Source organism: Schistocerca americana, chromosome 2 (assembly GCF_021461395.2).
Source record: "Schistocerca americana isolate TAMUIC-IGC-003095 chromosome 2, iqSchAmer2.1, whole genome shotgun sequence".
Lineage (NCBI taxonomy): Eukaryota > Metazoa > Arthropoda > Insecta > Orthoptera > Acrididae > Schistocerca > Schistocerca americana.
In genome coordinates, this window is record NC_060120.1 from 330801157 (window position 1) to 330945335 (window position 144179).

General features: G+C 40.4%; 1 protein-coding gene and 1 non-coding gene across 3 annotated transcripts; both read left to right on the top strand.

Moving 5' to 3' along the window:
* Positions 1-16435: 16435 nt before the first annotated feature.
* LOC124595970 (non-structural maintenance of chromosomes element 3 homolog) lies at positions 16436-85110 on the top strand. 2 transcript variants are annotated; one of them, XM_047134909.1, is made up of 5 exons: positions 16436-16808; positions 24970-25159; positions 36927-37024; positions 56109-56240; positions 82682-85110. In XM_047134909.1, the coding sequence occupies exons 1-5, from the start codon at positions 16611-16613 to the stop codon at positions 83039-83041; spliced, it is 978 nt and encodes a 325-aa protein (XP_046990865.1). In that variant the 5' UTR covers positions 16436-16610; the 3' UTR covers positions 83042-85110. The 2 variants fall into 2 exon arrangements, with proteins under 2 accessions (XP_046990865.1, XP_046990866.1); XM_047134910.1 differs by lacking the exon at positions 56109-56240.
* A 53471-nt stretch (positions 85111-138581) lies between these two features.
* Positions 138582-138656, top strand: Trnas-uga. The gene has a single exon. It is a non-coding gene; the product is annotated as a tRNA-Ser (tRNA).
* The last annotated feature ends 5523 nt before the right edge of the window (positions 138657-144179 follow it).

The following is a 144179-nucleotide window of genomic DNA, read 5'->3' on the forward strand; positions in this document are numbered from 1 at the left end:
TGCCAATAGAAATGCAAGGTGGAAATCATGCATGCATGTGAGAGCTATCGACCTCAGGCTTGGTCCCCACGAGATGTCCACACATGAACTCAGTTTTATACTCATTCGGGTAAGTAGGGGAAGGGTACTACTGATACTGTTCAAACCAAGCACGAGGGTGTATCTCTTCTGACGAGTTCCGAAATACTTCAAACTTTCTGACTGAAAGGAAATATTTATAATCGAAACTATGCCTATCTCCCGACTACCTTCGACATGGCTAAATTTGTACTTAACGTCATCGTCATCTTCATGACCCGAATCTTTATCGTCATTATTTTCACTCACGTTCTTCTGCACGTGTACTCTGTGCTCTACATCGCGCCTGAGAAGTTTCTCCATGTGAGACACGCGTTCGTACAATTCATTTGTGGCACCTCGTTTCCTCTTATTAACCTCGTAGTGCCCTAGCTGAAACTTCAGGAGGGACTTGACCTCTTCACTTTCCGCAACATTTACAGGTGGAGTCCTATCACCACTCTCCGACACCGTCAAGACCACCACTTGCTCTGTAAGACTCTCCAGATTTTTTCATTTTCCTCATTACCCTGTAGCTTCAATGCCTCAGATTTATTTCCTAGTTCGCGAATCGTGGAACTGTACCCTTCTACTTCCTTCCTACCTTATAGGCGCTTGACGAATTTATGACGATTACGTTCACATTGAGAGGCACCCACATGCCTTGCTCATATTGTGGCATCAAGCAGTCAGGCCTGCAAGATGAGTGGTCTGCCAAGCGAGTGGATTCATTCTTATTTATCGAGTAACATGGACCCTAGTATTCACACTTAAGTTACAAGTTATCCTCCTATTTGATTAATACGCAACGGAAACAAGCATCTGACTATCAGTAATTTACAGAACTCTGACTGTACACTATGCACTGGCAGTACCACATTTTCTTTCTTTTTTTATTTAACGGCTTTTGTCAACACGTGGCCACCGCACTGAATATGAATGGCGCACACATTATAAATTAGGGACATTATGACAACATACAATTCGAAGGAAAAGTCCATCAATCTTTTTCTTTTCACTACCTTATTTATTCCGATAAATTCTCTAACCTAAACACACAAATTCTACAACCTACAACAATAACACATGAGAAATTCCGCCCAGTGGGCATGGCTTTACAATGGTGAATCTCTATATTATGGTCTCGTAATTATTTTTAACGCTACAGTGCACTTTCTGGACAGGATGGTGGATCTTTTATTATACCTCACACTTCGACTCTCACAATCATCATCACTAAACTTTCCTCCAGACCGAGCGGTACTGAAGGAACAACCATAACCCACTAATCTTTTGAAACTACCTCGCTACTCTCCCATGCAAACCACACATACCCAAATTACAAGACATACACCACACTACAACATGAAATACTACACAGAGAATAGTCACAACATTATCACTTTCAGCTTTCCCACTTCAATCAATATTTATCCCAGTTTCACACGACACTGCCCCACTTCGTAATTCTACTTTCCTACTATGAACTCTGGAGATATATGCACGTCTTCCTGTGCAATGCAAGCCAAGTGGCGTTGCTGGATAGACGGCCGACTCACCTTGCTTCTCTCTCAGAGTTTGAATCTAGCGTCACACGGAATTATATCACGCAAGGTAATATTAAGAACATATTCATCACACACGCGAGTCCTCAACTGATACCATGGACGAGTACTTCTCTTTATCCTTTGTCTCATACACAGATTGAGACTCACACAGTACTCACCACGTGGAAGTACTCGTCTCTAATTTCAAGTCCTGCACACGCCATTTCTTAAATATTTCAGCTTATGGTACACACGCTATTTCTTAAATATTTCAACTTATTGTACACACACTAGTAATTCAGCTTAACTTAAGCACATGGAAGTATTTCAACTTATTGCTACACGTGGTTTCATTGTGACCGTTGGTCACTTCCGAAGATTACTACAATCCCATTAATATTACCTGCCTGACATTTAATTCTCCCCACAAAAGTTCCTGAAATAGAGAAATTATTATTTCAAACTACTCTTAAATATTCCACATGCATACCATGTCTCCACTCTTTTGTTATTACGGAGCACAACTAAAACAGGTCTTAACAGCCCAAGATCCAGCGGCAGAGTGCCGAAACATGGCCGTTCTCTAGGTCCTCTCCCATCTCTGTCGAGGTGGGGGAAGCACCTTGCTATCGTATTGGTCAGCCACATTTCAGGCGCTCAAAGCTCTGGTAAATTTCATCTCTTTGGTCCCACCAAAGGTGGCCAAAGGATCGACTCAAAGATGATCGTATATTCACATTCACTATCTGCGGTTAGCAGACGACCATACATTCATTCATTTCACAGATCTCACCAAACTGGATGTAGGGATTTACTTTGTGGGAGTGCACATGTGATCAATTAAATAAATAAATTGTCATTCTTTCCCACACTGGTATCCGGCTTCGCTGTATTAATTGAAATTGAGTTATTTTACAAAAAAAATGTGTTGTTCTGACAAAAATAATGAAGTATGTTGTACCTATTTTCAATGTCGGGCGGTACTGCACCCTTTCACCACCGGCTACCCATGCAGAAAAAAATGGCACGGTACTATCCTTGCAATGCGAGGGTAGTTCCGAACATTTTTTAAAGAAAGCTGTATTAGAACAAACTTAGCAAGTCATCAAAATAACCAGGAGGAGACCTTAGCCCCTGGTAACCTCAAATAGACGACCAAATGCTGTTACTTTACCAAAGTATTGACACAGTTGTTCCATTGTTGTACTCTCCACAATCCGGAGTAACGTACACATACAAGTTTGCAACAATCCACATGACAAATAAAACATTACATCATACAAATGAAAAATAATGGTGAGATAAAAATTGGCTTAGTTACCGGGATCTCCGTTATTTTTAGGAGTAATCCAAACTTCAATAAGTCTAAAACAAATAAAAAAAGTACTAATTGTACTCGTGAAATTCTAAATATCTCACCGTCCAAACACAGAACAAGTAATCTGACATTCATAAATTGCGTTGTAATAATCTTTACACGGCAATGTCTAAATACAAAACAAAATCAACAAAAGGAAAAAAAATTGCATACACTAGTTACACGTAGAAGTCAGGCTCCATATCAATACACACAGTAAATAGTTTAGCAATAAGTGCTTGAATCCACCAGTAGCTCTCGTATCTTACTCTACTGCTCATTTCTCTATTGTTACATATTTAGATGACAAGAACTTGCATTTCGACTAGCCTTCGTTACACTTTAATGTGAAATATTACCACTGTGATAATGAAAATAAGTGGCTTCAGTCAACACACCAACAAGATCATTACTGTCCACGACATCAAAATGCATCAGTTAATTCCGATATTTGTTGTGCAATGCAAACTCTTGTCCCCTGTGACAATCTTACTGATCAATGCTACAAGGGCCGCTACGTTAGTATTACGCCACTGGCTAATAATTACAGCATCATTGTACCAAATATTCTAATAAACTTGCTACGTGAACTTGATAACCCAGAACAAACAAAAAAAAAAAAAAAAAAAAAAACACTAACTATTCTAAACACAAATGTTAATAAAATACAATTACACTTGCTGTCCCTTCAGGAATGAAACACATAAAAAAAACATTTACACAATTACAGATACATTATTCCCTATCTTGCGAGTCACACGGAATCATTTCATTCTGTGATTTTCTTGGGGTCAAAAAGTTTTCCTAGAAACACTGTCTCGGTGTCAAAGCTCTCCCATGGTTACCCGGACGAAAGTCTTTAAGTCACTCAAATCGGCATTTTGAACACGCACTGAACCGTAAACTGTATCTCACATTAAACACAAATGTCATAGTCACTCTCAGAGTACCATCCACACGAATCTGGTCGTTCAGAAATGGCCCTACAACTACTATTACCCACGGTTTTGTCCTTTCAGTTCATGGTGTAATTAAAAGTCGTAAGTTACAACAAACAGCACTTATTCTCGCACCAATTACAGAAATGTCTCCTACTACAGACGCAAATGTCAATGTCCCACTTTAGTTTCTTGCGTTCATACAATAATTAGTCACCAAACGACAACCGCCCCCTTTAAGTATACCAAGCGTCCCACATGCAATTCACAAAGCACACATAACAAGTCACTGCCAAAGGTTTATGGATCCCACCGTTCAGTGGTCAAGACAAAACAAAACGATCGTCCAGTCTGCTAGAGACAAACTCTTTTCCACCACTCACAACATGGAAACACCAGTCCTTCAATTTCCACCTTATGGAGACGTAACGAGCAGTCATCTTGTTTCACGGCTCCACAGTCCAGTACTAGTTAATAGGTGCTGGTAACAAATGCCTGCCGGGCTCTGCCGCGCGTCGTCCATTCTGCTGTGGCGCTGCTGCACGCGCCGTTGAGCAGAAGAAACCACTCGCTGTTGCCTCCGCGGGATACTTTCCACAGTTGTAAGGGTGGCGGAACTTATGAATGGCCAGTGGTACATGCGTGTCGCCCCAGGCCGTTGACCTGCTGTAGCGGGTGCATGGAGTGTACCCCGACCGGCAGTGGAGTGGTGAGTGCTGTGGCTTTGTCACCTCTCCCATGGCAACGTCAGCTTCGCCCCGCTAGCGGTATGGGCGTTACGACACCCAATCAGTCAGACCCTTCCGTGCATCTCGCAACATTACAGACAAAAGGATATCCTTACAGTATTTAAATACTCATTGATTACATGTATGATCTATTAGATACATTGGTAATAAAAGAATCTTTGTTCTAAAAAACATAAAATTATACACCTTAGTTCTCTACACATACAACATCTATCTCTTTTCTATATACAGCCCACACTTGTGCTATTGATTGTACCTGTCGTCCCTCATACAAAACATGAAAGTGTAAAAAAAACAAAAGGAATAATAAACAATCTATACAACTCATAATTACAATATAAAATAGTAGACTACTCTAACATCCTATCACAGTGAAAATATTAGAAACTGTTGATTCTAAAACTACAATATGCAATGAACCTTTGTGCTTGTGACAGACTGAAATTAATACCCCTTGAAAGTGTTCTAACAAAAAAATAAGAAATAATCTACACAGCTCACAATTACCTACCACAGGTTATTAAATATTAAACTACTTTAACATCCTAACACAATAAACATTTTAGAAACTGATGACTCTAAATCTACAAAAATGGTTCAAATGGCTCTGAGCACTATGGGACTCAACTGCTGTGGTCATAAGTCCCCTAGAACTTAGAACTACTTAAACCTAACTAACCTAAGGACAGCACACAACACCCAGCCATCACGAGGCAGAGAAAATCCCTGACCCCACCGGGAATCGAACCCGGGAACCCGGGCGTGGGAAGCGAGAACGCTACCGCACGACCACGAGATGCGGGCTAAATCTACAACATACAATGCACCTTTGTGCTTGTGACAGACTGAAATTAGTATCTCTTTATATATTTTACATTTTATTATATATAACAACATTTCTAGGACATGTATGAACCATCCACATGATGTCAGATCCTGACCTGCCATCGAGGTTTCATCCAAATCAAACAATACACAATAATGTTTTAGTTACAGATCGGTAGCATCCCCTTTACAGGAGTGTGCGCATTGATCACACTACTCTACGACTCTCACTCACCAGACATCACATTTTCCTTCTCATTCAATCCATTAATACACTAACAGAATAGGTCTAGAAGTCAGCTAACCTTAACACCACCACACTCACGACAACATACCATACCTTTGCTCCCTTATACTCATAACACCACCACACTCACGACAACATACCATACCTTTCCTCCCTTATACTCAACCACATAACACATGAAGCTGTTTTGGAGATAGCATTCCAGTCTCCGAATTCGTCCTTTCACTTTGGCACCTCTCTCCATCGGCTTACCTCTACATTCACTTTAATGATTATTCATCCTGCTAAAAATCACTTTAGAATTGTGGCAATTCATCTAAGAACAAATAATACACAAATTATTCATCCTGCAAAATAACTGTACACATTCTTGGTACCGTTTTGATTAGTTATACTGGTACCAGGCATCAACAACAACAACAACAACAAAATTATTTTTGCCACATAGCAGCTGTTATGGTAAGAATTAGATTTATACTTATATTACATCTTACGTCAGTATTTCACAACGTTCACCATCTGGATCTCATACTCCCTTTATGTCCTTTCATATTGTGCAGTTGTCCTCATCTCTTCATTCGTATTTCGGCTCTCCGTCCGTCCATTACTCCATCATTTCCTGGTCTTCCTTCGCCATTGGCATCAATCTCTATTGCAGCATACACAGATCTCTCTGTAACATACATCTAATACATCTCCACATTATTAATTCTACTCACCTTTATTTACCACTGTTTCATCATGTCGAATCTCTCTTTATTAATCACACTGCTTCACGTTGCTTCTCTCCTTAAATATCACCTTTATCCACTACTATTTATCACGTCGCTTCTCTATCTACCATCTTTATCCACTCATTAATCATCACGTCGTTTCTGCTTGATCCTTATTCATATGACAAAAAATACGTACATACACCACTCTGTCGACTCCTGTTCATGACTCATTCGACCAGTCTATTCCGTCATACTTCCTGACATCCCGCCTGAAAATTCTTATGTTCGATTTGACCCTGCACAACGTTACACACCACAAATAAATACACTGATTATCTACCATAACTTGCCTACTTTCGATCTATCCTTCACTTTTCCATTATTTGATGTTAGAAATGTGATGAAGCCCACGAGATTGTTTTCCCTTGATCGTCTCAATCAGTACAGCATTTTCATGGACAATCCGCCTCACTCTGAATGGTCCACTATACACAGTAAAGAATTTGCTAGTTAGGAATCTAAGTTTATATGAAAATTAAATGTGTGCAGAGAATATACAAGCTGGGAGAGATGGGACAGCCCAAGTGTTAGAAACTTTGGTGCTAGTGGCCTCTTTCACTAACACCAGATTCCGAACAACCATACACAGCACCTCATTCACAATGTTTACTTTTTACATTACGTGTTAAGTACCTGCAATAGTCAAATTGCACTAATTAAACTGGGCTCATTGGCATTAACCTAACATTTTTAGCAACTGATTTTTTTGAGGAAACAGTCTTTTTACTTTAGTGTTACAAATAAAAAAAATTTGCAAATTTTGCTTGGAGAGACCAGCCTAACAGATTCCATTACTGGTGTTTTATTCTCTGATCAGAAGTATGGTATTTGCACTCATACGTATCTGTAGAGTATGTCTGCTACATAGACAATTTTCAGTGCCAGCGGCATGTGTTTTAAGGCAAGATGCTAAGGGCTGATATGTTGGATTAGTTTCTCCTATTCTTCAATCCATTATGACAAGAATGAAATGCCAGGATTCCATGCTCTCCTGTCATTCTGATAGTTTCTGCCGTTCCTATCCTCGACTCTGTCTGACCTATGAGTCGTGTCTCCGTTCACGATATTGCTCTCATTACCCAGTTCCTGTAAGAAGTGCTGAAATGACGCAGAATCGTTCAAGCCTCTGCCTGCTATCACTATATCTCTGCGCAATCTCACTGGCAACTTCGTTATACAGATCCTAATGAGCTCCCCAGTTTCGTATGGCACATCCAAATACCTGTTTCGTCTCAGCATTTCCTGATAGCACAACACTGGATCTCTTATACCACCTTCGTTACAATTTGGCATCATCAATATGCTTTGCTTAACCTGGTCCTGCTTACTTTTCGACCAGAATTCATTTAAAAACTTGTCTCAAAATATCTTGTAGCTACTACAGTCTTTAATAACTTCTTGCATTTTCGCTCTAGCCTCATCCCTCAAATGGTTACACACAAACTTCATTTTGAGGGGCAGTCCCCACGATGAAGGTAATGAATCTTGAAATTGAGACAGCCTTGGACTACACCCAGTTGGGTTTGCCACCTGTTTTATCCGACACAACCGTTCTTCTAACTCTCTGAGTTCGTCTTCCGCTTTCTGCCTATTTTCGTTTTTTGAATTTATCTCACTCTCCCTCTGCAATCTACCTGATGGTGTGTCACCTTCGCTACTGCACGCTAATTGCAACTGTGCTAGTTCTTCCCTATGTTTTCTACTTATTTCTAATTGCGCCTCTTTAAGTTGCGCCCTGGTTGGCATAAACCTCTCGCTGCGTACTGTCAGAGCCTGTCTCGCCTCTTATACTGAGCTTTTCTACATCTGCACTAATCGTATTCATTCTGACCACTACCTCTTTGATTCGCTCATCCGGCAACTCGTCCCTACGCTCAGTAGTATCACTCTCTATTGCAAATACTTGTACCTCCAAATTATTAGCTTTTTCTTTCACGGCGTCACATACTTGCTTCAACGCACCCAGATTCTTCTCCCCCTCATCTAACCGATTATTAACTGCGGGCAGACGCTCATCGATAACTGTGTGTAGCTTCCGCATTGCCTGTTTATTTCCCTTATCCATTGCCTCCAATCTTTCCTTATTCTCCCTATGTCTCTCCTTATTATCTCTATCCATCCTCTGTAAAAACTGCAGTAGCACACTGTCATTTGCTACTATCTGTGCGCTCACATTGTTCGCCTGAGAAACCGTCGCTTCGCTAAGGGTAGCTGCACTTTCACTGCATACCTGACCTAGTCCCGGCTCGCCCGCGTCGTCAGGAAAAGCCCCCGATTGTGAACAAAGCCCGCCGCTCAGAGGATCACCTAGCAGCGGTCCACTGAACAATTCAGCCCCTTCTGAGTGTTTGCCGTCCCCGCACATTAACCCATGGTCAACAGCTACTTCCTGCTGCACTACCACGTTCACCCCAGAATCGCTATTCTCCATGGTGGCTACACTTTTCGACTGCGACCTAGTTACTACGGACATTACGCAAAAAAAATTATACCACGATCTTCCAGCCTTGGACGATATAGCAATAATTTCATAAAAAAAATAAAAGATCCTCACCAATCCAGAAAGAAATTGCAAACAGAAAAAATTTTACTTCTTAGCGTTATCACAATATATTCCATCAAAATAAAAAAAATCTTAACAGCAAACCCTAACAGCAAAATATCCTGGCAGGGTCGAAATTATGAGAGGCACCCACATGCCTTGCTCATACTGTGGCACCAAGCAGTCAGGCCTGCAAGATGAGTGGTCTGCCAAGCGAGTCGATTCATTCTTATTTATCGAGTAACATGGACCCTAGTACTCACACTTAAGTTACAAGTTATCCTCCTATTTGATTAATACGCAACGGAAACAAGCATCTGACTATCAGTAATTTACAGAACTCTGACTGTACACTATGCACTGGCAGTACCACATTTTCTTTCTTTTTTTATTTAACGGCTTTTGTCAACACGTGGCCACCGCACTAAATATGAATGGCGCACACATTATAAATCAGGGACATTATGACAACATACAATTCGAAGGAAAAGTCCATCAATCTTTTTCTTTTCACTATCTTATTTATTCCGATAAATTCTCTAACCTAAACACACAAATTCTACAACCTACAACAATAACACATGAGAAATTCCGCCCAGTGGGCATGGCTTTACAATGGTGAATCTCTATATTATGGTCTCGTAATTATTTTTAACGCTACAGTGCACTTTCTGGACAGGATGGTGGATCTTTTATTATACCTCACACTTCGACTCTCACAATCATCATCACTAAACTTTCCTCCAGACCGAGCGGTACTGAAGGAACAACCATAACCCACTAATCTTTTGAAACTACCTCGCTACTCTCCCATGCAAACCACACATACCCAAATTACATGACATACACCACACTACAACATGAAATACTACACAGAGAATAGTCACAACATTATCACTTTCAGCTTTCCCACTTCAATCAATATTTATCCCAGTTTCACACGACACTGCTCCACTTCGTAATTCTACTTTCCTACTATGAACTCTGGAGATATATGCACGTCTTCCTGTGCAATGCAAGCCAAGTGGCGTTGCTGGATAGACGGCCGACTCACCTTGCTTCTCTCTCAGAGTTTGAATCTAGCGTCACACGGAATTATATCACGCAAGGTAATATTAAGAACATATTCATCACACACGCGAGTCCTCAACTGATACCATGGACGAGTACTTCTCTTTATCCTTTGTCTCATACACAGATTGAGACTCACACAGTACTCACCACGTGGAAGTACTCATCTCTAATTTCAAGTCCTGCACACGCCATTTCTTAAATATTTCAGCTTATGGTACACACACTATTTCTTAAATATTTCAACTTATTGTACACACACTAGTAATTCAGCTTAACTTAAGCACATGGAAGTATTTCAACTTATTGCTACATGTGGTTTCATTGTGACCGTTGGTCACTTCCGAAGATTACTACAATCCCATTAATATTACCTGCCTGACATTTAATTCTCCCCACAAAAGTTCCTGAAATAGAGAAATTATTATTTCAAACTACTCTTAAATATTCCACATGCATACCATGTCTCCACTCTTTTGTTATTACGGAGCACAACTAAAACAGGTCTTAACAGCCCAAGATCCAGCGGCAGAGTGCCGAAACATGGCCGTTCTCTAGGTCCTCTCCCATCTCTGTCGAGGTGGGGGAAGCACCTTGCTATCGTATTGGTCAGCCACATTTCAGGCGCTCAAAGCTCTGGTAAATTTCATCTCTTTGGTCCCACCAAAGGTGGCCAAAGGATCGACTCAAAGATGATCGTATATTCACATTCACTATCTGCAGTTAGCAGACGACCATACATTCATTCATTTCACAGATCTCACCAAACTGGATGTAGGGATTTACTTTGTGGGAGTGCACATGTGATCAATTAAATAAATAAATTGTCATTCTTTCCCACACTGGTATCCACCTTCGCTGTATTAATTGAAATTGAGTTATTTTACAAAAAATATGTGTTGTTCTGACAAAAATAATGAAGTATGTTGTACCTATTTTCAATGTCGGGCGGTACTGTACCCTTTCAACATCTTTGACTTAGTTCCTGGAATTTATTTTCTAGTCCTTCATCTTGGACTCTGACTTCGTCACTCACACCCTGCTGTTTCGTTTCGATCGCACTTAATCGGTTCCCTAACCCTTCAAATTTCGCGTTAATTTCGATAGCTAAATCTTTGTTTCTTTCTCATGACCTTTCCTCTGCTGCCTCAAATTTTGTTTTCATTTTCCTCCCTAGCATTTCAGCCAACTCGGCCAGCCACGTATTGCTCAGAGCTACACTCACAGGTGTACTCTGTTCACCAATTGTAGTTTCAGCCTCGTACAAAGGCGCGCTTCTGATGTTGTACCTTTGGTTTGAAACATTATTAACTGTGGGTGGAACAGACTGTGCGCTCTCTAAACTTAAAGTCGCTGCATAACCACTAAAATCCGGCTCAATCAGATTACTTGCCTCGAAATGATCTATTCTTTCACTCTCCCTACTCTCCTGGCTAAACGTAACGAGATTCCCACCCCCTCCACTTGCCCCTCTCTACAACGCCCATTCTCTGGGCATGTTACCTAATTTCTCAGCATCTAATTTATTTTTTCTTATACTGCTCTTAGAGCGGCCGCGCTTATCCAATAAATGAATGAGAGCTGATACTGGAAAACTCCCTTATTTGAAATAGTTTCAGCAATGTACATGCTAAAATTTTGCTAAATTTGTTACACTGGTTAAACTAAGGTATTCAGCACACACAACCTAACACAAGGAAACGAATCTTAACACACAAATCCCAATGCAAAACACAACTTAACATAAAATTTCCAATCAAAATTTCAACTCTTTAAATCCCCCAAAGTATATAAATACGCTTCAGGAAATATAAGAAATAAAAAAAACAAGGCATTATTGCACAGTGCAGGTAACAACGCAGTTCAACCTCAATAAAGAAACTGTGCAAAACCTGTGGATATGCTAGAACATACTAATAATCTCACAGCAGCATAAGAAAATTCATAGTGTATTCAAAGGCTTGACAGAGCGCCACCATTATGAATGACACCTGTCGTGCTGTAAGATACTGGTAGGATCAGCTTAGGGAAATCTCATTTTTGATTCCCTAAATCCCATGAATGACTGTAAGTGGGGCCTACGTTCACTTGCCTTGAACAAGTACCAAATGCAAAATTTCTAATTAATGAATGAAATTTATTTAAATATTAATTAATTAAACTGATAAAATAAATCACCTCATAGAGCATTTGATGATGTAATAAAATACCAATCCATATGTTGGATACACAATAATTATAATAAATTTCATTGAAACATTATAAAGGGGACGTGCAAACTGACTGATTTTAAGAATCTGACTGGAAAGTGGAATGGCCCTGTAATGTGTAATAGCAACGAATTTAGCAATAATTAACACATGGATCTCGACACATGGTACGTTATACAACACAACAACTGAACTGACACATGTGGGGGCATGTCTGCTAAATTATTGGTTACAATTTATCATGACCACATATTTCACATCCACACTGATCACTCACAAAAAAAAGACAGAATTAGCCAAAAGCTTCCCTACTCCACATGTAATCTTATTGGATCAGAGCACGACTGGCTTTAATGGTCAATTTCAGAGAACAAAGCCCACTTCCAAAATTCAATACAGTTAAGTAATTTTGTAAATGATTTTACCAAGCACCTGCACGTCTACTCTATGATGAAACTGAGGATTCAATTTGACCACGAGAAGTGTTTACATAGAACTGGAGCCTCATGGTTTACAAAGAAATGTACATGATGCAGTAGAGTACATGCTTCTAAGTCCATGGGAATGACACAAAAATTGGATGGTAAATTAAATAAAATTTAATACAAACATTCCACAAAGCACAAAACATGTTCATACATGACACATGAAACAACATCATGTAGTGGGACAGCTCGTACACACCAAGTTTCAATTGCTCGAAGGATTGCACTGAGTAAACTGAATATTAATGAAATTAACACCGTTCCCCAATTGAAACAGTTATGTGGCTTGATTATCAGTGCCACACATCAGAGTGACTACCGAAAACTCAAACAAAGCTAACTCTTGTACATTTAAACTTAGGAGTTAGAGTTATTACTCAGAGCATCCTTACTCACTGGCATCCTGAGGAAGAGTAATGCTAGCCTGCACCATCACAAGGGTCCCCACAGAAACCCGAAAGGGCTCAGAGAGTGTAAGTGCCTTCTATCTGCACTAACCTCACAATGAATGCTGGCCAGTGGCCACTAACACCTCTCTGGCCCAACGTAGCTGTATTCGAAGCTCTACAAAAAGATTGGCTAAAGTGCCCTTAACATTCTAGGAAACCTCCTGACAACTAAGAAAACCCAAAATGCCAGCTACAGATAAATGACATATTCACACTAGCAGACAGTGGGGTGGACGGGAAAGATATGACATAATACATAATAATGGATTCCACAGATACATACAGAACATAGAATTTGTAACTGGAAAAACATTCTTCTTTGTCATTGAAATGCTGCTGAGAAATACCACTGAGAAACGCCATTGTAATATCACACACTCTCTCATCAATCTTTCTCTCCGGGCATAGTTGTACTGAACATCTAAAGAAATTCTTCCAACCCATATGTGTCATATGGCAAACAAGTGCTTATCAGTATTAGTTAAAAACAGTCTTGGTTGCAATTTAAGTTTTTTATTTTTTAAATACTCATTTCGCCTTCTTTTTAGGCATATTCAGGTTATCTTAATTCGGTATATCTTAAAAGAATCCTTTAGTCAGTGTAGCCAACATCGACTTCGTTAAACTCACTAAAAACTTTTCTAGATGGACGCATGTGACACCAAGATCTGCATAACATGTTCCCGATCACTTCCATACATGGCTACACTCCATACAATTACTTTCAAAAAAGACGTCATGACACTTAAATCTATACTCAATGTTAACAAATTTCTCTTCTTCAGAAACGCTTTCCTTGCCATTGCCATTCTACATTTTATATCCTCTCAACTTCGACCATCATCAGTTATTTTGCTCCCCAAATAGCAAAACTCATTTACTACTTTAAGCGTCTCATTTCCTAATCTAATTCCTGCAGCATCAACTGACTTAATTCAACTACATTTCATTATCCTCGTTTTGCTTTTGTTGATGTTCATCTTATATCCTCCTTTCAAGACACTATCCATTCCGTTCAGCTGCTCTTACAGGTCCTTTGCTGTCTCTGAAAGAATTACAATGTCATCGGCGAACCTCAAAGTTTTTATTTCTTCTCCATGGATTTTAATTCATACTAAGAATTTGACAGAGAGTATTCCAGTTAACATTGTCAAAAGCTTTCTCTAAGTCTACAAATGCTAGAAACATAGGTTTGCCTTTCCTTAATCTATTTTCTAAGACAAGTCGTAGGCTCAGTATTGCCTCACGTGTTCCAACATTTCTACAGAATCCAAACTCATCTTCCCTGAGGTCAGCTTCTACCAGTTTTTCCATTCGTCTGTAAGGAATTCGTGTTAGTGTTTTGCAGCTGTGACTTACTAAACTGATAGTTCGGTAATTTTCACATCTGTCAACACCTGCTTTCTTTGGTATTGGAATTATTATATTCTTCTTGAAGTCTGAGGGTATTTCGCCTGTCTCATACATCTTGCTCACCAGATGATAGAGTTTTGTCATGACTGGCTCTCCCAAGGCCTTCAGTAGTTCTGATGGAGTGTTGTCTACTCCTGGGGTCTTGTTTCGACTTACGTCTTTCAGTGCTCTGTCAAATTCTTCACACAGATCATATCTCCCATTTCATCTTCATCTACATCCTCTTCCATTTCCATAATATTGTCCTCAAGAACATCGCCCTTGTATAGACCTTCTATATAATCCTTCCACCTTTCTGCTTTCCCTTCTTTGCTTAGAACTGGGTTTCCATCAAAGTTCTTGATATTGATGCAAGTGGTTCTCTTTTCTCCAAAGGTCTCTTTAATTTTCCTGTAGGCAGTATCTATCTTACACCTCGTGAGATAAGCCTCTACATCCTTACATTTGTCCTCTAGCCATCCCTGCTTAGCCATTTTGCACTTCCTGTCGATCTCATTTTTAAGATGTTTGTATTCCTTTTTGCCTGCTTCACTTACTGCATTTTTGTATTTTCTCCTTTCATCAATTAAATTCAATATCTCTTCTGTTATCCAAGGATTTCTACTAGCCCTCGTCTTTTTACCTACTTGATCCTGTGCTGCCTTCACTATTTCATCTCTCAAAGCTACCCATTCTTCTTCTACTGTATTTCTTTCCCCCATTCTTGTCAATCGTTCCCTAATGCTCTCTCTGAAACTCTGGTACTTTCAGTTTATCCAGGTCCCATCTCCTTAAATTCCCACCTTTTTGCAGTTTCTTTAGTTTTAATCTACAGTTCATAGCCAATAGATTGTGGTCAGAGTCCACATCTGCCCCAGGAAAAGTCTTACAATTTAAAACCTGGTCCCTAAATCTCTGTCTTACCATTATATAATCTACCTGAAACTTGTCAGTATCTCCAGGCTTCTTCCATATATACAACCTCCTTTTATGATTCTTGAACCAAGTATTAGCTATGATTAACTTATGCTCTGCGCAAAATTCTACCAGGCGGCTTCCTCTTTCATTCCTTACCCCCAGTCCGTATTCACCTACTATGTTTCCTTCTCTTCCTTTTCCTACTATCGAATTCCAGTCAACCATGCTTTGTTATGTAATCCTGGCTGGAGGTGCTACATAACAGTATTGCAGAGAACGAATTTAAAAAAATCTGTCTTAAAGTCTTATCTATCTATATTAAAGTCACCACATGTAAAATATTAGGGTACTATGAGCTGTAAAACCTAGTTTTGATACGTATATTATGCCAAGAATTGCTTCCTTATTTTGATCGGATATGATAAACAACTATCCTAAGTACAGTTGTCTCCTCTGGACACCATACCGCAGTGATGGTCACGGGATGCCCAGTACTTGCAAAATTCCAAACAGAAATGCGACAAAAAGCCTTGAGCAAATACCGAGCACGGGCTTCCAACATTATCGTAGCAGCGCATGCGCAGTAACGCCTGTTTTCTGGCGCTCTCTGGCAACCGCTCAAACCAACTGATACGAAAGACTAATGCAACATCCGTCTAAAAAGTGTTGTATTTTTGATTTCAATCAAACTGATACGAAAGACTAATGCAACATCCGTCTAAAAAGTGTTGTATTTTTGATTTCAATCCGTGAAATGCGACAAAAAGCCTTGAGCAAATACCGAGCACGGGCTTCCAACATTATCGTAGCAGCGCATGCGCAGTAACGCCTGCTTTCTGGCGCTCTCTGGCAACCGCTCAAACCAACTGATACGAAAGACTAATGCAACATCCGTCTAAAAAGTGTTGTATTTTTGATTTCAGTCCGTGATGGTCTTTGGCGTGGTGTCCGCGGTTTTGAAAATTGTTTTCAATTTGCATGGATTTTTACTTAAGATGCTCTTGAGCTGACAGAATTTGCGCATTTTTTTTGTTGATCAGTAAGAAAATGTCGCAGAGAAACCTTTCGCAAGATGCATCTGAGGAACGGCTGGATGCCTTAGCGTCGGAAACATTAAGATACTTGTTAGGAATGGCACATACTAAGTTACCTGTGAAACGACAAGATATTACCAAAAATGTGCTGAAAGATTATAGTAAGAACTTCAAGGCAGTTATGGAGAGGACGAAAAGATTTTTAAACGAGGTACATTTCTTGCGTCTTCATTAAGGATATCGAAAATTTTGTGACAATTATGTTGTCTCTGTAACAAAGGCCAACTATGATTTTGGCTAGTTGTGAAAGTACTCATTATGTTGATTAATCTGATTCTCCTTTCTTGGATTAATGTGATTTCACCATATATGTTACTTAAAAAATTTACAATTATTTGCTGGTTGTAGTATTGACCAACAGTTAGCTGCATTACTCATATGTGCATATACATCTTCGTTAAAGTATGTTGCTGTTGTTAGTAATATGTTATCTGAGAAAGCGTGTGATTTTGGTGCTGAAAAAGATCTATTTTCTTTTGATTTCGGACGGATTTGTTTGCCATGTTACAGATTTACGTTTGGACTGAGTGCATACTGTGTGATGAATAATTTCAAATCTGCCCCAAAAGCTAACCCATTTTCACTTATGCCTAACACAATGTACCGTATTTTTGGTTATCGTTTATCACACACTTATTGGTGGCATTGGAGGAGATTTAATCTCTGACTCTTTTTGTGTCCACAAATATAACTTTCTTCTCTGTTGCCAAATTTTTATTCATTTGACCGAAAGAACACGTTCACTACTGTATACTGTTTCCAGATTAAGACCCTTGGACCAGAAATTGATGGCCAGCGCCCCATCCACTTCTCCCTGACACCTTGGCTGTGGCTACAAGCTGATGAGTAACAGAGACTGGTCTATATTAGTTGTTGCCAGATTTTAGTTTCATATTTAATACACATCACCATGATAGGGAGTGAACCAAACTTTGTGACTGATTGTCATTCCAAAATTTCAGTGAAATCAGTCTGTGCCAACATTCAGTTCATATTTCTATGTAAATAACTTAAATCACAAAGTAAGTTCATAGAGAAAACTTTGTTTTTTATGCATATTTTGCATAAATGGGTTAATTTTGGGAAGTATTTCCAATTAACCATTTCAGTTTTAAGTGCTTTGTACTTGGAAAATCTTGGGTGGTTTCAAGACTTTATATATTTTAAAGAAGAAATAAAGAGAGTTGACAAATTTTAGTCAACCCTAGAACAGTGTCAATGTGATCATCTGAAGCTCTTGTGAAGGACAATAAAGTGAAAAGCTTTTTCTGAACCTTATTGTGACCTATTCCGTTTAGCTGCTCTTGCATCGTGAGCACTATTGCAGTGTGATCTTTGTTTTTGCAGAAGGATTGCTGCCATGCTTTTGCCAGAATATATTCAACGATTTCAGCACACACACACACACACACACACACACACACACACACACGATTTTTGTCTTCAAGCATTAGAGATGTTTATATGCACTCATTTTCAGGCACAGTGGCTAACGTGAACTGTGTTTTAATTGTTTATGATCGCCAAGCCATTAAAATGCTAATTCCCATAGACTATTACAAATCAGTGCACTTTAACTAATTTTTTGTTGGCGACAAGTATGGAGTGCTTGTGCTAGTACTTGAAGTACTCCTGAAACATCTGTCGGTAGCCATCTTTTTGAATTATTTCTGACTTGGCTTTCTGTTGGTTATAATTAGATATAGATCAGAAGCAAGAGTATTAGCAAATTTAACTATCTTAAAACAACTAAAATCTAACAGTGGAAAATCTGAGATGAAAAAATAAACACACACACACACACACACACACACACACACACACACACAGATGAACATGCTCATGTGGTTACTGCATCTCCATGTGCTAAGCCCTGATTGCAGTGAGCAGTGACTTTGATTTGGGTGGGTAGTGGGGGAACAGAAGATGCACTGGATGGGGAAGGGGCTGATAGCAAGGTAGGGTTGGAGGAAGATGCTGTCTTGCTGCTTATGTGATGTGTGGGGAATGGCAGTAACAGTTTTCTAAAAATCAAGGGATGTTTGGTTTGCAGGTGGCAAGCTATCGGTGCAGGATACCATACAGTTGGTCCTGCAAAACTGTATAATGTAAAATCACGGTAAGAAGCAAAATGAACAAAAACTTTTCGTAGGCCTCACTTTTTTAAATCAGTTACAACCTAAAACATTTTCACTTTTCACAGTTTTCAATAAAAAACACTGATTATGGCACATACATGCTGAAGCATGTTTGGGTAAAAAGAAAAAATAGTGTTTGCGTAAAGGCATAACCCATATTGTATAAGATCTTTGATAATTGCAGTGGGCTTTGCACAGCTGTTTCATGTGCTTGCGTCAATCAATTGCAATTTTGTGTGTGTGTCTATGCAATGCCTCAGTGTTGTCACCATTCTGTAGACAATTAAGGTTTCACCTTCAGCCGTGTGCAATTGAAAGATGGCAACAGTGCTACCAGCTATAGGATATCTTCTCTCGCTAACTCTACTAAAGTAGGGTACCAAGCTCATCAACTGGATGGTTCAGCTGTCCCATGGCCACAGTTCAGCAGTGGCCACTCACGCAGACAGACAGCATTCTAGTAGTTGTACCTATCTACCATGCCGTACTGTGGTCGCATGTAACTTGATACACTGCATGGCAGTTTCCACAGGTTACCCTGCTTTCGTTTAGGTAGAAGTTGTGTGTCAGGACACAAGTATATGATAGTGGGAGGATGTGTGGGACAGGTGTTGCATCTGTGTCTTTTTATGCCTTTTACGTGGCTGTGACACATTGCACAAGGGGCTGACAGCAGGGGTAGGATAAGGATGGGTCACAGCCAGGCCACTGTACTCAGAAACAACAGTGACTATATGTGTGCGAGTTGTGGGTGTATGAATGTGTTTCTACATTTAAAAAGGACTTTGCCCAGTAGCATAATAATATCCAACCGTCTACTTTCAATGCTGTTCAATGTGTCCTCCATGTAATGAGTGTTAATTTGACCAATTTCATGTTGCCGGTAACTAAAGTCTGTTATACTGTCCACTCACTTTAATGTGACCACCTGCTCGAAGCCAGAATAAACATTTTTTGCAGTGCGGACCATCACGAGATGTGCAGGAAGAGTGTCAGTGAGGTTCTCAAAGGTATGCACAGGGATGTGGAACAATGCTGAGTGCCATGGCCATATGAACTAGGTTTCTTGGTTGAGGATCCATAGTACATATAGCCCAATCAAGGTGGTGTCATAGATTCTCTTGGGTTTAAATCTGGTGGACAGGGGAGTATGGTAAATGCATCCAGATACTCTTAGAACCACACATGTACACTGTGAGCTGTGTGACATGTTGCATTGTCCTCCTGGTAGATGCCATAGTGTGGAAGGAAAGCATACTGCATGTATGGGTGGATGTAGTCCTCAAGGATAGATGCATATTTGTGTTGATCCTTAGTTCCTTCCAGAATGGTGAGACCACCAAGGGAATACCACAATACTATTCCCCAGACTGTAATGTTCCCTCCTCTAACCTGGATGTTTGCATTTGGAAGTTTCATGCTGCACACGCTTACAGTCATCTGTCCATCGGATGCATCTGAAAAAGCCGCCTGTTGCCACTCAGTTGATGTCCAGTTGTGGTACCTACATGCAAATTCCAGTCTTCATCACCGACGGACAAGAGCTAGCATGGGTGCATGAACTTGGTGCCTGCTGTAGAGGCCCATATGCAGCAAGGTTCACTGAGTGGTCGTTGAAGGAACACTGTTGGTAGATCCCTGGTTCATGTGGGTAGTAATTGCTCAACAGCTGCACATCCATTCGCCTGTACACATCTCCACAGCAATCGTTCATCCGTTTCATCTATGACCCATGGTGTCCCACAGTTGCCTTGGTGCTGATTTTGGATAGCACCATTCTGCCATACACTGTATGCTTCAACTATGGTAGCCTGTTAACAGTTTACAAACTTAGCTGTTTTGGACATGCTTCCACCCATGGCCGTAATTCAACAATCGTGCCCTTTTGGACATCAGATAAATCACTCCATTTCCACATTACAACAACAATAGTACTGTTTTCCGTGACCCCCTTTACACAATTTGTACACCCCACTCCTATTGCTGCCATCTGTGAGTGTTATTGCATGTTGATGTGGAACATAGGTGATAGTCACATTAATGTGACTGGACCATGTATATATTACACACAACAATTGTTTGCATATCTTTGACAGTTGTATTTTCAATCTGTTTGGTAACCTTATTGAGAGGGTCTCCAAAAGAAAGAAAAGAAGGATTCACCATTCAGAAATTCTTTTAATTTGTTTTTAAATGCTGGTTGGCTATCTATTAGACGAGAGACTTTTGTGGCAGCATAATTCACCCATTTCTGCGCCAGTTAGATTTAACCTAGAATGGTGAGGATCAGCCGTTCTCCATGCACTTTGCTGTTGCTTTTGAATTTGGATGGCTTATTAATAACAAATTTTAAACACACACACACACACACACACACAGGGTGGTCCATTGATCGTGACCGGGCCGAATATCTCATGATATAAGCGTCATACGAAAAAACTGCAAAGAACGAAACTTGTCTAGCTTGAAGGGGGGAACCAGATGGCGCTGTGGTTGGCCTGCTAGGTGGCACTGCCATATGTCAAACGGATATCAACTGCGTTTTTTAAAAATAGGAACCCCCATTTTTTATTACATATTCGTGTAGTACGTAAAGAAATATGAATGTTTTAGTTGGACCAGGTTTTCGCTTTGTGATAGATGGCGCTGTAATCATCACAAACATATGGCCCACAATTTTAGACGAACAGTTGGTAACAGGTAGATTTTTAACATTAAAATACAGAACATAGGTACGTTTAAACATTTTATTTTGGTCGTTCCAATGTGATACATGTACCTTTGTGAACTTATTTCTGAGAACGCGTGCTGTTACAACGTGATTACCTGTAAATACCACATTAATGCAATAAATGCTCAAAATGATGCCCATCAACCTCAATGCATTTAGCAATACATGTAACGACATTCCTCTCAACAGCGAGTAGTTCGCCTTCCGTAATGTTCGCACATTCATTGACAATGCGCTGACACATGTTGTCAGGCATTGTCGGTGTATCACGATAGCAAATATCCTTCAACTTTCCCCACGGAAAGAAATCCGGAGATGTCAGATCCATCATGTTGGAAGTAAATCGCCATTCTGTCATGCAGTGAAACATCGGTAGAACATTACGTAGGAAATCAGCATACATTGCACCATTTAGATTGCCATCAATAAAATGGGGGCCAATTATCTTTCCTCCCATGATGCCGCACCATACATTAACCTGCCAAGGTCGCTGATGTTCCACTTGTCGCAGCCATTGTGGATTTTCTGTTGCCCAATAGTGCATATTATGCCGATTTACGTTACTGCTGTTGGTGAATGGCGCTTCGTCGCTAAATGGAATGCGTGCAAAAAATCCCTTCATTATCCCATAATTTCTCTTGTGCCCAGTGGCAGAACTGTACACGACGTTTAAAGTCGTCGCCATGCAGTTCCTGGTGCATAGAACTATGGCATGGGTGCAGTTGATGTTGATGTAGAATTCTCAACACCGGCGTTTTTGAGATTCCCTATTCTCACTCAATTTGTCTGCTACTGATGTGTGGATTAACCGCAACAGCAGCTAAAACACCTACTGGGGCATCATCATTTGTTGCAGGTTGTGGTCGACTTTTCACATATGGCTGAACACTTCCTGTTTCCTTAAACAATGTAACTCTCCAGCGAACGGTCCGAACACTTGGATGATGTCGTCCAGGATACCGAGCAGCATACATAGCACACGCCCGTTGGGCGTTTTGATCACAATAGCCATACATCAACACGATATCGACCTTTTCTGCAGTTGGTAAACGGACCATTTTATCATGGGTAATGTATCGCGAAGCAAATACCGTCCCCACTGGCGGAATGTTATGTGATACCACATACTTATACGTTTTTGACTATTACGGCCCCATCTATCACGAAGCGAAAAAAGTGGTCCAACTAAAACATTCACATTTCTTTACGTACTACACGAATATCTAATAAAAAATGGGGGTTCCTATTTTAAAAAAAGCAGTTGATATCAGTTTGACCTATGGCAGCACCATCTAGGGGGCCAACCATAGCGCCATCTGGTTTCTCCCTTCAAACTAGACTAGTTTCATTCTTTGTAGTTTTTTCATTTGATGCTTATTTTGTGAGATATTTGGCCCGGTCACTATCAATGGACCACCCTGTATATATATTTTGTGAAGTTACTGTGATAAATAAATGTCTTTAAGATGGATCTTGGGTGGACTCCAGCTATTATTATGATTGTATTGTATTGTATGGAACTGGGGACCTAGAAATGACGGAGAGGCTTCGTCCCTGCCGTAGCCCCCAGTGGTTCACAACCCCACAACAGGCTACAGCAATCAACTCACCTCACCGCCATCCCACACCAAACCTAGGGTTATTGTGCGGTTCGGCCCCCAGTGGAACCCCCTCCCCCTCCCCTGGGAATGTCTCTCACCCAATGAGTGTAACCCCAATGTTTGTATGGTAGAGTAATTATGGTGTATGCATATGTGGAGAAAGTGTTTGCGCAGCAATCGCCGACATAGTGTAACTGAGGCAGAATAAGGGGAGCCAGCCCACATTTGCCAAGGCAGATGGAAAACTGCCTTAAAAACCATCCACAGACTGGCTGGCACACCAGACCTTGACACTAATACACCAGGTAAAGCAGTGCATTAGGCTGCACGCCTAACCAAGCGGGCTATTATTGTTATAAATATATGCTTTTGTGCAATAAATGATGAATTATTGCAAAATATACTAAAACAGTGGAACCTTGGTTAATGAGCACTTCCCATAATGCGCACTTCGCATAATGAGCAAAACAAATTGTAAAAAAGTGACTCACTTAATGAGTGATGTTTTGCATAACGAGTGACGATGACTTAATGTGACGTCATCAGCCGTTCGTGGATGGTTGGAGGGGAAACGTTCAACTATATGAACACCTTTTAGTGTCGGTAGTGGCAAATGAATAGTGTATTTAGTACGTACTGCAGTCTGGGCTTAGCGATCTTACCTTAGGGAGAAAAAGGAACAGGTATACACTCGCACGCGCGCGTGTGTGTGCGAGTGTATACTTGTCCCTTTTTCCCCCTAAGGTAAGTCTTTCCGCTCCCGGGATTGGAATGACTCCTTACCCTCTCCCTTAAAACCCACATCCTTTCGTCTTTCCCTCTCCTTCCCTCTTTCCTTCTGTGGATTGCGAAAGCTTGATATTTGTGTGTGTGTGTGTGTGTGTGTGTGTGTGTGTGTGTGTGTGTGTGTGTGTGTGTGTGTGTTTTTTTTTGTTGTGTCTATCTACCAGTGCTTTCCCGTTTGGCAAGTCACAACATCTTTTTTTAATATATAAAGTACATAATACTCTATGTATAATTTTCTTTGAATAAATGACATGAAAAAGGTTAAACTTTTAGTACTTTTTCTGCCTGGAACACATTATCATGTTTTAGGTTAATTTATGTGAGTAAATAGTTTTGCATAGATTCTAGAATGAATTATGCTCGCAATGCGACGTTCCACTGTAACTGCTAGAGCACCCACAAAAAATGCTGTAGCGTAGTAGAATTCATAACGAGTAACTTCGCTGTGGAATTACTAAACCCAGTCTGTTGAAAATTATGGCAGTTACAAAATGGTCAAGAAACTGTCAGCCTCACATAGCACAATTCAGTGAGCCTCTGAAAGCCATTTAAATCCTTAAATTTTTGGTATCTTGATTGCAAAGTTTGTTAGGTTTAGCCCATTCTACAGGGAACATCTGAGAAAATTTATTTTAAAATGGAAAAATAAGTTGGCAATGATTTCTGAAATTGATCCCTTTATGGAGAATATGTATAAAAAACTGAAAACTTTCTCTGTGGTGATATAAAATGTGTCTGAATTTACCTTGTGATTTAAGTTATTTATATATGAATGTTGGCACAGATAGATTTTGCTGAAATTTTGAAATGACAATTACAAAGTGAGGTTCACTCATTGTCTTGGTGATGTGTATGAAATATGAAACTAAAATGTGGCAACAACTAATCTAGAATATACAACTAAACTAGAATATGCAGATATAAAGAGACAAATTGTATGAAACTACTAATGTTGAACATGGTTCTCATCTGTCTTATAAATATGTTTTAATATATTGTGCTATTTACATGATTTTCTATGCCACCTAGAGAAATATATGCTGTAAACTTTTACAGGACTATGGCATTGATGTTGCTGAAGTTGGTACATCAGCTGGAAACAAATCTTACATACTAATAAACCAGTTTAGGTACAAAGATATACCAAGTTCAAGCAGATTTGTATCAGATTCTATGAAGTCTCAACAAATACTGCTTATGATTGTCCTTTCCTTTGTATTCATGAAGGGAGGTGTAGTTAAAGAAGGTAAGTTTTAGATTTTTAATTATTTTCAGATTTTCTCATTTTCTTTATGCCTTTGTCAGTAACTGTGTGCTGCTTACAGTTAACTTGTATAATGTGATGTAAAGCAACTAGCAATTTTTGCTCCTAATTAACTTCCTAAGATGTGGGCTACTTGTGAGGTGCTATGCTCAACAAGTAGATATCTGTTACTGACTAATTTAAAATGTATGGTGTTGTATGTGCAATAGATATAATATAAACTTATTCTTAACTTGTTGCTGTGTTCTTAGAACATCAAAATCTGGGATCTCCAGTGAACTGAATAGATCATATGATGTGAGTGGAAATGAGGGTCCTTCCTGGGGGGAAAATATCTATAACATATTTTTAAGAGATCTTCAGTTGAAAATTATGGTATACAACCATTGTTCTGCTTGACGTAAGTCTACTAATCTCACAACACAACGAAACACAAAGCTACATTACCATTCCCTGTTGCACCTCTCAGTTGCTTGTAAAATGTACATTGTCTGTTATGAAGCAATCAGATCACAGAAGCTGAGGTAATGTGGTCCTATCATGGAAAGCAGGAAAAGTTAACTTCAGGGATTTGAGGAACACTTTGCTAGTCTACATTTTTTGTGAGAAATTTTAATTTTTCCAATGAGTAGAACATCTTTGTGTATTCCATCACATATATTTGCTATTTAGAGTAGCATCAACAACTGACACAAGTGTGAGCTACAATTGCTGTGACTAACATGGGTGAATGGTGTTAGTAAAACATGTTTGTTGTTGACTTCAGAGAATAAACTGCCATGCACGGATGAAACCAAATGTTGACATTATTTAACTAGTGTACTTGTATAGATTTGGTACCTGTATGTGTGAGAATTTTCTGTTAAATGTTTATTAGAGGCACAATGTTAATCTCTCAGCCTTGTTCTTTAATATTTGTTTGAAAACTGTGTGGAGAGTTCTGTTGTTCACCAATATGGAAAAGAAGTAGGACAAACAGATCGTAAAGTACACGCATTTGACGCGTTCTTTGAATTATATAGAAAAAGTCATGCATCATAACTCAAATAAAATCCATTTACAGTGGGTCCTTTTGAAACAGCCATATTGCTTGTAAATTGTACCATTTATCCTCTCTCCAAATTACACTTCCAGAATACTTGTTCAAAATGAATATTTATTTTAATAAAAAGTAACTGTCGTGCACCAAATATATTTTATTTCAATGGAACAAACAAGTTGCTTGCTCTCTGTTCTTTGAAACAGTACACCCGCCCACCCATCCTCTCACCAACCCATCCTCCACCCACCCAAGCCGCTGCATGATGGAACAGTAGGCCCAGTTTCTTATATTGTGTTTGAAAATTTGAAACAATACCTGCATCTTAGTGCACTTGTTAAAGTAATGCGATGAATGAGCAACCCTTATGTAAAGAGATGCTTAATGATATACTGATAGTAATATTGGCATTAGACTTGATGCCTGACTTTCAGAAATGTGGATGGTAAGATTGTGGTGATAATGTCTTTCTTCCTAGAAGCACGAGTAAGTCAGTGGCATTGATAATGATAAAATTAATGCTGTAACAATGAAACTTGTCTGAAGTCTTTGATGTTACTATCTCTGGTTAAACAATTGTTGTTCAGTACGAAGACTGGTTTTATACAGCTCTCAATGCTACTCTATCCTGTGCAAGCCTCATCATCTCCGAATAACTTCTGCAACTTACATCTTTTTGGATCTGCTTACTGTGTTCATCACTTGGTCTTCCTTTATGATGTGAATTCACTTGAATTGTCCAGAATGTTTTTCAAACCAACCATGAACAGTTTTGGCCCATGACGTGGCGCATTGACATCCATAAAAATTCTATCGTCGTTTGGGAACCTGAAGTTCATGAATGGCTGCAAATGGTCGCCATTAGTCAAACATAACCATTTTCAGTCAATGATTGGTTCAATTGGACCAGAGCACACAGTCCATTCCATGTAAACACAGCCCACACCTTTATGGAGTCACCACCAGCTTGCACAGTGCCTTGTCGACAACTTGGGTTCATGGCTTTATGCAGTCTGCATCACACTCAAACCCTACCATCAGCTCTTACCAACTGAAATTGGGACTCATCTGACCAGGCCATGGTTATCCAGTTGTCTATGCTCCAACCGTTATGGTCATGAGCTCAGGAGAGGCGCTGTAGGTGATGTCTTGCTGTTAACAAAGGTACTCACTTCAGTTGTCTGCTGCCACAGCTCATTAATGCTAAATTTCGATGCACTATCCTAAGAGATATGTTTGTTATACGTTCCACATTGATTTCAGCATTGTTTCAAACAGTATTGCTTGTCTGTTAGCACTGACAACTGTACATAAATACTGCTGCTCTCAGTTAAGTGAAGGCCATCAGCTACTGCATTGTCTGTGGTAAGAAGTAAGACTGAAATTTGGTATTCTTGGTACTTGGATCTCAGAATACTGGATTCCCCAACAATTTCCGAAATGGAATGTCCCGTGCTCCAACTACCATTCTGTGTTCAGAGTTTGTTAATTCCCCCCCATACAGCCATAATCAACCCTAAAACCTCTTCACATGAATAACCTAAGTACAAACGACAGCACTGCTAATGCACTGCTCTTTTATACCTTATGTTCGTGATACTACCACCATCTGCATATGTGTGTACACTATCCCATGACTTTTGTCATCTCAGTGTATAATATTGCCTTCAAGTACATCTCCCACGAATAGACCCTTCATGTTCTCCTTCCACCTTCCCTCTTTCCCTTCCTAGCTTAGGACTGGTTTTCAATCTTAACACTGGATTTTAATACAGCTGCTTATCTTTTCTCCAAAGGCCTCTTTAGTTTCACTGTAGGCAGTCTCTATCTATTCCCTAGTGAAGTATGCTTCTAAATCTTTACATTTCTTCTCTAGATTCTTGCATAGCCATTGTGCACTTCCTGTCAATCTCATTTTTTAGACATTTGTATTCCCTTTTGTCTACTTCATTTTATGCATTTTGTATCTTCTCCTTTCATCAGTTAAATTCGATACCTCAAGCAATGGAAAGTCCAGGATGGAATATGGGAACATTATGAAAAGAACAGTTGCTACTCACCATATAGCGGAGATGCTGAGTTGCGGAGAGGCACAACGAAAAGACTGTCAGAATGTAAGCGTTTGGCCAACGAGGCTTTCATCGGAAATAGTAAAAACACACACACACACACACACACACACACACACACACACATCCAGGTAATGAACTTAAGGAGGGGACTGGGGCAGGTAGGGGGAGGGATAGAAGGTGGGTGGGGAACGGTAAAGTGCTGCTTGTGGAAGCATTCAGAGATGAGGTGGAGAGAGGGTAGGGCAGCTGGGTGCAGTCTGGAGGTTAGATGTGGGGCAGGGGTAATGGAAAAGGAGGGAAGTAAAAAGATTGTGAGTGGCTGTGTAGTGCTGGGATGGGAATACGCAAGGGAGTAGGTGGGTAAGAACAATTGAGGCAAAGAGGGTTCAGAAACATAGGATATATTGCAAGGAGAGTTCCCCGCCTGTACATCTCAGAAAAGCTGGTATTGGTGGGAAGGATCCAGATGGCACAGACTGTAATAGACCCACTGCAAGACCTGTCCCATACATCCTCTCACCACCACCTACTCCAGTCCGGTCACGTGCATCACTTATGCCATCAAAGGCAGGGCTACCTGTGAAACAAGGAAAAATTATGGCAATAATCTGGACGATTGAGTAATCTGGTCTTGTAACATCAACGAAAATGCCCTTCCAGTGTTGGTTAAACAGTCATGTGACTGGTATTTGTGAATGTGAGTTGTGGTCGGTAATCCAATCATAACTTTTCTGGTGCTGCAACATATGGATTCCCTCCATCAGTATGAGCCTTTTTTTTTTTTTTTTTTTTTTTTTTTTTTTTTTCCGAAAACAGTGAAGGAAAAGAAAAAAACACAGTTTTGCATGTGTTTGATAAACCAGGTCTGAGCTCTCTTGTTAGAACTTTTTTATTTAGATTGGTTGTAGAAAGGTTCAACAGCTTCTTGAGGTGATGAAAATCACTATACATTGTGTGTTTGTTGTAAGGGAACTAAATGAAATTGTTTGCCAATAAATCAAAATTATTCAATGTTTTTCTCTGTCGGGCAATGATTGTTTGACATACTCTGTGACAACTTGTGTTGTCACTATGTAGAATGATTTGACAGTTTTGATAGTTTTCCGTGATCAATTGATAATTCATGGCAAACAAATTGTTATACAGCATTTAACATTAACTGTCCTTCAGTCCTCTGATGCAATGGTTGTGGCATGTCCAGAGTAAACAATGAAATGAATGCTAATTTTCTTGAAAGTATTTTGTGAATGAACCACTTTTGTTGGCTTCTGTCAGTCTTGAAATGCCCAGACTGTCAATTGCTGTGTAGTTTCCAGCTTGTATGAATATATCAAACAGTTACAGTGTTGTAAATATGAATTTTGCATTTCCATGATTGAAATTTTTGAGCATATCCGTATGCAATTGACTCGTGCATGTTTTTGTGCTTTGATCAAATTATGTGGAATCTACTGGGAACATATCTTTTTCACAGCTCAGTCTTTTTCATTTGCTTGTGCCTTAGTCCCGGATCAGTGCAGGGTCGGCATGGTTATTAATGAATTTGGCATGCTTAGTTAAATGGGTGGTCAGATGCCCTATCTGTTGCCACACTGTTACCCTCCAAGCCCCCCTCCCTCTTCCGGGTTTGGAACATGTGTATCTCAACTGTATATTCATATGACAGTGAGCGAAAGTTTTTCTAAATGTCTAAGAATCATGTAGGTGACGTGGAACTAGAGTACCAGCAAGGTATTCATATAGTGGTATGTCGGAAGCCTCCTAAAACCACATTCAGGTTGACTGGCGCAGTTACCATCTTCGTTAACCTGCCTGCTGGATTCAGTCTGGGGCCAGTGCGCATGTGTGTTTATTTTTCCCACACAGCTGAATGTTAATGCAAAATGGAGTGTTTTTGATATGCTTGTAAGTAACATACCAATTCTCTTCACTCACATTGTGCACGGTAGCAGCATTTTTTGGAACAACAATAGACTTTCGTCAACCTTCATGAAAGTCATTGCTGATGGAAGCACGACCTAGACAAAATTGTGAAAACCGATCATAAACTGTCTTTTCTAAAGATGATTGTTTACCAAAAATTGAATGAAGAGATTAAAGTCGTTGTTATTAGTTAGACCTTTCACGAAAATCTAAAAAATAACCCAATAAAAACCTGCAAGTGAAACTTCCACTCCTTTTTTTTTTCCTGCAACACTGCTTCTTTAATCATGCATTGTTAACAAACTACTTGGCCAGTTTTGAGCTGCTTCATTTCAACAATAACAAATGTCAAATTTTAATACAACAGCAATGTCATACTTCAGTAGCACCATCTAGCGGCCATCTGAATAACTGGAAAGGCCATTTTAAATGATCTGTTTCTGTTTCTTGCCTTTGACAATCTGTGTTCTGCTTGATTGCCACGTCATGATTTGGAGTCCTGCAGTGTTGAGACTTTGGGTGAGATCTTTACCATTACTTGCCTTGTTAGTTTGTAGATTGGATGATTTACAAGTCATTTCAACTATGGGATCAAAATATTTGCATAATTATTTTGCAGTCATTCTGCGCACAGAACTTGAAGTGAATTATAATATGAAGTAGTACCCTTCCCCTCTGAGATCGCTGATCTCATCTTTTATTTACTGGAAGTTGATTTATAGGATCGAGTAATATTGCAATATATATTCAACCTTATGTATTTTCTCCTGCTGTACAAATGGTTTATTGACTTGCTGGAAGATGTTATTTCATGGTGGTCTGTGTGATCTATCTGCACAGTTTTGAGAACAATACAGCTACTATTTGCCGTATTTCTACCAATTAGTTTGCTCACCCCAAGTCACTCCTGTTATTACACTGAGTAGTTACATGCAAGCAGGCCACCATCTTGCCGACACCTATTGTTAGTCTTTCTCATATCAATCACCAGTGTTTGAATACTCACTGTCTCAGTCCATTAATAATAAGTACCCAGTTCTTTTGCATGAGTGAGTTTCATTGTACCGAGAGGTAGGTCATTGGACACTGTTCTGGAAAGCAGATGACTGTTGAAGATGACGCATAGTACTTTTACAATAGTGAATTTTTCGTAGAAGATATGATAATAAGGCATTTTCTGTTTTCAGTAGTAAATGCAGAGTTTGCTGAAAGCCTAGTTAAACATTTCAGTAATAAGTCTTTTGGAGATTACAGAAATGAGGAAACATCGTCATATTGCCGGTTTTGGCTATAAGCTGAAAGTAAACACTGTATGTAACTTTTGGATAGGATTTGAAAAGTAATTATCTAGAATTAGTTGTTTGAGTACATAGCTATACAAATTCACTACTGTTGTGCATTTATTAAGTAAGTGTGTGTGTTCTGTGCTTACCTTCAATTACTTGTGGGGTCAGCTGGTGTTTTCAGTTGTATACTGGCATGCAAACATTCATATAATACAGCATAGGAGACCAGGGTTTCGCCTAGCTACTCATGGTGGTAGCTTGTTTATTAATCCATTTCTTCCCCGTGCTATGTACACGCAACACGAAGTTTCCAGTAATTAATTTTTTTCCTGACGTGCCAGACTAATTGTGTAATATAAAAAAAACGATAGACAGAGAACTTGTGAATGCCATTTAACGTATGCGCGATGAGTTTTGTGCAATAAGTTCATTTTGACTGCATTTTGCTAAGTTTAGCTTAGTGTTGAGTGTGCACAACACTGGGAAGAAATGGATTAACACAGCTTAACTTACATTTGGTGACCAATCTGATAGTATCTTGTATTGCGTACAAGCCTTGTAATAGTGGTGATATTGCCAGAAAAAAGAAAGAGGTACAGGGAATATAATTTCATTTTATTCCTTTAGTGACAGGATGTAGTACACTGGAAGTTCATTTGAAATTTGCAGTCCACAAGATCATCCCGCTTTAGTGGTCCAAAAGAGTTTACAGTTTTTTAATTACCCTAGGTTTGAAGTTCCTTGGTCTGCCCATCAGGACTTCTGTGAAGAGATCAGTCTCTAATTTTGCTTGATCCTTGTTGGGCACTTTCTATGAACACAGATACCAGATTGTGTGTGGATGTCATTTCTTAGGTAAGCAGCTCTGTTCTTCTCTGAACTGAGTTAGATTATTATAAAGGTAGCTGGGCTTTCTGCCATGATTAGCAGTACTTAGCAGATGCAAATATATGATCCAGAATTCATGACTCGCTTAGGTGAATATGATTGCTGCTGTTTGTTTTGCCAGTATTTGGTTCATTACTCATTTTGTCACTAAATACTCAACATACAAGGTGTATTTTACAGACTATAAGATGCTATGGACTATACAGTGGAAAGACCCGTAGCCAGAGATTGGAAAGCTGCAGAGGTCACACCAGTATTCAAGAAAGGTAGTAGACGTAATCCACTAAATTACAGGCCCATATCATTAATGTCGATATGCAGCAGGATTTTTAAACATATATTGTGTTCAAACATTATGAATTACCCGAAGAGAATGGTCTATTGACACATAGTCAACACTGATTTAGAAAACATCGTTCTTCTGAAACACAACTAGCTCTGTACACAGTGTTATTGACAAGTGATTTAAAATTGATTCTGTATTTCTAGATTTCCAAAAGGCTTTTCGACACTGTACCACACAAGTGGCATATAGTGAAATTGCGTGCTTATGGAATATCCTCTCAGTTATGTAACTAGATTTGTGACTTCCTGTCAGAGAGGTCACAGTTTGTAGTAACTGATGGAAAGTCATCAAGTAAAAAAGAAGTGATTTCTGGTGTTCTCCAAGGTAGTGTTATAGGTCCTCTGTTGTTCCTTTTCTATATAAACGATTTAGGAGACAATCTGAGCAGCCGTCTTAGTTTGTTTGTTGATGATGCTGTCATTTATCACCTAGTAAATCCATCAGAAGAGCAAAACAAATTGCTAAAAGATTTAGAAAAGATATCTGAATGGTACAAAAATTGGCCATTGACCCTAAATAATGAAAAGTGCGAGGTCATCCACATGAGTGCTAAAAGGAATCCATTAAACTTCGGGTACGTGATAAACCAGTCTAATCTAAAGGCTGAAAATTCAACTAAATACCTAAGAATTACAATTACGAACAATTTCAATTGGAAAGAACTCGTAGAAAATGATGTGGAGAAGGCAAACTAAAGACTGTGTGTTATTGGCAGAACACATAGAAAATGTAACAATTTACAAAAGAGACTGCTTACACTACACTTGTCTGTCCTCTTTAGGAGTACTGCTGTGTGATCTGGGATCCTTACCAGGCAGTATTAACAGAGTACATCGAGAAAGACAATGAAGAGCAGCATGTTTTGTATTGTCGCAAAATAGGGGAGAGAGAATCACAAACATGATACAGGATTTTGGATAGACACCATTCTGGTGGAATCTTCTCATGAAATTTCAGTCAACAACTTTCTCATCCAAATGCAAAAATATTTTGTCACTGACCTACATAGGAAGAAACGATGTTTACAATATAATAAGGGAAATCGGAGCTCACACGGAAAGTCGTAGGTGTGTGTTTCTTCCGCGTGCTGTTCTGGAGTGGAATAGTAGAGAATTATTGTGAAGGTGGTTCAGTGAACCATCTGCCAGGCACTTAAGTGTGATTCGCAGAGTATCCATGTAGATGTGGATGCAGAAGATGCCCCTCAGTTTTTAAGCAGTTTTAAAAAAATTAACACTTTTACAGTTTTTATTATTAGATCACAAAGCCAGCCTTAAAAAAATCTTAGTTTGTAATACCGAACTGACCTTTAAAATCCCTGAAAATTGTCATCTGAATTTTCTTCTTCTTCTTCTTCTTCTTCTTCTTCTTCGTCATTGTTGTCCTTTCATATATAAGATGGTCTTCAGCGCCATTGAGAGTGTTACTTCTGCTGCACTACTTGAAAGATTTAACAATGTGTTCTTTCACTCTAGACCGGTTGTTGATTGTAGGTAGTTTTAAAGCTCCCTTTGGCGTAAATTTATGTTGAGTTTCATCCATCATCTGTTTCTTACATTCCTTTCTCCTATACACTTAAAATGGTTTATTTATCGGAATAACAGTAAGCTCTGTATTTCCCTGTCTCAATTTCTCTTTCACAGAATTTTTCAAGTGACTACTAAACTGATTTAGCACAAGAAGAGAACTCTTCTTCAATAAGGCACTTCTCCTTCTATCCCACACTCTTTTATTCATAATTTCATTCCAGCCTCGTCCATCAAATCCTTGTCACATATATGAACAAAAACACCTGGCAGTGTTTCAGAAGATTTTGGCATTGTTTTGCACTTTAAAATGATCATTGGATTAAGTTCAGTACCATCAGCTCAACGTGAAAGCACAATAGTATAGTGGATTTTTTCATGTCCACTTGTTTTTATAGTTAAAGATTTAGCACCTTTCATGGCTACGGTTCTGTTACTCGGCACCCAAATGTCAGAGGTATTTTGTCCATATTTGCTATTTGGCTTAGTTCCACACTGGTGGACCGTGACAAGGCGCCTCAGACCGTGCGGCTACCCCATGTGGCGTGTGTTTTTTCTACTGTAAAAGAAGGCCTTTTGGCCAAAAGCCCAAATGTATAGCAGTTTTATGCCTGTTGTGACTCAGTGTCTCCTCATCAGATTAGTAGCAGTCTATCCTTTTCATAATGTTGTTGTTATTCTATCCGGGATTTTTCATTATGTATTGTGTAGGTAAGTATGTGTGAGTGGAAAGTGGAAGCACTACATCAAGCTTCCTCTAAGTGAGTGCAGAAAACTTTGTAAAAACCCACATGCAATCAATTTGTTGCACTAGACAAATAACCATTAATCCTGTAGGTGTCTTAGAACCTAGTTTGGTTTAACCCCGTACTGGGAATAGCTAGTCTGTGGAGTGTCGTAGCCAATATGTTGTGTAGAGCAAATGTATACAAAAATTTACTCTCCTTCTCTAGTTGTATGTATTTGGTTATGAAATTTAGTTGGTAATTGCAATATTTGCCAAGTTGATGCTTTTTTCCGATTGAATGTTAGTAATTGATTTTGCAAATTTTTGGCTGAATGAATAAAAAGTAAATTATTCAAAAAGCATCACCTGTGATGACAAAACCTGACTGAATTAGAACAGATAAGGTCAGCATTTTCTTACTCATACAGTTTAAGTCTGAGGTGAGTGCTTGAATACCATTACTTTGTTTCTGGAGGAAAACTGCTAGTGTTTTGACATTCATGTCTGAATGGTGCAATAACTTGAAAAATGCAGATTGAAGATTTACAGCAAATAACAGCTTTTAAAGCATAAATGTAAATAGTTATGTGCATTCAGAGCCATCACATACTTTTGCATTACAATTGTAAATGGTTTACTTGCATGCAGAATGCAAAGAGTGATGAAAGTAAAAGTAAGTGGTGGTGGTGGTGGTGGTGGTGGTGGTGGTGGTGGTGGTATGGTCTTCAATCTGAAGGCTGGTTTGACACCTACCCAAGGTCACTCTATAAGTTTTTCCATTCTTTTGTAAATAATTTGTGTCTGTATATTGCAATGTCGACTCATTAAATTGATGGTTTTGTAGTATTTACAACTGTCATGTACTGAACTGCTCTTGCTATAATACTTCCCTCAAATTCGTTTCCCTTATGTACACCCTCTGTATATTCTTTCCACCTTTCAGATTTCCCTTCTTTACATTGAGTTGGCTTGCCATCTTCGTGTAGTTGCTTCTCTTTTCTCCAAAAAACAAATTAATTTTCCTGTAGGCAGCATCTATTTTTCCCCTAGTCATGCATGCTTCTACAGCCTTGCATTTGTTCTCTAACCATTCCTGCTTAGCCATTTTGCACTTTCTGTCAATCTTAATTTGTAGACATCGTGTCCTTTGTGTGCTGCATTTTTTGTTCTCTCCTTTTGTCAATTAAATTCAATACCTCGTGAGCTACTCAAGGATTTCTACTAGGCCTTGACTTTTTAATTATGTGATCCTCTGCTGCCGTCCTTGTTTCATCTCTCTGAGCTACCCGTTCATTTTCTACTGTGTTCCTTTCCCCTGTTTAAGTCCAGTGTTGTCTGGTGCTCCTCCTGAAACGTCCAACAACCTCTGGTCCCTTCAGTTTATCCAAGTCCCATCTCCTTAATTTCTTATTTCTTGCAATTTCTTCAATGTTAATCGGCAATTCGTAATCAATAAATTATTGTCAGAGTCCACATTTATCCTTGGGAATGTCTTACAGATTAATATCTGCTTTAGAAATGTATGTCTTACCATTATATAATCAATCGGAAATCATCCAGTGTCCCAAATAGAGATCAGAAATGGAGTGAATACAAGTCTAATGCTGCGGGTTGTATACATTAGAAATCGAGGCATTGCTGTTACCTTAGTAGTTCAGTGAGTATATTAAATCTGAGAACGTTGGTTTTTTAAAGAAAAAAGAAAATTCACACTTGAATTTTGTCATTGTATAATATATACTATGTTTTTACTAGACTGAGAAATGTTCTCCTTGCCATTGTAGCCTTAAAATATATATTCATTTGTTATCGATGAACAGTTGGATTAAAACTGTAACATAAAGTTTTGTGTTGATTAAAGTGTTGTATTGAGGTGTTACATAATAGTAGTTACTATCAGATTTTCTCACTGCTTATTTCTACCTTTTTAACATTTTTCCAGATGTGCTGTGGGAATTTCTTATAAGACTAGGCTTAATTAAAAAAGGAAGCAACTTCATACATGAAAGATTTGGGGATGTTAATAAATTTGTGTCTCAGGTGAGTATCTTTCATGATTTAATTTGTGTAGCTAATTTTGAGTCGTCTAGAGTGTCTTGTTCCTTGTGCCTTGATTCCTTCTCCAAACTTCATAATTCTCTTGCTACTATACTGTCCCACTACTCCTGTGTAACTGGATTTTCCTTTAACTGCTGTCTGATTGTCTCCATTGGGGGGGGGGGGGGGGCTATCCCATTCATTCCTGTATCCAGCCAAGTCCAGATCAGTGCTTGTGTGGTACTTCCCCAGTTTCACAGAGAACCATATGTGATATAGTCTATTATTACTATGAGATCATCACATGCAAAAGCATTTGAAAGCTTCTACCAGCTTCTCCTTCCTGGGTAGGAATCCATGTCCCCCTCCTGTCTACATCTGATATAGGCTATATTACATTGTCAGATGTGACATTGTTTTGGAAGTGTTTGTGCATTGTGCAACTGATACAGAAACCGACTACCACACTGACATTTACCTAAGTGGATGTCGAAAACGGCCTAAAAACCACCATGCCACACAAGCCCATCAATCCACAAGGCAAATTTGATCTGGAGCCAGCATACCCTCCATCCCATAAGCATGTGCTTTAATGCACTTAACTATCTGGGCAGGTTGATTTCTTGCTCATTCTTGTCTTCCATTCTTTATTTTCTTCTTTGCTCAGGCCACACCCTTCTCTCTTTTGCCTATTACCATTATAGTGCCTGTTTGCTAGCTGTGTACTTAGTACAGGAGTTCCTGGATACCCAGTGCACTATGTTTTGCATGTCATCCTGCACATCACGAAACTGATTTTTTTCAAGTTTTCTGCAATAGGGGGTGTCGGGATGACTTGGAATGAGCGAGTGATTCTCTACTAGAGATGGAGGCGAGTGCAGCAGAAGAAGGCAGTCTGTAGCTATAAATGCCCTTTATTGCTCCAGAAGTGCAGAGTTGGGAGGACCTTATTTCGAGCTCCGGAGGATGGGAAATGGCTGGATCTCAGCATGTGGACCTGCAGTGGTGGCAGAGGGCAGGGCTGCCAAGAGCTTGATCAGTCAAGTAGCAGTCAGAGGTTCAAGGCTCAGTGATGGTGTTGGCAGCATCATCTTAGGTACTTTGTCCTCTTCATGGCATTGTCCAACATGGGGTGGGTGTCATAACATAGCCCAGTTGCCCCACAACGACTGGCTGGTCGCTAGAGGTATAAATATTGCTGTCTGGAAGCTGATTATGCAGAAGAGAAAGAAGTACTGCATTCTTCCATTTGATTCATCACATTCTTCTCTCCTTGGTTGAATTTGGCCATCATAATTCCTGTTTAGAAGTTGACTACAACATAAGCACTAGAATGTTTACACTTATATCCACTTTGTGTCGTCCTACATGAGTTCTATGAGTAGTGTTGATGGTGTGTTGATGGTGAAATTCACTCTTAGTATCACTGTTCCTTATCCATATTGACATTTTTATTGTTGTTTCACTAGTACTAGCCACGTACAGAGAGCTTTTATTTGTAAATTGTGCTGTTGTATGTCAGTCAGTTCTTTTTTGGTACCGCTATAACTGATATGAATTTATTAGTTTCAAGGTTGGTAGTGCTGGAACTTGGGCAGTTCTGCACGTGAGCTGATAGTAAGCAGTACTTGTTACAACTAGGAAAATGCAGATGGCTGAGGTTGTGCTCCTATGGTTATGGGTTATTGATGATAATCTGTACAATGCTTTTTCACATTGTCAAGTGGGTGTTCCATTGACATGTGGCCATTTAGTGCAGCTAACATTGATATAAGGGGGCAAGAAGGGTTGTCTCTAAAGTATTATTTGGAAGGTCAAGTTTCCAGTGGGTGGGATCGCAAAAGGTAGGTCAGGTAGGTAAATGTACGAGTCATATTCAGGGTAGTGGTTCTAGTGATGATTGCAGGTAGTCGGTAAGTTGGTCGAAAATGACACATTTGGTGTCATTGATCAATAATCTTTGTCCCTGTAATTCTATGCACTGTTTGTCAGTGTAATGTCCTTCTTCAGAACAAGTACAAATGATGACCACTGGGTTTGTCATGGAGAACTACCAGTGCGACCTTATCCTTTGTAAAAATTATGTTTTATTTTTGATCACCTTTTTAGGTAATTCCATCCTTGGAGTGGAGCACGGTGAACTCTCGTGACCCAGGGGTGGTGGGTATTCAGCTTGGTTGAATAGCGCAGTAATTCCCGCATGCAGAGTGGGGCATGGGACTTTGTCATGTGCCACTAGTAGTATTTCTGGTACCGCACGCCGCGGAATTTGAATCCCCGCCAGACGTCATGGATGTCAAAGACCCCTAGAGGTCTCTGCACCATCGCGCCGTGAGCTGTGGTGGCGCGCGCCTCCTGGCCCACATTTAGCGTGAGGGCGCCACAGTGGAACACGTGGTTGCAGCGGGCAATAGCGGCATCTCCGATAGAGTACTTAAGTGCCTGCCTTTCGCTCAGCCAGCCAGTCTAACATTGCATACGTCGCTGGACATATTGCCTCGCCTTAGACAGCATATTTACTTTCGTGTTTTGTTTACGAGTGGGCGTGGTTGTCTAGTTAGGTTTTCTTGACCCTGTTGTCTCGTTCTTGTTGTTGTCATAAGGTCCTCCTTTGGTTGTGTCCGTCCTCTCCGTTGTGTTGTTGTTCGCGGGCCGCTCTGTGGGTCCCGCCGCATTCTCTGTTACTTCAATCCTGCAACTGTTCCGGTCGCCGTTACAACAGTATTTCATGTATTTTCAGATGCACAGAGTTTTGCACGTCTCCACATGCTACTGGGTAGGTATGGAGCCTGTAACACTCAAATATGTAGTACCTGTATGTTAATTGTATTTGTGTTTAAATCTTCAAGTTTGCTCTTGTGTACTAGTGACTATGGCCATGTGTTGTACAGCGATAAAAATTCTTCCTCCACTGTCGCTAATAATTCCAGCAGTTTTTTCAGTTTTATCTGATCTGCGCATAACCCTTCTAGGAACTGATTCAGAAGTAGGAGTATTGCAGTTGCATGACTGGAAACTACACGTTAAAATGCTTCATACATTTTGATGATTTCTGTATGTGTATCGGTAATGCAGTCAGCGAGGGTGCAAAGGAGATTCATAGTCATTAGCTGGGTGTCCATGTTACACAAATGGTCCCTAAGTATGCTCAAGTCTTGATTGGTGGTATCTACAAGTGCTTGAATGCGGGTCATGAGTCTGGTGTCCAAGGAGTGAAGCAATTTAGTCTTATTTACCATGCCCTTTTCAAGATGGCGAGATGTGTGGTGTGTAGTTCTAAGATTCACTGGTTGTCTTCTACATCCACTTGTTCGTGCTATAAAGCCCTATAGATCTTTTCTAAGTCCTCCGAACTGGCTGTACTAAAAACTGTTTTCAGGATTTTACCGCCTGCATGAAGCCAGCCGCCCTTCCATTAGTACTGTAAGTCTAACTTCATAGTTTGACGTAGTTGCAACTTTGCAAAAGCTGACCGCATATAGTATTTTCCTATTTTTCCTTTCGTTCTGTATCTGGTGCCTATAGCTGGAACTGCTACCCCTTACTTTGGGTGGATCTGGACTGAGCGCTAAAGGAATAGGAAATCCTCTGTTAGCTTACCATATCTGCTTGTGATCTAAGTACATCGGGATGAGTTGGGGTAACCATAGTCGTGTTCTGTTTCAGTTGTTTTACTCTGCCTTTGTTTTCTCTCTCTTCTGCTACTCCACTTCCCCCTTTGGAAGGTGCTGCTGATAATGAAGGCAGCACCCCCAGGGTTTCTTTAAGCGGATCAATACTCCCTATGTGCACTATTGTGGTGCGTGTTGGGAGCTCTAATTTAACCTTAATAGGTGATTTCAAGTTTAGTATTTGGTAATGTACTTGGTAAGGTGCCCATTACTTTTTTGTCTTCCTCCTCAGCACTTACGGATTGGTTTGCATTGCCCATTGTCTGGCGTGATATTTTGGTAATATTGCTTTTTTATTAAGTGTTCCTAACTGCTGTTCCAAGGCCTTAACATTTGTCTTTTTAACTTGGTGCCAAATAATTTTTAATAATCTGGAAAAATTTCAAAGTAATGACTTATCTTCTCCTGAAAGTGATTTCCTATGTCCAATAGAGTTCAGTTTTTGACTTAAAACAACCTCATATGGGTATAAGCCTATATTCTCATCGACCTTTGAATTGCATGCCTTGCGGTACTGCATAAGGGAGCAGGGTAGCCCCATCATTATGGTGACCATTGCCAGAGTAACTCAATTTTTCATGGGTTTTTAATGCATAATGGTCTACACAACCGTTTTACTAAGACTGACATAAAATTTGTGCCTTAGTCTGTTGTCACTGTCTCAGGTGTTCCAAACTTCAGTATCCAATGATTAACCATTGATTGTGCCACAGTTTTTGTCTGCTGGTTTGGTATGGTGATCATGGACACGAAAAGTGAAGAATGATGAATTATTGTCTGTACATTATTGTTCACTGCTGGTGTTTGATCGAATGGTCCAGATATGTCCACGTCGATTATCTCAAATGGGTTATCTGCCTCTGGTAATGTCTGTTACACAATTTTTGGAGGACTGAGTTCTGCTCTTTGTACACATGGGACACAGTTTTTGTGTGTGTTGTTCTATATGTTGCTTATGTGTGTTTCACCTGTAGTTTTCTCGCAACTTGGTGTTCTGTGGCTCGGCAGCTACTGCATTTTGCTAAAACTGAGTCACAAACCTACCACAACAGCTTGTTTCGTAATTTTGCTTGTACCTCTAGCCACAAACCGCATCTTGTATGAATATACAGCACACCGTCTTCATTACTGAATTGTGGTTGCTTCGCAAAGTGCTGACACTCTGTGAGTTAGTAACTTGTGCTTTCTGCCATTTTTCTGTGTCTACTTTGGTGCATTCCACAGCACATACTTTCCCTCTTAGCCTGTCCACATTTCCAAGTAGTTTACTCAGTCGATGCACAACTTGGAAATCAAATTTGCTTAATCTTAATGCCCATCTAGTTAAACAACTTGTTGGTTCTTTTTAAGTCCCATTAGCCATTTTAATATCTTATGATCAGTTATTATACCTTAAAATGTTGTCCATACAAACAACAGCAGAAATAAGTGACTCATAAAGTCCTAGCATTTTCTATTTAGTAGTTAAATAATTTTTTAGTTGAATAGTTTTTGCTGCCTTATTGAGTTGTCTTCAAATAACAGAAAGTCTAGGATGGAATAACAATATTGAAAGGGCAGATTGCCAAACACAGCATAGGGGAGGAGCTGAGTTGCAGACAAGCACATTGATAAAGAGCGTTAGGAATATGTCAGCTTTCGAACAAAGTCCTCCTTTTGAAGTCAAAAACTTGCACACAGTCTTACATGAAACACACACACATGGCCACTCTCTCTGGGCCTTAAAGACCAATTGTGACTACATCTGACGTGTGCAGAAATTGCTGCTCGTGTCAGGTGGACACTATGTGCTCATACAGTATTATCTTCATAAACAGATCTGTTGTCCAAGTATCGACTGTAACATCCCTCAAATTATGCTCAACAGCAATGAGAGGCATCCAAATCTATAGGTAATAGCAACCCAAAGTGTGACCAACATACCTGTCTGACAAACCCATGTGAACGCATGTTAGAGATTTGCATTGATACGTGTCTGCTTCCACATTGTTATACAGTGAAAAAAACATGACACCACTGACCACGTTCCATCCCGGGTTTTCCCTTGCTCTTCTACTTCATGCACCAGGGTGCTATGGGGTTTGTATTAGACACCTAGAGGCACAAATTGATGGTGCACAGTTGCGTTTGATGTAGTCCTCCCGTTTTCCTTTCACTTGTGATACGTACAAGCCATAATTTGTAGGTAGCAGTCATCATCTGGTCTCACTGTAGTGTCTGAAAGTTCAAATGATATCACTATGATGTACACTAACTTAGATGGTAATTTTATGCTGGCAAGCCTTATGAAGTGAGAATACTCACACAGTCCAAGCTCGATGTGATGCTTCAAGACAAGTTGACAGACTGAACTATCACAAGTCACGTTGTTCTGTTCACAATTGGAGGCACAGAGCACTCCACTGAACTTTACTACCAATGCAGTTTGCCTTTTGCACCATTGAACAGTTGGCTGTGCATAGCAATTTGCTTTTTTAAAAAAAGCTTACAGAGAAAAAAAAGTTTCTTATCTTAAAACGTTGAAACAACCAGGAGACCTCATTGATAACAGAAAAAAGTAATAAATATTCTAAAAGAATTAGCTTCTCAAAAATAATTAATGTTGTTTGCGAAATGACCACCTTCCCCATTCAGATATACAAGCTGATTCAGGCTTGAATTTTGTCATATACCACATTAAAACATTTCTGCACAAGTTCAAGTGGTTCTGAGCACTATGGGACTTAACTTCTGAGGTCATCAGCCCCCTAGAACTTAGAACTACTTAAACCTAACTAACTTAAGGACATCACACACGTCCATGCCCATGGCAGGATTTGAACCTGCAACCATAGTGGTCATGCGGATCCAGACTGTAGCTCGTAGAACAGCTCGGCCACCCCGGCTGGCTCCGCGCAAGTGAAGGATAACAAAAAGGTGAGGCAATACATTGGATTTTGTGTATGGGCAATGTTACGTGCGTGATTGGCATCTACCAACCAAGAATCTTTTAAGAAGTAACATACTAAATGTTAAAGAGAAACAAAGAATTTCCAGAAGTAACAAGATTGCAAACAGGCAAAAAAAGACAACAAACTCGTCGTCGTTGTCGTTGTCGTTGTTGTTGTTGTTGTGGTGGTGGTGGTGGTGGTGGTGGTGGTGATGGTGGTGGTCAGTCCATGCTAGTCTGTTGTGTGTAAGCCTCATTATCTTTGCATAACTTTTGCAGCCTACATCCATTTGAAACTGCTTACAATATTCATCCCTTGGTCTGTCTCTAAAATTCCCCCCTCCCTCCCTCCTCCACTTTCCTCCATTACTGGACTGGTGCTTGCTTGATTCCTCAGGATGTGTCCTATAAACCCATCCTTTCTTTTCTTCCAGTTGTATCATAATTTTCTTTCCTCCCCAGTTTGATTTAGTACTTCTTCATTAGTTATTTGATGTAACCATTTAATCTTCAACATTCCTTTTTGTGGCACAACATTTACAAAGCTTCTGTTCTCTTATTGTCTGTAATGTTTATTGTCCACATTTCACTTCTGTACAAGGGTACACATTAGACAAATACCTTCAGAAGACACTTCTTATTGCTTAAATTTATATTTAATGTTAATAGCTTACTCTTTTTCAGAAATTCTTTTCTTGATATTATCATTCTTCATTTTATATCATCTCTATTTCAGGCATTATCAGTTATTTTGTTGACCAAATAGCAAAATTCATCCAGTACATGTGGTGACTTATTTCCTAATTTAATTCCCTCAGCAGCTTTAAGCCTGGTGTGATTTAATTTGCATACATTCGGTCTCCCTTGTTTCATTTTTGTTGATGTTCATCTTGTAACCTTTCTCAAGACACTATCCATTGAAGAATCGCACTATCCATTCCATTTAACCTTCTTTTCCAAGTCCCTCGCTATCTCATACACAATTGCAATGCTTCAGCAATTCTTAAAGTTGTAAAATCTTCTCCCTTAATTCCAATCCCCTTTCCAGTTCTCATTGATTTCCTTTACAGATTTAATAACATCGAGGATAGGCAGCAACCCTGTCCCACTCTCTTATCAATTAATGCTTCCTTTCATCATCTTCGAACTCTTATAACTACAGCGTGGTTTCTGTACAAGATGTAGATAATCTTTTGCTCCCTTTTAAGTTAATCATTTCAAAGAGTGTATTCCGGACAACATTATCAAAAGCTTTCTTAAAATATACAGGTGCTATAAAGTACAGGTTTCCTTTTTCTATCGTGTTTCTCATGTGTTGTCGAAGTTAAGTCGTAGGGTCGGCGTTGCCTCATCTGTGTTCCTACATTTTTCTGGAACTAAAACTGATCTTCTCCAAAATCAGTCTCATCAAGTTTTCCATCTGTAAACAATTCATGACAGTATTTTGCAACTACGATGTAAAAAAAAACTGATAGTTTGGTAAAATGCACACCTATCACCACCTGCCTATTTTGGAATTGGAATTGTTACATTCTTGTTGAAGACTGAGTGTATTTCACCTGTCTCGCATATCTTGTGTACCAGTTTTCTCATGACTGGATCCCCAAGGATCTCAATAATTATGAGGGAATGTCATCTACTCCAGAGGCTATGTTTCAGCTTAGGTTTCTTAATGCTCTGTGTAATGCTTCACAGTGTGTCTTATCTCCCATGTTAACTGCATCTACTTCCTCTCTCCTTTCTGTAATATTGACCTAAAGTTCATTTTGCTTGTATATTCCTTCTAAATATTCCATTTACCTTCTTTGTGTAGTACTGGCTTGCTGCCAGAGTTCTTGACATACTACAGCTGTGTCTTTTTTTCTCCAAAGACCGCATTCCTTTTTGTATTGGCAGCAACTATATTTCCCTTAGTCATGCGTGTCTTGCATTTTACTCTTTATGTCAATTTTATTTTCTAATTGTGCCTGCTTGTGTGAATATATATGTGTGTGTGTGTGTGTGTGTGTGTGTGTGTGTGTGTGTGTGTGTTTTTTCCTTTCTTTTCTGAAGAAGGCTTTGGTCAAAAGCTCAGTGTATAAAGTCTTTTTGTTGTGCCTGTCTGCATCTCAACATGTCACCTTAAGGCAGGTAGCAATTTACCTTTTAATAATTGATATTCCAACCTGGACTTTCACCCTCTGCCATGCACCTCATGGTGGTTTGCAGAGTATAGATGTAGATGTAAATGTAGACTGTCCAGTGTGTGATTTCATTTCTTAGTTGTCTGTATTCCATTTTGTCTGCTTCGTTTGCTGCATATTTATATTTTTTTTCCTTTTTTCGATTGTTGTTGTTGTTGCTGTTGTGATCTTCAGTCCTGAGACTGATTTGATGCAGCTCTCCTTGCTACTCTATCCTGTGCAAGCTTCTTCATCTCCCAGTACCGACTGCAGCCTACACCCTTCTGAATCTGCTTAGTGTATTAATCTCTTGGTCTCTCTCTACGATTTTGACCCTCCACGCTGCCCTCCAATACTAAATTGGTGATCCCTCGATGTCTCAGAACATGTCCTACCAACCGATCCCTTCTTCTAGTCAAGTTGTGCCACAAGCTCCTCTTCTCCCCAATTCTGTTCAATACCTCCTCATTAGTTATGTGATCTACCCATCTAATCTTCAGCATTCTTCTGTAGCACCACATTTCGAAAGCTTCTATTCTCTTCTTGTCTAAGCTATTTATCGTCCACGTTTCACTTCCATACATGGCTACACTCCATACAAATACTTTCAGAAACGACTTCCTGACATTTAAATCTGTACTCGATGTTAACAAATTTTTCTTCTTCAGAAATGCTTTCCTTGCCATTGCCAGTCTACATTTTATATCCTCTCTACATCAGCCATCATCAGTTACTTTGCTCCCCAAATAGCAATTCCCTCAGCATCACACGACTTAATTCGACTACATTCCATTATCCTCGCTTTGCTTTTGTTGATGTTCATCTTATATCCTCCTTTCAAGACACTGTCCATTCCGTTCAACTCATCTTCCAAGTCCTTTGCTGTCTCTGACAGAATTACAATGTCATCGGCGAACCTCAAAGTTTTTATTTCTTCTCCATGGATTTTAATACCTACTCTGAACTTTTCTTTTGTTTCCTGTATTGCTTACTCAATATACAGATTGAATAACATTGGGGTTAAGCTACAACCCTGTCTTACTCCCTTCCCAACCACTGCTTCCCTTTCATGTCCCTCAACCCTTATAACTGCCATCTGCTTTCTATACAAATTGTAAATAGCCTTTCGCTCTCTGTATTTTAACCCTGCCACCTTCAGAATTTGAAAGAGAGTATTCCAATCAACATTGTCAAAAGCTTTCTCTAAGTCTACAAATGCTAGAAACATAGGTTTGCCTTTCCTTAATCTTTCTTCTAAGATAAATCGTAGGGTCAGTATTGCCTCACGTGTTCCAACATTTCTACGGAATCCAAACTGATCTTCCCCGAGGTCGGCTTCTATCAGTTTTTCCATTCGTCTGTAAAGAATTCGCGTTAGTATTTTGCAGCTGTGACTTACTAAACTGATAGTTCGGTAATTTTCACATCTGTCAACATCTGCTTACTTTGGGATTGGGGTTATTATATTCTTCTTGAAGTCTGAGGGTATTTCGCCTGTCTCATACATCTTGCTCACCAGATGCTAGAGTTTTGTCAAGACTGGCTCTCCCAAGGCTATCAGTAGTTCTAATGGAATGTTGTCTACTGCGGGGGCCTTGTTTCGACTCAGGTTTTTCAGTGCTCTGTCAAACTCTTCACGCAATATCACATCTCCCATTTCATCTTCATCTACATCCTCTTCCATTTCCATAATATTGTCCTCAAGTACATCACCCTTGTATAGACCCTCTATATACTCCTTCCACCTTTCTGCTTTCCATTCTTTGCTTAGAACTGGGTTTCCATCAAAGTTCTTGATATTCATGCAAGTGGTTCTCCTTTCTCCAAAGGTCTCTAATTTTCCTGTAGGCAGTATCTATCTTACCCCTCATTAGATAAGCCTCTACATCCTTACATTTGTCCTCTAGCCATCCCTGCTTAGCCATTTTGCACTTCCTGTCAATTTCATTTTTGAGACGTGTGTATTCCTTTTTGCCTGCTTCATTTACTGCATTTTTATATTTTCTCCTTTCATAAATTAAATTCAATATATCTTCTGTTACACAAGGGTTTCTACCAGCCCTCGTCTTTTTACCTATTTGATCCTTTGCTGCCTTCACTATTTCATCCCTCAAAGCTACCAATTCTTCTTCTACTATATTTCTTTCCCCCATTCCTGTCAATTGTTCCCTTATGCTCTCCCTGAAACTCTGTACAACCTCTGGTTTAGTCAGTTTATCCAGGTCCCATCTCCTTAAATTCCCACCTTTTTGCAGTTTCTTCAGTTTTAATCTACAGTTCATAACCAATAGATTGTGGTCAGAGTCCACATCTGCCCCTGGAAATGTCTTACAATTTAAAACCTGGTTCCTAAATCTCTGTCTTATCATTATATAATCTATCTGATACCTTTTAGTATCTCCAGGGTTCTTCCATGTATACAACCTTCTTTCATAATTCTTAAACCAAGTGTTAGCTATGATTAAGTTATGCTCTGCGCAAAAATCTACCAGACGGCTTCCTCTTTCATTTCTTAGCCCCAATCTATACACCTACTATGTTTCCTTCTCTCCCTTTTCTTACTCTTGAATTCGTCACCCATGACTATTAAATTTTCGTCTCCCTTCATTACCTGAATAATTTGTTTTATCTCATCATATATTTCATCAATTTCTTCGTCATCTGCAGAGCTAGTTGGCATATAAACTTGTACTACTGCAGTAGGCGTGGACTTCATGTCTATATCTTGGCCACAATAATGCGTTCACTATGCTGTTTGTAGTGGCTTACCCGTACTCCTATTTATTTATTCATTATTAAACCGACTCCTGCATTACCCCTACTTGATTTTGTGTTTATAACCCTGTATTCACCTGAACAGAAGTCTTGTTCCTCCTGCCACCGAACTTCACTAATTCCCACTATATCTAACTTTAACCTATCCGTTTCCCTTTTTAAATTTTCTAACCTACCTGCCCGATTAAGGGATCTGACATTCCGCCTTCCGATCCGTAGAATGCCAGTTTTCTTTCTCCTGATAACGACGTCCTCTTGAGTAGTCCCCACCCGGAGATCCGAATGGGGGACTATTTTACCTCCGGAATATTTCACCCAAGAGGACGCCATCATCATTTAATCATACAACAAAGCTGCATGCCCTCGGGAAAAATTACACCTGTAGTTTCCCCTTGCCTTCAGCCATTCGCAGTACCAGAACAGCAAGGCCATTTTGGTTAGTGTTACAAGACCAGATCAGTCAATCATCCAGACTGTTGCCCCTGCAACTACTGAAAAGGCTGCTGCCCCTCTTCAGGAACCACACGTTTGTCTCGCCTCTCAACAGATACCCCTCCGTTGTGGTTGCACCTTCGGTACGGCTATCTGTGTCGTTGAGGCACGCAAGCCTCCCCACCAACGGCAAGGTCCATGGTTCATGGTTTTTCGATTAAATTCACTATATCCTTCGTTTTTTTTTTTAAGGATTACTGCTGAACCTCATATTTTTGCCTATTTATCCTCTGGTTCTTTCACTGTTTCATCTCTTAAAGCTGCCTCTTCATCTTCTGGTGCATTCTTTTCACCTGATTCAGTCAGTTGTTGCCTAATGCTCCCTTTGAAACTCGGCAGCCTCTGATTCTTTCAATTTATCCGTATCCCACCTCTTAATTTCCTACTCTTCTGCAATTTTTTTTTTTTTTTTTTTCAATTTTAATCTGCTGTTCATAACTAATAAATTATTGCCAGTGTCAACATTTGCCCATGACAGTGGTTTGTAGGTTAAAATCTGATTTCGAAATCTCTGTCTTACCAGTATATAATGTGTCTGAAACTTATTGGTGTCTTTAGATCTTTTCCACATATACAACCTCCTTTTGGAAACAAACTGCCACAGACAGTGCAATTTACTCAAATTAATCACAGAACAAAACCACCATTTAACTCTGATGAATGCCTATACGCAAAAAAAAAAAAAAAAAAACCACTGAGGTTTGAAAACAGTTGATAATTCACAGTATATGGTGATAAACTCATACATATTACACTTAACACCATAAAACATGGAGACAGAAAAACGAAAGCATGGCTTACATTAAAATAACATAGAAAATCAGTAAGGTTGTTTATAAATAAAAAATAAATATCAGAAACAGATTAAGTGCTCCAGAAACAATACAAGAAACACATTTACTGCTTGATTTTTCAGTTTTTAAATATGCTAAACTTCCCCAATGTTTCTTATCCAGGTCTCTTACACAAGTAGACAAAAATACACTGAGCTGATGAAAGTCATGGGATACCTCCTAATATCGTGTTGGACCTCCTTTTGAACGGCGTAGTGTAGCAACTTGTTGGAAGTCCCCTGCAGAAATAATCGGACCTCTATAGTCGTTCATAATTGCAAAAGTGTTGCAGGTGTAGAGTTTTATGCATGAACTGACCTCTCAGTTATTTTCCATAAATGTTGGATGGGACTCACGTTGGGTGATCAGGGTGACCAAATCATTCATATGAATTGTCCAGAATGTTCTTTCAACCGATTGTAAACAGTTGCGACCTGGTGGCATGGTGCACTGCCGTCAATAAAACTTCCATTGTTGTTCGGGAACATGAAGTCCATGAATGGCTGCACAAGGTCTCCAAGTAATCAAACATAACCAGTCCATTCCATGTAAACACAGCCCGCGCTATTATGGAGCCACAACTAGCTTGCATAGTGCCTTGTTAACAAATTGGGTCCATGGCTTCGTTGGGTCTGCACCACACTTGAAACCTACAGTCACCTCTTACCAACTGAAACTGGGATTCATCTTACTGGACCATGGCTTTCCAGTTGTGCAGAGTCCAACCAATATGGTCATGAGCCCAGGAGAGGCATTGCAGGTAATGTTATGCAAAAGCACCTGCATCAGTCATCTGCTGTCATAGTCCATTAAAATCAAATTAAATAGCACTGTCCTAATGGATACATTCGTCTTGTGTCCCACATCAATTTCCACAGTTATTTGACATGTTGTTGCTTGTTTGTTAGCACTGACAACTCTATGGAAACCTGCTGCTCTCAGTCATTAAGTGAGGGCCGTTGGCCACTGCATTTCCCGTGGTGAGAGGTAATGTCTGAAATTTTGTATTCTTGGCACTCTTGATGCTTTGGATTCGCTAATGATTTCTGAAATGGAAAGTCCCATGCTTCTAGTGCCAACTACCATTCCGTGTTCAGAGTCTGTTAATTTCATTTGGACAGCCATAATCACATCAGAACTCTTGTCACATGAATCACCTGAGTGCAGATGACAGCTCTGTCCATGGAAAGTCCTTGTATATCTTGTGTACATGACACTGCCACCGTCTGTATACGTGCATATCGCTGTCCCATGACTTAATCATGCTTATACAGTGGAGTTATTTTCAGTTTATTGGGTACTTATTTGCAGATGTTGAGTGAGATATTATTTTAAAAAGTCAACAGCCGAAGCTGTCAGCTGTCTACCAGACTGAAGAGTGTGCCCCAAGTGTAACCTGCTGTGAATGTGTATTGAAAGTGTTGATTTCATTGTCTTCCCTAACAACAGCTAGGATACTTGCCACAGCATGGGAGATATCAAATGCATCACCCCAGCCTAAGCTCTTACAGCATCTGAAGAGTCTCAGAGGCTTATATTGGCTCCCCCTGCAACACATATAGGCCACCTAGATGTTATTGAACATCATATATTTCAACAAAAGTTAAGCAATGCAATACAGCAGATTACTGTTCTACACCTGAACGTAATCAATCCCATTCAGTCAGACATATGCACACACACATTACAAGATATACTGTGGATGCATGGTAATTGGCTCCTCTCTATGCATTCCACTCTAAAAGAGCCAGAATTCCTGAATGGAAAGGATTTATGCAGTCTGCCAGTAACATAGTTAATGTTGAGAGAAGCATAACAACTTTATGGTCACTCTTAATTCACTACCACTTTTCAATACACTGTCAATAAAAGTCTGCAGCTAGGTGCCACATTTACCAATTCAATACTTTTTGCAACATCATTGCATAGATCACTAACCGCATCACACTTATTAATTAAACAGCTGTCAGCCATTTTTTTATAGGAACATGTTTTATTTAAAAGCTCACTTAAAAATAAATACTCGCATAATAAACTGAAAATAACTCCACTATATGAAAATAACAAGCTCGATGAATTTTATCTATTCACATTAGGGAACTGAACAGGAAATACTGGGGAGGTATAGCTTGTTTGTTAACTGAAAAATGAGCGGCACTCATGGTCAGAGAATTCGCCTTTCCCAAAGAATGCTACAACTGACATATAACATGTCTAGATGACTGAGAACAAATTTCTCCTCTAGCATGTAGAAGAGTGTGCAGCGATGTACATAGAATCTGTCCATTTGTATTTTGTGTGTTAGTATTATCAGTAACTCATTCTGTATTCCACGTCAACTAGGGTTGCCAGGTTGTACGTTTTTCCTGTATTCTTACGTTTTTTACTGTTAATTTCCCTTATGTTTTTTATTTCCCCATACAGCACTTTCTTCTGTTTTTTTAGTATTTGGTGCTAAACTATCGCAAAACCCAACACAATTCTTCCCCAGTGTATATATTCACATTAATTTGGTTATATTTGTTATTATTACCGTTCAGATATAGATTTTAGGCTGGTCTACGTTTAAATTGGCACTTCTGACAATCACTCGATCGCATAATCGATAATGTTGTCGATATACTAATTTCCGATTCTGATGTGTACAACTACAGATGTTTGTAAACTAATAAACTTCGTTGCAGTGTTAATTTCTTGAATCCATACAGTCAAAAGTCTAGTTTTCTTAATTTACTTTTGTTCAAGAATTGTAATGAGTTCATCAGCGAAGAAGAAACGTGGCAAGCAACAGCAGTACAGTCAAGTGTACTTGTTAGGCATGGTTTAACGTCTGATAAACATGCTTTTTGTACGTTGTGCAGGAAGGAATTCAGCATTTCTCATGGTGGACAGTTTGATCTCAAGCAACACGCTCAGTACAAAGGACATCAGCTAAAGGAGAAAGCAAGTAGTCAAATCACAAAAGTTTCCAAATATTTTGTGAACTCTTAAGAAATCTGAAGCGAACGTTGTCATAGCTCGTGAGTTAGGACTTTTGTATCACACAGTCAGACACAACCTAAGTTATTCAAGTTTGGATTGTAGCAATAAACTGATGTCATGTATATTCACAGATTCAGAAACCGCTGTAAAACTTTCCTGTGGCAAGACGAAGGCAGAAATGTTGGTGAAAAACATATTAGCATCTAAAAGTGTCAGTGATGTTGTTAATATTCTAAAATCTCCTTAAAATAGTAAGTTTTTCTCAGTAGCAACAGACGCTTTGATTAGAGGCAACAGAAAGATGTTCCCAATTTGTATAAGATACTTCGAACCTTTAGTAGGTGCACAGAACAAACTGTTGACATCTATTGAACAGCCTGATGAAACTTCAAATGCAGTGGCAAAGTTAATTGTTGATAATCTGGAGAGCCATTCACTAAATATTAATAATTTAACTGCATATAGTGCTGATAATGCTAATGTGAAATTTGGCAAGAAACAATCTGTTTATCAATTACTGCTTTCCATGAATTCCAACCTGCAGAAAGACAGTTGTTCAAATCACATGGTTCATAATGCGATGAAGCATGCTATGGAAGAGCTGGAAATGGATGTAGAGAATCTTGTTTTGAAGATCTATAATCATTTCTCAGTATCAGCTAAAAGGCGTGAGGAACTGAAATCATTTTTTTAATTTATGGATTTTGAGTGGTCTGAGATATTAAGGCATGTGCCCACAAGATGGCTGCCCTTAACTCTTGCCATTAACAGATTGATTGAGTGCTGGCCAGCTATAAAGAGCTATTTCAGGAGCATTGATGCCTGTCCAAAGCAACTTGCATCAGTATTTTTAGCTGAAGACCCAGTGAAAGGAATTATTCCTGGAATTTACTTGCATTTTGTGTCAAATATTGGAGGTCAAATGCAAACAGTACCCAAACACCTGGAGAAAAGGGAGCTAAGCATCATTGAATCACATAAGTCTTGCATGATGTATAAGAAGATTACACAAAGAAAGAAGGATAAATTCTATGAGAGTGAAACCAAGAAATTAATGGGAGAGATTTCATCAACATCTCTTAATAAGATTTCGTGTGAATTTGATTCTTTCTTTCACACATTGTTGAAATATCTTGATAACCATTATGACTCCTCAGCTAGTAACAAGTATTCAAGGTTGGAACCTCTTTCTTTGAATGGGGAATTACAATAGTGTGATTTTGAACTTGCAGTGGAAACAATCTACAAGATAGGATCTACAAGATAGGATCTACAAGATAGGAACTACAAGATAGGATCTACAAGATAGGATCTACAAGATAGGATCTACAAGATAGGATCTACAAGATAGGATCTACAAGATAGGATCTACAAGATAGGATCTACAAGATAGGATCAACCTGGATCAGCTATATGAAGAATTTTGTGAAGTGAATGATAACTTTACTAACTGTATCACTAAGGATAGTGATGTTGCATCCAAGTGGGTAAAATTCTTCACAATAGTGCCTCAACAAAAAGTGACAAATATATCTCGGCTCATGTGTTTTATACTAAGCATACCAGGTTCAAATGCATTTGTGGAACGAGTGTTTTCGATGAAGTGGACTGATGTTGGGAACAGGTGTTCACCAGAACTTATAAAATCAGAGCTTCAAATAGTAATAAATTTTGACATGTCCTGCAAAGATTTTTTTAACCAGCTAAAGAATGACAGTACATTCCTACATAAAGCTAAATCAGTTTCAAAATACCATAGTGATATGAAGGAATAGAGCTTAAGATATAAATGTGAGCTATTGTTTGATTGAAAATGGCATTTAATAAAAATATGAATGCACTAGCCATTAGAAAATATGGCCATGAAAAATCTTCCTTTTTTTTGTGAAGAAAGTGGCAACACTAATGTCAACTCACCATGTGAAAAAAAAACACATCCGGGCATGTATATGCACTGCGTCACCCGTGATTCGTAAGACAAGCGGCGGAAGAGTCCGTGTAACCGTATGAAACCCCTTGAAGTTGCTTTTTGTGACATAGTGGACTGGAGAGAGTGAGGACTTGCTGCTCACAACACCGAGCAAGGTGGCGCAGTGGTTAGCACACTGGACTTGCATTCGGGAGGACGACAGTTCAATCCTGTCTCCGGTCATCCTAATTTAAGTTTTCCGTGATTTCCCTAAATCGCTTCAGGCAAATGCTGGGATGGTTCCTTTGAAAGGGCATGGCTGATTTCCTTCCCTCACCCGAGCTTGCACCCCGCCTATAATGACTTCGTTGTCGACGGGACGTTAAACGCTAATCTCCTCCTCCTCCTCCTCCTCCTCCTCCTCCTTGCTGCTCACTCTTCAGTTTATAAACCTATGATAGAGGGAAATGCAAAACCACAAACAGGTGACCCACAGAATACAATTTATCCCTTAATAAGGTTCTACGGCACTTAGCTGTGGTTCCACATTTGATATTTGTTCTCAGCCCATTGCATTTAACTATAACAAATAATTCCATATCATTAAAGCAATATTTTTGATAATCTGTGATTTTTCCATCCTCTGCAATGCAGAAGCTATTACTCCCAGAGAAAAAAGTTTCATTTTGTACTAGGAAACAATTTTTGCTAGGAGTAGTGGCATTAGTTATTAAAGAAAAACATCAAATGTGACCATTGAACTACTCATACCCATGTTTGTATCCCACCAGTCAGTTTTTTTAATAAGTTCTTCATGGCACTACCTTCTATCACAATAACTACACAGATTTTTTTCCCCTTTCGGTCTTTTTTGGGTCTTCTTTGACTGGGCTATTCTAGTTTGTACAAGTATTATGTTTTAGTTTGGTCGTAACTTGCTGCTTATTGAACTCTCTGCTGTTTCAGTGTCAGCTATTAGCTAACACACTCTACTGTAACTCCCACGTTCTCTTCTTTTTATCCCCCCTCTCCCCCCCCCCCCCCCCCTCTCTCTCTCTCTCTCTCTCTCTCTCTCTCTCTCTCTCTCTCTCTCTCTCTCTGTTTCTCAGATTTTGCCCTTAATGTACTGCCAATAAAGCCTCAACAGTGTTTTTTTTTCCCCCCAGCTCCCCTTCCTTTTCCTTCTTGCTCCCAATAAAAGTTTGTACCAATTAAGCTCTTGTATTCTGAATGTTAATCTTGTTTTTTACTTTTTGTATATTCATTTTTGATTATTATTGATTATTAATTCTTTTTAGTCATTAACTGTATGTGTTCCTGTTTCTATCCACCAGGATTTTATTCGACAACTGTATCTGGAATATAGAATTGTTCCAAATACAGATCCTCCAAAGCATGAATTTGCTCTTGGAAAGCGGGCAGAGTTAGAAGTTTCATATCGTGGCCTCTTGGAATTCATGAGCTCTGTATGTGGTATATTTTGTTTATAAAAACTTTATTTATGTAGCAAACTTTTTTAAAACATAATCCGAGACAGGGCTGCCTACTTATCAGTTGTTGAGACAGGTACATGGAGCATTCCAAGTCATATCGTCTGATTTCGGAACATTTTCCTGCTTGACCATCATGGATTTCGATGGTATTTTATGTGAATATTTACTCATGTCTCCAGTGAACATTGGTGAAGTTTAACATTCATCAAAGCAAGACTACTGACCAAGATATAGTCACTTTTTTGACTCTATGTGCAACTTTGGACAGAACGAACGTGAATGAAAAGATTTTTTACAAGCCTTATTTAGCTACAAAATTTTAGTCAAAATCGTCCAAAAAATTTTCAAAGTTGGACATCTTATGTCTCAGGGATTAAAGGCCTGACAGGCTTGAAACTTGGCCTGTAGTAACCTAACAACATAAGGCTCTCAAATATTAAGTTTCATTTATGTACCACTGTACAGTACTGAATAAATTAAGTGCAGAGTTCAAGATTCCATAAAAAGATAAAAAAGGTGGTATTTTTTACCTGATTTATGTGTGTTAGATTCTCCAGTGCGGGCCAACAATGTTAGGTAATTTGAGAGTGTGAAAATTGTGGCAAAAAAGTAAACTTAATACAAATAGGTCAGAAGCACAAGCAAGTCGAGTACAAAAGTTCATTCACATGCTACTTTCTAATAGTCTACAAATTGTCGATAAGATGACAATTTTTGTTGAAAGGGGAAAATAGAGTATATTTGACACTTCTTTTATAAATATCATTTCCTGTTCAGGCTTCAAACCCAGTCTCATTCAAAAAAATGTGTTTGAGGTTCCTCACCCCTCCAGAAGGATTTAATTTCCAAACTGGACTTACAATGCTACATAAACTGAGGCAAAGCAGCTGGAAAGATTATGCTGTGAATGAAGTTTTAATTTCATCTTCTTCTATCCTGTTGATTAAATGTGTGATAAACATATACAAAACAACTTAACAATATTAGGTTTTCCACTGTAAAATATAATTCACACACTGCTTTCCATGTTCTATAAAACCAGTTCAAACTTTATTTCTGTAAAAATTACAAAAAAGGATCACATCCAGTCTACTTGTAGAAAATCTGATTTTCGTAACTGATTTGAAACTAATCGCCATTGGAAAGAGTATATTTTTAAGAATGCAGAAAATCACATTCAATTTTCCAATGTGCACTACCAATACCTGAAAATGACAGATGAATTTTAGGGAATATTCCACAACAATGGGCTACATTTCAACAACCTGTTGACTGTGTTTAGTTGCATGTATTTTTTTCATTTGTGCATTGACAAGTAATATCTCACTATATTGTGTTGGTCCATGGTTTGAGTACTATAGGCACTTCTCCACTGAAAAGTCTGAGGTTAACTGCTAGAGATAGACCTAAGTATATAAAAAGGAAAATTGAACACGTGAAGAATCTGATTACAGACAAAATCTTGTATGCTGCCGGATTTTCTGCGTGAGAGGGGCAACAAAGCCAATTTGAAAAGGATGTTGCCACTTACGTAAAGATTATATTGAAGAACTAAGAAAGGAAACTGATACTTCCAACAAGCCAAGAGAACTAGTGCTACAGACTGTGGTCCCAAAAAGTTGGTCAGTACAGGAAATAGTAGCAAATTATGGCATTGCAGAGCACATTTCAAATCAACATGAAAAAAGGAGAATGGCTTTTATGCTGTTTAGTACAGTATGGTACAAACAGCTCTTTCAGATTAAACAAAAGCAAACACTTTTGTATCTGTATTTGGAAACATTTAACCAAACTGAGACATTTTCTTTTTTACCTGAACACATCCTACTGAATTCTTTGTCTTCCTAAATGTTTACAGCTTTATCATCTTTAATCTTTGCCATCTTTCACTTGTGGTATACATGCGAAAGTTGGCAAAGCTCTGGTGAAATAGCATGTGGTATACATGTTAAAGTTGGCAAAACCCTGGCACAATTGGTCATCAATAGAGTTGAAGACTTTTATGAAGACGATGAATTCGGCAGGATACGTCCAGGTAAAAAAGATAGTGTGTCATTTCAGCTAAGTGGTTCCAAATAAAGATACAAAAGTGATTGCTGTTGCTTAATCTGAAGGAGCTATTCGCAGTGTACCATAATAAATATGGAGCTGAAGTTGGCTTTTCAAAATTTTGTGACCTCCGACCCATGTGCTCCGCACCATTGGTGGTTCTGGTACACATTCTGTTTGCATCTGCACTATACACCAGAATGTGAAGCTCATGCACCAAGATGCTAATATCAAATATGACTAAAAACAACTGACAGAAAGACCATATGTAGTGTGAATTCGAAGGATTGTGTGTTACAAAGATGGGAGAATTATCCTGGTGGATAAGCACACTTTGGAAAAAAATGTTTAATGACTGGGATCGGGAAGGATCAATAGAAATCAAACAGTGTGTCCACACTGACCATGAGACATTGGTAACAAGTGTATTAATGGTTGAAAACATCATTGAAAAACTTGCCATCAAATTTTGGAAGTTGACTAGTCACCATTAATAGCAAAAACACCAATCAATATTTGAAGTTGTTGAAGTGTGACTTAAGAGAAAATGAATTGATTGCTCTGTTGGACTTTGCTGAAAGTTAGTTGCTTGTTGTCCAAAATGCTGCTCAGGGATTTCGTTGGGGAAATTTGCAAGCTGCATATTTTGTTGTCAATGGGGGCATGTTGTGAACTGTTAGTTGTTAAATTATTTCAGATCACTTGCAACATGATATAATATCTGTACATGCATTTATTTGAAAATTGACAGACTTTAAATTGAAGAGAGCAAAAAGTTTCAAGAAGACAGATGATGAGAAAGCAGCACAGTTGGAGATACAAAAAAGCTTCATGAATTTCAGCCAGTTGATTCCACCTCAGTTTATATCAGCAAAGTTTCTAGGGACACAAATTTTGTTGCCAGAGTATTCAGTGCAGACATGCTAAGTCTGGAATTGACGGAGTTGTTACCTGGCCATTACATTGCCTGTGTATTGGAAACGAATGCTGGATTGGCAACATTATTGACATATCAACGCAACAAAATGATGCACTGGTGAAATTTACACATTCTAATTTTACTGGCCCGGAAGATAGGATACTTGTTGGGTACCAAAACACCACCTCATTTCTATGCTCTAGCTCCTTCAGTATCATAATCTGGCTGACAGTATCAGTTTAAAGAAAACCAACTCCAGAAAGTGGCTCAGAAATTTCAAAAAATGTAAACAACAATGCTGAGGAGTTTGAAATAAAAATTGATATTTCCTTTTACTTGCTGCCTATGTGAGGTATACCGTCAGATCTGAGAATCGGAGAAAATGTATTAGCAGATGGCTTTGTAAGCAGACGGGTATCATCACAAGGCTTTGGAACCTAAATTAAGAAACCAGATTGCAGGCTTGGGAAGTGGAAGTGGAACAGGCACGTAATGATTGTATTAGGGAAGGCAAATGGCTGACATCGGTTTATTGGGAGAATTTTAGAAAAGTGTGGTTTATCTATTAAGGAGACAGCATATGGGACACTAATGTGACCCGTTCCTGAGTACTGTTAAATTATTTGAAGCAGTCCAGAGATGAGTTGCTCTATGTGTTGCCAATGGATTCAAACAATATGCAAGTATTACAGAGATGTTGTGAGAACTTGAATGGAAATCCTTGGAGGGAAGTCGGGGTTCTTTACAAGGAACATGTAACAACCATGAAGGTATAAGACGAGAGATAATGGCTTGTACATAGACATAGATATAGTTATTTTCCCTCATTCTGTTTGCGAGTGGAACAGGAAAGGAAAACACTAGTAGTGGCACAGGTGTGTCATACACTGTGTGAAGGCATGTAGAGTATGTATGTAGAATTATAAGAAATCCATCCATAGCTGGTATTGCCCAGCTATCGAGCGTTACCCGTATGGAGTTGCTGGTTCATGTTCTTGAACTGATAGTGTCAATGTTACCATGGACCAAAGCAGTATAGTGAGGTATTACTTGTCATTTTAAAAGTAAAAACCTTGTGCAACAAAATACAGAGAACAATTTACTGCAATGTATGTACACTGTTGCCCTGGTACATTCCCTCAGATTTGTCCATTGTTTCAGGTCTTTGTTTGCACATATTGGAAAATTGAATGCGATATTATAAATTCTTGAAAACATGCTCATTCCCACTGTGATTAGTTTGAAATCAGTTGTGGAAAACAGATTTTCAAAAAATAGAGTGAATGTGATCTATTTTTATAATTTTTATGAAAAACAAGTGTGAACTCATTGTGTAGAAATTTATAAAGCAATACGTGAATGACATTTCATATTAGAGAACCTTGTGTCCAAAGTTTCAGGTTTATCACGCCTTTAATAAATGAGATATAAGAAGCCAAAGTTAAAACATTATTTGCAGTGCGATTTTTCTGGCTACTGTACATCGTACATTGTTGGCCCTTTGGCAATTAATCCCATTTAACAGAAAATGCTATTTGTAAAAGAAGTGTGAAATATACCTTATTTGCCCATTTTCACAAAAATCATAATCATTTTGACAAATTTGTAGATTGTTGGAAAACAGTAGGTGAATGAGATTTTGTATTCCAAATCCTTGTGCTACCCACCTAGTGTCTATTAATTTACATGTTCAGCAAGCATTTATTCTAAGAGGTTTAAGAATCTGAAGTTTACATTTTTGTTGCACCACAATTTTTACGTCTTACTTTGGTTCAAATTATGTGGCATTTTTACCCCACATTGGATAATCAAATGCACTTTTTTGTGGTTAAAACCAAATCCTTTCCAGTGAGCCCAATTTGGAAAGTTATAGCTTTTTGCTAAATTGGTTCATAAATACCGCATATTTTTTTTAGCCTTTTACGAAATCTTCAACTTTGCACTTAATTTGTTCAGTACCATAAAGCAGTACATAACTGAAACTTTGTATTTGAGAAACTTGTGTTGTTAGCTTACCACATGCCAAGTTTCATGTTCATCATACTTTTTCTCTGAGATATAAGAACCTACACCCAGAAATTTATTCATATGATTTTGCCTAAAATTTTCTGGCTGAAAGTGGCTTGTAAAATTTCTTTTAGTTATTATTCTTAAGAAAACACGCAAAGTTGTACAAAAAATCATATTTCATTTCTTTCAACAAAATATTGCCTGAGGTATAACAGCTCAAGATTGCCATAAACTCACGTTCACTCTTTGCGAAGTCGTGCGTGGAGTCAAACAAGTGACTATATCTTGGTCGGTATCGTTTCTAAGAATGTTAAATTTTACCAATGTTCATTGGGGACATGTGTGAATGTTCACATAATATTTCAACAAAATCTATTATTGCTGAAACACAAACAAAATGAAAACAGAAATAAAAATAGCTGAATCTTGTAAATTCACCACATTTCTCTAATTTGTGTTGTCAAACTTTCTCCAGTTGTTCCTGTTTCAGCAACTGTTTAGTAGATCAACTGCTGTCTTACAATAAGTGATCTGATCTGCCTTTCATCAAGTAACTTTTTTTTCCCTTAATCATAGTTCACTTTCTGTAAAATCTACATCCAAAATTTTACTTGAAAATAAGTATCAAAAAGTACTTTTAAGAAAATAATGAAAATTTTTGTTTACTGGTTTGGCATGTGCAGTAAAGGGATGGATACTCAGAATGTGGTTAGGTAACTTATTTTGACAAGCATAAAGCACATGATGATTAGTGAAATCCAATAGACTTGCTAGAAGTGTAGTGCTCCTTAAAGAGGAATGTTTCATTCGCAGTGTGTTAAAATAGAACCTAACAGGAGTTTTTTGTGACTCTGTCTCTTAGTTTCTGTTTAGTCCTTCTGACTAAGGTTTGAATCTCAAAAAGATTCTTTATATTCTATCTTGCATACAGATAAGGAAGAAATTTGTAGACTTGGTGCAGCTTGCAATGGTGATCTACAAGGACCACCAACTGAAATCATAATAAACAGGAAACACTCGTGAAGATTATGTGATGTACAAGATGGTGGTTAAACTTTAAGGTGAACATTTGAATAAATCAGCTCTGATTCAAGTAGCTGGTAGTATGGACAACAGCCATTACAGCATTAAAGCCAGTGACTACCCTATCTTCAAGGTCTCCATGATACCTTTCAAGATAAAAAGGACCACATGTAGCCTGAGCTCTTCTGACTTATTTCCATGCAGGTGGTGTCCAACTATTGTCGTGACCAGCATATACTTTTATCATCTCACCCATTGAAAACATCTACAATTTATGAATTTGGGCATAGAGTTGAAGCAATGTGGAATGATTTACCTAAATCTATAATAGAAGTTCATTTCAGTTTGCTATCTAACTGGGTGGCAGCTCTTCCCATGAAATTGCACACACTGTAAAGCTGCAGATCACCAACAGATTGAGTCATATATTCTTCCTACTATGCTGTATATGCACGATAACAAATTTTTTTATTTCTTGTCCTTCCTGGCAATGCCGTTTTAACGACTAACAGTGTAATATCATTCTATTTATACTAATAAAAATTTAGCTGATATAGAAACCAACAATTGCAGAAACAGTATTAATATTTTGAAGTAAAAAGCAACCATTAGTGTTAGAATATTAAAACTACAGGTGCTCACAAGGAAAAGGTGGGGGGGGGGGGGGGGGGGTTGAGAGGGAGGGGCACTTGTCCCTTTTGTAATATGACAATATCTAATTTTTATTCATTCCAAAATTCACGTATTTCTGGTAATGATAGTCTGTGAGTCTACTAAACCACAGATCTAGCAGTTTTGAGATCTGCAGGAAATAGGCTTTAGCAGTCACTGTACACATTGAGTTTATTTGATTGTCATGCTGTTCACAAAAAATTATGCCAGTTTGTCTGTATGGCAGTAGTTTATGACTGCTCCAGAGGTATATATGAGCCTTCACAATAGTGCTTCTGACCTCTCCTGTGTCACTTCCTTGTATAGTTCTTACTGAGTTGCAGAAAAAAAAAAAACTTGTCGGACACTGGGTCATGTAGATTTCAGTGTCAGTTTCCAGCACAACACGAATATTACTTCAGTACGCCTGCCAGACGTCTGTACCCGATTTGCATAAGGATATTCCCCCTCTCCCCGCCCCTCTGCACAACTTAGTCTAATTGTAGTTCACCAATTTCTGTGAACAAAGGAAAACTGTGACAATTGCTGAGTGTTCATTCATTTTACATGGGAGAGCTATTGTTGGTTCAAGAACAATAGCCGTGCTGTAATGCGTGTGTCTACATCTATAGAGCTATGGAGTCATAAGCAACAGTCAAGAACAGAGGAAAAACAGCAAAATTCCAAGTTCAAAAGAATGTACTGTCCAGGAACGGGGAAGTTCTCATACTTTATGGGTTGCAGCACATCACAATATGCATTAATAGAGCTACAAATGCTATAGTCCAGTTGACATGGTTGCATAATAATATATAAAGCTGGGGAGACAAGAAACATTTGGTTTGTTCGCAGCCTGTTAAGGGGCCCCTCACACACTCAAGATTTATTGTACAATAATATTGACTGACTGAGAGAGGTATTAACAGTTACAGTTTGTGCAATATATTGAAGGAGACTGCAGAGCATTAAAAATATTGGCACTCACTCAATATATTTTATTGTGTAAGAGTGATATTGCGCAGTACACAGCATTTGCTGCTGACGTTTTGTGACATATACACATGTAAACGACTGATAGTGACATCATGTGAATATGAATAGATCAGGAAAGACAGATGTAACGAACCATCTGTTGAAGTGCATTCAGTTGGGTTGTATGTTTACATATTTTATACTTGTTCAGTAATTAGCTATAGAAACACTCCACAAAAATGTTTAACTCCAGGCAAACAACATTGCAACTGCTTATTTGTTTGTTCCGGAAACTTGAATTATTTGTTGCAGAAATACATAACAGCACAATCTATCTACCCTTTACCATAAAGTATATTATTCTTTTCATATTTATAGATCACTTCCAGCCTTGTGGAAAGTAAAATCCTATGAGTATATGACCAGTATATTTTCTGTTCATGTAAGGTGCAACAGTGTTCACTAATCAGTTGAAACATTCCTTGTTCATCCTTAACAAATTCCAATAGTCATCCAGTTATTCTGCAAGTTCTTTTAGCATGTTAGTATGACAGTATGTAGAACACATTCCAGTTCCACTTTTTTGCCAGTCAGCGCTTCCCCTTATTTGTGTTTCTGCAGCATGTAGTGATTGCAGTTGCAATACGTTCGTTTGCTGACATGTTCGCTATGAAGGCAGATGTGTTCTGGGCACAAATATGGAGCCATAATATTGCAGTGTTCTTGGTCTTGCACTTTCATGCAATATATTGACACCATAGTAGTGCATATTAAATATTGAACATGTGATGAGTGCCCCTTTAAGTCGGTCTACCAGCCAGTTTGAGGATGGTGTGAGTTTCCTGCATTCACTTAGTCTCTGTGTTACTGTTTATCCAAACAAGCCAAAAAATATAGTTTTCAGAACACATTTCATTTAACTTAAGTCATCCTAATCTACATGAAGTAATAGAAGACATGAAAACAATGCAATAACCATTGTCAGATGTCAAGGTTTGCAAGCAATCAGCAAGGAAAATAAGGGAGAAGCTACCACTCTCCTATATCGGACTGTTGTGTGGACTGTAGATAAATGTAACAGGAAGCAGTATTCACTTAGCTCGTGAACTCTTGCTCCTTTTTAAGTAAAATCTCATACACAAATACGTTTAACCACACAGACGACCAAATGTATACTCCTGCAGTCATGGCAATTATTGATGTTCAGTTATTGGAAGTAATTGCCTAGGTTAACGGTGGTGAGGAGAGGGTGTTGGGACAGAGGCAAGTCTTTTGGCAGATGATTCAGTGGCACATGGGGGGGGGGGGGGGGGGCACATGGGAGTGGGAAGGGGGGTCAGATGGGAAAAGGTAAGATGAGGCAGGGGGTGGTTTAGGCCAGGCGTAGTGCAAAAGTGCTAGAGAGATGATTCCCACCTGCATAGTTCAGAGAAACTTGTGCTGGAATGAAGTATCTAAATTGCCTGCCTGGTGAAGCAGTCCTTTGTGTTGTGGTTTGTAGCATGTACGGTGACTGGATGGTCAAGTTTGGCAGTGGCCATTCACGATTGGATAATTGTTAATTGTTATGCCCACATAGAATGCTGTGCAATAATTGCAGCGAAGCTGATATATAACCTGGCTGTTTTCATATGTGGTTCGTCCTTTTACTGTGTAGGAAATATCTGTGACTGGACTATAGGGATGTGGTGGGTGGGTGGGTGGGTGCATGGGACCATGGGACAGGTCTTGCACCTGGACCAACCATAAGGGAATGGCCCATCGGATGCAGGATTGGGAGTAGGATTGGAATAGCGAAGGAAAAGGATATTATTTTGGTAGGGTGGATGGCTGAAACTACTTTGGGTGATGTGGGTAGGATTTTGTAAGCAATCAAAGTGTTGTGTATAGCAGTAAATTTGAATAAAATTGTTGTAGATGGCATCAAAGTTGAATAAGAAAAAGTGTCTGTCTGGCCAATTAGTTGATTCCACAAAATAATTGTTCTATAACTTTAAGCCCCTAACCCCTACTTGCAGCTTCATGAATAATAAATAGTAATTCAGGTTAAAGTCACTATTCGGAGGACCTCTGAATGTGTGGTTGGATTCCTAAGAGTTGCTTATGCTAAAGTCTATAGGCCAACCAATGTGTTTGTCATATACCTAAAAAAAAAAAAAAAAAGTAGTCACAAAGTTCAAATAAGTGCAGGCAGGAATTTGCATTGAAAAATAATGCTCACTACGCACAAGTGTTTTGAAGATTTAACAAAAATGGGTTTATTCAGTTTACTGTTACACTTATCACAGGTTAATAATTATTTTATAATTGAATTAGTGAATATCTGAGTGAGAGGTTATATCAGGGCCGGCCATGGCTTGCCAAACTTCACCCATGCAGGGTGTGCAGACCGCACGTAGGCCCAAGGCTTGGGCTTTCTCAGTTTTCCTTGGCTCTTCTTGGAAGTACCCAGAACAACACGACTTGTCATTGAGTATTGTGGCGTGGCATTTTCAGTCAGTGCTGTTCTCTTCACTTTGGCAGACTCGTGGTGTCAGCACTATTTAGCCTTCGCTGTTTGTTCATGCTATGAAGGACGTTCAGCGTTCAGTGGCTATTTGCACAAAAAGAGGCAGTGTAGCAATCTACTGTCACAAGCTTTTAAAAATTAATGGAAATGACAGAAGAGAGGGATGAAAATTCTCTCAGTATACAGGGTGAACGTTAACAAAGCTGACAAACTGCAGGGCCAGATTCATGACTGGAAATGGAGAAAGAAAGCTCCTATGGAAATGGGTTCGAAAATGCATTGTTGCCATGGTAGATGACGCTGATGAATGACATTTCCTCTGACCACGTGCTGTGTGTTCCTTATGTATTGCAGGATGTGTGACTGACACAGCATATTGAAAGCAGCAGAATGGTCTGGTAATCATGTTGGGAACAAGCTGAGATGGTGTTCGTTTACGGCCAAGCAGATGGGAACAGTCAAGAGGCAACACTGCTATGTAAAAACAAGTACCCTCACAGGCAACCACATTACACAGCATTTCAAGCCCTTTTTAGGTATTTGTATGATTACACATGTTCATAAGACATTTTTTCCTCTGTTTCCAGTCAGGGGTGCCTGCAGTTTGTTGGTTGTATTCAAGTTCACCCTGTATGTTATCGCACAGATGATGGGTAATGCAGAGTTGCTATGAAATGATATTAGACTACAATCCAGAAAGAGTTGAAAGGTTTAATTGGCAATTAAAGAACAACATCTTAAAATGATCGACAGATGGGATTCATTGTTCTGTCATCAAGAAGCACTTTGTGGTAAATTTGCAGACATGGAGCATGTGAAGAAATTGGTGGTATGGATAGTAAAATTTCTGTAGTCACATGCATTATTCCATTGTCAGTTGCAACCATTCTCAATGGAACTGAATGAAGATTGTAGAGACTTTATATATTACTGCAAAGTACATCAGTTAAGTCGAGGTGCTTGCCTGGAATGATTTTCAGATTTTACACCTGCTGTTGTTGAATTTTAAAAGAACTGCAGATATGAAAATTAGAACATTCGGAACAGATTGCAGACCTCACATTTTAAGTAGATTTGACTGCATACTGCCCACAGTAAGATATTGCAAGGTGAAAAACAACTTCTTGTTCATTCAATGGGGATGCAGTTAAAAGAAAAATTGCATTTACAAGTGGCACATTCTGATAAACACAGTCCAGTTCCTAAGCTCACTGGTGTTGAAGAAAACAAAAAGTTTGAAGAATTCATTGTGGCCTTAAAATAATTAAAAGGATAGTTTCCTAAATACTTTGAGGACGTGTGTTCTTATATTTTCCCGGCAAATGAGATGCTTGAAGGTCTCTCTGGCATGCAGCCGGGTTGACTGATCGTTGTAGAATGAATTTTTGACGGCATAACGTGCCATCATCATCAGGTTACTCCTGTTGACTGACATCCTAGGCCGGCGGGTGGTGTGGTATATATACCTGTTACCTCTCCCCTCCACTGACTCTGCGTATGGACCGAGGGATGTGCAGGCCGTGGTGGTGGGGGTAGCTCGTGCTGACGAGGTGACTGATGGGCGTTAGTACGCATGCCGCCTTTGGCGGGTGTGGTGCCCCGTTTCCGCTGCTCCTGCAGAACTTTTATTGCTGGAATCCACACTTGGCTGAGTTGAAATCCGTTGTCCTTGTTAATAAGTTTCTCGTGCAGCCGGATTTCAACATCTGAACTCTATCCTTCCCCAAATTCAGTTCACCGTGGAGGTGGAGAAAAACAGGCAGCTACCATTCTTGGGTGTTCTGGTACGGAAAAAACATGCCCAAGAGACGTTCAAGTACTTTGAGGACATTGTCAACCTTACATCGGTTTTCGGGGTGTTTTCAAGACCAGTTGCAGTTTCACTTGAAAGTGCTCCTGTGCAAGTGCAGATGTAACTGATTAATCTGGAAGGTAATTCCCATTTTAGAGACAAATTCCTTTAACATTACAACTGTTCAGACCATCAAGTTGATTTCCTCGTGTAGGGTTTGCATGTGTCTGTAAAGAGGTTGCAGAAGTTTCTATTCTCTACCGCTCCCCCTAGTGCAGTGGAAGTTATTCCTTGATATCTCAACAGATGTCCTATCTTCCTGTCCATCTTTTTTTCAGTGTTGTTTTGCATGTATTCCTTTCTTTGCTGATTCTGTGGAGGTCGTCCTCATTCCTTACCTTATCAGTCTGTCTGTTTTTCCCATTTGTCTGTAGCATCACATCTTAAATGCTTTGATTCTCTTCTGTCCTTTGATTCTCTTCCATCCCGCTTTCCCCACTGTCCATATTCTTCGAAATTTCTTCCTCAAATTACAGCCTATGTTTGATATTAGTAGACTTCTTTTGGCGAGGAAGGCCCTTTTTACTAATGCCAGTCTCCTTTTTATGCTCTCCTTGCTCCATCCAGCAAAAGCTGCCTAGGTAGCAGAAGTCCTTGACTTCACCTGCTTCATTATCACCAAGTCTGAGATTAAATTTCATGTTTTTTTCATTTCTGTTGCTCCTCATTACTTTCATCTTTCTTTGAATTACTCTCAGTGTATATTCTGTACTCATTAGACTGTTCAGTCCATTCAATATATCCTGTAATTCTTCTTCACTGTCATTGACAATAGCAATGTCATCTGAGACTCTAATCATTGATATCCTTTCACCTTGAGTTTTAATCCCACTCTTGAACCTGTCTTATATTTTCGCCATAGCTTCTTCAATGTATGGTTCGAACACTAGCGGTAAAAGATTACATCCCTGTCTTACACCCTTTTTAATCCGAGCACTTTGTTCTTGATCTTCCAGTAGATTAGATTAGATTAGATTAATACTAGTTCCATGGATCATGAATACGATATTTCGTAATGATGTGGAACGAGTCGAATTTTCTAATACATGACATAATTAGGTTAATTTAACAACATACTTAAGTTAATATAACAACTTTATTTTTTTGTGTTTTTTGTTTTTCTTTATTTTTTAAATATTTTTTTTCTTTTTTTTCTTAATTTATATCTTAAAATTCCTCTATGGACTAGAAGGAGTTGTCATTCAGAAATTCTTTTAATTTCTTCTTAAATACTTGTTGGTTATCTGTCAGACTTTTGATACTATTTGGTAAGTGACCAAAGACTTTAGTGCCAGTATAATTCACCCTTTCTGTGCCAAAGTTAGATTTAATCTTGAATAGTGAAGATCATCCTTTCTCCTAGTATTGTAGTTATGCACACTGCTATTACTTTTGAATTGGGTTTGGTTGTTAATAACAAATTTCATAAGAGAGTGTATATACTGAGAAGCTACTGTGAATATCCCTAGATCCTTAAATAAATGTCTGCAGGATGATCTTGGGTGGACTCCAGCTATTATTCTGATTATACGCTTTTGTGCAATAAATACTTTATTCCTCAGTGATGAATTCCCCCAAAATATGATGCCATATGAAAGCAATGAGTGAAAATAGGCGTAGTAAGCTAATTTACTAAGATGTTTATCACCAAAGTTTGCAATGACCCTTATTGCATAAGTAGCTGAACTCAAACGTTTCAGCAGATCATCAATGTGTTTCTTCCAATTTAATCTCTCATCAATGGACACACCCAAAAATTTGGAATATTCTACCTTAGCTATATGCTTCTGATTAAGGTCTATATTTATTAATGGCGTCATACCGTTCCCTGTACGGAACTGTATGTACTGTGTTTTATCAAAATTCAGTGAGAGTCTGTTTACAAGGAACCACTTAGTAATTTTCTGAAAGACAGTATTGACAATTTCATCAGTTAATTCTTGTTTGTCAGGTGTGATTACTATACTTGTATCATCAGCAAAGAGAACTAACTTTGCCTCTTCATGAATATAGAATGGCAAGTCATTAATATATAATAAGAACAACAAAGGACCCAAGACTGACCCTTGTGGAGCCCCATTCTTGATAGTTCCCCAGTTTGAGGAATGTGCTGATCTTTGCATGTTACGAGAACTACGTATTTCAACTTTCTGCACTCTTCCAGTTAGGTACGAATTAAACCAGTTGTGCACTGTCCCACTCATGCCACAATACTTGAGCTTGTCTAGCAGACTTTCATGATTTACACAATCAAAAGCCTTTGAGAGATCACAAAAAATCCCAATGGGTGGTGTTCGGTTATTCAGATCATTCAAAATTTGACTGGTGAAAGCATATATGGCATTTTCTGTTGAAAAACCTTTCTGGAAACCAAACTGACATTTTGTTAGTACTTCATTTTTACAGATATGTGAAGCTACTCTTGAATACATTACTTTCTCAAAAATTTTGGATAAAGCTGTTAGAAGGGAGATTGGACGGTAATTGTTGACATCAGACCTATCCCCCTTTTTATGCAAAGGTATAACAATAGCATATTTCAGTCTATCAGGGAAAATGCCCTGTTCCAGAGAGCTATTACACAGGTGGCTGAGAATCTTACTTATCTGTTGAGAACAAGCTTTTAGTATTTTGCTGGAAATGCCATCAATTCCATGTGAGGTTTTGCTTTTAAGCAAGTTTATTATTTTCCTAATTTCAGAGGGAGAAGTGGGTGAGATTTCAATTGTATCAAATTGCATAGGTATGGCCTCTTCCATATTGTTCCCTCTTTGTTATTGTATGTATTGTATATTACTTGTCTTTCCCAATAGCTTACCTCTTTTTGTCTCTGAATTTTGAACATTGTGCATCATTTTACGTTGTCAAATGTCTGATAGTGTGATAATTCTCACACTTGTCAGTTCTTGCGATCTTCAGAATTGTATTGATGTTTGTCTGACGGTCTGGTGGTATATCGCCAGTCTCATACATTCTACACATCAACATGGGTGTCCATTTTGTTGTCACTTTCCCCAGTGATTCTAGAAATTCTGATGAATACAATACACAGTACGTGAACGGAACAACAGCTAGCTAGCGCCTGTGTTCTTGGCAGTCCTCAGTGAAGTGATGCCGTGTAACGCAGAGCATCGGATGTGGTGCTTCCGGTAATATTTTGTGAGATAAAGAGAAAGAGGTCTCAGAATACCCCACCAGAGTATTAACATAAAATTGTTTTTCATTATCTCAATTAGTGTTTTATGCAACTGAACTCAGAGTACTCCGAAAAGAGCAAAATTTCGATAACATCATCAATTTTTAAGGTTATGTGAGTATGTATGCATTATTTTTCAGAATGGTACAATCGAAGTCATTAACAGATGACAAGCTGGAAAGACTAGTGAATGATCCTGCGTTTTTGCAATCTGATGAGGAGAGCACAGAAGATTAGGATGAATTTATACTACGTGATCATGATTCCACCTCTGAAGTTACATCAGAAAGTAGTTGTGAAGAATCAAATGAAGTGGCATGTATTAGGCCTTCCGCTGAGAAATATTTTTTTTGAAAAAAAGCAGTGCTACAAATGGTCAAAAGAAGCTCCTCCTACATCTCGTGACCATGCCACAATATAGTCAGTCACCTTCCAGCTGCTAGACCAAAAATGCTTGATTCAACCGACACATTATCTGCTTGGGAATTGTTTATTACTGAAGATTTATTACAACTAATAGTCACCAATACAAAAGTCAAGATACATGACATGTCAATCAAATACAGAGCTCCTCAATCAGCATTCACAAAGCCGCTAGATGTAATAGAGCTGAGAGCATTTCTAGGTCTGCTTTATTTATCTGGAGTAATGAAATCTACTCACGAAAATGTTATTGGACTTTTCGCTAATGATGGAACTGGTTGTGATGTGTTTCGAGCCACTATGAATGTTCATAGATTTTTATTCATTTTGTCTTGTTTGTGTTTCAATTGTACTACTACATGAGATGCTAGGAAGGCTGGTGACAGACTTGCAGCTATTACAGATGTCTGGGAACTCTTTATAGACAAATGTGAAAAGTATTATACTCCAGGAGCAAACATGCCAATCAATGAAATGTTAGTACTCTTTCGTGGTAGGTGCAAATTTTGCATGTATATGCCTAAGAAGCCAGCCATATATGGCCTCAAAGTTACGTTCCTTTGTGATTCACGAACATTCTATTTAGGCAATGCAGTTGTCTACACAGGCAAAGGGACAAATAAAAGTATATTATCAATTCCAACACAGGATGTTTTGAAATTAATAACACCAATTGAGAAAAGCAATAGAAATGTGACAGTACATAATTGGTTCATGTCACTTGAACTCTGTGACCAACTGGAAGCCAAAAAGTTGACTGTCTTATGCACTCTAATGCTAAATAAACTGCAGATCCCAGAAGAATTCAAACCATAAAGAAAGCGCCCAGTAGAATCAGCATTATTTGGGCACAATGAAGGAAAGACAATTTGTTCTTATGTTCCTCGGAATGGTCGAGTGTTGTGTTGCTTCCATCTATGCACTATGATCATAAAAAACCTGAAATGATCATTGATTACGATGCCACAAAAGGAGGAATGGACACACTGGACCAAATGTGCGCCAACTATTCAGTATCACGGCGAACACGCAGACAGCCAGTGTCTGCATTTTATGCCATTTTAAACATAGTAGGAGTCAATGCTGCTGTTTTACTTCAGTACACCAAACAACTTGATCAAACTGATGATTTAAAAAGGAAGAGAGTTGCTACAGAGGCTTGGAATGGATTTAGTAAAATCCCATATACAACATCAAGATGTCCTACCCCTTTCTCGTGAACTGAGAGATGATGTTAAACTTGGTGGTACTCCTCTTGCCTCAACATCTCACAGCCAGAACCCACGAGAAAAGCAAGATGCTACATGTGTGCATGAAATGCACACAAGAAAACCAAAATAGTGTGTGAAAAATGCTCAAAACATTTTTCAGTGTGCAAAAATTGTTTGTAATCACATTTCAAATGCATAAAAATGTTTATAATATTCAGTGATAAAAGTGCAATTCAAAATAAAATTTCTTTAAATTACAGTTTTGTTTGACTTATTGGGATACTCTGAGACCCCATTATGGTATTAGCGTATAAGCATTTCACTAGAGTAGTTAAGGGTTAAAGACACAATGTGTATCGATACTACAAGTGGCCTGTAACTGAGAAAGTGTCAAGATGACTTCTCCATTGGCAAAAGATTCTGGACTAGTCCCCCCATTCAGATTTGTGGGAATGGACTGCAAAGGGAGAGGTGACCAAATCAAAAGCAGCATAAAATGGTATAGCAGGAGTAGGATTTGTTATGAATACGAAGGTAGAGCAGAGAATGAGTTACTGTAAAGAGTTCAGTGATAGGGCTGTTCTCATTAGATTCGGCAGCAATCCAGCAGACAAAAATGTTACAAGTGTACACACGGCAACATTGCAAGCATAAGCTGAAGAGATCGATAAAGTGTATGAGGATGTTGAATGGACAATTCAGTATGTAAAAGGAGATGAAAATCTAATAGCTATGATGGTTGGAATGTGGTTGTAGAGGAAAGAAAATAAGAAAGAATTAAGGGGGAATATGGGCTTGGTAGTAGGAATGAAAGAGGGAAACGACTAATGAGTTTTGGAATAAAGTTCACTAAAGCCCGCGTCACCTATGATGGCGCTTAAGCACATAGAGGCAGAGCGGGAAGGAAGCGTGGGGGATGAGAACTGCGCATGTGCGGCAGCAGAGAGTGGCCAAATAAAGTCCATGTTGCCGAACTGCATTGCTGCAGACAACTTTCAGGCTTGTTTGCCTATGGTACATTGTATTATACATTCAAATACATGAGAGGAATAATAAATATCAAGAACAATTTCAATCAATCGTCATGAGAGAAATATTAATTCACATCTTGATGAACTTGCATCTACTGCTCCACAGATTTACTTCACTTGACATCGGGAGGCGAGAACAGCTGACACAGCTTTGTGAAGTACAATTTCTCTCAAAATGACAATTGTCTAACAACAAGTTCATTGAAACCGCTTGCAATAATTACCATTCATTGTGATTTGAACTGCATTATTCATTGTGATTTGAACTGCATTATGGGTAAAAATTAAATACACAACAAAATTAACTTCAAGCACAAACCAAAATCATTATATTTGCTTGACAATTGCTTCTACTCAATAAAATTTTTAAAAATGTGTAAGGGGTAAGAGTGTGTGTGTGTGTGTGTGTGTGTGTGTGTGTGTGTGTGTGTGTGTGTGTGTGTTTGACTGTAGTTAAGTGTAATCGCTGTGTGTAGAAAAGAATTACTGGTAGAGAAGACTCATGTAAAAGACAATCGTAAAAACTGTCAGTAAGATGTCATACTTTTCACTGTTAACACGTTCGATATTACTGTGAGAGACCGCATTTATAATCCACTGAAGAAGCAAATATTTATCAATCATCTGAAAATAACTCCAGGGAAGGCTGACTGATAACATCGAAAACCACTGATATCTCGACAAGTAACAGTTACTGTCATTTTAGGGCCTTATCCAGTTCGTGTCTTGAAAATTACAGACGTTTACATGTGAAAATATCGGACTTTTGACATATTTATCCAGCTGCATTCTCGCATGTTATTAGAGCATACAACATGGTTGGAAGAAGCTTAACCTCTCCTTTGGCAATATGTTGAACATTATAGCCTGCATAATTCAAAGGATACAAATTCCTAATCAAAAAGGCTAGGAAGGTCTCATTATTGTGTACACAACTGTTATGTTGACAAACGCATTTTTTAAACCATGAGTCTTTAAAACTAAGAAATATCATTACTTTGCTCCAAAGTTTGTACTGTAATACCATTGTCACGTCTATTTGAGTCTGTTTCTGAACAATCTGATTGTAAATATACGATGATAGATTCAAAGCTTACATCCATCATCACTTCCGTGTCAAATTCTTCTTTATGAAGCTTTAGAGCATGCCGCACAGACAGTGCGCACGCTGCACGTGAAACGTTGTCTATTGACTCACTGTCTATTGTCTCATGCACAAGTGATTCACTGTGCGTTATCTTGCATGGTTTCTCTCTCACACACACATAACCTTAAAACCCTTTGCCCAAATGAATTCTATGGGGCTACACTGACAATGACATGCAAAACTGTGAGACCCCATTCACACGCAAGGAAGTCAAATGTGTGTGTTCCATCACATGACTTGTATAAATTAACAAGATGCAGGAGATCGGCATGAGTCTGGTTTAAATGGTGCTTAATATTTGTATTTTTAAGCCGGGGAAAAATATCTGCTTTTCTGGTGTTTGTACTTGATGTTTTCTCTATAACAGTTGAATTATAATTGGCAATGACCGACTTCAAAGCAAAGTATGACAAGAATTGTGAATCACGTCACGAAAATGACAGCATTCATTTCCAAATGGTAATCACTGCTGTTTTTCTTACACGTAAATACAAGTTTATTCCCATAAACAAAACCAGAAGAGGAGACAGCATTCAGAATAATTATCCAAGAAACTATTCCTATGAGTACTTTAAACTGCCAGTACCATCACTCATTTTCCAGCAGATCATTGAATGATTCTAACTGACCCATGCTGAACTAACTCCTCCTCTTGTGTTGTGAATCTTTATACGGGAAATAGTTTGTGCAGCACCTATGTCATTTCTTTGAACTAAAACCTCTCTTCTTAACATATCTGGAACCAATCTCTCTTAAAATTCTTTACATTGGCGAAGCTGCGTAACTGTAACACATTTTTGTGATGTCGCGCATTTATCATTCACATGAAGCACTTTAAAACAATGTTGTTAAAACCATCAATTTGTGTGATAGGTTCCTTGTGATTTTGATGCTTTCCAGGCAATACGAAACCAACTGATTCTACAGTTCTCACAGTCTGACACTTTTGTTTACAACTCTTTTTACAGTTCTCTTGCCTACACCACATGTTGTCATGAAGTACGGCAACAATGCAGCATGGAGGAGCAACATTCTCACTCTTTAGCTGTAACTCTTTGCTAGCCGCCCGGAAAGAGATTGAATATTATTGGCTGCCAGTGGCTAGTGGAGGGGGATGCGCAGAACAGCTGAAAATTGGGGCACCTTCTTACATGACGCAAACTCTAGTAATAGCGAATACCTTGTTCGAGAATATTAAGAGGAGGATGTGTTCTTGGAAAACACCACGAGATACAGGACGATTACAGTTAGATTACATTTCAGTCAGGCAGAGATTCCGAAATCAGATACTGAACTGCAAGGCATATCAAGAAGCAAACATAAACTCAGATCCCAATTTAGTAATGATGAAGAATAGACTGAAGTTTAAGAGACTGGTCAGTAGGAATCAAACTGCAAAAGAGTGGGATATGGAAGTGCAAAGGAATGAAGAGATACGCTCGAAGTTCTCCGAGTTATACATACTGTGATACTTGATAATTCAGTAAGCAGTTTAGCTGAAGAGGACATCTCTAAAAACAACAATAACTAAAGTTGGAAAGACGAACATAGGTAAGTGCGACGAAACCACGAGTAACAGAAGAAATACTTCTCTTGATTGCTGAAAGGAGGAAGTACAAAAATGTTAAGGGAAATTCAGGAATACAGAAATAAAAGTCATTCAAGAATGAATGAATATGACATGTAGGGAAGCTACAGTGAAATGGCTGCAGGAAAAATGTGAAGAAATAGAGAAAGAAATCATTGTCAGAAGGACTGACTCAGCGTACAGGAAAGTCTAAACAATCTTTGATGAAATTAGAAGCAAGGACAGTAACATTAAGAGGGGAATGGGAATGCCACTGTTAAATGCGAGGCAGAGAGCGGACAAGTGGAAAGAGTACATTGAAGGCCTCTGTGAGGAGGAGGAGGAGGAGGACTTGTCTGATACACGATAAAAGAAATAGGAGTCGACAGGGAAGAGAGAGGGAATTCGGTATTAGAATCAGAATTTAAAAGTGCTTTGGATGACTTAATATCAAATAAGGCAGAAGTGATAGGTAAAATTCCACCAGAATTTGTAGCATTACTGGGGAAGAAACAGATAATATTCCATCAGAGGTTAATGCACTGGTGTCCATTGCCTTCTTCATTCTCATGCCGTTGGTCATTGCTGATCAGATTTCCCACTCCTAGGACAATAGAGTGCCCTGAGCCTCTGTCCGCTCCTCCGCCCTCTATGACAAGAACATTGGCAAAAGGGGGTGACTCTTGTGCCAGAAGTCTTCAGTCACCACTGCTGATGATTTTTATTCAGAATTTAAGCAGTGGTGGTGTTCGAACCCAGGACACAGGATTTTTTGAATACTAGTCAAATACGCTACCCTTGATTGATGTCGATTATGGATCTAAATAAGTCACAATTACATGGCAACGTGACTGTAAAAATCTGTGAAATTGTCTGTGTCTTTGTGTATGCCGGCAGTTTGTACCAGATAAAAATCATAGTATCTCCTCAGCACGCCAAAAATAGTTGAGTAATACTGAAAATTTGTTTGGTTTTTGATCAGTATTATTGAGAAATTTGAGATAGAAAACCCAGTCAGATACAGTGCAACTACATTGTAATTTAAATGTGGTGTGTTCATAGTTTCCCCCTTTCCACTCCTAACAGTCAGAAAGTATGTCATGGCGGTGCGGGAAAGTGTGCCAGACTGGCTGACTGCTATGGCACTCATGCCAGGGATTAGGTCGTGGTCCAAATTCTCGATCACACTTTGATTGAGCAGTATCTCACATTATGTATTGCGTAAAGTCCTGGAAAAGTCTCAGAAAGAAAGTGAAGTCCATTTAGTACAAGTTTAAATTTGAAGTTTCACAACTGCAAACTAGGTATATTCGATTACAGATCACTTGTAAATTATTGTGTTAAAATTTGAGAATTCAGACTAGTTTGCATAACACAAAGTAGTGAAGTCCACATGTGTAAGATATTTCAGAGTATTCACTAGTGATGTATCAGTATTACAAGTCCAAACAAAGTGTTCAGTGCAAGACGGCTGTCCCTATTTAAGCACTCGCTTTGACGTGAGCCAAACTTCTGCAACATAAATTACGAATTTAATGTTTTACACATATATTCACATCAGTTTATGTGTAAATTTCCTCAGATGTCTATTGCTTTTCATAATTTTTCTCTAAGTTAAATAGTCTGTTCAGAAATAACGATTATGTCAAGGAAAACGCTACCTTTTGCTGTTTTTGTTGCTAATAAATATAAACAATTGAAACTAAGTACATTCATACATCATGTGTGCATGTTCACACACACACACACACACACACACACACACACACACACACACAAGATACACCTCACAAAGAATCCAAACTCCCAGCTAGCACACATTCAGTTGTTCCACTACCCGCCATCTTGTTTTGTAGTTTGTGAACAATGCCATTGAAAGCTGCGTAGTGCAGTTTTTCACAGTGAATGTAATAGCAAAACCAGAATAAGTAGGTGAAATATATAGTAAACACAGACACAAACTTACACATTAACACATGATTTTCTATATGGAATTAATGAATGTTAGACCTAACCGCAACTTTCCCAGACATAAAATTTTGAAGTAAACAACTTTTCTATATTAAGTTCTGTATGGAAATCACAGAATATGGTAACGAGGTGTGTGTGTGTGTGTGTGTGTGTGTGTGTGTGTGTGTGTGTGTGTAAAACTTAGTCTGTTTTTCAAGTTTGTAAATACTTCCTTAAAAACTGAAATCTGTATGTGTACAAGTATTAAATAACATTTTTCCTGTTTAATAGAAGGAAAATAAAAGCCGACTGATGATACTGAAAATGCAACGAAACAAGTCTGAGTAATAGAAGAAAGAAAAGAATTGGGTTTGCTCGAGGAGGAGCTCCTCCAGAAACAATTTTTAATTAATCCTGTGGAACATATGCTATATTGTGCTTTCATTTATACACTGAGATTTGTAGTTACAGTTCCACTTAGAGATCTTGTATTCAACACCATTGCATCAAATTCACAACTAAACATTCAGTGTTCCAGATATTTTTAATTTATATCAGGTGTTTTGAACATCACAGTGCCTTACTAGGCATGGTCCTAATAAATGTGGCATAGGTACTCTTGCATTAACCCAGCCTGTCAGGTCACTTACTCAGTAATAGTGGAATCTGGATCTTACTGTTACTTGACTTTTTTACAGATGCAAAGCATTGCCAAATGTAAAAGTTAAATTAATTACTAAGAGAGAACTGGACTGATTGGAAATCATTCAAAACCTTTGGAATTTAGTGCTCCGCAAACATGCTTTCAAAACTGAGAAATGGAATGAAAGAATGATCTTTCTCTATTCCTGTACCTATTATAGAAACCAATTGTTTTTTATTTTTAAAAAACAGTGGCCAAAAACATAGAAGAAACATGTATATTCTTTAACATTTTGGAGACTGGCTACTTAGAACAATGTCAGACCTAGGAAACTGGTATTTATGCTGTTATTTAAAGCCTTACTGGCATGTATGTGATTGATGTATCGTCAACAGTAATACAAGCAGCAAGATTTATTTTCATATTTACTTTAGTTCTTTGATAGACCACAAATGTTAAAATCATGAGGACAGAAAGTGTATTTATCCTCCCAAGAAAAGTGTGCAAGGTGAGTTACTGGGTAATTTCTTCCTCTTGAGCTTTCCAGGTGTCTTGCTCACTTAACAGATGTGACATTTATTGCAGAATTATACAGAACTTTGAAAGTACATGTCAGTGTGATCATATTGGTTCAGCCATTTGCAATAGCAGCTGTTATGTTCACTAATTTTCGTTTGAAATACGTCCAGAGATTGGCAGCAGAAGGCTGAGTCCAGTTTTCAAGTGATCGCTGGCTCATGCTTTGAGAAAATGGCAGCCCAACTCGTAATCGGGTGCAGTCTTTTTAACACAAAGTTGTGACCCAAGTTATGCTAAGGCTTGGTGTCCAAAGTGTTAACACATTGACTGCCACTCCCATAGCGATGGATGTTTCACAGCTAGGCCAGACCATGGTGTCAAGCATGAGATGCTGCTGCGGCCACAGGCTACCCTTGAGAGTTAATGTGTTAAATATTGTTCTAATGCATTACTCATTTTACGTGGCTATTCAAATAATTTGAATTTAATGTTTGTTTCAAAAGTTAAAAATTCCTGTAATTGCTCTTGAAGACTTAAATAAACACAATTTGCTCAAATGTCTGTATTTTATTTCAAACAATGGAAAATCCGGATGGAATGTAAAAATGTAAAAATATTAGAGAAGGAAAGTTGCTACTCGCCATACAGCGGAGATGTTGAGTTGCGATAGGCACAACAAAAGATTCGCACAATTATAACTTTCAGCCATTAAGGCCTTTTTCAGCAAAACACACACACACACACACACACACACACACACACACACACACACACACAAATGCAATTTGCACACACGTCTGCAGTTTCAGACAACTGAAACCACAAGTGTGAATCTTTTTGTTGTGCCTGTCGCAACTCGGCATCTCCACCATATGGTGGGTAGCAATTTTCTTTCTCTAATATTATTATTGTATTTTATTTCATTAAGAAACATTGCCCATCACCGGTGTTTGTTGGTAAGGCGGGTACCAGGTTGAGATTCATTGGGAGAGTGCTTAGAAAATGTAGTCCATCAACAAAGGAGGTGGCTTACAAAACACTCGTTCGACCTATACTTGAGTATTGCTCATCAGTGTGGGATCCGTACCAGGTCGGGTTGACGGAGGAGATAGAGAAGATCCAAAGAAGAGCGGCGCGTTTCGTCACTGGGTTATTTGGTAACCGTGATAGCGTTACGGAGATGTTTAATAAACTCAAGTGGCAGACTCTGCAAGAGAGGCGCTCTGCATCGCGGTGTAGCTTGCTCGCCAGGTTTCGAGAGGGTGCGTTTCTGGATGAGGTATCGAATATATTGCTTCCCCCTACTTATACTTCCCGAGGAGATCACGAATGTAAAATTAGAGAGATTAGAGCGCGCACGGAGGCTTTCAGACAGTCGTTCTTCCCGCGAACCATACGCGACTGGAACAGGAAAGGGAGGTAATGACAGTGGCACGTAAAGTGCCCTCCGCCACACACCGTTGGGTGGCTTGCGGAGTATCAATGTAGATGTAGATGTAGATGTTTTCCAAAGGGAACTTAATATTTTCAATTGACATTAATGTTTTAAAAAATTTGCATTTGGGGTTGGAATGAAACATGGTCAGACATATTTGGTAGCATTTTCATACTTTTGTATCAGAATTTTTGATTTGTTGATTTTACCCCCGTGTTGAGCAGTCAAGGAAGTTTAATTCCTGTGAATTATAATCATTGCACTGTCAGTTTCATTTTCTGCTAATATCGTGATTCTAATTTTTTGGTATAATTCTTTCCAATTTAGTTTAATGGTAGGTTCAGATTGCCAGGTAATGAAATGCATAACTTTTATACATAATTAAATGGCACAGTTTCAGAAATTGTAAAATATGCAACATCAAAAGTTGACTACAGCTGGCAGAACAGTTCGGTGTATAATAAATGACTTCATCTCTGAGCAGTTGGCAATAATCAGTAGAAATAACACACTGAGAGTTCTGGTTTGGATCAGCAATACAATACTTAACTTGATAGGCACTTTTAGCAAGAAGTATGGAATGACTGTGACCTTGTCTTCTTGCACAGCCTGTGCTGTGTCAGCCTCTTCGAGCCAGCCATCTCTGTTGTATATAAACACTCACAAATGTGACTAATATGCAGATATTTGTAAGAAGTTGTAACAGTTACAAAAATATTCAAGTATTTCAAAAACTTTAAGTCTTTCTCATTGGATATGGCACCTGTGCTGTGCTTTCTTAGCTGTACACTATACATGGTTAGCTCTTAGACATTTAAAAAAGAAACTACACTAAGGTATTAATTGTTGGAAGATTGAGAAAACATTGCCAATTACAGCCACAATACTGCCAGCACTAGATGACAATGCTGTTCACTTGCACGCGTTCATACATGTGCACTGGTCTGAGTAGTCACCTTTGTAAAATCAAAAAAGAAAAGTGTCAGTGGGTGCGCACGCCTTGATTGTTACAAGTGTCACTTATTGTTTCTCTGCACTTTGGTCTGTATGAAAAGTATGCCAGATCACAAATGAAATGATCCTATGTCCCCTTAATTGCATATATATTGTTGCTCCCATTCATCTCAGTGGTATTGCTATATCTATTGTGGCATCCTTACCAGTAACAGTATTTCATGATATGCTTTTGTGGTATGTAATCAATGTGATAATTAATAACTGTTAAAATGTTAGAATATTAGTAAGTAACCAAAAACTCATTTCGTAAGTTACATATTCACATTAAATAGTGCTGTTTAATGTTGTAGGTTTATGGAAACTCTAACATACAAGTGTGGAATACCCAGTATGAAGCTGTTATGCAGCAAGAACATATGTGGATGCAAAGGAATCGTGGGGGAAGTGAACTATTCACTTCTTCACAGTCCTCAACCCAGTCTGATACATCGCCACCTTTGTCCCAGACAGCAACAAATTCATCTTTGCGGTCCAGACAGTTCTCATTGTCACAACCTGGTCCTTCTGGCTTACAGAGCAGAGGGGCAGGCAGCAACAGCAGCAGTCAACCATCTGGGACATTCTTGCATCCATCTAGCCTTTCCCAAACAAGACAGCGCAGCAGATCCAACGCTTCTCCGCAAGGGCCAGTGAAAAAATTGCGGAGCTAACAGTGACAGATGATACGTTGAGGAGGAGAGAAATTCTTATACTATTTTCCAACTCCTTTTTTTTCCCCACAGACATTGGAGATAATGGCACATTTGTGCAGGGGCCAGTATGAAAACTCAGTGTTCATTGGTTTTACTACAAATAATTGTAATTTCCAAGTACAAATTTTTTGCAGAGGACAAAAACTGTTGGTATAATACCTTCTGCAGATTCCCTGTGCAAATATTATTATTAGAAAGAAAAATCAATTGTTAAAAAGCATTGTCCTCAGATTGTTAAGTGTAAATGAATGTGTAATCCTTGTATTTTATGACCAAAATGACACACAGTAAGCTTAACATGCTTAACTCTAATTTGAAAAGGTTAGTTTCTGTTGACCTTTTTCAAACAGTATTTAAAGTGATTAGTTCTTTAGCTAATTATGTGAAGTAATAATTTGGAATTAATTGCAGATTTTGTTCTGTAATTAATCTGTTCCTCTGCATCCTTGTACTTCATCTTTTTTCTGAGTGTCTTGTGTAATTTATAAGCAACTTCTACCAGGCAGATCAGTTTTCAGAAACTTTATTATTTAAAAATATTTGGCCTTTTTAACAGAGTATGTCTTTACAGGTGTTTTAGTATTCTAGTCAAATTATTCTTTCATTGTTAATTCAGGAGTGGAGTCATTATCATAAGCACTATTTGATTAATGAGTCCCTTTTACATTTCATTTTGTCCAGTTCCTCACTGTGTTAAAGCATCATACCAATGTTTATAATGGTGAGCTTGAGGTACATCTGGAGGTTATAACTGGATTTGGCATGTACAAGTGATCTTTTGAAGGTTTCACTTCTTCATCATAAGATGGAGGGAAAATTGTTCTGAAACATGTGGTGACTTATGAGATGCTGGTACACATTTGGACTTTGAAATCCATTGTTTAGTTTGTCCTTTTGTGTATTTACTTGTACTTATCAACTAATTCCACAACAAAAGTAGCAGACAGTGGTTGACCAATGCCAAACATCCACAAGCATCTTTAATAGTTCATAATTCCCATAAGATTTGTCAGTAGGACTTAATATTAGGTATGTTAAGCATACTATCAGATAGTTGATGATATCACATTGCAGTGGCTGGTACCCTTTTTAACATTTTTAATAGCTAAATTTTTTCCATTACTTGACTGTTGACATTGGTCTGCTTGAACAGATTTGATGAGGAGTAAACACCTCTTTTAGAACTGGTTTTTGAAAAAGACTAAAATGTTCAAGCTGACCTTCAGGCTGTCAACTGCTTCATTTTTAAAAAATTGTATATTGTTTGTCCAGCACACTATGCACAAACATGGTTCTCTTTGTGCAGTTGTGATGGTGTAGGTGTGTAGATTGATTTTATGACAACACTTATATTGTTTTCAAGGAAAGATAAAAATATTAATACCAAGCGCTTTTTTTAGATCTTCATTATTCAGTACCATATTAGTTCAAACATTTAAACTTTCATCCATAATTTACTTAGCTCAATAGTAGGACCTGGGTCACTATTGTGAGATTTTGATTATTGGTACTTTTAAATAAATGTTATCTGTGTTATTCATATGCAGTTTGAGAAATGTGAAACACTCAGTCTCATTGCTCTTGGTAGCAGTAGTGCAGTGTCAGGAGAGCTTCCTGAAAGTGTTGCAGGAAATGCATGCAGGTAGTAACTTATTTTGTCAGCAGGTAGCAAATGATGTTCCACATAGTATCTATGCATGTGGATATGATAGGGAGTGATAGGGACAGTGTTGCTCTCAAGTATGTATATTTTATCCTATGAGTTGTATGTTCTGTGATACACTATGTGAAGTTTTCTTAGGAAGTTGCGAGACTATTTCTGTTGCACTATTATGTTGCAGTTTTACCATTTCACGGGAAAGTCTCATTACTTTCTAGAAACACCAAATATGTGATATTCATGTCACATCTAATGTGACAGAGGATATTTTTGTAACATGCCAGTGCAAGTGTGTACAATATAGCAGCCATGACTATTGTCATGTTGCAAGGAAAATGTATTTTATTATTTTTGTAATAAAATTTGTGAGGAAAAAATTTTCTAATGCTTGCCTTTGTAAATTCAATACCACTATCATATTCTGAGGAGAAAAAAAGGAAGTACCAGGATCACATAAAAATGTTCAAGGGACTTGCCAATCTTTGTGTGAGTAAACCACAGCTTTGTATCGTAGGCAAGTTCATAAGTTTATGTTTTTATATACCGTATTTACTCGAATTTAAGCCGCACTTTTTTTCCGGTTTTCGTAATCCAAAAAGCCGCGCCTGCGGCTTAGAATCGAGTGCAAAGCAAGTGGAAGTTTTGAAAAATGTTGGTAGGTGCCGCCACAACTAACTTCTGCCGTCAAATATATGTAGCGCTACACAGGCATGCTTCGTAGGCACAAAGATAAATACTGGCGCCAAAACCTCCGCGTCAGTAAATAAATTAAAAAAAAAAAGGTGGAAGACGAGCTTTTTTTTCTCCGCCTCGACTTTCGACCACTGCATTTTCATACATTATCCAACGAAGTAAATACAAATTCCGTATTGTTCATCTTCGAATGTAGCAGAATTTCAGTGTACTACGAAAATCCGACATGCAAGACTGTTTGGGATGTTTGTCAATATGGCCAACTCTACTTTCTGAATTTTTTCCTACCTGTGAGAAGAGATGGTTGCTAACAGGAACCTGATGAAATGTGAATCACATGCAGTATTCTCTTCACCGTAAGAATAATACGAATATAAAACATTTTGCCATGTATTCTTTCGTGTTTGCTGCTATCTCATTTAAATCCTGCCTGCCTAATAAACTACGAAACTAGAGTGAGACAACAGCAAACGCGGAAGAATATACGTATCGTGTCATGTTTATATTCGTATTATTCTTATGCCTAATAGTGATACAGTCAGAAATGAAGCACGGCAACTGACTAGATTTTTAATTCTAAGATGACTAATTTCTGTGCAGAATTTGATGTGCTCAAGAACCGGCCGCAAAGATTTTCAAACGGAGAAACATTTTCGCCTAACTCTCGTTCAGAACATGTTCTACCATACGCAGTCTATTATTTGGTTCTTGTTGATCATTATCAAAGAAAGCAGCAGTGTAAGTAACAACAAATCGCAGTCTCTTGCCATTGTTTCGCTAGTGAGACGATTACTCTCTCTTTTTTTTGAATTGTAAGCGGCAGTAGCGCGCACAAAAGCAAGCTATGCCGCGAGCGGCGACAGGCCGTAAACACGCACTATCAGAATGCGACAAACAATGCGCGACACAGTACAGTAATGCATTTTCAGCTTAGAGTGACGCAGACACCTATAACAAAGAAAACAGCACTTATCAGATCAAAGCAAAATAAGCAATCGATTCAAACCAGACGAAGCACGCGAAAAAGGAAGGGTACCCGTATAAATACGGACGGAGCGCCTGACGCATAGCAATGGCTACCTGGTAAAGCTTAACTGCTAAGCTTACGACTCGAACCAAACTACTGTAGCTGTATCGTCATTCATTCGACCTAAATTGTGTCTCATTATAACAATGGACCAACTTTGTTTCGATTTGGAGGTGTGGCCTAAAACTTTACTCTCCCCTTGAATTTCGAGTCTCAAATTTCTGGTGCGGCTTAGATTCGGGAATTTTTTTTTTCCCTTATTTCGAGTCTCATTTTTCAGGTGCGGCTTAGATTTGAGTGCGGCTTAGACTCGAGTAAATACGGTAACTAAATTGTATAGGAATTTTCTGTTATGTGAAAACAATTATTCATATTAAATAAGGATTTTATGGTTCAAGATACCCAGAAGTTTGTTTTTGGTATAAACTGTTGATGATGCGACCTGTGCGCACACTATGAACCTGAATGTTCACACTTTGATATGTTGTAGAATTTTTACTGTTACTTCTCACTTCTTTCATCTCTGACATGATTTATACATGCAAAAAAGAACCAGGTCACACTGTGCATTGGAGCCCACTTTAAACTGTAAGTCTCTATGTAACTAACTGGGTAAATTCATTTTAGTGGCTTGGCGAAGGGAAGGGCATCCCATCTTCAATAGGACTATGCCTAGTAAAGCATTGCAGTGTTAAAACAAATATTTGGGTTGGAGATAACTTAACTAAACTGTTAGTGTCTGAACTAAAGGTGGATTTCAATGAGACTTTAGTCTTTCAGTATAGGAACAGTATAAAGACTGTTTCTTGATCTAAAGCAATTAAACAGGTAAACCACACATCACTCATCAATGAAGTTCTTATGCTGTGGCTGTTACACCGGTGTGAAATTGAAACATGAAAGACATTTATTGGAACCTGTGCCACATGTTTGAAATTTGTTGAAAGTTGGAATGCTTTTTATTGACTGACAAAACATGTAAACATATTGCATACTAAATATGGATGCCACAAGAAGAAATTTGTACATAAATGAAGTGTTGTTAATATGATGCCGTGACAGGTGCAGAATACATCCTCATAAAACTGGAGGAGGAAAGTTTAATCATCTTTTGTGTGAAATGATGTAACTTTTATGTGCAGTGATAAATAATTAGACATGGACTCTACACACAAAATTTGTATGCAGACACTGCATGCTACATCTCTGAATTCAGATTACTTTAAAGTGAGATGGCAGTCATTTTGTTATGTTTCCTAAATGTTCATGTAATGACAAATGCAATGGGTGGGCAGTTCAGAAGTTTTAAAGGGTGTCAGTATTTTCTGGAAATGTGAGATGTGGTGAAAAGTACTGTGGATGAAGGCTGTTCTCATGGGCACCTAATCAGGAACAGTGGGGAAAGTTATACCATTCCTGACTTGATTTCCATAGACTCTCCTTGGTAGCAAGTCCACAGCTAGCAGCCCACGGGTCCCGAAGTCAGACTTGAACGGCAGCGATGCCATGGAGGCAGCTCTTCTGTGAAATCCTGTGTGATGGAATCCTTGCAGAATTGGCACCTGGCCAAGAAAACTATTTCAAAGTGAACACGTCTGGTCTGTCCCGATCAGCGCTCTAAATACTTCTCAGCCGGGCCTGTTTTTGATCACATGACTTGTGGAAGAGAATAAGAGCATGTGGTCCACAGCCTCTAGCAGCACTTGGCTCGCCTCCTGGTGCACAGTTGGAGCATGGCTGTCTGTCTTCTGAAAAACTGTCACCTGTCTGTTCAACATCTTCAAAGCACTGATGTGACATTGGTTGCTGATGCTGCAGGTGTTTAGCCTTGGTACAGCATTAATTATCTATCTTAGGCACAAGAAATAGTTCAGATTTAGGTGAAAAAGTCATAGTTTACACTTGAGCACTATTGTAGTAATTTATCAGAGAAAAACAAACTGTGGCAGTTCAGTTTAGTCAGTCCACAATGAGAATCACAATGTCAAACAATAACTTGCTCCAATGGCAGTGAAATCACACACTTTCTTGTTACCTGCAACACAGTGCAGTTAAAATGTTCATTCATCTGATATACAGAAACTGCTTGAAAGGTTTCATGGATATCTGTGCACTTTTTTTGTGTACAGGATGTGCAGAGTAGTGGTGTTAGTCAACACTGTGAGGACACTCAACATAGATCCTACTTGTGAGATTACAAACCACGAACTGCCAATTTTACTTGATGTCTGACTGCTTAAAGATGGGCATAAGAATGAAATGTTATTTCATGAACTATGTTATGCTTTGAAAATTGCTTAGGCTGGATTTTACTATTTTGGATGAACTACAAAAACAAATGTAATTTTTGGCTTGTAGAAAATACTGCTGGTTAGAAATTTAGAAGAATATATTGACACTAGTATTCTTCCACAAAGTGGCTCTCCTCATATACAAGTGTAAGTGCTGTGTTGCAAATAAGTTTAAATCACATGAAATTGTCAACTGATGAGTTGATTAATCAGACCTGTATATCACTTTGCGTAGAAAAATTAAAGTGAAATAAGTATGTAGTCATAGTTTGGATTATAGCAATAGCTATGACAAAATCTGCAATGGAAAATAACAGACTGGTGGTTTGATGTTCATTATAATGTATGCAAAATACTTTCCAGGAAAGTGGGTCATCTTTCTCAAATATACTGATTAACTCATAGGTGCGAACTGTAATACTGACATCAGTTAATTATATTTTCAAATTATGAGTGCCATAATGAAAACTAATTACATCAATGTAAACAGAAGAACCAAAAGGATAACCTGAAAAATTAAATTCAAGAGAAATTAAGTCTAAATAAGATATTGATATTTTCTTGTAAGCAGTACCAAATCAGCAGATAAAAGTATAGAAAATAAGTTAAATGTTAACAAAAATGTCTGTTTACGGGAGTAGAAAAACATAACAAGTGGGAGAATGCACTTTGCTGTGCCACACAACCACCACATTGGATCATATAGAAATGTATTACTAAATAACTGACAACATAATCCAATGTTAAGACATTTAAATATAAATCACAAACAAAAAATGTAACATTTTCATTAACCATGAATTCACAGTATTAGGCTTGCAAATGAAATATATACAAAAACTGGTCATTGAGAAGCTATAAAATATATACATTTTATATAAACAACAATTTAGGAAAAGACAGTTTGCTACATACCATAAAGAAGACATGTTAAGTTGCCGATGGGCACAATTAAAAGACACTTACATAAAGCTTTCGTCCACAGCCTTCATCAGTAAAAGAGAAACGCACACCGTTCATACACACAAGCAAGCACATCTCATGCACACGACTGCCAACTACATTACCTTGGGCCGGCATGCAGCTATCATGTGGGATGCAAGCAGCAATCTGGAGGGAAGGGGGAAGGGATAGTAGTATATGGGTAGGGGGAGAGACGAACGCTGTGTGGTGGAGTGTGCAGGTACTCGAACGCCAACATGCACAGTATCAGAGGTTGTGGGGCAGGGAGGTGGGAGAAAAAAGGAGAGGAGTGGAGAAAGACGGACAGATGCGTTGGCAGTGGATAGCAAATAAACAGGGTGAGATATGAAAATGTGGAGGAGGTGATAGGACAGAGGGGTTGGAAACTGTTAGGTGGAGGATGTGAGGATAGTATGTTACTGTAAGTTGCGGTCGTGATAATTATGGTAGCAGAGAATGTGTTGTTAGGATAACTACCGTCTGTGCAGTTCAGGAAATCTGGTGGTGGAGGGAAGGATCTAGATGGCTCAGGTACTGAAACAGCCATTGAACTCAAATGTGTTATATTCAGCTGCATGTTGTGCCACAGGGTGGTCTACTTTGCTCTTGGCCACAGTTTTCTGGTGGTCGTTCATCTGCCTGGACAACTGGTTGGTAGTAATACCAATATAAAAACCTGTGCAGTGATTGCAGGAGAGCTGGTAAATGATGTGGCTACTTTCACAGGTGGCCTGGCCCCTGATGGGGCAGGATAAATCTTTTACATGTCTGGAATAGGAAGTGCTGGGTGGCTGGATTGGGCAGGTTTTGCACCTGGCTTGCACAGGGATACGATCCTTATGGTAAGGTGTTGGGATTTGGAGTGACATAGGGATGGACTAGGATGTTGAGGTTGGGTGGGCGAGGGGGGAGCCTTTAATCAGATATTGGATAGGATCACTCTGGCAGATATAAGTGGAGGAGTCAGATAATTGGCAGAGGCCTTCTGCCAGGTAGTCATCGCATTTCATAACAGCAGTGGAGGGACCTTTGCAGGTAGATAATTAGGTCAGGATTTGTTTTGAGGTTGTATACGACTGTTCTTTCTTCTCCTGAAATGTTGGTGTTCTGAGGAAGGGACCTGGGGAAGGATGGTGAGGCAACGTTCGAGGCAAGGAATTCCCGGAAGGTGACTAGTGTGTGGTTAGATGCAAGGGGGGGAGGATCGTGGTAGGATGGTGGTATGAACTGGAAGAGGCAGGGTCCATTGTTAGAATGAGGGTGATTTTTGTTGGAGGGATTGACAGTAAAGAAGTGCTTACGTTGCAGGGATCGGGGGAAGGAGAGTAGGTCTTTGACATGTCCAGCATGGTTAAATTTGGGTGTAGGGCTAGAGGTGAAGCCTTTGGATAGAACTGAAACTTCTGTGGAGTTGAATGTTTTGGTGCGAAGGTTAACGACAGTGTTACGGGAGTGCTTTGGCACTTGATTTGGTGGGGGAGTTTTGGAGGAGGTGACAAGTTGAAAAGGTATGGTAGGTCGGACAACTTATGGAGGTGGTATCTGGATTGCTCCTCCAGTTGCTGGAGAGCAAGGGATTCAATTTCAGAGATGTGATTTATGTAGTAGGGATTGCAGAGTAGTAGTATCTTGTGGAGGGAGCACGATGGTTCTGGGATGCCTGTGCCATGGAAATGTGTTTTTGCAGTACCAGTTTGTGAGGGTCAGGTATTGGAGGAATCTGGAAAGGTGTATGTCATGTGAAAGGAGGGGTGGGATCCTGAGAAAGGAATCTTTACGGTTACTCTGTTTGCAGGGATTCCATGGTGGAGGCAGCATTTGAGAAACAGGATGTGGGTCGAGGTTTTAACCAGGGAAAGGGATACTTTTCGATCTGGTGCAGGAAGACAGAGTAAGGGTCCTTTGGTACAGGAATGGTGTAAAGGAAATGGGAATGATGCAGAAATGGGCAAAATAAGTGTTGATAGTTGTGAGAGGAGCTGGATAACTGAAAAGATGTGTAAAATTGTATAAAAAATGTGTAAAGACATGCAGAAACACACTCAGATATGCAAAAATACGTACAAATATATAAAAATATATCTAAAAACAAAGATGATGTGACTTACCAAACGAAAGCACTGGCAGGTCGATAGACACACAAACAAACACAAACATACACACAAAATTAAAGCTTTCACAACAAACTGTTGCCTCATCAGGAAAGAGGGAAGGAGAGGGAAAGACGAAAGGATGTGGGTTTTAAGGGAGAGGGTAAGGAGTCATTCCAATCCCGGGAGCGGAAAGACTTACCCAAGAGGAATGACGAGGGTGTGTGTGTGTGTGTGTGTGTGTGTGTGTGTGTGTGTGTGTGCTGCTAGCAGCATCAACAGCCCGCATAGTCAACGAAGTCTGTGTTGTGCATGCACGATCATTGATACAGTGTGGCTTGGAAGTACATGCAATATGGAAGGCGGTGAATAAACATAGGAAAGGAGAGGGAGAACAGATATTGAGAAGAGTAATTCTGTTGAGGAGTGTAACAAAGGAAAATATCACAGAACTGTAGAATGGAAGAAAGCTGTTCAGGAAAGTCAAACAATGCAATATCAACAAAGCAGAAAAACACAGATTGTGACTTATAAGGAAGACATGTTAAGTTGCAGACAGGCACAATTAAAAGACACTCACATAAAGCTTTCGGCCACAGCCTTCTTTGGTAAAAGAGAAACACACACCTCTTATACACACAAGCAAGCACACCTCATGCACACATGACCACCAACTCCAGCACCTGGGGCCAGAACGCATCCATCACGTGAGATGCTAGCAGGGGGCAAGGAAGAGGAAGTGATAGTAGTGCATGGATGGAGAGCGAGACAAATGCTGTCTGGTGCAGAGTGCAGGAATTAGAAGGCTAACAAGTGAAGCATCAGGAAATTATGGGGCAGGAAGGTGGGGAAAATAGGAGAGGAGCGGGGAAGATGGGCAGATGCATTGGCAGAGGGCGGTAAATAGACGGTGGGAGATGAAAATGGGGAGAAGATGGTAATACGAGGTGGAAACTGATTGGTGGACGGTGTGGGGACAGAACATTACCGTAGGTTGAGGCTGGGATAAGGACAAGATAAGAAAGAACAGCCACACACAATCTCAAAACAAATCATGATTTAATCATTCTACCTGCAGACAAAGATTCCACCGCTGTTGTTATGAATTGCAGTGACTACATGGCAGAAGGCCTCCGCCAATTATCTAACTCCTCCACCTATAAACTCCGCCAGAGTGACCCCATCTCAGAAGTCCAACACAACCTCCAGTCCCTGCTTAAAGCTTTAGGCCCTTCCCAGAACATCTCCCAAGAATCTATTTCTCTCCTCACCTCTATGACAACCCGCACACCCACCTTCTACATGCTCCCCAAAATCACAAACCCAGCAATCCTACACACCGCATTGCGGCTGGTTACTGTGCCCCCCCTGAAAGAATTTCCACACTCATTAACGAACACCTCCAACCAAATGCCTATAATCTAGCCTCCCACGTCAAAGACACCAACCATTTCATTCACCAACCCCTTTACCTCTCGAATTCCCACTTGTCATTGTTGACTCCACCTCCCAATGCTCCAACATCTCTCATGCCCATAGTCTTACTGCTATTGCAAATTACTCCAAACCCGCTACCTCATTCGTCATATACCTTACTAACTTTATCCTAGCCCACAACTATTTCTCCTTTGAAGGGAAGGTATATAAACAAATCTGTGGCACAGCCATGGCCATCTGCATGGCACCCTCATATGCCAACCTTTTTATGGACCACCTAGCTGCATTTGTAAGTGTGAAATTCAATACGCATCCGCAAAAGACTGAAGGGCCAGGCAAAATCACTTGGGCACCTACTCCATTCTTCGTACAGATAGCAATATTATCAATAGCTTTATGTACTTCAAGGTGCGAACACCTTCTCCTTTAATAATGCAGCGTCACTAATCTGTGTCACTGCTGCTTTAAGAGCGGCTGCTCGACGACTGATGCAGTCTTAAGAGAAACGTCACTTATATAGCACTTCCTTATCTAACCACAGTGCGGCTTATACACCCTACCGGAAGCGACTTTTAGCCCGGCAGAGCTCAAGTAATAACTAGGAGCTCTGCCTGCTAGGCTCCTTCTTTAACACACTTTCTTAAGTATCGCAGATAAGCATATTACATTCTTCTATGGAACTTATATATCAAAGTATGTTGCAGTGGCAGTGAGACTCAGAGATGCCCAGAGGTGCCTCACAGGGTGCCCATGAGAGCTACAACGCCAAGAAGAATCGCTTCTCGGCCTGCCAAATGACTAGTGCAACAGATTAGTGATGCTGCATTATTATAGGAGGAGAAGACATTCGTGCCTTACAGTAATAATAAAGCTATTGTTAATATTGCTATTAGTATGAAGAATGAAGTAGGTGCCCAAGTGATTTTGCATAGCCCTTTAGTCTTTTTGCAGGTGCATATTGAATTTCACGCTTACAAATGCAGGCGCTAATTGACATGGTAATGGTTAAATTACAGTGGCTGTAGCACGTGGCACTAAAATAGACACTGTAGCTGGTCTTGAGACTTTTAACAGTCGAGAGATTATTGCGTACCAGACATTTCAGATTTGAGACATCTACAATAGAGACATAGGTGCATCTTATTATATGTCTACAATGCTGTTGGTTCTTGGTACGAGCCATCATCTCAAAATAAATGAGTCAAGAGTCTGTGTCCGTATGGCTAAAGAAGCTCTTAATTGCAGCAACATCAAAGTTGTTGGTGATATGACATGTTATTATAGAAATTGAAATAAAGTACTTATCCTTTCCTTATCTCCTCTGAGAAAAAAAAAAAGACTTCACATTGATTTTGCCAAGAGCCGAGAAGCAATTTTTCTTGGTGTTGTAGGGGCACCCTGGGATGCTCTCTGCGTGAGGCACTTCTGGGCGTCTCTGTGAGTCTCGTTGCCGTTGCAACATACTATGTGTGTGTGTGTGTGTGCGCGCGCGCAATAGAATAGTGTAATATTCTTATCTGCAATACTTAACCATTTCGCAGACCTTCGTAGCCTCCCTAAACACCAAACCTATAGCCTGGTTCAGGTTTATTGATGAAAGCTTCATCTTGGTCTCTAGACACCCTATCTTCATTCCTTCACAATCTCAACACCTCTCTCCCATCCGCTTCACATGGCCCTCCTCAACCCAGCATGCCACCTTCCTAGATGCTGACCTCTTCCTCTCTGATGGCTCCATCCGCACCTCTGTCCACATTAATCCCACCGACCACCAACAGTACCTGCATTTTGACAGGTGTCGTCCCTTGTACACAAAAAAATCCATCCTATTTAGCCTGACTACATGAGGACAGCGAATCTGCACTGACAAAAACTCCCTTACTCAGTATGCTGAGGGTATCACAAAAGGCCTTAACACACAGGCACTATCCATGAGACCTAGTCTGCAAACAGATCGTCTGTGGCATTTCCACTCACACCTCCAATCCTCCCACCACCCCGAGAACCATCCAAAATGGGGTATCCCCTTTGTCACACGGTACCACCCCAGACTGGAACAACTGAACCACATCCTTCACCAGGGCTTTCATTACCTATCATCATGCCCAGAAATGAGGGACAACCTACCTGAGTTACTTCCCACCCCTCCTAAAGTGGTGTTCCGTCACCCACCCGACCTCAACAACATCCTAGTTCGTCCCAGTGCCACTCCCAATCCCAACTCCTTACCTCAAGGATCATATCCCTGGGGAAGACCCAGGTGCAAAACCTGCCCAGTCGACTCACCCAGCACTTTCTGTCCCAATCTTGTCAAAGCTTTATCCTATCCCATCAGAGTCCGGGCCACCTGTGAAAGCAGCCATGTCATTTATCAGCTCTGATGCACTCATTGCACAGGTTTTTATATTGGTGTGACTACCAATCAGTTGCCCACATGGATGAATGGCCCTCACCAAACTGTGGCCAAGAGCAAAGTAGACCACTGTGTATCACAACATGCAGCTGAAAATAACACACTTGAGTTCAGTGGCTGATTCACTACCTGAGTCATCTGGATTCTTCCCTCCACCACCAGCTTTTCTGAACTGTGCAGATGGGAGTTATACTTACAACACATTCCCCACTCCTGTAATAATCCTGGCCTCAAGCTATGGTAACATACTGTCCCCACACCCTCTGCCCTAAAGTTTCTACCTCTTCTGTCCTATCATCTCATCCACATTGTAATCTTCCACCCTATTTATTTGCCACCCTCTACCAGCCCATCTGCCTGTTTTTGCCCACTCTTCTCCTTCTTTCCCCACCCCCTTGCCCCACAACCTTGTGACACTGTGCCTGTTGGCATTCCACTTCCTGCACTTTCCACGAGACAGCATTCGTCTTTCTCCCCACCTGTACACTACGGTCCCTTCCCCTTCCTCGCCTGCTTCAGATTGCTGCTTGCATGCATTCTGGCCCGACATGCTGGAGTTAGCAGTCATATGTGCATGAGGTGTGCTTGCTTGTGTGTACAAATAGTGTGTGTTCCTCTTTTACTGATGTATGCTGTGGCTGAAAGCTTCATGTAAGTGTCTTCTAACTATGTATTTCTGCAACTTAACATGTCTTCTTTATGGTAAGTAGCCATCTGTCTTTTCCTACATTGTTGATACTCATACATTTTATACAGTATTTTTATGTAAGTATATACATTAGAAGCAAAGGTTTATAGGCTTTTATAAAAATGTGCTATAACAGTAATTTCAAACTTTTGACTCACTATACTCCATGAGTAAACTAGTGGATTACAGGCATGCACTTCTATTCACAGCTCAGCATTGTCCAGGTGGTGAGTTTTATTTTCAATGTTCATCGTCATTGTCATGCTCAGCAATCAGTGAGAACATTACCTGCAAAAAAGTGCTTTTCTTAAAAGAAAATTTCATTCTGCAAGTTATCACTTAATACTAAGGCTCTGTATATATTACATAATCAGTCCAGTTATGGTACTGGAACCTCTCTCTTAATTTCAACCAATTTTATCCAGAGAAAGTTCTACAACTTCTTTGAAAACAAAATTGCAATTATTGTCATTTAACTCATGTCAGGCAGTTCATGGTATCCCTTGTGTATAAGAATATTTCATTCAAAACTTTATCTCTACTCTCTTTTTGTTAATGAAACCAGAGCATGGAAGATGTTCCAAGTGCAGTAACTGTAAGAAGTGTGTAAAACCAAGAACTCAGGTCATAACCCTGTTTGGAGACTGAACCCTAGTCACTCGAGAGATGTAACCAAAATAGGATAGACCCCAGGATAGAAAAATTTAGGGCACGATGACTTAGAACCCAGTACAGGACAAAGGTGTATCAGGAAGGAAAAATGGAAACACCTAATTACTTTACTTATCACTAAAAATGTCTCCAATTCTCTTTACAAAACAAATATTTCATTAGATTTAGTTCAAAAGCATCATGAGTAATTCTAGCTACTTTGAACTGGTTTGAATGGACCATGAAACACATGCCATATTTTGTTCTCTCTTCAGTTACCTTACTGGATTTATCCTTAATCTTCATAAATACTAATCCCTCGTAATTGAACTGGGTAGGTTGGACATAGTTTGTCTCTCCTCTTCCTTTCCTTGACCTTTTTCATCATCATTTCTTTAGCTGCCCTTATCTTTTCATCCGTGATAATTTCCCCCAATATAGGAAACTCCACCTCTTCCCCAATAATGATAGTAGTGAGGAGGAAGTTCGGGTCGGTTACACCAAACAACACTCTCATTTTGCGGTAGTTAATTTATTCACCTGAACGCATCAAAGGCTAACACAGAACTGACATGTGGAACTGCGCAAAGATAATGTTTAGCTTAGTTCAAAGACGATACTCAGATCGATGCTGGTGTTTACCTCATCAGCGCCTCATAGTCCTCCCCCCCCCCCCCCCCCCCCCCCCCAGTATGGAGTACTCTTGGGAGGCTGGTGGGTGGGGGTGGGGGTGACTATGGCATCGGCAGGGGTGGTCCGCGAGAGCCGGACCACGGTCAGATCAACAGTGTCGGCAGGGAGTTGTGTGGGTAGATGTCGTGAAGGAAGGTTTGGCCACCGAACCGGGAAGTCGTTGAAGCAAGCCGGGCGTTGTGCTGGTCATGCGGCATCAGGTAGGCCGGCGGTTTGCGGGAGAAATGGAGCGACAATGACGATGTCCCCTGTGGGCATGGCGAACACACAAAGCATGTCCAGGTCGACGTCAGGTGAGAGGGGAACACATTTCACCAGGTGGCAGGGAATGGCGGAGGTTGTGTCATGAGCACCGGATGAAGGGAAACAGACGACGAACAGTGTATCATCGCGTAGTATTATAGAGATGTCATGGATTATGTCCCGGAGGACAGGCACAAACACCTCGAGTGAGGGCACGTTTAAGATGAAGGGCCGTGAGAAACCTCGACAGGGTGAGGCAGGCGACGGGGGAGAGGTCGAAGGGACCGGCGAAGGGCCCAGCGGCGAGGGCGTGATCATAGGTAAGCTCAATGTGGGGAGGATGTGATCACTCGATGGAGTGCGTGAGACCGGAGTAGAGGGCGAGGTCGGAGAAGAGTTCGATGATTGGAGCTGGACGTCACTCGACCGAGTGTGTAAGTCCGACGTGGAGGGAGTGGTCGGAGCATCGTGAGCCACGACAGTGATTGGCGTGGTCGTGGCCTGAAGGGGGGTAGAAGTGGGTTCGACATGAGCAGGCTTAAGAGTGTTGAGAGAGACTGTGACAGCTGAATCTTTTATCTGGATGTCATAGGTGTTGGCTGAGTGCCGGAGAACTCGGTATGGGCCGGTATATGGAGGTTGGAGGGGAGCACGGACAGTGTCATCTTGGAGCATGACGTATTTGCAATTGTCCAGAGATTTCAGGACGTGAACCTTAGGGCAGGAATGGCTGGCGGGATGTGGAGGTTGATGAAGTGGTGTCTGACGCGGTCCATGAAGGAAGGTAAGTCAGACTGAGGGGGAGAAGCAGAAGGGCTCATGAGTTTGCCAGGGAGAACAATGTTCTGGCCATATATGAACTCGGCTATTGTGCCTTTGAAGTCTTCCTTACAGATCGCGTGAATGCCGAGTAGCACAAGGGGAAGGGCCTCCGTCCATAGAGAGTCGTGGCATCGAAGAGCCGCCTTGAAAGTGCGGTGCCAGCTCTCAACTAGCCCGTTACTTTGCGGGTAATATGCTGTGGTATGGATGCTTCGGATGCCGCAAATGTTACAAATCTCGTTGAACAGGGCTGACTCAAATTGTCTGCCCTAGTCAGTCGCGATGATAGCTGGACATCCGAAATGCGATACACATGACTCGACGAAAGCTCGAGCAACAGTTTCTGCCGTAATATTGGGGAGGGGGACAGCCTCGACCCAGCGAGTTGTTCGGTCGATAGACGAGAGAACATAACGAAAGCTGTTAGAGGGGGGGAGAGGGTCTACAATGTCAATATGAATATGCTGGAAATGCCCAGGAGGGATCGAAAAGGAGCTGAGGGGGGTGAAGTCTGCTTGTGTACTTTGCAGCATTGGCACGTGACGCTGGCAGTCCTAGTTGACATTTCTCCACACAAAGCGCTTCGCAACGAGGCGGGTGGATGCATGAACACCGGGGTGGGCTAAATTATGCAGTGTGTTGAAGACAGCTCGACGGCACACGGTTGGGATGAGGGAGCGTAACGTGCTCGTACTGTCGTCGCACCAGATCTCACCAGAAATGCCAGGGAAGGTGGTGCGAATGAAGTGTAGTAGAGAAGTAGAGTCTGAAATCAGGTTTTGTGTTTCCTCGTTGGCGGGTTGGAGGTTAGACAGCTCAGAGAGGTCTAACAGCGAATGAACGGCGTCGACTCATGAAAGGAAATCAGCAACTATATTTTCAGCACCCTTTATGTGTCTGACATCGGTGGTGAATTGAGATATGAAGTCCATGTATCTGAAGCAACGAGGAGGTGGGTCAGCTGGCGGGTTTGTAATGGCTGCAGCCAGGGGTTTCTGCTCTGTTAAAACATAGAATGGGCGTCCCTCAATGTCAGTCTTAAAATGCTTGATCGCTTCGTAGACCACAAGCAACTCCCTTTCAAACACTGAATATTTCTATTGTGCATTGGTGAGCTTGCGCGAGAAGAACTTACAGAGGCGAAGTCTGGCCGTCGATTGTCTGGCTAAGGACAGCGCCGATGGCAGTATCGCTCGCGTCTGTGGCGATGAAAAGCTGCGCATTGGGATGAGGATGCGCGGCGGTGCAGGCCTTAGCAAGAAGATTTTTGAGGGCAGTGAAAGAGTCAGTCATGGCAGGAGTCCATGGAATGGGCCGAGATCCAGAAGTGTGGGTGCCTGCCAAAGCACCTGTCAGTGGAGTCTGAATCTCTGCAGCCCGAGGTAGATGTCGGCGATAATAATTAACCGTCCCCAGAAAGCGCCGGAGCTCTTTGAATGATACGGCTGGGTAGGTTTAGTATTGTTTGTACTTTCTCAGGGGGCGGTGAAATGCTGTCAGCAGAGACGCAAAAACCAAGAAAAGCGACAGCGGGTTGATGTAGCTGCAATTTGTGCTGGTTGGTCTTGGTGCCTGCAACCGCAAGTGTGTTCATAACAGTTTGCACACGTCGAATGTTGTCCTCGATGGAGGAGCTGAACACAAGAATGTCATCAAGATATGCAAAGCAGAATTTTAGGTCGAATAGCACTTCCTTGATGAAGCGTTGCCAGGTCTGGGTTGCGTTTTTCAGACTGAAGGGCATGAATCGAAACTGAAATAACCTGATCGGGGTGGTGATTGCTGTCTTCTCGATGTTTTCAGGTGCCTTGGCGATCTGGTGGTAGGCCCGTTTGCAGTCAGTGACAGAGAACATGGTCGCACCTGCAGGGGAACTGGTAAAGTCGGCAATGTTGGGTATGGGGAAGGTGTCCATAATTGTTTCTGCGTTTAGTTGACGGTAGTCTCCGCACATGCGCCAGGACCTGTCTTTCTTCGGTGTCATATGTATGGGCATAGACCAGCTACTGGCAGAGGGTTCAATGACGCCGGAGCTTAGTAGTTCAGAAATCTGCTTTTTAAGGTCGGAGAGGCGCTCGGGACAAAGTCAACGTGGTTTACTGGAGATCGGGGAACCTGGCGTGAGGCGAAGTTTGTGAACCGTGCCGTTGGTGACGATGGAAATGTTGGCAGCGGTGCGGGAGGCGGTTTGTTTACAATATGTGGTGGGCTAGGCGTGGTCGTGGTGTGCAGAGCCACTCGACGGATCTGACGGGAGCCGAGGTGGCAAAGTGTCCCAGGAGTCACCGCGACAAGATGGCCGCCGGCCCGAGGCAGTGGCACCTAGGTCAGGTGAGCCGGTAGTGAGTCCATTGTCCGAGGGTGTGGCCTGTGGTAGCACGGTTGCGGGCGAAGCGCTAGGTGCGAGTGCACTGTTTGTGTTGTCAGTGGCGGTCACATGGCGGCACGCAGGAGCCGAAGTTGCATAGTTTGAGGTGCTGTATGCGAGGGGTGGGGTAGGAGCCGTCAGTTCGGGAACATGTGATGCTCGTCGGACATTCGCACTTGTGTCCGGCTTAGTGTCAAACACTGCCGTGTTAGGAGGGTGTGGCCCTGCGGAGCTGTCAGTACATGTTATGGCAGTCTTGATAGCACAGTTGCGAGGGTTAGCGGGAGGTAAACACACGGAGGCTTGATTGCTGGGATTGCAAGCAGATTCGACGCACTTACTGACCTTGCTTTGTCCTTGCTGTAGTGTCTGTAATTCCTTTGCTGCATCGAAGAGCTGGAGCTGTGTTTCGTGGAGCCAGAGGGAGAGCTTGAAGTTTTCCTTACATAGGTGAGCGACAAGGCACTTATGCGTGATTTCTTGTAAGGTCGTCGACAGAGACAAGGATGTACGGATGAGATGAGCCCGGACCTACATGTCATGGGGGGAGGGTTGCTCGATGGAGCACAGGGGAAGTGAGTCTTGGACGGATGGTAAAACACGGTGTTTCACACTAGGTCTGTTGAAAGTTTGTGGTATCGCAAGAAGTCAATGCCTAGTATAGGTTCGTCAATTTCGCACACTAAAAAAGTCCACTCAAGTTTGCAGTTTGCAGAAAATAAGACGACATGTGAAGTTGAACCTGAGCATTGTAGTTTAGTTGAATTCATGGCTTGCAGTGAAGTATGATGAGGGCGGATGTTCGACAACGCTAAGGACGTGGACAGCAGTGAAACATCGGCGGCTGTGTCCACTAGGAAAAGGTATCCCGACAAGATGTCTTTAATGTAAAGTCGTTCCTGGACAGAATGGAGCACTGGGGGGTGCCTGTCATGTTGTGTGCAGGAGGCGGCACCCGAACCTACCTGCAATTGGCGTTTGGGAAGTAGCAGGGTGGTCTGCAGTTCCGTGCCGCCTCACCAAATCATGTGTGGAAGTAACAGTATGGGTAGTGCGGTTGCATTTCCTGTGGAAAGTTCGTTGCCAGTGGTGGTGGCTGAGGTTTGGTGGCCGCAGCAGGTTTGGTTGCAGGAGGGGGCGTGACCACGGGAAGAGCTGGTGACGTCCCAGTTGCTTGTTTACTGCTTCCCGTAGTGAGTGGAGCGGTCGGCACAGTATGGCTCCGGCCGTGTCCGGCTGCAGGGCGATGAGCCTGAACCTGAGACTTGTCAGGCAGGCAGTGGCTGGCGATGTGGAGCAGTGATGCATCATGTAGCTTGTCAGTAATCATCATTCTTTGCTCGACAAGTTCAGGAGGCATTTGAGCCAGAGCAAAGCGGAAGTGAGGAGATAGTTATCTGACCAGATGGCGAGGAGAGCTACGTCAGAGAATAGATCGGCGCTGACCAGGGCACGTAGTTGTCTCCAGAGCTGGGAAGGTTTGTCATTGCCTAGTTGCTCGACATGGAGCACTTGCTGTATTGCTGCCTCAGTTGAGCGTGCCAGCTGACATAGAACTGTCTCTTTGGCTAGAGTGTACCGGGTTGATGAGTCCGGGGCGTCGACCAGGTCAGCAATCAAGTCGTCCTGGTCGTGCAGGTGGGTGATGAGGCACCGAAATCTGGTTGATTCGTCAAATTTGTAATGGTCGAACACTTTGTCTGCAATTTTGAACCAGGTTGTAGCTTTGTCAGGATTAAACGGCGACAGCGTCGGTAAGTGTTGTAGAATGTTCAGAAGAACAGGTTGAGTTGAGTTCGTCGGGGCACTGCCTCAAATGAGCTGTTGTTGTTGTAGTATTCCAGGAGAGTGTGCCTCCAGGGGATGTGGCAACAACAGCTGTTCAGGAGGCAGCGTGAAGGTGACACATTGTGGTTGAGCGCGATCTGTCGCGAAGCGGAAGGCCAACGCGGGTGAGACACCATAATGTGTCGATTGCAGTTGCGAAAGCTCAAAACATTGCATGTGCGTTCGAATTGACGAGTCGTGGAAGACCGATGCGGATGAGGCACCGAGATGTGCCGAGAACGGTAGCAAAAGCTCGACTGGAGCCGGCGCGTGGGTGACAGGTGAGAAAAAGTTCAAAGTTTGAGAACGTGTGTTAGTACGCAGAAAGCTCAACATAGGAGCAGAGCCAGGGCCACCTGTGTAGGGAGGCTGTTGAGGTGCGGGCTGTCCAGAAGAACAGTGTGGGAAATGATGTCGAACATGGGACGGAATGTGTGAAAGTTTGCTGTTCGTAGTCACTCCACTCAAAACGGTGTGCGGATAAGGTGAATGTCGTGGCACAAAACACTGAGACGTAGCAGTGGGATGGAGGTGGAGGTCAGGAACAGATAACAAGTTATTGTTCCAGTTGCAGGCTGAGGTATCCAAGTAGGAAGGCAAGTGCTGATGCTGAACTGAGGCAGGCACGGGCGTGGTCGGTTGCTGAGTAGGTGGACCTGTGAACAAAGCAGTTCTGGCCACATGGCAGGTACCTGCATGGTACTGAACAGATTGCGGCATGGCAAATCATTGTCTTGGCAGTGGTAGGTTGTCCAACGAAGCATCTGCAGAAATCGGCATTGGTCCCACACTGCACGGAGATCCGTAAGAGGTAACTGCACAGTCAATGAGGGAGGGCACATGTGGTGGGAACAAAGGCGTTTGATAGCCAGAGTCATGCACACTCCTAACCTCACTTATTGTTGCAGGATCGAAAACATCCAGTGAAATCAGCATAATCGTCGAGCGAGAGGCATCGTGTTACAGTCCTGGCAGGTGTACATCGCCCCCAACACGATGCATGTCGATCACAAAATCCAGCATTAGGCGTTGGGCCAAAGTCATTGTTCGAATGCTGTGTCGTTGTAATACATGCTAAAATAACCGACGCGGAGGTTGCAGACACAGTAAAACAGCGAAAACAGAAGATGTTACAACTCGGGGTCACCAGTGAGGAGGAAGTTCGGGTCGGTTACACCAAACAACACTCCCATTTTGCAGTAGTTTGTTTATTCACCTGAAGACATCAAAGGCTTACACAGAACTGATATGGTGGAACTGCACAAAGATAATGTTTAGCTTAGTTCAAAGACGATACTCAGATCGATGCTGGTGTCGACCTCATCAGCGCCACAGTAGGTTTCTGCCCAAACATAAATTCACAGGAGAATATCCAGTAGATTTATTCCATAGTACATTAATTCTCAAAACTGTGTATGTGAGTGGCCCAAGCAGTGTGTTTTTTTACCACAGTATGTCCTGCACAATCTACTGACTTCCTCCTTGACTCTTTCACTCATATTCCCTTGTGGAAAATGCGCAGTGATTTTAATATGGTTAATTTTATGCATCCCATGCATTGCTTAAAGATAAAGCTTTCAGAAGTAAATTGAGGTCCATTGTCTGACAAAAGAGACTTTGGTACTACCACATTGGAAAAGTAATCCACTCATATTTTTGTGTGTTGGCTCTTTTTATGAAATAAAGTTTTACGTGTTTGGAAAAAGTGTGTAACACTACAAAAATATGATGAAAGAGGAATTCTGAGATTAGCTGCAGTCAGGCATTGAAATAAATCCAGTGGAGACGAGAGAAAATTGTGCCAGACCGAGACTCCAATCCAGATTTCTTGCCTTAACCTCTTTGAACATCAGCACAGGTTGTTTTCAACCCAAATTTCCATATGCTGCATATTGCATACTTAGTGTCCCCTGTCCATTATTCTCATTACTTGCAGCCTTACCTCACACAAGAGATCGAGTGAAGAGTGCATCCCCAATGGAGGTATTATTATTTGCCATCAAGGCATGTATAAAAACTACCAAAAATGGTCTACAGCATCATTTAGATGTTAGAAGAGAGCCCAGTAAACCCACAGCAATTGACTCTTTTGGTTCATTAGGAACAACTGAATGCATTAGACATTTAGATTGTACACCAGTGGTTTTCATCCTTTATGTATCACACCCTTCCAATGTTTTTTTTTTTTTTTTAAATCATTGCCACAATTCATTAAATATTTCTGTTTTTTGAGTCTTCCTTCAATTTTTCTGGTGCCGCAGTGTCCATAACTTTCAAGAAGATAACAGTTAATTTCTCCACAATTTCCACTTGTGTTTGTGTAAGGTTTTCCTCCTAAATAATAATCCCTGATGTGTGGTACAATACTGTTTTAATTCTGTGTTGTTATTTGAGTTGTAATTTTGCTTATCTAATTTCAAATTTGGATCTTCTGTTTGTTCCCTTCTTGTGTTTCTATGAATACACCTAATCAGTTTCTCATCCCCGAGTCCATGTATGTGGGGGTGTATTTAGCCGCATGCAGCATGTGGAACTGCACAGGACATCTTGATTTTAAATTATATGTCAGTTGGACTCATGTCTTAATGATAAAAGTAAAAGTGAGCTGTGTGACTCCAACATTCAGCTGGAGGTGCGGTTCAAAACAGTAAGAATGAACAGTGTAGCTCTAGAAACACAGGTGAAATTAGAGGTCTAAATGGTACACAAAATGCAGAACTTCTAACTTTCAGAGTTCCGGAAGGATGTCAAGCATCTACATGCTGTAAAGCAGAGGTTTATCGTGTTCACAGTAATGACCCATTTCATTGGGAAAACACTGGCCGCACTGTGTTATTTGGTTAAAAATGGTATTAATAAAAAAACTGCTGATTTTTCTATGTCCTCATGATAATATACCAACTAATCTCAGTGATTTTATGGCAAAAAATTGTTTCATTGGATTTTGGTGAAAGGGGAAACTATCAACCATGAATATCTTGCATATTCTCCTGCCCAAAGATCATTTTTCTGTGCATGTTGTAAAGTATTCTGTGGTACATCTCAGTTTGCAACATCTGGTTTCACTGATTGGAGCCATGTTAGAATACGAGCAGTTGAACACGAAAATTCTACCTCTCACAGAGACTGCTTGTTGAAACTGAAAAACGGGGGAAATGAGATGAATAGAATTGACAGATGGTTGCTCACTGAGCATGAACATCAAGTTGTGTGTTGGAGTAATGTGCTAAAAAGAATTGTTTCTGTAGTTAAGAAACTATGTTTCTTGTGGTTTAGTATTTTGTGGAGACAGAGAAATGTTTGGTTATGTGAAAAACAGAAATTACCTGATGTGTCTGAAATTTATTGCAGAGTATGATTCACCCCTGCCGCTCCGAGGGTAAGAATAGGCCCGTGGTATTCCTGCCTGTCGTAAGAGGTGACTAAAAGGAGTCTCATATGTTTCGGCCTTTATGTGTTGGTCCCCTGTAGGGTTTGACCTCCGTTCTTCAAAATTTTTCCGAAGAGTGAGCCAATTGGAGAAGGGTGCCTTACATGGTGCATCGTGTCCATAGTGTGTTGAGATCTTTAGCCCCCTTTCTCATCGTGGCATTGCAGTCCCGCTCATTCTCCATCTCTTGGGTGAGAATACATTCCTGGGTGCAGTTTCAACCATGCACTATTCAGTGTCACTTTCTGCGCCGACGACCACCATGGACTTCTTTGCACCTGATATCCAGCACGGTAGCCAGTTTGTTGTGGTGGGGCCGCCATGTACCCTGTTGGTTGTAGCCCTCTGACAACATAGGGATTGCTCTGCTGATGCCTGCCCCGTTAACTCCCCACGTATGCCAAGGAGTAGATGTTCGTCACCCTGGGGCATCGGGACTCCCGGCAATGGCCATCCTGCCAGGTGGCCCTTGCTGCGGCTGGGTGGCGTCCATGAGGAGGGCCCTTCATTGGAGTGGTGGCATCAGGGCGGATGACACGCAATGAAGTGTGGCACATCTTCTCTTGCTGGTGCCAACCACAAGCAGTCTCCAAGGTTCAAGGGCTCAATTCAGTGCACAGAAGTATGACCCCAAATTGTTCCCCTCCCTGGCCACACCATAGGATGGCAGTGAAGCTTATTCTCCCTGGTACCTAGTATGTACGAGAGCTGATGGGGAGCCTTTCATGACAATGAAGCTTCAGTTCTTTGTAGACCATTTAGAGGACAAGTTTGGGAGGTGGAGGGCTTGTCCAAAATGCGCTCTTGGTCAGTTTTGACAAAAACAGCATCCTCTGCCGAGTCACGGGCAGTACTCACTTGTGACATTTGGGGGAGGTTTCTGTTACCGTCACGCCCCATAAAAGCTTAAATATTATCCGGGATATTATAGTCAGTAGGGACCTTCTTTTGTAGTCTGATGACGAGCTGTGCACCAATTTAGAGTGGCGAGGTGTTCATTTCATCCAGCGCTTTCATCAGGGTCTGAGGAATAATCAGGTTGCCGCCAGTGCCTTCATCATGGCTTTCGAGGGTGATACATTGCCTGAGAAGGTCAAGGTGACATCAAACCCTATATCCCTCCCCCGATGCAGTGCTTTAAGTGCTGGAAATTCAGCCGTGTGTCTTCCTGCTGTACTTCCAGCTTCACGTGTCGAGATTTCGGATGCCCATCACATCCCAATACCCTGTGCCCCACCTCCCATCTGTGTCAACTACAGAGAGCATCATTCACCTTGCTTGCCAGACTCATGATTATACAGAAAGAGAGGAAAATCATGGGATATAAGACCCTGCACAGACTGACCTGCAATGAGGTTAAGCGGAAGTTTGAAAGCCTCCATCCTGTTTGTATGCCCTCCTCTTACGCTGCCGCTACAACTGTTCTAGCCCCATCAGCTCCATCTGCGCCGGTCACCTCTCGCAGCCGGAAGACTACACATGCCCCCTTGATGGTGGGGTGCAATTCCCTCCTTGTTGTTCCTGCATCACCTACTTCGGAAGCAACACCCCCCAACCATTGAGGACGTCCATCCCCACTTCTAAGCTGGAGAAGCGTCCAACTTCTTCGGCTCCTCTTGCTCAGAAGGGGTCCCTTGGGTCCCTCCCTTCCCAGGTTTCCACCAGTAGGAAAGATGACGCCCGGCAGTGGCTGAAGTGCCCAAAAGCAGCTGGTCACAGGGCTTTACGATCCTCCTTAGTCCCGGAGACTGAATCAGGGAAGCCCTCCCAGCCAGAGAAACCCCAGGGGCAGTGAGAAAAGTCCAAGAAGAAGACCCCCAAGACCAAGGAACTTGAGGTGGTACCCACCCCAACACTACCTACAAGCTCTGTGTCTGAGGATGAGGTGGATATTCAGGCATCTACTGAGGACCTGGATCTCGCTGGACCCCCAGACACGATGGATATTGACTCCTCAGGAAATCAGTTGGTGGCAGCAGGTGAATCTGAGGCATAAACCACGTCATTGAATGTTCAATGCCTTCCCAGCCTCATGACCATATTATCCTCCAGTGGAATTGCAGCGGTTTTTTCCACCACCTTGCTGAGCTCCAACAACTTATCAGCCTTCACCCTTTCTTCTTCATTGCTCTCCAGGAAACTTGGTTTCCAGCAATGTGAACCCCTGCCCTCCATGGCTATCAGGGTAATTATAAGAATCAGGCAGCCTATGCGAGGATATCTGGTGGAGTCTGCATCTACGCCCTTAACTCTCTTTACAGTGAGTGTGTACCTCTTCAAACACCTTTAGAGGCTGTTGCTGTTAGGTTGTGGATGCCTCAGGCTGTTACTGTCTGCAGTATCTACCTTCCACCGTATGGTGGTGTCCCACAGCATTTATTGGCTGCACTGATAACCCAACTGCCGCCACCTTTAATGTTACTGGGCAACTTCAACGCCCATAATCCTTTGTGGGGTGGATTGGTGGCAACAGGTTGAGGCACTGTTGTTGAGCAAGTGTTGGCACAGCTTGACCTTTCTCTCTTAAAGAGTGGTGGCTCCACACATTTCAGTGTGGCACATGGCAATTACTCAGTCATTGACCTTTTGGTCTGTCCCATCTTTCTGTCACTGCCGCAGTGTTGCTCTTTTGGGCGTCTCCCCAGATGTGCCTTGAATAAGGCTGACTGAGACTCATTTGCCTCATTGCCACTATTGAGCCTCTTTCTCATGATGCCATTGATGTGGTGGTTCATGCGATAACCACCGGCATCGTTTCTGCAGCAGAATCTGCAATTCCCTGTTCTTCCAGGTCCCCTCGGTGGAGGAGTGTGCCTTGGTGGTCACCAGAGATCACTGGAGCAATTAGAGATCGCAGGCAGGCCTTGCGATGTCATAAGCGGCACCCATTCCTGGGACACTTCATTGCCTTTAAGTGGCTATGTGCCCAAGCCCTAAGCCTTATTCGCCGTTGGAAGGAGGAGTGATGGGAAAGGTACGTCTCCACCATTGGCATCCATACCTCTCCACTGTAGGTTTGAGCTGAGATTAGGCGACTCTATGGATATCAGACACCCTTCAGCATACCTGGGCTTTCCCTGAATGGAGCAGTTTGTACTGAATCAGACACGATTGCAGTACTCTTAGCAGAGTGTTATGCTCAGAGTTCTGGTTCTACGAATTCCCCACTGGCCTTCCGCTCCCTGAAAGAGTGGTTGGAACATCGGAGCTTTTCATTCCATACGCGCTACTCCGAATCGTTCAATGTTCCATTCAGTGAGTGGGAATTCCAAAGTGCCCTAGCTGCTTGCCCTGATACGACTCCCGGGCCGGATCACATCCACTATCAGATGCTGACACCTCTCAGTGGACTGCCAGTGACACCTCCTAAACCTTTTTAACCATATCTGGGTTGAGGGTGAGTTCCCATCACAATGGCGGGAAAGCATTGTTATACCAGTGTTGAAACCTGGCAAGAACCCACTAGAAGTGGACAGCTACCGTCCCATTAGCCTCAACAATGTTCTGTGAAAGCTGCTTGAACACATGGTGAGCCAGAGGTTGAGTTGGGTACTTGAGTTCAGGGCCTTCTGGCTCTGTCTCAGGGTGGGTTCTGTAAGGGCCGCACTGCCACTGACAATCTGGTCTGCCTGCAGTCTGCCATCCGTAGCTCAATGCCGCCAGCATCTGGTTGCCGTCTTTTTTGACATGCAGAAGGCATACAATACAACATGACGACATCACATCCTCACCACGCTTCATGGGTGGGGTCTTTGTGGCCCGCTCCTGATTTTTATTCAGAATTTTCTGTCACTTCATTCCTTCCATGTGCAAGTTGGTTCCTCCCATAGTTCCTCCCGAGTCCAGGAGAATGGGATCCCGCAAGGCTCTCTCTTGAGTGTCTGCCTCTGCTGAATGGCAACTGCAGAGTGCTATCCACAAGGCGCAGTCTTGGGCTGTAATGCATGGCTTCCAGTTTTCAGCTGCCAAGACTTGCATCATGCATTTCTGCCGGCGTCGCACTGTTCACCCTGAGCCACGGCTTTATCTTGATGGCAAACCTCTTGCTGTGGTGGAGATGCATCAGCTTTTGGGATTGCTTTTTGATACCCAGTTGACTTGGCTCCCTAATATTCGGCAGCTTAAACAAACATGCTGGTGGCATCTTAATGCTCTTTGTTGCTTGAGTCACACCAGCTGGGGTGATGATTGGTCTACCCTTCTACAACTGTATCAGGCATTGATTCAGTCCCGTCTCGATTATGGGAGCCTGGCTTATGGTTCAGCATCACCTTCCACATTGCAGTTGCTTGACCCCATACTTTACTGCAGGATCCAACTCACAACTGGAGCTTTCTGCACAAGCCCTGTAAACAGCCTACTTGTGGAGGCTGGTGTCCATCCATTGCGGATCTAGCGCCAATGACTACTGGCAGCTTATGCTGCACATGTTTGTAGCTTGCCCAGGCATCCAAATTACTGTCTCCTGGTCCCCAACTCAGTTGTCCATCTTCCAGACCGGTGGCCTTGGTCAGGGTGTATTACTGTGTGTTCGCATCCGGTTTCTTCTCTCTGGGCTTGAGTTTTTCCCTCTCCCACCTCTTTTCCGGGCCCATTTATGTGTACCCCATGGTGTGTTCCCCGCCCATGCCTTCAGCTGGATTTGGCACAAAGCCCGAAAGACTCAGTCACTCCTGAGGCCCTCCACTGATGCTTTCTTTCCATCCTTGCTTCATTTCACTGCTCTGACATAGTCTATACCGACGGTTCAATGGTTGCTGGTCAAGTTCGTTATGCTTTTACTCTTAGGGATCGATCTGAACAACATTCGTTGCTAGATGGCTGCAGTGTTTTCACTGCAGTGCCGGTAGGCATCTCTCGTGCCCTAGAATATATCCACTCCTGCTCAGGTGAATTCTCCATTATCTGTAGTGACTCCCTGAGTGGTTTACAAGCAGTTGACCAGTGTTTTCCTCACTCTCATCTGGTGATGGCTATCCAGGAGTCCGCCCATACTCTTGCCATTGCGGCTGCTCCCTGGTTTTTGTGTGGACCCTGGGTCATGTTGACATCCTGGGTAATGAACATGTGGACAGGCTGGCCAATCAGGCTATCAGTGAACCTGCCCTGGACAGTGGCCTTTCAGAATGTGATCTCCAGCCAGTATTGCAGCAGAAAGTCCTTAGTATTTGGGGTGATGAATGGCGCACCCTGCCTTCACCCAACAAACTTCAGGTCATCAAGGAGACTACAGGTGTGTGGCACTCCTCCATGTGAACCTCTCGCAAGGACTGGGTTGTTCTCTGCCGGCTACGCATGGGCCACACCTGGCTAATGCACGGTCATTTATTGCATGACGAGAACCCACCTCAATGTCACTGCGGATCAGCATTGACAGTGGTCCACATCTTGTTGGACTATCCACTTTTAACTGCACTCAGACAGACGTTTGTGGTGCCTGATACACTCCCTGCTCTTTTAACAGATGATGCTGCAATGGCAGGCTTAGTTTTGTGTTTTATTCGAGCCAGGGGCTTTTATTGCTCAATCTGAGGGTTTGCCTCTTTTGTGTGTTGTGTCTGGCCTTTAACCTACAGTTATAGATTGGGGTTTTTAGTGTGTCTCTTGGTGGTTGGCTTTTCCTTTTTTTGTTTCCATCATCAGCCAACCACTGTCCAACTCTGTGTGCTTTCAATCCCTTTTTTCCTGGTCTTTGTCTGTGTCTTTCTTGTTCTGCGTCGACCCTTGTTATCTCAGCTGCTTGTTTTTATTCCTTGTGTGTTTTCATGGGCATGGAAATAGGGACCGGTAACCTTTGCAGTCTGGTCCCTTTAGTCCCACAAACCAATCAACCAGAGTATGATTCTTTTTTTTTGGCTGACCATATAGTGATGTTTGGTAACTCTGGAAAAGGATTTACTTTCCATACTTGTCAACAGCAATTCATGAAGATGTAATATGTCTTATGGGGAGGTTGGTCACCTAAAAATAGGTAATGAAGCTATTTCTTCTAGATATTTGTCGGTCATAGTAGATTCTCTCTCAGATATATCCCATAATTACCATCAAAGCGAAAAAACAAATAATTGTGTGGCATTGATGGCTAGGAGTCTCCACCTGGGAAAGTTCGGCTGCTGAGTTGCAAACCTTTCCAGTTGACTCCACATTGGGCAAATTGCATGGTGGTGGTGGTGGTGGTGGTGGTGACCCAACACCTAGGCCCCGAATGGAGAAAATCTCTGACGATGCCAGGAATCAAACATGGGCCCACTGCATGGCAATCAGACTTACTGACCACTCAGCTAAGGGGACAGACACCAGTTAAATAGGATCATTAGGTATGTAACTGAAGATGGGTTCTCAGTTGAAAGGTTCCTGTGTTATTTATATTTTCTGACACAGTTTTGAAACCTTTTGAGCTACGTGGACTGAAACTTTACAACTGTAGAGATTAGTCATGTGATAACACATTCAACATGTCCAGTGTATATGCAGACTTACAGGCAAGATTCGGGGATTGAAACTCTTCAATTTTCTTCATTTCATGTTCGGCTACTTGCTGAGACTAGTTGACTCACAAGCTGCACAGCTACGGTATCATTTTTTCAGTTAATTCAAGGTTTATGCAGCTTCTTTAAGATTCTTCAGGTAGCTGGAATACGTTGGAAACTTTTTTGATTCTGCAAATATGACACTGAAATCCCTGTCTTCAACTCGATGGTGTGCACATGAGGATGCTTGTAGGAGTTTGAATGCAGGTAGGAAAGCTGCATTTTCTGCATTAAGAACAATTTCAGAAAATGAGAGTGGCAGAGTTAGATGCAAAGCTGAAGGTGGTCTTTCGAAGTTAGGTAGTATTGAGGTAGATTTCAAGATGTCGGTGTGGGGTTGTATTCTACAACAGTTTGGCAAAGCAATGAAAAAACTGCAAGCCGAGGATGTAGACATTTTTACTTCTGTTGAAATGTATGACTCCCTTCCAATGTTTTTAGCTGAGCTGCATACATCTTTTTCAATGAATAAGGAGTCAGCTGAAGAGAAACTTACGGAGATCAGGAGATCGGAATAGGTTCCATCACCTTGAGCTGCTTATAATCAAAAAGGGAAATGTTAGATAAAACACAAGAAATTCCTTGATTTCGACTGAGAAGAGGAACCAAAATTCTTGAAGAAGAAACAGGATCAGGTTGTGTTGGGATCTGGAAAATAATGAAAATGTCATAGAGAAACTTAGAGCCCTCAGAGTCTCAGCACTTGTGTGCTGGTGACAGGCTTGGTGATCCTGGGGTTCCTGAGCTGCAGACTGATAAGCTCCACCAGTCTCAGACATGCTTCAGCGACCATTGTACAGCACAGCAATGGAACATTTTGTGTCACAGGGAATGCGGATTTCGGCCTGAGCCTCCAGATCATGAGGATGGTAAAAACCTCTCTAAAAAAACCATAAATCTCAAAGTGTGCTGCTCACTGATCAGATGCATGACTGTTGAGTTGGAACATGTGCTGTCCCAGCAACAGTTGTCTCGTAAAGGCATTTAAAACAAAAATGGTTGGAACGAGAAGTGTATCTCATAACAAAATAAAAGTACACAAACCTTATGTGTTTCATCGACCGCATAGGCAGCGTAAAATTTTCCTGCTTTGTAGTAAATATTAAATTTGATCTTAGTATCAAGAAGTAAATTCTTTAAATATAATAACTTTTGTGATATTAATAAGGGAGAAGAATGCTCCTAAGTTGTTCTTCTCTTTCTCTCTCTTGACTTGTTTCTAGTAATATGAAGCAGACATATTGTACCACAAAAATAATTTAAGCATTTGTACTATTAACCTTGTTAATATAGTATGTTAAAGTTTATGTGTGAGCTATTTTGATGTACAGTGAGCCCTCTGCCCTCTGTCATGTTTCTTGCATTGAATTAATTTTTCTTAAGACGTTTACAGCTCCACACTTTTAGCAGGCGCTTCTTCAGTGGATGCCTTTATGAGTCGACCTATAAAGCAAAATCATAGTGGAAGTGCCCAGATCACCCGCTTTAATATTTAGCAAACATTTTTTCATAGCAATGAGCTGCAGCGGAGAGGAACATTTTTTTAAGATCTTGCTTCTCAGCGTACGCTGAGAACCAGGATTTGACTACCACATCCTGAATATGATGGTAAGAGGAATATTCTTTGAGTATTGTTTGAGTCCACAATAATTTCAATATTTGAGTCCATGCTCTTAAAGTACAAATACACCGAGGCTAAATATAATAATGTTATATTTTCATTCTCAAGTAATATTCTTGGAAGTCAGTCAGTCCATTATGTTTGATCATTTTACTGATCAGTTGTGAGTTACGTTAAAGTAAAACCAATTTTGAAATAATTTCCTAAAATAGTCAAATAACTCAAAAGTCAAAAATCAAAGTGTGCATTTAAATCTCATTGAATGATAGATTTCAAGTAAATATCATTTAACAATTTTTGCATATTGGGCGACACAATTACATTCATGTGTGTTTTTTAGACATCGAGCAAATGACAAAAAATATAAATAAATAAGCAAATATACTCCTCATGTAGAACCTATTCATTTGGCACCCAACTTTGGCACATGCAAATTTATATATAAATATATGTATGTGATTTATGTACTTACTTAACAGTTGTGTGATATTAATGTCTATGTAAAAAAAAATTCCATGCACGACAACCAACACCCTGAGAAAGAAGATGTTCTTGAGAAAGGAAACAAAAGGAATTGAAACAGCAAAACCTGTATAACAAAAAGATAAGGCTTAAAGTGCAAGAGTCCTGGAAAAACATGTGCGAAATATCAAGGCCATACGCACAAGAGAAATCCTTGGTAAAAGCAGTAAGCAGTGCTAACAGTGTAGAGAGTGCATTTGTATATATATTTCTGTGTTCTATTTTGGAAGGGATATACGTACATTTGTGTTAGTTTGAACTTTTAGTTTTGCCAAATTAAAATCCATGATGGGTGAAGTAGATCAAGCAAAGGCACCATTTGCTCGATATGGAAGTAGAAAACAATGTTCAGATTGGAAATGAATCCCATAGCGTTGCATCGGAAAACATACCTTCCAAAGCGGGGGACGAGGGTCTGTGGATACCAAATAATACACCACAGAGTAATGAACATGAGGTACCTATAACTCAATTGCATATACAAGGGGATGAGTCAAGTGGTAGGATGGGTGGAATACCAGTGTGTTCACTGTTGCCGACCCCTTCGAAAAATTTTTGCTATGACTCAATCAGAAAGAGTGGGAGAGAGAACAAATACTATTTCAAATGCTCAATGAGCATGAACAAGAGTGTGACAGGAAACTTGAAGAAAGAGAGCAAATTTTAGAGAAAAAACTCAGTAGAATACTACATTACGAACTTGTGGAAATGCGTGGTGTATGCAAAGAAATACCAGCTCTAGTCCAAAACTTAACTAGTGAGATGCAAAATTTACAAATAACTCGCACTAGCCTTAAAGACGAGATTCAAAACTTGACAAGCTGTGTCAAAAATGTAGAGCTTGAGGCACATCAGAACAAAGACAAATATCTAGACACCTAAAGGTCAAAAAAGAATTTGATGAGTGGCTATCTGTAAAGGATCCTGAAATCTCATCAAAGATCGAAGTAAACATAAAATCAGCTGTTGAACAAGTGACAGCAGATCCGAGCATAAAAACCGATACCAGCGTTGCCACAATTCAAGCAGAATTGGTTCAGCTAGAGTCATGTGTACCAGCAGAGTTACCTGTTTGGAAAAGAGATGTTGCTCAGAGATTAACCGAACTGCAAAAGCAAACTGACAGTCGAGGACCAGTAGCCAATCAGGTTCCTTGGTTGGAAATGAGCAATAACATAAACAATGCGCAGCGCACTTATGCACATGCACCACCGGTTGACATCAGCAATTCACAATGCGGGAATACCTTACGGTTCACCGCCAGATTGAGGATGAAAATGGACAGTGGTAATTCACTGTACAATAAAGAGGATAATGTTATTAAACATAGGAAGTTCCAAAAGTTCAACAGTGAAAAGCAATCTGTGCACCCCATGGTACTGGTAATTAAAATGAAATTACCCAGTGACATAAAAAAAATACTTTATTAATGTACCGGAATATTACATTGAACAGTTTATGTAGGTTGTTGACTCTGTAGATTTGCTTATCAAAGACATGAAAAGTGAAAGTAAATTTAATCATTCAGGTTGTAGTCAGCAAAAAGCTGAAAACAACTGCAACATTATTAACCAAATACCTAACGGTAATGGTAACCGTAACGAATGGAGGCAACCAAATTGGGGGCCGAATAATGGTAATGAGTATACAAATCAAAGAAGAAAAAGGCATCTTGAAGGGCGCATGAACAACAAATACAATGGTAACGGAGTAACCGTAACCAAGGGTGTGAGTACAATGAACAACCAGCACAGTGGCAACCAAAGAGGGCACCACAATGGGTACAGAATTCCAGCCAACCTTCGAATATGACAGCTGATTATAGCAGCCAGCAACAGTATCAAAATAATACAGCCTATCAAACTACACCTCAGGGAAGGCAAAACAGCTGACCCAACATTCATGATAATTCAAGATAGTAGAGGTGAACGACAACTGTCAACCCACTGTAACCATCACATCAAACTAAAACCAGCCACAGTCTGCTCTCCATTGCTGGCTGTGAGAGGGTGTAGTCAGGGCACATTCCATACACACGACGCAAATCTAAAAATGTTGAGGTATAATAATGGAGTTAACATTGAGGATGAAATAATGAACATACCTCAGAAGTGTCAACAAACTGGTAGAGATGTTTTGCAGGCCCTATTACAAGCAGAAATCTTCGGTGTTCCGATACAGGTGATAGTGGACACAGGCACGTTGGTGAACATTCAGAGATGCAATCTGTGCACAATCTCAAGTGATAAGGTACCAGGTGCAAGTTGAGTTCAGAGTAGGAAATGAAGCTGTAAAGAGCTTGTTTCTATTAGTCAAAGGGTTGATGGTTGCTTGCATCCTGGGAATAGAGTTCCTATGCCAGAGGGACACAATAATTGTCCTCTTGTGCGGAGAACTAAGTCTTGTAAACAAGGATAAGGGAATAGTATTGCCAATGTCATGCATGCAGGAGAACCATGGCAAGTACTACTGAAGCTTTCGAGTAAATTACGGAGGTCTACAGGTTATGCATTCAGATGCAGGCTTATGTGAACCAAAAGAATATTACAATGAATTTATAAATGAGAACACCGAAGAAAAAAGGGCACTCATAAACAGTGAAGTGTTAGAATCTGAATATTTGTCTCCTACATAACAAAAGGAACTGACTCAGTTGCTAATACAGTATGAGAATGTGGTCTCAGAGATGCCCTGGGTACTATCAAGGGACATACCTACAACATAGAAGTAGTACCTCATAGCACGTTTTGTCATGCTAACTACAACGTCTCATGGTTCAAAAAGGAGGCAGTAATGAAAATCAAAGGACTATATGCATATAAAGATTTAAAAAGATTTGTTCTGTAGAACAGTATATAAATTTGTAAATAGTAGCTTAATCTTGTGATATATTTTCTAATGTGAAGACAGTATTTCAATACTTGTATGTAGAGAAAACCATGCATTGAAAGTTAGTTTATGTGGGTAATTGTACTAAGTGCAAAGCAATATTGCGATTGGAATCATTTCAAATGCTGAAAAATTTGATGTATGCCATAAATTTGTGTATATCCTTAAGACTTATTCAAGTGTAAATGACAGCACATAATACTGAAAGAATTTTAATTTGAATTTTCCGTTAGTGTCTAGAAAAAGTGTTATTTCTTGTTAGTAATTAAGTATGTAGATATAAATGTTGTATATTATTCCCTTAGAATATACGTTGAAAAAAATGGGAGATGTGTGAACACTGATGTTAAAGGCGAACGTGAAAGTAGGGTGTGCTGACACCATAGATACCTCGTGTGTCGTGTGTGCAGGAAATTACACATTTAACGTAAGTGTCTAAAGAAAGGCCCTTGTAAAATGCAACCTTGATTGAAAATAATAAGATTTTTTCTATAAATAATTGTGATTGATTTGCAATTCGTTAGACAACCATAAACATAGGAGCTTGCGCTTTGAACCTATGTGAACGCCTTGGACATCAAAAAATAAATAAAAAATACATAACAGTATGGGCAAAGTTTCTATAAAGTTGAGCCTGGCTCTGGGAGACAAATGGGCAAAAAGTGCAGACATGACATGGGACTCACCACAGATAGGACAAAAATGCAATAGTATTGTCTAAAATCTGTTGGAGACATTTAGTGTATATGCAAACATAATTATGAACTGTAATTTGTAAAGGAAAAAACTGTAGAACCCTGAGTGAACTGAAAAACAGACTGACTTGAATTTAAAAATGTCAGTGCTGAATTTGCTAGCAAGTCAATTAACCTTGAACTATGTGAAACTGTGAAAGTTAAACTCTTTATTGTAGGCAGTGAAGTGCAGATATTGAATGTTATACAGTGAAAAGACATGGAAGACGACAATATCGTGCATGAAAAGCTTTGTGTGTGTTCTCTAAAAGTGTGGAAACTTTAACACAAAATGAACACAAGGTCAATGTCTTTGAGACAGACTATCATTTAGACTAACAATAAGCATTTGCTCTGCTATGCCTGGACTGTTAGAAATACCGCAAATGCAGAGGCACAACGAATGCTTGTTAAATACTAACATAGTTGTCATTGGACACTAAAATGTGCCTGCGAGTGCGACATGTGCAGTAAAGTGTTATTCATGAAACTAAGGTGAGACATGTACTTGAAAATAATGTTATATGTTAATCAATAAAAAACATGTAATGAGTTCTGCCACAATGTGCTAGCTTGTGACTTCAAGACCAGCAAAAGCTTCACATTAGCTGCCAAATTAATGATCCATCCTTTTACCACTAGTTATAATGTCTGTAACGGGAAGGGAGTGTTACATTGTATGTATGTTTTTCTATGTACACTGATGGAGACGAGTTGCTGTGCGGAGTCTTGTCAGCATGGGGGTGGAGGAGCAGACCTCACTCCACTCCAACTCGCCCAGCTGCCAACTGATGACAGTGGCGAGGTGCTGCATCAGCTGGCCACAATCGACATGCCAATGGGTACTGCATCTGCATGAACCGGATGTCGACCTCTCCGCCTCCAACGGTTATCGGTCAGCCCCTACCAGCACCGCTAGGAACCAGCCTCATCAATTCGATGCAGAACAGCTTTTTCCACAATGAATGAACAATTTGTCATACATAACTTCACATTCATACATATCATTGCAAAAATCAAACACATCCTATTGGATTACCGAGATCTTGCAATAAGTAATAGTTCAATAACAATGAAAATGGGTTAGTCTATGGCTCCGCCTAGGTTTTCACCTGGGGTTTCCCCCAGGCCTTGCCAAATAAGGAGCGAATAGTCACAATCCCTGGGAATTTGCAAAATCTTAAGACTATCGCTTATATGAGTGCCTATGAGCACAATCTGAGCTGCAACAGCCAAAATCAAAGCAGCCAAAGTAAGATACAACCTCGGTACAGCAATATAGCTACATCATTTTACAAAACCAAGCCACAGAAGATTTATTAACTATAATATCGCTAACTGTATATGTAATGTTTATCTTATTTAAATACTGTGTAATTTCATGTTTTGTCTAAATGACTGCAGATGAAAATAAAAACCAATCTAAATGACTATGGATGAAAATGAAAACCAAAAGAACTTGTAAACTCAATGAGATGTTGAAACTGTTACTAAAGTGTGAACAGCGAAGACTTTACAAATTATGTGAGTGCTGTGGATACACAGAAGGAAATGTTAGTGAGAAAAAATTAAAAAAAAAAAAAAAAAAGATGTGCCACAAACTTTTTGGGGGGAGTTGTGCCATCCCAGCAGCAATTGTGTCACAAAGACATTTAAAAAAAAAAAAATGCTTTTAACGAGAAGTGTCTCTCGCAACAAACACGAACCGTATGTGTTTCACAGACCACATAGGCGGCATAAAATTGTGCTGCTGTATAGTAAATATTAAATTTAGTCGCAGTATCATTGAGTAAACTCTTTAGATGTAATAACTTCTATGATATTAATAAATGAGAAGAAGGCTCCTAATTGTTCTTCTCTTTCTCTCTCTTCACTTGTTTCTCGTAATATGAATCAGACATGTTGTACCATGAAAATAATGTAAGCATTGGTACTGTTAATTGTGTTGATATAGTACGTTAAAGTTTATATGTGAGTTATTTCGAAGTGTAGTGGGCCCTGTGTCTTGTTCCTTGAAACTGAATTAATTTTTTGTAAGACGTTTCCACTATTTTAGCAGGCACTGCTTCAACAATCACCATTATGCGTCGACCTATAAAACGAAATCATAGCGGAAGCGCACATATTGCCCGCTTTAATATTTAACAAACATTTTTTCAAAGCAATGAGCCACAGCAGAGAGCACTATTTGTTTTAAGATTTTACTTTTAAGCTTATGTCATGAGCCAGGATTTGACTAGCACAGCCTGAATATGGTAATAAGAGGAATATTCTTTGAGTATTGTGTGGGTCCACAATAATTTCAATATTTGAGTCCATGCTCTTAAAGTACAAATATGACAACGCTAAATATAATAATGTTATATATTCATTCTCAAGTAATAGTCTTGGAAGTAAGTCAGTCCATTATGTTTGATGATTTTACTACTCAGTTGTGAGTTACGTTAAAGTAAAACCAATTTTGAAATAATTTCCTAAAATAGTCAAATAACTCAAAAATCAAAAATCAAAGTGTACATTTAAATCTCTTTGAATGACAGATTTCAAATAAAAATCACTGAACAATTTTTGCGTATTGAACCATACAATTACATTCATGCATGTCTTTTATACACCAAACAAATGACAAAAAATATAAATAAATAAACAAATATACTCCTCTTAGAGAGCCATTTCAAACAGTCATTAGCGGGCAGTCTCTGGGGATCCTGCCACACCTCAGTTATATAAGGCTTACATAGGCATGCAGGGCTCCGTCTAGCTTGACTTTTATTTCCCCAGCTGCTCATGGAACTTAATTGGAATCCTCGAAATTATCTCTTTCTCCTCTCACCAGAAAGAGTGGATCACTGGTAGGTACTAATACTCAATAAAATAAGGGGTCTTTTGTAGCCAGTCCTCCTGGCTCAGGAGTGAAGTCTAAGAGTTTCAGGTCTACTAACAGAATACATGCTGGCAGTCAGAATGTGTTTTTAGTAGTAAAAATTAAAAAGGGTAGCTTGTAGAAAGTTTTGCTTTTCTAATCTCAAAACAAGTTGGAACGCATTGCTGGCAGTTTTAAATCAGGTAAGCGATTATGTACTGGGATGCTACTGGTAAAAACAGCTAGTTCCCAACAAGCTAAGAACGTACAGAAAGCACAATGTCTTGGGGAGTATGTTATCACAACTGAGCTGCAAACCACCTTAAATTACAGCAAAGGTGTTGTGATATGCAGGGATCTAGTGGACATTCCCAAGGACAAACTGAATGATGAGTGGGCTTCTGAAGGTATAGTCAATGTACAAAATATCATGGAGAGGGTGGGTGGGGATCTTGTAAAGTCCAACTCCTTCATTCTGATGTTTAATAGCATGTTAAGACAGGTTTTGTTTGCCTAAGTGTGCAGCCTTATGCACCCAACTCAATGCAGTGTTTCAAATGCCAGTACTGTGGGCATACTATCTTGGGTGTCTCAGAGAAGCTACTTGTGGCAAATGCAGTAGGGCCTCCCATGAATGTGTACCTTATTCATCACTGTTGAAGTGTGTGACTTGTTCTGGAGCTCACTCTCTCTCTGGAGTCAGGTATGCAGTGTGTATCTGGAAGAACAGAAGATACAAGAGCTTAAGACTATGAAGTGCATCCCATATAATGAGGCCAAAAAAATGTGTAAAGCCATGCTGCCCCCAATGCTCACTACCTTCTTCACTTTGGTTATTAAACAGCCAGCACAGAAAGGTGATGCTGCTGCACAAATGGAGGTTGCTACTGTCAGCACTAGTACCTGCTTCTGTCCATGCACTTGTGCTGCTGCTGTCATTTTGAAGCCTGTCCCTCTCCCCAGAACTTCAGAAAAAGCTGTGGTTGCCGACATTGTGGGGTTCCTTGCTCTTCCAAAGATTCTGTCTGGTATGCCATCCTATGCTGCCGCAGTTGTGGCTGCAGAGTCTGCACAGAGAAAAAATCAAAGGTAAAAAGTGCACCACAGATAGAATTGGGAAGTAAACAGCCTGACAATGTTCACGTCACCCTCTCTTATGTCTCTCTTGATTCTTCTTTAGAGGCGATGGACCTTGAAGTTGGACGGGGATAATCATCTCGCCCCAAGACTGAGCCTCCATCTGTTGTGGGCTGCCCTCCATGGCAGAAAGTCAGGACGGAAGTGCTACCCCCATGATAGATGGCTCCCAACCTCCATTTGAATGTTAATGGATTCAGGAAACATGTGGAGGAACTGAAGCTCCTAGCACAGGATTGCCTCCTGTGCATGTGTTTGTAGGAAACACATTTTAAAGCATCTGATGCCCCTATACTACGGGGCTATACACTATATCACAAAGATTACCTGACTGGGGAAAGGGCCAGGGGGGAGGGGGGGTTGTCATGTTTGTAAACAATATGCACCAATGAACCACTCTTCTACTCTCCCCCTGGCTACTAACCTGCAAGCAGTTACAGTTGAAGTTCATGCACGTTGGAGGATTACCGTTTGCTCGTTGTATTTACCTCCACTAGGTACAGTAGACTCTGAGGCTCTCACAGATTGTATGGAACAACTCCCCCAAACATTTCTCCTCCTGGGAGACTTCAATGCCCATCGTGTCCTGTGGGGTTCGACCTCTACTTGCCCTCGGTGTTGGATTTTGGAGAGCCTCCTGACGTTTCAGGAGCTGTGCATCCTAAACACTGATACTCCCACTCATTTCTGTTCCGCTACTGAGTCATTCTCAGCCAACAACCTATCTTCCTGCTCTCCAGCCCTCGCAGACTGTTCAGTAGGAAGTCATTGACAATCTTCATTCCAGTGACCACTTCCCACTCAGTATTCACCTGCTGGATGGAGGATTGCTTGAACAGCTGCCACCAAAATGGATGGTCAACAGAGCTAACTGGACTCTGTTCAGCCAGCTGGCTGTGTTCGAACACTGCAACAGTGTCCAGGAATGGATGGACCACATGACTTAAGTGATTCATCATGCCACTGACTTATCCATCCCAAAGTCTTCCAGTCATCTTAGGGGCAACCTGTCCTTGGTGAACCGATGAGTGCCATTCAGCGATCTGGGGCAGGAGTGCAGCTCTTCACCAGTTTAAATGCTGCCATACAGCAGACAGCCTCGCAGTGTTTTGAGTTGTGAGAGCCAAGGCTTGACACATAATTAAGTAGAGCAAGAAAAGGTTATGGCAAGAGTTTCTGGACTCCATCAACCATTCCACTTGTTCTACAAAAGTATGGGAAGCCATCTGGAGGATTTCTGGTAAACATAGTCATTTACCAACAGCAGCAATGATGAAACAGGGGGTCTCCAGACAACGCCCAGAGACATTGCTCAGTTGCTGACAGAGCATTTTGCAACACCTACTGCCAATTCAAGCCAGGATCTGGCATTTCATCACTACTGTGTGGCTGTAGAGAGGAGAACATTGGCCTCCAAATCCGACAATTCTGAGTCTTACAACTGCCCTTTCTCCATGGGGGAGCTGGAATCGGCACTATCTGATACTCATGATACTGCACCCGGTCACATCCAAATCCAGTACTGAATTCTTCGACGTTTGCCAGCAGTGTAAAGGAAATCCTCCTTGAATGTTTTAATTTGATGTGCCAGTCAGGTCACTTCCCCAACTCAAGGAGAGAGGTTATTTTGATACCTTTCCTAAAACCAGGAAAGGACTACACGTGTCCCAGTGGTTATTGGAGTATCACCTTAACGAGCTGTGTAGGAAAGACCACGGAGCGAATGGTAACTGTCATCTGGTCTGGTTATGAGAGATCAGGCAACTCCTTAGCCACTCTCAGTGTGGAGTCCGGAGAGTTCGGTCCACTGTTGACAATTCAGCAGGCTTTCCTACATTAACATGACTGTATTGGTGTAGTCTTGAATATCAGCAAGTGTACAGATTGGCAAGGCCTTCTTATTTGAAGATCGTTGACACTGTCCTCCACGAGAGGATCAGGCTGGCCACGGGTGCTTATAGGACCAGCACCATACTCAGTTTCTGTGCTGAGGCTGGAGAACCGCCTCGTACAATTCAATCGCAACTCCTCATGTTGCATCAGGCATGTAAGTTCGCCGTAGCTCTGAATTCGCCCGCATACCATACAGTTGCTCTTCCCACTCTGGAAAGCCTTTTCTCCCGTTGTCCACAAGCAACAAAATCATTTGGGATCCGTGTGCAGCATGTGCTGTAGTCACTTGGCATGGAGCAAGTACAACCGCAAATCCAGGGTTTTAACTGACTGTTACTGCAGAAGCCCAGTGTCATTTTAGATTTAGTGCAGTACAGGAAAAATTGCTCCCATTCCTTTTTTTAATATATATTTTCTGAAATTTTGTATGAGCACACTACTTTGTAGATGTCTTTACGGATGGGTCTAAACAGAAAGATTCTGTTGGTAGCTCTGTCCTTTTCGTGGGTCGTGTGCTCTAGGTCCGACTGCCTCAAGAATTCACTGTCTTCGATGCAGAATTATATGTAATATTGTTCTGCTGAAAGGTCCTTTCATGTTTTAAAACAGATTAACAACTGCCTACAGACAGACAGACAAGAATGACTAGTCAATTTTTGACTACTAACCATGGAATCAGATATGACAGTTCAATCCCGTGTCCAGCCATCCTGATTTAGGTATTCCGTGATTTCCCTAAATCACTTTGAAATGGCACGGCTGACTTCCTTTCCCATCCTTCCCTAACCTGATGAGACTGATGACCTTGCTTGCTGTTTGGTCTCCTCCCCCAAACACCCAACCCCCAGGCATGGGAGTCAGTATAAATGTTGGGGAAGTGATAAATGAATTGGCAAATAAAGATGTGGGAAGGAACTCATTTCTCTAGGTTCGCTAAATTTTGATAAAGTCAATTAAATGTACAGTATAACGTGTATCAAATTGACTAAATTCCACATATATTTAAAGTAATTTTGATGTAGGATATAAATAATAGTGATTTTATTCGTATCTTTTACCATATATTGTGTCCAAATTATATCTTTAGATGGTAAATTTTTAGTAAAAGGGTCTATTGAACTATAATAATTATTTTATTATTTTTGAGTATTTATCTTGGCCAGGTGCTTTGTACATACTTAAATAAAGTTAAAAATTGGAGTTCATGATCATGCAGCTTTGTTGTTGGCAGTCCATAAATGAAAAGCAATGCTGAAATTTAGGAAGTGATGTAGAATAAATAACTGCACAAGTGTGTCACACCCTCTAAATATGGGCCTGCCTGTAAGTAAAACCATGATATTTGACTGTCAGTTGCCTCATGACCATAATTATTCCTTTTCCCCACAGGCATTCTGGATAAAGCATCCACTATGATGTTCTTTACAATTGAAGTATCTGATTTCTAAGCCACAGTGGAAATAATCATTTTTTTACAATATAAAGTAACTGGATAGACAAAAAATCTGCTTTCCCAGCGGTAGCAGAACACACACATAAAAGAAGGTTGTAATTAGGCAAACTTTTTCAGCCAGTGGGTACATCTTCAGGCAGAAAGGTTGATGGGGGAGGAAGAGGGGTGAAGAAAAAGTACTGGAGAGATCTAGGAAAAGGGGTAGATTTCGGAAAAATCACCTAGAACTGGGGGTCTGGGGAGACTTACAAGACAGGTGAGACTTCCCTGACCTACAGTTCTGGATTTCTGAAATTGCTCCTTCTCCTAGACCTCCTCAGTCCTTTTCCTTCACCCCTCTTCCTTCCCCTTCAATCCTTCTGTCTGAAGAAGGAGCCACTGACTCCAAAAGTTTGCCTAATTATAATTTTCTTTTATGTGTGTGTTCCACCACCACTTGGTGAGTATATTTTTATCTATACGATTGCATTATGATTTCTAAGTCAATTTGTTGTAAATAGAATGCACTCTTGGTTAACTTAGGATGTTTTAATCTGCACTGTTGTAGAAAACTGAAAGTTTTGTGATCAGTGTCAACTATTATCTTTGTGCCCTAGTAAGTAATCCTCAAATTTTTGAAATCCAGTAACTATTGTTAAAGCTTCCAGTTCAGAAATGTAATAGTTCTTCTGATGAATATGCAAAGTCTCCCTGGAAAAGCAACTGGTCTATGTTCCACTTCTGTATCCGTTTCTAGTAACTGAAAAATTTTGACCTGTGATGGCTGTAAACTTCTGTGAATGTAAAGTAAGATGTCTTACAGCTATCAAATGTTATTAATGTAAGAATTGTCATGGAAACTATGAAAAGAAAGGAAACTTTGTTAAGCAATAACGTTAGCAAAACACAGGCATAGTGTGGGGAAGGCATGATGTGCGTGATGCTGGGCTGGCAATAAGTGGAACAAACATAATGGTGTCACCAGACAGAGGTGAAAGTGGTATGTTCACAACCATAGTCACTGCCAGGCCTTAACATGTCTGTATGTAATAGCTGTAACAGCAGTCACAACAGTTGAGGTGAACTTGGGATTAGTAACAAGGCTGCCATGTTTGAGAATCATTTTGACTGGGGCTGGATGTTTTCAGAAATTAGACACACACTTGTGAGCATCAGTGGAAAGCAACACTACCAGAGAAACTCATCCACACGTCTCTGAAAAATCAGTATATAAGTCACTATGCACAGACCAAGACAAGTCAGTCAGTCACAGTCATCACCAGGAAGCAAAAGAAGCAGTACTATAACTGAACCTCAGAGTCACTATAGAGTGAGAGTTTGCTGGTGCTGCAGTAACAACTGTGAGAAGTGTTTACCCATTTTAACCCTTTCAGATGCAAAATAAATAAAATCATTTTTTAACCTTTTTTTAGTTTTATTAGGATATAACTCATACAATGTTATGGAAAAACGTGATTTTTTTTTTTCATGCAATATTGCAGCAGGTACAGGGTGGTTTCAAATGAAACCACTGCACACTAAATGCGGTGGCTTTAAATGAGACCACCACCATAAACTTCATTACTTTCCGTGATAGGGAACAAAACAGTTCTTTTCCCCTGATAAACACAAAGCAACTTGGCAAGAAGAACATGTCCATCTGCTTCTATGTGGATTATTTTTTGTGCCGCAGTGTACACATGCCTCGATGTGCCATGTACTGGCAGCTGTTTTGATTCTGTTGTGCATTTTTCCACTGGAACAACAGTTTTACACTTTTTGGTGCATGGTTCAGATGATGTGCTTGGGCAACCAGGACTGTCTTTGAAAACACTGGATCCTACAATGCCAGCTACAACACACCGCCGAAATTCCTTACGTTTTTCTTTTCATTCAGCTTGGTTAGTTGAAACAATATAAATGCACTTCCAATAGAAATATCAATCATGTACCAAAACAGTCTGAGCCACCAGTGTCTAGATTTTCTGTCAGTTGCATAGAAACTATTCATCATGTCTGCATTATCTACACATCCCATGTTCGAATTAGATTTCACTATCTGTGGGCAAGGTATTTTTGTAATTGTGCCATCCTTTTCTTTCCCACCGACTTCTTTCAAATTACAGGTGAGTCAATTGTTGATAGTAATGTGACAACATGTTTATCTTTCCATTTCATGCATGTAATCCCATCAGAACAAACTGACCAGTCACTTCCTCCTCTTCACAACTCTTTGTCCGGTTTCAGAGGAGGAAGTCCTTTTCTGTGGGCTCTAATGGTACCACAGGCTAGGATACCATCAAGTTTTAGTGTCTGCAAAAGTGGAACACTAATAAAAAAATTGTCAAAATATATGGGATATCCTTTGCCTTCTAAGCCTTTACACAAATCTCTTACAATCCTCTCTCCCAAACATTTCTCCACTGCACCATCTGATTTCCCAGTATATACCTCAAAATTGCAGATATATCCCATTTTGTCAGCTCTGACCCATGTTTTGTACCCCCTCTTGATGGGCATTTGAGGCATATACTGTTTGAATGATATTCACCCTTTGAATTTCACCATGCATTCGTCAACAGATTGCTCCTTAGTTGGAGCATAATATTCTTTGAACCTTGTCAGTAATTGATTTATAAGTGGTCGAATTTTATACAATTTGTCGTAAGATCTATTCCCTTTTTGTGGCATAAGGGCATTGTCATCTACATGTATATGAGATAAAAATCCAGCTGAATCTTTTCAATGACATAAGTGAAGAAATGAACTGATCTCCGAGTTCGTTGTGTGATGACCAGCAATCACGATATGCACAAGGTTGTTTGATACCCATTAGAATACTTATAGCCAAAAACACCTTGAGTTCACCTTTTTCAAGAGGTCTGTAATTCTTACCTTTCTGAGTCGCATAAAGATTAGTCTGGAATACTGTGTGTTCTAGCATATTGTCCCCAAACAGATATAAAAAGAAATCAACTGGCAACATACCTCCACCTTCAGTTTTCAGTTTTCCTTTTACATCAACATCCTCTAAAAAATCGACAGAATGCATCGTACTGTCATCCCTTGCCCATGTAAAATTCGCAGAACTTGTTAGTGGCACTTTATCTTCAGAACTGAAACTGTAATCATTGTCATTTTCTGAACGATTATCACTTTCACTTTCAGAAACAACATTAGATATCACTGGTCTTGGTACTTGTGAATCAAGATCACTGTCTTCAGCCAAAACACCACTTTCATTATCACTGGTACTGTCAATCTCTGAGTCCACATCAGAACGAATTTCTTCTAAAAGACACGCCGGAATTTAGTCATCCTTTAATTTGCGAGAAAACATTTCGTGAAACTGAAATTAAAAAAAGAAAAAAAGAAAAGCTTCTAATACTACCCCTGCAGTCGCAGTGGTTTCAAATGGAACCACCAGAGTAAATACGGAAAGACTACATGATTTTCATTATTGTTGCAATACATATAGCATGAATTGTATTATGAATTTGTTCCATGTATGAAACTTACATTTCAAAGACAAATTCAAGCACAAATCAAGAAAAAGAGAACCAGCACACCACAAACAATAGAGGCACTTATACTTGAGTCGCTAACTGCAACCATGTGAGAAATATTGACATAATTCAAATTTTCATCGCTTGATGGCAGCACCATCTACGTCCATAAGTGTGGTTACCAATGTAGCCACTGTGCTCTTGCCACAAAATATCATGGGTGGCTTCAAATGAAACCACATCGTCACAAAGAGTTAAGGAGGCAGCTGAGTGTCTGGTAAGTATCTAGCAACAGTTATTATCTTGAGTTTTCTTCCTGTTAGTAAAGAACACGACCTCCGCCCCAAATTGCGGACTGTTTTTGGCCAGTAACTTCTGTGGCTGGCCTTTGGTGATGAAAATCTATGACACCACTATGACTGTGTATTCTGCCATGATTGTATAACAGTTATCAGTGTATGGGATCCTAGGAAGAACATCTGTGATAATGAGCCACATGGTATACAGGAAGGGGCATGCTAAATCGAGATGCTGGATGCTGGTCATGGGGGGGGGGGGGGGGGGCGAACTGACGTGGGGCCACCTGCTTTTTCATACACCTGCAGCATTGATGGATTAGGCTCTCCATTCCCTGGTTGATGCCCAGCTAATAGGTGTGCCGCCAGGCGAGCGGCTTGGTTCTGGAAATGTCCCATGTCCCTGGTGCAGCAACTGAAGGATCTGTCGTAATGCAGCTGGAATCATTACATGTGGTGCAGTGTGATCTGGGGTTAAGAGTGTTGGAAGCGGAAGTGATGGGCTTCTCTGAGCCATCATTATCTTGATGGGTGAGGATGGCTCCCCACCCCATTGTCCGATGTACCTTGCAATACCACTGTCTGCTCCCTGAATTAGAATATCACTAAACAAGGTGCTGAGAGTAGACACCAAATGGACTCCATGAATGCCTTTTCACATGTGGCAGGCCACACAAAAGCCTCTCCTTTCTTACATAAGTGATGTAATGGATGAAGCAATCTGAAATGCAACTGGAATGGATTTTTCGTAATTTGTAACTTTTCCCAATAAAACCTAGAGCTGCTTAAGGTTCGCCAGCCGAGTTGCTTTGAAATGTTTCTGCATTGGTAAAATACCTTCATAAGAAATGAAATTGTCTCAATACTCCACTGAGGGCTGAAAAAATCAAATTTGCTGAGATTGCACTTTAATCATGCCTCCTGCAGAATAAAAAAAAGTGACTTCAGGTTTGCTAAATGTTACTTGGTGGAGGTTTCTGTGACAATGCTGTCGTCCAGATAGTTAATGTAACCAGGCACATTTCAAAGCAGCTGTTTCAGAAATCTCTGGAAAATTGCAGGAGCACTGGAGACCCCAAAAGATACCTGGTTATACCTGTATAAGCTGTGAGCTGTGTTAATCATTAAAATTGTCTGTGAACCTTTGTCTAATGGGAGCTGTAAATATGCCTCAGTGAGGTCAATTTCAGAGAAAAAATGTCCACCCACCAGTTCTCTGTATAGTTACCCAGGGTTTGGAGTGGGATTTGTGTCCCCTTTGGCTGGAGCATTCACTGTGACACTGAGGTCCCCGCATAGCCCGAATTTGTTGGGCAACTTCCTGATGATAAGCAGGGGAATAGCTCACTGACTTGACGAGATAGAGTCTATCACATCTAGTCCCAGCAACCTATCTAATTTGTCCTTGACTAGCAACATAGTGCCAGTGGAACCAGCTGGAGGAGAAAAAATAGAGACCATATTGTAGGTTTCCATGAAATTTGAGCTTTGAAATTTTTCATTTCTCCCAAACGAGAAGAAAAAATGTTAGGGAATTCCTTACAGGACACATCCAGTTGTTGATAAGGAACCTTCTCAGAGACCAGATTTGTGGCGTCATTGATGGTAAATCCAAAAGACATAAATGCATCCAGATCAGAAAAATTATTGGTCTGGGCAATGTTTACACTAAGAAAGTTGTTTCCCTTGCCATGTTTTTATAAATGGCTTCCACAGCAAATTGATCTTTTAATGGAATATATTGCTTGGCTATAACTGACCAATTGTCGAGCACATGAAGTTAGCGTTAGTGTCCCCAATTGTAAATATGCTTGAAAATTGATAAGACTAGTGGTGAAACCCACATTGACTTGAAAGCTTACTAAAATGTTGAATAAAACCACCTTTGACATTTTACCTTGAACAGCTGAGGTCCCACAAACATCTGTATGAAGATCGACTTACAGAGACTTGAAATTTTACAGTCTTGCCAGCTTCGTACAGTAAAATTACAGTTTGTTGGAGGATATTCCTGGAGTGGATGGTGAGGAACGAATAACATTAATGTCCATATGATGATGTGGTTGTGAAATGGGAACAGCCGCTTGACAAACAGATAAGAGGTGACCCTGTCTTGCGCATTTAGGGCAATCTGCCCACTGAAATGGTCAGTCGTCTCTAGCCCGCTACTGAAAATACACCAGGCAGGATGCATAAGACTGTTGCAGTATGGGGTGACATGGGGTGCTTTGTTTATGTGTGGAAGAACACATGTGCTGTTGTTTGTATGCTGCTCAGATGTCACTTTCTGGGGTTACTATTTACTGCAGCAATGTCCACCCATGAATTTAAGTGGTGGTCCACCGCTCTGTAACTTCATAGAACAGTGCTAAATTCAGCACTTCCTCCAAAGAAGGGTCATCAGATTGTAAAACCTACAGTTGGGTGCTGCACAGATGATCACATCTCTAATCAAGAGTTCTGCATAGATTCTTTGGTGGTTGACATGAAAAACTTGCATTGGGGAACTGAACCCCGAGAATTCAGCTGCCCATGATAGAATTGACCTGGTTACTTGAAACACTGGTAAAACTCGAGGCAAGCACAAATCACTTGACAATTTCTTTGGTAGGACCACTGAATAAAGAACAAATTTCTTTGAAAGGAAGTTTATTGGGTTCTGTCAGAGGGGGCAGCTTGCACAGTAACTGATAAGTTTTTGGTGGAATCCATTACAAGAAAAGAAATTTAGCAGTGCCATCGTCTTTTACCATAAATGCTGTAAAGTGCTGCCTCATCCATTTTTTGTATGAGTCCCAGTCTTCTGATTTTTCCTTGTATGGAGGGAACGATACAGGATTGACCATCTACTGCTGCAGTACCCTTGTCAGTAGGTCCTCCATACACTTTTGACTTTCCAATCATTGAGCTATCAGCTGCTTCATAACAGCAGCAAGAGATTTTTCAACTGTGATGGCTGGAAAGAAGGAAACACTGATGGTTGTTCAATACACAAGGTCTGCTTTTCACTGAAAAGTTCACACTCCTAGAGTGTCAGCAAGTTGCCACTGTTTGAACACACACAAGTTCAGCCTGCAGTCACCTTTTTTGTTGTGGCACACAATATGAACGAAAATTGGCTTTTGAATTTGTTTAGCTGATGCAGCACACGATGACACAGCTTACGATAATATGGAACTACACTAAGAAGTGATACAAAGTCTGTAGCATAACAATGTGTCCAAATCTCAGGAGCTACACAATAGTTAACAGCATGGTGTATACTGGCCCCAGGAGGCTTGTGTTGGCCTAGATATAGGTAAGCATAGAGATCACTGGTGCCGAAGGCACTAGCTTTGAATTGACGCACACAGCCAATGACGTAGACTCGCACTGGAGGTCAATGGTGGAGCCTCTGGTGTAGGTCACCACATCCATAACTAATGAGCCTTAATTCAGTGCATAAGGTAACATCTGTGGCATGCCAGTACAATGAATTGCTCATGCGATTGGTGCAACCTGCTGGTCTGGAATACAGTGTTAGGTACAGGGTACTGGTAACTGTGGGTTTACCAGATGCAATAGTGGAAATTAAACAAAGGGAGAGCCGTGTGCCATAATTGGAACATCAGTTCACAGTTGATATATTCATTGACAATTATTCTCTCACAATGAGGGCAAAAAATAATAGCACTGTCAAACCATAATCGGATGTGAATTCCGTAAATATTTGAAGTCATCTTCCTCTGTAAGCCTATAAAGGCTTTCTGCCATGTAGAATTGATGTCATATTCAGTGTAAATGATGTACTAACATGCTTTTAAGGTGCTGGAATGGACTACGATTGAATTATGCATCTGTTGGTTAGCATACAGATTTTAGCCAATTGCTATTGACTGTGGTCTGGTAAGACAAAGCAATAGAATTGCTCTGCAGCTCAAAATTATGTGTGGTAGGTGTATTGTAATATTTATTTGTTGAATATGTATTTCACATTAAGTGCGATGGGAAAAGATGATTTTTCAAGAGAATTATTCAAGGAAGTAGTTGAAACTATTACTCATTTAATCACGACATGTACAGAAAAATCTCATAAAAGCCTGGCTACAGGTCTGGATGGTTATGTGTTGTTTTGCTTATCTGTCTCTGTTGGGTGGGCATGGGGGGAGGGGAGGGCCTTTGCCCTTACTGTTTTTATCCAAACAAGGTGCTATCTGTGGACTTCCACATGTGCTGCAATTGCTAGCTAGCTCTCAGGGGACGATGGTAGGTATTCAAAACACTCACTTATTACACAAATGATAGCAATATAATATGCACAGGAAAAGAATGTGCATCACAAGATAAGTAAATAATCATCATCATGTCCATCCCTTCCCTTCGCAAGGTCTCTCGGTACTTGAACAAGATATGAAGATGACCATTGTGTCATTGATAATGAAGTACACAGGGTGTCTCTCTATATGGGTGCGTTTTGCATGGTGTGGTCAGGTGCGCTTTGAGTATATCATGGGACAGATCCTACTGCACTTATTGTTTGTTGTGCGTAAAGAAGCAATTTTTGCCCCTTTTTTCTTCCTAAATGCTGGGTGGTATAGTGTGATCACGTAAGTGGTAATTCATAGACATAGCCAGGATTTGATTTCTGGGGAGGTTTTAACAAATGGACATCATGATAAAGTGGACTTGTAATGGAACAACAAATAGCAAACACACACACACACACACACACACACACACACACACACACACACAGTGTGTGAATTAATATATATTGTATGACAATAAACGTTGTTTAGAGATGACACTGAACAGTTGTCAGCATTCCACGTTATTCCAGTAAGTGTTACAATTTCAAACAATAATGAGTTAGTGAGCAGGCAAAGCAGAACAATGAATACCACAAAGAAAAGAGAAAAGAATTTCTGTCTTACTGTGCTAACAACACATACGTGGTTCCCACTTAATAGGCACATTGATCGTCTGCTGTGGTGGAAGTGAGGAAGTAAGTTTAGTGTTTTATGTCCCATCAACAGCTCAGGTCATTAGAGATGGAGCATTGCTTGGATTTTTTAATACTGTAGGGAAGGAAAGTGGCATGGTATTTTTACAGAACCATCCCAGCATTCCCTTAGGGGAACTGAGGAATGTATGTGACTAAATCTTTAATACACTTTCACACAACATTTACTTCCATGCCACATCAGAAAATGCTAGTGTTTCACCTTTCGATAAACACCTATTCGTCACCATAAAATGTGCACTATCTGAGAATTGCCAAATCTTATGTAAAAATTTCTAGGAGAAAAGTTGTAGAGTGTTGAAATGTGTTTTCAAAAAGACGAAGAATATGTTGAAAAACATAGTTGGTTAGTAAATATGACTATTTATCAGTTTTATGCAAATTGTGTGGTTAATGACCATCGATTTTTTACTTCCCATTCAAAGGTTTTTTCTAACATTCACTTTTTTTTGTTTTATTTACTTATCAGCACAATAATTCTCAGTTGTTTGTTGCTGGGTCTTTTATTGATCATTGATAAATCTGGCAGTGGAGCAGGCATCAGTCATCAACTGACAGTTCTTCAGTTATGTTTGTCAATGGAAGTCAGCACGACATCTGCATTTTTTATTTGTGATGAAAGTGTTATGGGAAGGGTAGATGAGATACAGCATATGGGAAACACATACAAATGTTTATTCAGAGGATTAAGACAAGAAATGATGTTGAACATGTTGTTTTGGTTAACTGCACTGCTGCTGTTGTTCTAAAACTGCTGGTCATAAACTAAAGCATAAAGATCTGAAAATTTTATTTGTGAGTGAGAAAGTTTTACCAAGAAAGTTATGTTAAAGCACATTAGCACAAATGACCAATAAACTGATGTTCTGACAAAACCACTAGCTAAAATAAAATTTAAAAAATTTAGAGCTGTGTTAGAACTTACTTAGAGCTTGTAATTTGCTTTTGTAACAATGATAATTAATATTGAGGGATGATGTTAATGGTACAATTTTAATCTTATCTTAAAGAAGCAACACTATTTTTCTTTCATTTGTGCTATCTTCCATTTTTAGGTGCTTTTCTTTTGCTGTTTATTCTGTGTGTGTATTGTTGTCTGCAATTACTTGTAAGCTGTTACACATTACAATAAACTCTTCACAAAGAGTCTTATTTTCGAACTTCAGTTACTGCTCCTGATCACGGCATTTGAAGAAAAATGGCAGCACGATTTCTACATCTACATCTGTACTCTGTACCAGTTATTAGAGTCTCTTCCTGTTCCATTTACTTGGGAAGCATGTGAAGAATGACTGTTGGATTGCCTCTGTGCATGCAGTAATTATTCTGATCTTTCCCTCAAGATCCCTATGTAAGTGATAAATAGTAGGTTGTAAGTGATAAATATATCCCTAGAATAATCATTTAAAGCACCTTCTTGAAACTTTGTTAATAGACTTTCTCAGGATATTTACTTCTGTCCTCAAGAGTCTGCCAGTTCAGTTCCTTCAGTATCTCTGTGACACTCTTCCATGGATTAAACAAACCTGTGACCATTCATACTGCCCTTCTCTGTATATGTTCAATATTCCCTGTTAGTCCTATCTGGTTCAGATCCCACACACTTGAGCAATATTCTAGAACTGGTTTCATGAGGGATTTGTATGCAATCTCTTTTGTAGACTGGTTGTACGTCCCCAGTACTGTACCAATACACCAAAGTTTACAACCCACATTACCCACAACTGAACCTATGTGATCAGTCCAGTTCACATCCTTACAAAATGTTACATCCAGATAGTTGTATGAGTTGGCCAATTCCAGTAGTGATTCATTGATATTATAGTCAGTGGATGCTACATTTTTTCATTTTGTGAAGTGCAAAATTTTATATTTCTGAACATCTAGAGCAAGTTGCCAATCTCTGCACCGCATTGAAATCACATCAAGGCGTGACTGGATATTTATCCAGCTTCTTTCAGATAGGACTTAATTATAGATACCTGCATCATCCAGAAAATGCCTGATTTCACTACTAATATTGTATGCAAGGTCATTAATATACAACATAAACACAAAGGCTCTCAACATAGTTCCCTAGAGCAAGCCTGAAGTTACTTCTAACCTAACGACGGCTCTCCAAAATAACATGCTGTGTCCTTCCTAGCAGACAGTCCTTAATCCAGTCACAAGTTTCACTTGACACCTCACATTATCATACTTTTGACAATAAGCGGAGGTGTGGTACTGAGTCAATCAAGAAATAATGTGTCTACCTGGTTGCCTTGATCCAAAGCTTTCAGTACATCATGTAAGAAAAGTGTGAGTTGAGTTTCACGTGATTGATGTTTTTGAAATCCATGATGCTTGTCATTGAGGAGGTAATTGTGTTTGAGATAGCTCATCATGTTTGAGCTCAGAGTATGTTCTAAGATTCTACAATGAATTGATGTCAAGGATATTAGACAGTACTTTTGTGGATCACTTCTACAGATGTGCCCTGAGCCTTTTTCCAAGAACTGGGCACAGTTTTTCGTTCAAGGTATCTATGATAGATTATAGTTAGAAGAGGTGCTAACTCACCTGCAAATTCAGTATAGAATCTGACAAGCATTCCATCGGGCCCTGGAGTTTTATTCAATTGTAATGATTGCACTTGCTTCTCAACCCCACTGACACTAATACCTATTTCATTTATCTTTTTAGTGGTATGAGGATTAAACTGGGGTAATTCTCCTGGGTTTTCCATTGTAAAGCAACATTTGAAAATGAAGTGAAGCATTTCAGCTTTTGTTGTGTTACCCTCAATTTCAGTTTCTGTCTCATTTGCTAGAGATTCGATACTAGCTTTGGTGGCACTAACAGCCTTTACACACAACCAGAATTGCTTTGGATTTTGTGGAATGTCATTTGACAACATTCTGGCACAGTAGTCATTGAAGGCATCATGCTTTGCTGTCTTGACAGCCAAACGCGTATCTACATCTATCTACAATTCTCTATTGTTCCAGTCTCACATAGCGCACGGAAAGAATGAACACCTCTATCTTTCCGTATGAGATCTGATTTCCCTTATTTTATCGTGGTGATGGTTTCTCCCTATGTAGGTCAGTGTCAACAAAATATTTTCGCATTCGGAGGAGAAAGTTGATGATTGGAATTTCGTGAGAAGAGTCCATTGCAACAAAAAATGCCTTTCTTTTAATGAAGTACACCCAAAATCCTGTATCATTTCAGTGACACTCTCTCCCATATTTCGCGATAATAAAAAACGTGCTGCCCTTCTTTGAACTTTTTCGATGTACTCCGTCAATCCTATCTGGCAAGGATCCTACACCATGCAGCAGTATTCTGAAAGAGGACAGACAAGCATAGTGTAGACAGTCTCCTTAGTCGATCTGTTACACTTTCTAAGTGTTCTGTCAATGAAACGCAGTCTTCGATTAGCCTTGTCCACAACATTATCTGTGTGTCCCTTCCACTTTAAGTTGTTCGTAGTTGTAATTCCTAGGTATTTAGTTGAATTTAGGGGCTTTAGAATGAAATTTTCACTCTACAGCGAAGTGTGCGCTGATATGAAACTTCCTGGCAGATTAAAACTGTGTGCCGGACCGAGACTCGAACTCAGGACCTTTGCCTTTCACGGACAAGTGCTCTACCAACTGAGCTACCCAAGCACGACTCATGCGCCATCCTCATAGCCTTAATTCTGCCTATACCTCGTCTCTGTGTGCCTGTGTGGAAGGTAGGAGACGAGGTATTGGCGGAATTAAGGCTGTGAGGACGGGGCGTGAGTCATGCTTGGGTGGCTCAGTTGGTAGAGCACTTGCCCGTGAAAGGCAAAGGTCCCGAGTTCGAGTCTCGGTCCGGCACACAGTTTTAATCTGCCAGGAAGTTTCATATCAGCGCACACTCCGCTGAAGAGTGAAAATTTCATTCTAGAAAGAACCTGTAGGCTGTGGCTAAGCCATGTCTCCGCAATATCCTTTCACCCAGGAGTTCTAGTTCTGCCAGGTTCACAGGAGAGCTTCTGTGAAGTTTGGAAGGTAGGAGACGAGGTACCAGCGGAATTAAGGCTGTGAGGACGGGGCGTGAGTCATGTTTGGGTAGCTCAGTTGGTAGAGAACTTGCCCGCGAAAGGCAAAGGTCCTGAGTTTGAGTCTCGGTCCGGCACACAGTTTTAATCTGCCAGGAAGTTTCACATCAGCGCACACTATGCTGTAGAGTGGAAATCTCATTCTAGCCTTTAGATTTGATTGATTTATCATGTAACTGTAGTTTAACGGATTCCTTTTAGCACTCATGTGGATGACCTCACACTTTTCGTTATTTAGGATCAACTTCCAATTTTTGCACCATTGAGATATCTTTTCTAAATCGTTTTGCAATTAGTTTTGATCTTCTGATGACTTTATTAGTCGGTAAACAACAGCGTCATCTGCACACAACCTAAGACGGCAGCTCAGATTGTCTCGCAAATCGTTTATATAGATAAAGATAAGGAACAGCAAAGGGCCTATAACACTACCTTGGGGAACGACAGAAACCACTTCTGTTTTACTCGATGACTTTCCGTTGAACTGTGACCTCTATGACAGGAAATCACAAATTCAGTCACTTAACTGAAACGATATTCCATAAGCACGCAATTTCACTACAAGCCGCTTGTGTGGTACAGTGTCAGAAGCCTTCCGGAAATCCAGAAATACGGAATCAATTTGAAATCCTTTGTCAATAGCACAAAACACTTCATGCGAATAAAGAGCTAGTTGTGTTCCACAAGAACGATGTTTTGTAAATCCATGTTGGCTGTGTATCAATAGATCGTTTTCTTCGAGGTAATTCATAATGTTCGAACACAATATTTGTTCAAAAATCCAGATGCATATCGACATTAATGATATGGACCTTTAATTTACTGGATTACTCCTACTACCTTTCTTTAATATTGGTGTGAGCTGCGCAACTTTCCAGTCTTTGGGTACGTATCTTTTGTCGAGCGAACTGTTGTATATTATTGTTAAGTATGGAGCTAATGCATCAGCATACTCTGAAAGGAACCCAATTGGTATACAGTCTGGACCAGAAGACTTGCTTTTATTAAGTGATTTAAGTTGCTTCACTGCTCCGATGATATTTACTTCTACGTTACTCATGTTGGCAACTGTTCTTGGTTTGTATTCTGGAATATTTACTTCGTCTTCATTCGTGAAGGCAGTTGGGAAGGCTATGTTTAGAAACTCTGCTTTGGCAGCCGAGCTGTCTTCCATAGTATCTTCATTCCTATCGCGCAGGGAAGGCATTGATTGTTTCTTGCCGCTAACATACTTCACATACAAACAGAATCTCTTTGGATTTTCTGCCAGGTTTCGAGACAAAATTTCGTTGTTTAAACTGTTAGCAGCATCTCGCACTGACGTCTGCACAAAATTTCGAGCTTCTGTAAAAGATCGCCAATGTTGGAGATATAGCGTTCGTTTAAATTTGACAAGTTTGTTTCACTGTTTCTGCAACAGTGTTCTGACCCGTTTTGTGTGCCAAGGAGTATCAGCTCCGTCTTTAATTTATTTGGTATAAATCTCTCAATTGCTGGTGACACTATTTCTTTGAATTCAAGCCACATCTGGTCTACACTTATATTATTAATTTGGAAGGAGTTGAGATTGTCTCTCAGGAAGGCGTCAAGTGAATTTTTATCTGTTTTTTTGAATAGGTATATTTTTCGTTTATTTTTGGAGGATTCGGGGGTTACAATATTCAGTCTCGCTACGACAACCCTGTGTTCACTAATCCCTGTATCCGGTTTGATGCTCGTTATTAACTCAGGATTATTTGTCGCTAAGAGGTCAAGTGTGCTTTCACAACCGTTTACTACTCACGTGGGCTCATGAACTAACGGCTTGAAACAATTTTCAGAGAATACATCTAGCACAATGTCGGATGATGTTTTATGCATACCTCCAGAATTAAACATGTATTTTCGCCAACATGTCGAGACTAAATTAAAGTCACCACCAACTATAATTGTATGAATCGGGAACGTGTTTGAAATCAACCTCAGGTTTTCTTTGAACCTTTCAGCAACTATATCATCTGATTTGGGAGGTCGGTAAAAGTATACAATTATTATTTTACTCCAGTTGCCAACAATGACTTCTGCCCATACTAACTCACAGGAATTATCTATTTCAATTTCGCGAAAAGATAAACTACGTCTATCAGCAACAAACACGCCACCGCCAACTGCGTTTAGCCTGTCCTTTCGGAATACCATTAGGTTCTTCATAAACATTTCAGCTGGGCTTAGCTCTGGCTTTATCCACTTTCAGTGCCTATAACGATTTGAGCATCAGTGCTTTCTATTAGCGCTTGGAGCTCTGGTACTTTCCCAACGCAGCAATGACAATTTACAACTGTTGTACCAATGGTTCCTGTATCTAAGTTCTCCCTGTGTTCAGCACGCAACGTTTGTGACTGAAGCCATTCTTGTGTTTTCCCGAGACCCTCTAACCTAAAAAACCGTCCAGTCCACGCCACACAGCCTCTGCTACCCGTGTAGCAGCCTCCTGCATATAGTGGACATCTGACCTATTCAGCAGAACCCAAAACCCAATCACCCTTTTGCGGAAGTCGAGGAATCTGCAGCCTACATGGTCGCAGAACCATCTGAGCCTCTGATTCAGACCCTCCACTCGGCTCTGCACCAGAGGTCTGCAGTCGGTCCTGTCAACTATGCTGCAAATGGATAGATCTGCTTTCATCTTGCAAGCATGACTGGCAGCCTTTACCACTTCTGTTAGCTGCTCGAAACCAGAGAGAATCTCTTCTGATCCAAAGCGACACACATAATTGGTACCGACGTGAGCCACCACCTGCAGTTGGCTGCATCCTGTGCTCTTCATGGCACCCGGGAGCATCTGTTCCACACCTGGAATGAGGGAGTCCACATTGGTTTTATTTCCCTTCTTGGCAGGCGTGTCCCTAAGGGGCCCCATAATGCGCCTAATGTTGGAGCTCCCAACTATAAATAATCCCACCCTCTGTGATTGTCTGAATCTTGGAGGCTGAGCGGTTTCCTCTGAAACAGAACAGGCGATGGCATTTGGTTCATGGACAGTGTGAGCCACAGACAGCATCTGGAACGTGTTTGTCAGATAAACTGGGGAGGCCTTACATGCGGCCGCCTGGGAAGTCTTTCACCACCTGCTACGCCCCGGAGTGACCTCCCACTCGACCACAGGTGAGGGGTCAACCTCAGTGCGACCAGAAAAGACCAATCGGAGGACTCAGACTTGCTGGACGCCTGTTGGATCCCCATAGCTGGCCCACAACAGCGGTGCCCATCCACTGCAGCCTCAAGCTGTGTAACAGAAGCCATCACAGCCTGGAGCTGAGAGTGAAGTGTCACCAGCTCGGCTCGCATCCACACACAGCAATCACAGTCCCTATCCATACTAAAGACCATGGACAACTAAACTATGCAGATAAATGGACTATCAGGACATGCTGCGTAACTCTAGATACTGATGAAAACGCAGGAGCTGCTTCTAATAAATTAGATTAATATGCAGAGATTCAAAAACATAACTACTGAAGCACTCAGGTGAAACTAAATAATTTGCCCCGATTAGGAACTTGTAATAGTCACAAAATCGGTTTACTTTCGGATGCAAGCGAAAACGCGAGAACTGTGGCTATTAGATATTAAATCAACACGCAGAAACTCAAGAAACTAAACTATTAAAGCACACAGGTGATATTATAAAAATCGCTCCTGGTTAGGAACTTGTAAAAGTCACAAAATGGGTTACTTACCTGTTGCTGCGTGTCTCTCGGCCAGCTGCTGCTGCCTGTTTTGTTCAGCATCTCTCTGTCTATAGACCTATGCTTTGTTTTATATCTATTATGATGTAATCTCTGTTTCCTTAGACGTTTCTTTACAGTGACTGTATACCATGGAGGTTCCCTCTCACTATGAACTGTTCTACTTGGTACATTTCTATCAAGTCTGTGGTCAACTATTCTTTTAAACTTGATCCAGACCCTACATGCTCCTGACCTGTGCTGAAAGTTTCAAGATCCTCATTAAGATATGACACTATCGATATTTTATCTGGTTTGCTGAACATATATATCTTTCTGCTTATTTTAATTGTCTTTCGTACTTTGGTAATCAATGTTGCCACAACCATGTCATGGTCACTGATACCAGTTTCTACGTGGACATTCTCAAAGAGGTCAAGTCTATTTGTTGCCATTAGATGCAATATATTTCCAACGCGAGTGAGGCTCCTAATTATCTAATCTAGGTAGTTTTCAAAGATGACATTTAGTTAAGTTTCACAGGATGTCTTTTTTCATGAACACCACAAATGAAACTGCAACTTTCCCAATTAATTGTTGGATGATTAAGGTCTCCATTGATGATTACAGTATGATTGGGGAACTTACATACTGGTAACTGAGGTTTTCTCTAAAGTTTTTGGTTACATCGGGGGATGAGTCTGGTGGGCAACAGAGGGATACAGTTGTCATTTTGTGCCCACCTCTGGTGATGAGTCTTGCCAAAAAAGTCTCACATGCAGTTTCAATTTCAATACACCCATTCAGAAGTTTCACAGAAGACATGGAATGGATAATTGTCAGACATAGACATTGCATGTTTCCATAGGTCTTTTTCTGTATATATGATGATTTCTAATTAGTATGGATGTGATTTCTGCAACAACACGCTTGTGTTAGAAATCCTTTTACTGGCCAAAATTGTAGAAGGTCATGATGTCTGCTGTTATTACTTACAATACACTCAATATACAGGCTTACGGCTGTCTGCAGGTCGATCATGCAGATGAATCAGTTCTATACTGGCTTCTTCTGGTGGTAAGTGACATCACACGTTTACACACAACGGCAGTAAATTTCAGGTATAGAGCTGACGTCCAGTATCATACCAGATACATTCAGATCAGACCTATTTGATGGCTAAGACTTTAACATGAGTGTTTCTCATACCACTGTAGCACAATTGCATTACCAGTGGCACACCCAATGTTACAAGTGAAGTGTGACAAGCTGCCCCCTGCTACAGTAAAAATAGTAACAAATTACCCAATATGTCACAACATTAGACTAAAACTTAGTGAACACATGGAAACTGTGAAGCTCCATGAGAGCTCTAAGATAGGCCCAACACTACAGGTCTGTATAAGTTCTATGTCATCCACATACCGATCATAGTGATATTGGCCTATTAATATGTGTAACATCATAACTTTAACAATTGTTCAGTGCTGTTACCATAGCACCAACAAAGTTGTATTCTGCTGGGATTTTTTCTGATACCACATTGGAAGAGGTCACTTCTGCTAAGTATAGAATCCAGCCTGGCCACTTGTA

Excerpts from the sequence above, each read along its gene's own strand:
- LOC124595970 (XM_047134909.1), top strand. The coding sequence starts at position 16,611 with ATGTCGCAGAGAAACCTTTCGCAAGATGCATCTGAGGAACGGCTGGAT. Across the intron at positions 16,809-24,969 it reads CGAAAAGATTTTTAAACGAG|GACTATGGCATTGATGTTGC; the intron begins GTACATTTCTTG and ends AAACTTTTACAG. Across the intron at positions 25,160-36,926 it reads GGGAGGTGTAGTTAAAGAAG|ATGTGCTGTGGGAATTTCTT; the intron begins GTAAGTTTTAGA and ends ACATTTTTCCAG.